Here is a 144179-nt window from a genome sequence, read left to right on the forward strand (position 1 = left end):
AAGCGAAATGCAGCTACCCCCGTCACCGAACAGACGCCTCACCTTGACGACCCCATACCTATGGAACCAAAGATTACGCGATCTAAAAGCAGCCGCCAATCGCAAAAAAAGAAAGCGTCGTCATCCAGGCAACCAGGCATATCTGAATACCTACGTAGCGAGAAAGCAAGTTCACGAGAGTCGGCAGTCACAGAGGAAGAAACAAACAAAGACGCAACAGCTTCGGGAGATGAAGAAGAAGAATCCGACTCGTATCTATCTCCTGAAACACCTAGCCCTAAGAAACAAGGGAAAAAACCCGTCAAGCGTAGGAGAAAACAGAAAAAATGAAGAAAAAAAACAACAATTGAACAGTAATTATTCCTGAAGGTGCAGAGATGGTCCATATCTGTTCTAACTTGAAAACGCAGAATCTACACCTCATTTCTCTTAATGTCAGAGGCATTCGGAATAAAGTAAAACGAGGCGTTATTTTTTCATGGTTATCTTTTCAAAAAGCGAATATAATTTTATTACAAGAAACCTTCTTAACAACTGAGCTAGAGTATGCGTTTAGATCAGAATGTGGTGAACTGTGCTTTTTCAACCATGGAACGAATCATTCTAAAGGCGTTGTGACTATAATAAAGAAACAGGATAACATTGAAATACTCGAAACTTTTGTGAAATTCAACGGAAGGGCAATTGCTGTAAGATTGAGTGTTAAGAAAAAAATATACTTTCTTCTTAATGTTTATGCCCCAACTATTAAATCTGAAAAAGAAATATTTTTCAAGATAATGTATAACTGGATAAGAGATATAAAACAAAAGGGTGATTTACTCGTATTTGGAGGTGATTGGAACTGTGTACAAGATCCCAAGCTTGATACCCAAGGTTGTTCACAGGCTTATAAACAAATTAAAGGGTTACAAAATATCCAGAATAAATTTGGTCTAATGCCTAGGTCACATAGCCCGGCCGATGAGGTTCCGATAAGCCAGCGATGCGATTTTAGCCGGACACCGGCCGGACTCCCGTGGTCACCGGCCGGCGTTTGGGGCTAAAAACCGCATCGGTGGCAGCTCGGCGAAATTTAACTTCGGAGTTAAAAATTCGACGGGCTCTCACCGAGCTCCCTCATCGCAGCCCCATCCTTACCACATCGGAATACGCATCGGCCGGTGTACGACCGAGTATCGGCCGGTGTCCCGTGCCAGTTTATGTTTATTGCCATATTTATTGTGTATGTGGTAACATCCAAGGTATGAAAACTAAAGTTCTGTCGTTGTCTTTATTGTTTTTATCTTTTTAACATCTTAGAGCAATAAACTGAGAACTCAAAAGGTAAAACAAAGTTAATTTAGAAGGAAAGAAAATGTCATTTAGAAGGTTTTATAGAACACACCATAAAAATTGGTTAATTTTAACAAAGTTGCATAGATCAAAAGTTAAACAGTACTCAAGTAAAAATTAATATTTCGTAAGACTTTATCTGATATGTAAACAATGGAGATCCTTCCTCATTATGAAAAAACACATACTTTTTAAAAGGTGAAAACATATTAATGGGCAATCATTTGAAGCCTATTACAAAATTACAAAGCTAATCATATTGGTTGATACAAGTGTTTTTCTTTATGAAAGGTTAGTTTTTAAAGGTGAAAGAAAAGATACAATGACGATTATTCTTTGATTAAAAATAATTCAATCACAATGAATGTGTTGCTGTTGTATTATTTACACACATCTCATCTTATTCATACTGGTGTATTTTAATATTGATTTATTCTTTCAAACAGGTTTGATTTCTTTTGGCATTTATTACTAGTGTTCAAATTAAAAAGAGTAAAGGCAATGTTTTAAGATTACCCAATAACAGATTTATTTGCAAACAACATACTGAATAATGGAAAGTATAACACATCAAAAATGCGTTAAGTCCTGAGAAGAATAATGGAATGTCTGTGGCTGCATCCGGTATACTGTAACAATATTAGACACAAGTTACTGCTGGTTTATTGCCACATCTTGCCATGGCACACTCCCGGCAGGACTGCAAAAGTAATTCTTGAGGTATGCGCGCAGTTCTTTGCCTGGTCGGGTCAATCTTGGCCCGTGCCCTGCTGCTTGCACATCTTCGAGCACGGCTTGGTCTCGCCATGCACCCGCGATGATCTGTCCCTGCTCATCTTCCCGGTCGAGGTCAGCATTCTGAAGGTTGGGGTAACGAGTCCTCATGAGGTTGTGAAGGGTCATGCAGGCCTTGACGATCTTGGTAACTTTCGACGGTCTCAATCCCAGGGTTGTTAGCAGACATCTGAAGCGATTGGCGAATATACCAAACGCGTTTTCAACCACACGGCGTGCCCTGGAACACCGGTAGTTGTAGATCCGCTCGTCCCGTTTCAGGTGCCGATGAGGGTAAGGCTTCATCATGTATGGCCGTAGGGGGAAGGCGTCGTCTCCGACCATGTAGTAGGGTGTGTCCTGGTCGTCATTTGGTAGGGGATCCGGCTGGGGTAGTCCGATCGTTCCCTCACGCAGACCTGGCTCCAGTCGCGACCGGTTAAAGATGCCGGCGTCGGAATACGACCCTGGTGACCCCACATCCGCCCAGATGAACTTGTAGTCAGAGTTTACCACTGCAAGCATGACGATGGAAAAGAAGCCTTTGTAGTTGTAGTAAAGTGAGCCGCTCTTGGGGGGGCTTCTTGATGGCGACATGTTTCCCATCGATCGCGCCACAACAGTGGGGAAAGTTCCATCTGTCTCCGAATCCCTCGGCTACCGGGCGCCACTCATCTTCTGTCTGGGGAGTGGCCCACATCTCGTCCTCGTATTCGTCGTAGATGGCCTGACAGACCTCGGGGACGAACAGAGAGATGGTGTTGTGTGGGACACGAAACGCGAACGCCAGATCATGATAGCTGCTTCCGGTCGCCAAGAACCTCAAGGTGATCGCCAGCTTCAGCCCAGGATCCAAGGGGGTTCGATGCCTGCAACAGAAGAGGGTGAAATATGAATAAAATCAAACTAGAATAAATATGGATGGAAGACATTTCAGCACAATTTGACAGTAGGTTCATAAAGTGTAAACTTACGTTGTGGTCTTGGCAATGCGGGGGCCAACTCGGTCAAGCAACTCATAGAACATCTGTGGCACCATGCGGAGGTAGGATTTGAAGTCGGCAGCGTGCTCGGCCTCGAGTTCCCTCATGAGCGTCTCATACTGGCCGAAACGAGGTCTGCGTAGGATCCACTCGCGCACCCACCAACGTCTTATTCTTCTGCCGGCCCTCTGTCGCTCCCTCTCGGCTTCTTCGAGCAGTGCTGCCAGGACCAAGTTGTACTGGAACCTCGCCTGAGCTAGCTCGTGTTCTAACAACGCCATTCGTAGTCTTCTCGGTGCAGCCATAGTGATGAACTGACCATTCCAGGTAGGGTGGACATATATATACAGGTATGGAATAGCTGACCATCGGCCCCCCAAGTCCGAGGTACACCGGCCGAACATCGGCCGGGCAGTGTTCGAAGCCCGTTAACAACCCGGCCGGTGATCGCACGGTGTCCTTTAACCTGCTCGGGTACCGGCCGTATACCCCCCGATGTCCGGCCGACCATCGGCCGGACATCGGCCGGTAGTTGCTGCCACATCGGCCGAAAAAAATCTCCACTTTTGAGACAGACTCCGGACGGTCATCGGCCGGTGTTTGGTCGGTCGCCTGTAGATTTCCGGACGGAGCCCGGTCACGTCACCGAGCTATGCCACCGATGAGGGGAGCTCGGCGACACCTCAAAAATCCACCGAGCTCCACCGATGCCGGACACCGGCCGGGCTATGTGACCTAGGCTTAAGTGACGTATGGCGAAAATGGTATCCACTCGGAAAACAATTTACCTGGCGTCAATTATCGTTAGGGATATCATCTCGGCTCGATTACTGGTTGATTTCTTCATCATTGTATTGTAATGTTCAAAGTACTGATATCAGACCTGCAATCAAGTGTGATCACTGTGCTATATCACTAAAATTAAGGATAGAAAGTGTTACGAGAGGAAAGGGGACGTGGAAATTTAATAATTCATTATTATATGATTCCGTCTATAAGAAACATATTAAGTGTATTATAAACTCTACATCATTTCAATGCTATATGAATGCAAGAACCAAATGGGATATGTGTAAAATAAGGATTCGAGAGTTTACCATGAAATTCGCTAAGCAAAAGCAAATTGAAAAGATGGAATGGTATAAAAGAACGTACGAAAAGTACATGTTATTGTGCAGGAAAGTTGACAGTGGAAATTATGAAAGAAACGACATAGCAAGAATGAACGATCTGAAAACAGATATTGAAAAATGGTATGCACATAGATGTAGGGGCGCATTTGTAAGATCTCGCGAACGGTGGATGGAATCTGGCGAAAGATCTAACAAGTATTTTCTCAATTTAGAAAAGAAAAATGGAAAACAAAAAGAAATTGACTGTATAAATAAAAATGGAAAAATCATTACTGGTAATGGAAACGTTATTAAAGAAATAGCAAATTATTACAAAGACTTATACTCAAAAAAGTCTTCAAGAGTACATTCCGAAATAAAAAAGTACCTAAAAAATACAAATTTAACTACTCTTTCTGAGGATGATGCACTGGCTTGCGAAGGCTTAATAACAGAAAAGGAATGTTTTGAAGCGTTAAAAACAATGAGAAATAACAAATCCCCTGGCAGCGATGGACTAACTGCAGAATTCTATCGGTGCTTCTGGGATGATTTGAAGTATATGTTGATCGATAGTTTAAACGAAGGCTTTGAAAGTCAAGAGTTGTCTGAAAGCCAGAAACAGGCTGTCATTACATTGTTACATAAAAAAGGTGACAAGAGAGTAATAGACAACTGGAGACCAATTTCATTGTTGAACATTGACTACAAGATCCTTGCAAAAGCACTTTGTAAAAGATTGTATGCTGTGCTAGAAAACATAGTCTCTGCAGATCAGACTGGTTATTTAAAACAACGTTCCTCTGTACAAAACATCCGCCTTGTTTTAGATACTATTGAATATTGTCACTACAAGAACTCCCCAGGGATTTTAATTTTTCTAGACTTCAAAAAAGCATTCGATAACATAAGTCACGAATTCCTTTTTTTGTTACTAGATAGACTGAGTTTTAAAGAAACTTTTAAAGTTTGGGTTAAAACTCTTTATAACAATGCGATAGGGAAGGTAATTAATAATGGTTGGGTCTCCAAAGAATTCAAAATAGAGCAAGGTGTGAGGCAGGGTTGCCCTTTATCAGGTCTCCTCTTTATACTGGTCGCCGAAGTCATGGCAGTGAGAATAAAACAAAATGCTTACATTCATGGAATTCAAATTCCCTCAGAAAATCCAGTCATGCCAGTTAGTATTGTTCAAGAGAATGTCGTTATGTCACAATTGGCAGATGATGCTGTTATATTTGTAAACTCTATAGAGTCGGGAAATTTGGCTCTGAAAGAAGTTGAAACGTTTGGTCTTTTAGCAGGCCCAAAACTAAACTTAATGAAAACAAATGCTATGTCTACCTCTTTCCAAGAAAAGGAACTGGACAATTTAGCATGGACAAACCAGCCCATAAAATACCTCGGTATATACATTTCCGCCAAACAAAAAGAATGTGAAAGTTTAAATTGGGATTTTAAAATTGAGAAGGTGAGATCTCTTTTGAGGGTATGGAAAATGAGAAACCTGACATATTATGGAAAGATAACAATTATAAAAACACTTGTTGTTTCTCAATTTGTATACATTGGGACATGTTTACCAATTCCAAAGAATATTATGACTAAACTTAACAAATTAATATACAGTTTTCTTTGGGGTTCCAAAAAAGAAAAAGTCAAGAGAGCGGTTGTTACTCGCTCTCCAGCAAATTGGGGTTTAGATATGGTGAACTTAAGGACCAAATTTTTATCATTACAATTGTCTTGGTTCACAAAATACCTTAAAGGTGACAAGTCACAATGGAGACTATTTTTTAAATTCTGGATAAACCGCATCGGAGATGTATCGGAGGTTTTGAGAATGAACTGTTCGAGTAAAGATATGCTTTTTTTATGTACGAAGTTCAAATTACCAGAGTTTTATGTCAACCTACTTATGTACTGGAGTGAACTGAGATATATTCATTTTTATAACGTAAAAGACGTGTTCGATCAAGTCTTATGGTACAATAGCAACATTAAACACGGAAATGACCTCTTATATTTTAAAGAGTGGAAAGATAACGGGATTGAAAAAGTCAGTGACCTTTTTGAAAATGGGCACTGGATATCGTGTGTCTCATTGCAAAGACGATTGGGCACAAATTCATTGTTAATAAATTTCAAATTTTCTAAATTGAAAAAGGCATTTCCAAAAGTATGGGTGAGTGAAATAAGAAATTCAGTTTACACCAAAGTTGAAACAGAAAATGAACCAGAAATGTTTGAAATATCATCTGGTGATTACATTAAAGTTTGTTGCATGAAAGCAAAACATTTTTATTTATTACTAAATGAATCAGAACAAGAGAACCCCCCTGTTTCTGGTTGGTGGGAAGAAATTTGTCAACTACCAATTGATTATGAATGGAAGAACGTATTAGATTTTAAATTGAAAAATATCAGAGATAATAAAGTGAGACAATTTAATTTCAAATTATTGCACAATATTTTACCTTTTAAAGAAAATCTTTTTAAATGGAAGATCTCGTCAAACATTATTTGCTCATTTTGTAACGAACCTGAATCATCTATTCACATTTTGTTGAAATGCCACCAAGTAACTGATTTTTGGAAAAAGATTCACTTTTTAATATTAGATTGGTTTAAAAAAGACATTTACTTAGAAGAAAAGATTATTGTAATTGGTTTTAAAATCAGCGAGTCTAAATTTGATTTGATTAACCTATTATTAATTTATGCACAATATGCTGTGTACAAAGTATATATGTTAAATTACTTTAAGAATAAATTGTTCAATAGTCAATCAATTTGGATGGTATTTAAAAGTGATTTCAGGAATTATGTTCAGTGGAAATACAAAAATAAGAAAGATGTTTTAGAAGAACTTGAAAAGTTTCTGTTTTAGATACTCTTACAATTTCTGCATTTGTATTTACTCCTTCTTTTCTATACCTGTTGATTAATTCTGTATACATGTGACTATATCGTTATTTTGATTTTATGAAATAAAGTACCTCAGAAGAGGAAAAGAAAAAAAAAACTTACAGCTTTATGAAACGGCCCCTTAATTGTCTTTAATTCATGGTATGATCCTTGTTATCTCACGATTGTTCGACCTTGGATTTAATGCAACAATATGTCCATCGCGAGTCCATGCTGATTTGACATTTTCACTATCTCTGGTCTTTTGCAAGAGCTTAATTTGCATTTTCACTTATGAGATCTTCTTGGATAGAATTTCTTAATCTTGCAAGTTTTCTTCTATCTTTTAAGACTTCTTCGATGTTTTAAGCAGTTATCTCCTACGATGTGAGTCGAATTTCGCTATGATTGGACGTACTCGTTTCTCCCTTTCCTAGGGCGTCGTTGGCCTTGAAGTTGACACGATGACTTCATTAAAGGTCGTTCTTGGATAGTGTTAGTCCTATTTTCCAGCTGGAGAACCTTCCAGTCGGTATCCTCACCCGTCGATTCTTCGATACTGATGAAGCGTAAGCAGTACAGGTATAAGGGGATATCGCTATTTTAAGACTAAATGAGGTACGACACCAAGTGGTAATCCGTTCTTAATTATTATCATTATCGTAATCAGGATCAGGGAGCTGGTGAATCAATTGGGCGTTTCCTCATTGGTCTCCATGATACTACCAGCGAGGGTAACTTCGAGTGGACCGACCGATCCTCGTTCACTATGAATATGTGGTCCCCCGGACAGCCAGACGACTATGAATCGGGGGAAGACTGCGGGGAAATTCTGAGCGATTTCGGCTATAAGTGGAACGACATGCCATGTGACTATGTTTCTCAATACTTCATGTGCAAGTTACCAGTGTGGTAAACTGAACTGGAGGGGGAGGAGGGACTTAATTCCCACGAGGCCTGGACCTTGGAAACGATTTTTCTTTTATTTGAGTGCTGATGTAAATTTGACAAGCAAACAAAAAAATAACGATTTCTCAATTTTTAGAATTCCCGGGGGGGGGGGGGCGGTGCTGTCAATGTTTCTAGAATTCCAATTCCAGGGGGTGTTGTCAACAAATGTTTCTTATCGCTTTGGCTAAATTAAATCTCCAAGTCATGGCTGATTGAATATGCATTAAACATCTAATTAACAGGAGTAATTTTCGATTTTTTTTCTCAAATACTGATTCATTAAACATTTAGGCCACGTTGATTATGGGTGAACTTCTTTGTTGATTTATAACCAAACCTCATTACTTTTGAAATTTTCCTGATTTCATTCAAAGTGATTATTTCTTGTGGTATACTGCATCTTTAAGTTGATTGCATGAGTAAGTAAAATGTTATTGATTTGATCAATGTTTCATGTGAGCAAATGGGAATTAGAATTATTTACATAAACTTACCTTTTTTGTATTATCACCTGGTAATAATTACGATTATTATGTTTTATGTATTAGTCATGTATACTAAGATTGGGTGCCTTTTACTTCGTACATTTTATTCATGGCACGGCCCCAATGCAAATAAGACTGTGTATCTATTTGAGTTTTTACCATGTGAAAATAAAATTATTTATCTATCTATCTATATATCTGTTCGGGCAGTACTATACAGTGAAAAAACAGAATATAGCCGGTACGTGAACCTGCATAATATATATTCCACATCGCTTTCCCTGTATAGCAATTCACCGGTTGCATTGGCATAATTTGTATTTTATTCATCACATTATGTATCAAAATAAAAAAGAATATGATATCATGTAAATGAGATATAATATTTGATTTGCCTTTGAAGAAAAAAGATACGAGAATCCCGGTTTCCTTTTTTCTGGGACGCACTGTGTATACATCAAACAGTAACTTGGGTTCTACACAAATAATATATGTAATACATTAAAATCAGAAAAATCACTAGTACAAAATTGTTCTGTAATTGGAGTGGACTTGTCCTTTAACAGTACATGTAAACATGATGTTCACATGTTGTTTCTTGCATATTTCTTTGATTTGTTCTTTCCCCTTTTCGCTTGTTTACAAAATTCTAATCTTATATGATATGATTGATAAGGTCGATCTTTATTTTTCCTAGAACATAAACATGCAAACTGTAGTCCATGATTTGTTTCCGTGTTAGTTTTCGAGATATTGACATTTTATATAGAAATAAAATTGAACTGAAACATTCATTTCGTGTAAGCTTTTAGTGATTTTTGGCATGTTCCCTCTCTCATGTCTATTCATCTTTACTGAACTCTTGGACTGGCTAACATTTATACGAAGGTCATGTGAAAGCCCTGTTCATCGAACTTACGCAACATATATGAAAATTTAATATTACATGACATCTTATTGTAAGCATATTAAAAAATGCGCTTTCCGTTCTGGGATATTTCTGTTGCATGGACCTGAGATGGCAATAGAAGCGCTGGTCCGGGCTGAAAATATTTACATCTAAATAAATAGAGTAAAATTCACAGAGCAAAATCCTGAATATTTCATCTGTTATACTTATCTTATCGTCAATGCCCATCACCGACGCACAAACACACATGCATCCACACACACAAATATTCGCCTAAATCATCATAAAAAACAGCACACTAACCCACATACACACAGACAGGAGAGGCGCCAGGATTTATTTTTTGGGGGACGCACTGTGTATACATAAAAGAGTAACTTGGGTTCTATACAATGTATTTTTTTCATTTATTTAAAAAAGTATTCTAGCTCCATCTACGTTCAGTTTACAGCCATTTGAGAAGTAACGAAGGATCACCATCCATGTTACCCCAAACGTCCTCGGTTGGATAGTGTTATGTAATACCATGGACCTATTGGTTATACCTATTCCCATTGCAAATGGCAATTACCGACGCACTAATATACACGCCTCCACACACACACAAATATTCGCCTAAATCCTCATATACAACTCGCTAACCCACACAAACATACTGGAGAGACCCCAGGATATATATATATATATATATATATATATATATATATATATATATATATATATATATATATATATATATATTTGTTTTATTTATTTGTAGGGATGTGGGTAAGACGGCAGTTGATGTCATTTTGTTTTCTCAATTGAACAATTAGGTAATCATCATGATGTAGAGTAACGTGACCAAAACTATTCATTTTATACCCTTCTTACTACTGTCCTATATTCTCCCTCTATCGTTTTTTTTTAATAATATTTTATTTTCTTCCTCTTTCAAATCAATAAGTTTAGATTTATTTATTTCCGTTCAACAATTTTTTTTCAAAATACAATCAAAGTAACAATACATATTCAATATAATAGATATTACAGACAAAACAATGACATTTCGTAACAAATGTTGAATATAAATTAAACATAACTACAATTTGTTGCAGTAATTTTATCAATGAAAAGAAACAAGAAATGAACGGAGGGACTTGCCAAGAAAAGCAAAAGCTTGTAAAGAAGGCAAGCCCCTAAACTTAGTTTCAATGCTAATTATAAACAAACTATATATACAACTATATACAAAAATCGAGACGGACGCAGAAGACAAACTTAAAACAAGTTATCCACAAAATGTCAAAATAAAACGAATAAGCGACAAAAAATAAGAGAAAGTAGTTCAAATAATAATAATTACAGTGGTAACACACACAAAAAAGTACTTACAAAATTATAATAGGGAGGGTAAAGTGGCAAAGGAAAGAAAGAGGGAGATAAGGGAGGTGCAAATAAAAAGTGCAAATGAAAAGAGGAAACATGGCAGGTGCACAGGTCGTAATGTATTGTATCATGTTGTAGTGTTGTTTTTTATAAGTAATGTTTGACAAATTTATTGGTAGTTAAAGGTTAAGTTATTATGTAGTTTTAGGTTATGTGTTAGCTTGACTTGTTGGTGTGGAGTATTGACAAATGAGCATCTTTTTAAGTTTGCGTTTGAAAATATTAAGGTTTGTAGATTCTTTAAAGTCGTTGGGCAGTGAATTCCAATCACAATTCATATAAATAAAGATTCTTTGCATGTATACAAACAATAAACAAACAAATAAATATATCAATATCAATGAGATTACAAATATTTTTGAAATGATTACAAATGAAATTAAACTGCCAAATTTCTCTTCTATAACAATGTGAAAGCAGAGAAAAAACCCCATATCAATCGACAAACTAAAAAAATACTTTATGAAAGATGACTTTTTTCCGGAATAGAATAGACATAATCTCTTTTGCACATATTAATTGTACAAGAAATAAATAAAAAAGGATAAAAGATTATTTCAAAGGTTAATTAGAGGAAGATTATTATCCTAAAACGTCCCTACACACCCAACCTGCCCCCAAACCCTCTCCCCCTCATCTGTCTCCCCAGACACTCCCACAAGCTCACTTCAACTCGCCACCACTTGCAAAAGTGGTTGCCCTCTATCGCCTCTCATGCCATCACTCCCTCATTTGCACATTTCCAAACCATTCATTTATATTTTTGTATTTTAGAACAATATTTCAATTAAATCTCTCCTTTTCCCTTCCCTTCCCTTTCTCCTTTTTTTTAATTTCACATCTCAAAAAATTATTGGGGAATCGCTTTGCCTCCTTCTTGCAATGCTGCCCCTAAAAAATGGCTAACCAATCACTTTAATTGCCAATTCGTCCACTGCCAACTCATCCACTCACAACATGGTCTACCTGCATTTAATCTAGTGGTATTCTGTACATCAACATTTCGTCTAACAACCATTTGTTCCAATAACCATTGATCCAATCATCACTTCTTCACCAGTTCGTCTATGACCATTTCTCCTCATTACCAGTTGGTCTAATATTCGATTTATTTTCATTCATTTGCCCGATTAAAACTCTTTCTAATATAGTATGTAGGTCTATATGGACTAAATGGCTAATGGACCAACTGGTACGTTATGAAACGAAATAGTGAGTTGACGAAATGGCAATTAGACCATGTGGATATTGGACGAACTGATACCGGTAGGCCAAATGATAGCAGACAAGTTGGCAATTGGACGAATTATTAGACCAAATGAAAATAAACCAAAAATAGTGGATGCCTCATTATGAAGCCCATGGATAAAGGAATAAAAAGCAAACATGAAAATGAGCACGATTGACTAGATCCAAGATGGATAATGATAATTTGTAAGCACTTAGATACATTGAGCTCTCACAACCAATTACAATCTCATTATCCTGTGACAGGCCTGACATTATAACAAACGGATATACAGCATAGTCATTACACCAATTAATATTAGGTCAGGTCCCGACGTAACACATGAAAGATGTAAATCTACCATTACTAAGGGGTTTGTTACTTAAAGTTTCTATGGATACCAACAACAAACAAAACATGACAGAATAGAGTCGAATTCATTGTTTGTGACCCCATTTTTTTTTATCAACCCCGGGTGCTTTGCTACAACCGCTAATAGCCACTTTTCGCAACCTTAGGTCCGGCAACCTTAGATCTGCGGCTCGTGTGCAAAATTCTTGCTAATACATTATGTATGTTATATACCATGGACCTAGATCCATGGTGTATACAAAGGCAAGTCGAGATCAACGCATGCAACACCATGCATGCCATTCGCAAGTTGTGAGATGAGAAAATCCCGTGCTTTCACGTACGTACGAATGCTCATCACACCATGCCCGCCTGACCTCGGGAATCCGGCCGCTGGGCTGGAGATGTCATGAGAAGCGCTTGGCCTACATGGTGTTTTATGACACTGATAAGAAAGCGCTTCTTCCCGGGTTCTTCAAACAAATCGAGTAAATATTAAGTGAGAAAAAAAAACTTACTGAATTAAGGCTTAGGTATACAGTTGGCAGCAATAATATTAAACCCCCTCTTATTTTTGATATTCTTTCTTAATAGATACCATTGCAACTGCACATTGTTACTGAAACTTTCAAATAGTTAGCAGACAGTTAATTGCTATAGAATAACAGAAAAATAATTATATTTTACTTCACAGTTTATCCGAAATTGCTATTTGTGCACAAAAAGCATGTTGCAAAATTATTGACCACCCTAGTTACACACAAGAAATGAATACACAAATAATAACAATTTAAAAGCCAGTGCATATATTCTGAGGTGAATGCTGATTTTATTTATCCTTCACCTGAAACTGGAAGCTTTATATGCACAACAAACAAGTTGTAACATCATTCAACCTAGATGGGTGTGTCTGTTAGTACTTTGTGCGGAATCCATTTGTTGCAATGACCTCCTGCAGACGAGATGAATAACCTTTTACAAGCTTCTCACATTGCTCCTTGTGGACTTTGGCCCAATCCTCTTGCGCAATGGTCTCAAGGTCAGCGATGCTGGTAGGTCTACGTGCTGCAACAGCTTTCTTCATATCCCACCACAAGTTCTCGATAGGGTTTAGGTCTGGAGGCTGTGATGGCCAATGAAGGATCTTCCATCCTTTAACTTTTCCAGCCAAGCCTTTGTAGATTTGGAGCTGTGCTTGGGGTCGTTGTCCTGCTGGAATGTCCAATGACGTCCAAGCTTCAACTTCTTTACAGATGGGTTGACATTCTTCGCAAGAATATCCTGGTACCTGACAGAATCCATGATGCCTTCAATACAATGGGGATTCCCAGTGCCAGTAGAGCAAAGCACCCCCACATCATCACAGACCCTCCCCCTTGCTTCAAGGTAGGCAGAGCGTTCTCTTTGTATGCTTCCTTCTTCCTGTGCCACACGTATTCTTGATCCATAGGACCAAAGAGCTCCAGCCTGGTTTCATCAGTCTAGAGAACATTGTCCCAGAACTTCTGTGGCTTTGTCAGGTTGGTTCTAGCAAACTGGAGGCGACCTTTCTTGTGAAGTGGCTTCAGAAGTGGTGTGCGTCTAGGGGTTCTTGCCCTCAGGCCTTCAGCATGAAGTGTGCTGTGCACTGTGTCCACAGAAACCTCAGTGCCCCTTTAGCCAAGTCCTCCTACAGCTTTACTGTATTGAATTCACCTCTAATATAATATGCACGTGTCTTGTCATTTGTCATTATTAATGCATTCATCCCTGTTTACTTATAGGGTGTTGAATAATTTTACTACCTGCTTTTTATGTGAAAACTGCAATTTACAATAGACTAGGAATTAAGTCTGGATTTTTTCTCTGATTTTCAATTGTAATTAACTATCTTGTGATTACTAAAAATAATGATTCAGTAACAATCTGCAGTTGCATCATTATTCAATTCACCAGAATGTCCAAAATGTGAGGGGGTTGAATAATTTTGCTGCCAAATGTATATATCATTACAATCCATCGAATTGATATTGCGTCTAACGTGGATTATTCGTAGATTGCTGGCAATTAAATTCGTTGGTCATATTCACCCCTCCATGCAGCTAAACAATTTCGCATGCAATGATATCTGCACAGCAAGGTGTGTCTGTAAACGATCCTGATTTTTTTTTGGCTCCTCCTACATAAGCGACAATGTGAAGGACATAAGGACATGAAGGCCGTTCCGATCGCATTGATCTGCTACATTAATGGGCCGCAATTTTGGTGAAAAGCGGCCACATAGCTCACCTGGCGGAGGCCGCGCTAGCTGCATGACCGTTCCATAGGGATACATATACACGCTCACACGCTGGCGTTCCGCTCCAAGGACCCCCGTTTTCACAAACATTTGAGTTCCGAAGCCCGTTCCGAGGACCCTCCTGTTTAGAATAAGCCCGCTCCGAGGCCCCCGATTTTTGTCTCGTCTGCGGCACACCCCACCATTTTTTGGGTCGAGTTACATATATCATGCATTTCGGGGGAAAGTAAAACCGGGGGGGGGGGTTGTTTCCCCCCGAAATTGGGGATTAAATTTCAAATTCCGGGGGAGTGGCTGGGGCCGGGGCATTTCCATTTACGAGTGAATACCATTTCATAGTTACTCATTCTTTACTTGTTTCTGAAACTAATGAATCACTGGACAATGGTAAATGATTAATAGTGTATTGCAAAACAAAATTGTATTTATGCATATATATTATGCAAATAAGCTGATCACAAGTTCCCAATTGAATACCAATTGGTTAGTTGTCCCAATTGAAACCAATTATTGATTATTTTCCCAGTTGAATCCACGTGGCTATTGGTCCCAACTAAAACCCATTCGGGGACCAAGTGGCCCAGTTGGTCCAATTAAAACGGTCAGAAACTAATTGAGCATTTGCAGGGTCCCATTCCACTGGGGACCAATTGAAGACCCATTGAACACACATTGGGACCAATTGACCTCATTAGACATCATTGGGTGTTCACTTGGTCCCCTACTGAATTCTAATGAGGCCAGTTGAGACCAATTGACTACAATTGGACCTCAATTGGTATCTAATTTGGACCTATTGGACCGACTGAAACCCAATGACACGAATTGAATCCTAACTGAAACCAAATTAAAATTGAACTGGGAGTTCAATGGGTTTCAATTGGAATATTGTCCTGAGGGATTTTAGGGAGCCCTTTGCTGCAAAGGTCGGGTCATGCGCGACTGCCCGACCGGACGCGATGTGATGAAACAATAAGCCTCAAGTGCGCACAAATGGATCCTAACTGCGTTGCCCTACATTGACGCAAGATATTTTGAAAGCCTATTCGAAAAGCCCGATCCCTGAAACCATATAGTAAGGGGTGAACAATCAAACCGATCATATGCCAAACAAGAAAGAAATGAGTAAACACCATGAATGTTAGAGGTGACACGTACGTTGTAAGCCGCAAAACGAGATACAGAGGAAAGGGAAACGAGAAGATGATGAAGAGTGACACGATAAGTAAAATCGTTTTAAATGCTTTCAACCGGTCATCTTGAGGAGGTGGTTGATTTTGCTGGACACGCATCACCTCTCTCTGAATCGCAATTTTTCTCGCTTGCTTCATCGCGATTCGAAGTAATGAAATATTGGTAACAGGTAACACGACCATCAAGACCACGATTACACATAAAACTATCCATCCGAAGGTTAAAGTCGTTGATCCAGAATAGGGCATTCCGCATATTGTTGTATTGTGATCCGGGATCGTTGTGTTTGTTTGAAGGTCTTTGAATAAGTCAATAAATCGAACGTTGTTAAGCAACGCACTAAGAATCCAGAAAGATCCCAATACGATTGCAATGCGTTTAAGCGTCACTATCTGAACATAGCGTAACGGTTTTGTAACAGCTATGCATCGATCAGCAGTCAACGCTACAATGTGCAAAAACGAAACACCTGCAGTTATTTGCAGGGGTAAATGATACAAAGTATCTCCATCAGCTGTGCATGCTTCTTCTATCTTGAATACAACTCCGTATGTATAAAGCGGAAGTCCAATAAGGGCATCCACGAGATTTGAAAAGGCAAGACTCGCAACGATGGCATTCGTCGGTGTACGGAGGCGGTGATTTCTGTACACTATCAGAATCAACAGTGCGTTGCTGACGATGATGATAGGGAAAAGTGGAGAAATACACGCCATGAGTATTTTGCCAGCAAACTGGTGATTAACGAAAAAAGCTGGGTCCAAAACTTCGCTCATTGTGATGACGGATGCCTGTAATGCCTAGCTGTTACAGTGGTCGTGGTGAAAACTTTAATGGACGTCCTGCATCTGACCTTGCTCCTACCACGCCAAGACGCGAATATTCATTGCAGAATTAGAACATGATTAACTTGTCAGATAGAGAATTCCGGTAATCTCTTTACAGTATTTCTTTAATTGAAAGGTATACCATTTACTGAAGCCAGTGCCAGAATGAGAGCATGTCTTTGCTGCAAAGGTCGGGTTATACGCGACTGCCCGACCGGACGCGATGACACAATAAGCCTCAAGTGCGCACAAATGGATCCTTACTGCGTTGCCCTACATTGACGCAAGATATTTTGAAAGCCTATTCGAAAAGCCCGATCCCTGAAACCATATAGTAAGGGGTGAACAATCAAACCGATCGTATGCCAAACAAGAAAGAAATGAGTACACACCATGAATGTTAGAGGTGACACGTACGTTGTAAGCCGCAAAACGAGATACAGAGGAAAGGGAAACGAGAAGATGATGAAGAGTGACACGATAAGTAAAATCGTTTTAAATGCTTTCAACCGGTCATCTTGAGGAGGTGGTTGATTTTGCTGGACACGCATCACCTCTCTCTGAATCGCAATTTTTCTCGCTTGCTTCATCGCGATTCGAAGTAATGAAATATTGGTAACAGGTAACACGACCATCAAGACCACGATTACACATAAAACTATCCATCCGAAGGTTAAAGTCGTTGATCCAGAATAGGGCATTCCGCATATTGTTGTATTGTGATCCGGGATCGTTGTGTTTGTTTGAAGGTCTTTGAATAAGTCAATAAATCGAACGTTGTTAAGCAACGCACTAAGAATCCAGAAAGATCCCAATACGATTGCAATGCGTTTAAGCGTCACTATCTGAACATAGCGTAACGGTTTTGTAACAGCTATGCATCGATCAGCAGTCAACGCTACAATGTGCAAAAACGAAACACCTGCAGTTATTTGCAGGGGTAAATGATACAAAGTATCTCCATCAGCTGTGCATGCTTCTTCTATCTTGAATACAACTCCGTATGTATAAAGCGGAAGTCCAATAAGGGCATCCACGAGATTTGAAAAGGCAAGACTCGCAACGATGGCATTCGTCGGTGTACGGAGGCGGTGATTTCTGTACACTATCAGAATCAACAGTGCGTTGCTGACGATGATGATAGGGAAAAGTGGAGAAATACACGCCATGAGTATTTTGCCAGCAAACTGGTGATTAACGAAAAAAGCTGGGTCCAAAACTTCGCTCATTGTGATGACGGATGCCTGTAATGCCTAGCTGTTACAGTGGTCGTGGTGAAAACTTTAATGGACGTCCTGCATCTGACCTTGCTCCTACCACGCCAAGACGCGAATATTCATTGCAGAATTAGAACATGATTAACTTGTCAGATAGAGAATTCCGGTAATCTCTTTACAGTATTTCTTTAATTGAAAGGTATACCATTTACTGAAGCCAGTGCCAGAATGAGAGCATGTCTTTGCTGCAAAGGTCGGGTTATACGCGACTGCCCGACCGGACGCGATGACACAATAAGCCTCAAGTGCGCACAAATGGATCCTTACTGCGTTGCCCTACATTGACGCAAGATATTTTGAAAGCCCATTCGAAAAGCCTGATCCCTAAAACCATACAATAAGGGGTGAACAATCAAACCGATCGTATGCCAAACAAGAAAGAAATGAGTAAACACCATGAATGTTAGAGGTGACACGTACGTTGTAAGTCGCAAAACGAGATACAGAGGAAAGGGAAACGAGAAGATGATGAAGAGTGACACGATAAGTAAAATCGTTTTAAATGCTTTCAACCGGTCATCTTGAGGAGGTGGTTGATTTTGCTGGACACGCATCACCTCTCTCTGAATCGCAATTTTTCTCGCTTGCTTCATCGCGATTCGAAGTAATGAAATATTGGTAACAGGTAACACGACCATCAAGACCACGATTACACATAAAACTATCCATCCGAAGGTTAAAGTCGTTGATCCAGAATAGAGCATTCCGCATATTGTTGTATTGTGATCCGGGATCGTTGTGTTTGTTTGAAGGTCTTTGAATAAGTCAATAAATCGAACGTTGTTAAGCAACGCACTAAGAATCCAGAAAGATCCCAATACGATTGCAATGCGTTTAATCGTCACTATCTGAACATAGCGTAACGGTTTTGTAACAGCTATGCATCGATCAGCAGTCAACGCTACAATGTGCAAAAACGAAACACCTGCAGTTATTTGCAGGGGTAAATAATAAAAAGTATCTCCATCAGCTGTGCATGCTTCTTCTATCTTGAATACAACTCCGTATGTATAACGCGGAAGTCCAATAAGGGCATCCACGAGATTTGAAAAGGCAAGACTCGCAACGATGACATTCGTCGGTGTACGGAGGCGGTGATTTCTGTACATTATCAGAATCAACAGTGCGTCGCTGACGATGATGATAGGGAAAAGTGGAAAAATACACTCCATGAGTATTTTGCCAGCAAACTGGTGATTAACGAAAAAAGCTGGGTCCAAAACTTCGCTCATTGTGATGACGGATGCCTGTAATGCCTAGCTGTTACAGTGGTCGTGGTGAAAACTTTAATGGACGTCCTGCATCTGACCTTGCTCCTACTACGCCAAAACATGAATATTCATTGCAGAATTAGAACATGATTAACTTGTCAGATTGAGGATTCCGGTAATCTCTTTGAAGTATTTCTTTAATTGAAGGGTATACCATTTACTGAAGCCAGTGCCAGAATAATAATAATAATAACAATAATAATAATAACAATAATAATAATGATAGCGGCATATTTACCCAGGGTAGCCACTTCAGTTCCGAAAACTGTTCTCCCAGCGGGCCCTGTTATTATGAGAGCATGTCTGACGGAAATCCAACCCTGGTCGTGCAGATGCCGCCTGCGCCGTACATGGCTTGATCTTCAAATCACACTGCGTTACTTGTCATTAGAAATCAAACAGTCCTATTTGCCACTCTCCTCTAAGAAGTTCATTTTGAACACGCAAAAATCGACCAATGACCCTACACAGATCGCCCAAAGTTCAACATATCTGGCATTTGTAGATTGGTAAATTCAACTTTACGGTCAAGAATAAATTTATCAAGCAACCGATGAGAAGAATGTCCAAATCTGGCCGGGGTCATTGCAAAATTGTCACGTTGTACACAGTCTGCTTTATAACGATTTTAATCTCTAGCATTTGATGTTGACAAATTATGTCAGGAAATATCCAAGTCTGCTTGTGTTTGGTTGTTTCAAATAAATTCTAAAGCCATGCAGGCTTTTCCATTTCAAGCTGCTAGATCATAGCAATAGCAATAGGTCTAGATGAAGTAAATATACCACGCTTGATATGAAACTGAGACAAGGCCAAAAAGAACCAAAGAATCGCAGTACCTGATCAGCGGTAAACGGGAGAAGAATGGTATAGATACCAACTAATATAAGTATTAACTCACTCCTACTGGTAATGGCGTGACAAATGCACACAACAGAACCATTCATTATTACCAAGTTCTTGATGAAGAAATTGTCAGTCAGGCGTTGTCTCTGGCGATTATTTACATAATTGTAAGGTAAATTAAGCCAATCAAATAACCAACGATGGACGATTTTTATCGGAATAGGATTCTACTCTGACTAATCACTAAACAAAAAATCAAAAGTCAAATTGGGACAATACTAATAATGGCGTGACCGGTGCTCTTCGCAGCATCAATTATTTATTACCAAGTTCGTGATGAAGAATCGACAGTTTAGACGTTGCCCCTGTCCATTTAGGAAATCATGGCAATAATAAGTCAACCAAACGATCAATTAAAACGATGGCCGATTCTTATTGGAATCGGATTCTAAAGTGACCGCTTAAAGCCCCAGTCACATATAGACACGGATCCTCACGGATCAACATGGAAATGCCGGCATGATCCGGGGAGGTCCGGGATCGTTTTGCCCCCGGATTTAGCGTTGATGACTGTAAACACAGCATCTTCACACGGATCTACCCGGACCAGTTCGGCAGAGCACGTCGTCAACACGGACCTACACGTCAGCAACACGGACCAAAACAACAGCTACAAGGACCAACACGTCAGCAACACGGACCTTCACGTCAGCAACACGGACCAACACGTCAGCTAACACGGACCAACACGTCAGCTAACACGGACCAACACGTCAGCTACACGGACCAACACGTCAGCTACACGGACCAACACGTCATCTCAAGGACCAACGCGGCAGCTATATTGACCAGCACGGCAAATGAAAATCTGCTCATAATAATGAGCTGATATTATTTCATTTATTTATTCATTTATGTATTTTTTCTCATCTTTGTCGCAACATTATATTATGCTGTTTTTTAAAAAAGATATCAAAACTCAAAACTTCCTTAGCCGGTAAAAACGCTGTTTTTTTTTATACAACACAGTTTACTGTTTTAACAGTAGTTGATAAGTACTTTAAATCTTGAACGACAAATTTAATTTCGATTTAATTTGATATCACTTTATTGAAATCACAATAAAGGAAAGAAATTTACAAAGTCAATAGAAAACATAATAAAAATTAAGATATATAGGCCTAAATCATGACGCATAACTGTCAAAGCAGGGCAGTAGTATAATACTTAATATACAATTTCGGTGTAACAGGTACATAACATTAATTTAAAAAAAATGAATGTTACATAATAATAACAGACAAAGTGGGAAAATATTAGAAGAAAAAAGAGACAAAGAATTATTCATACATGCACTTAGTTTACAAATATTTGGTTGGGGCCAATCTCCAAAGCGTAAGAAAATAATTATCCTGAATCATTTAATCATCCATTGAATCATAAATAAGTTAGCATGTTTGTGTCAAATGTTTAGCAACTACTGAAAAGTTCATAAAGTAAATAGCGTTGTAAAGATTTGATGGGAAAAAAGAACACGGACTACCAAGGATACTCCAGGCAGCCACACGGACCTACACGGCAGCCACACGGACCAACGGCAGCTACACGGACCATCCCGGATGGCTTTGCCAACCCGGCAGTTCACGGATGACGCCGGATGTTTTTGACAGTAAAAAAAACTGCCGTGTTGGCCTCCCGGACGTTAAAGGACCAACACGGACCACCCCGGACCTCCAAGGATGCCCAAGGCGCCAACACGGATCTCTCCCCGGATCAGATCCAGGATGGTCCGGGGTCTTTATGTCACCCGGGTTCTCTCTTTTTCCCATTTGCCTGTCTCCTCCCTTTCTCTCTTTCTTTTCACCTCCTCACGATCCAAGCTATCCATGAGGGGAGCAGTCTAAACGCCTAAATTTTTTATCATACATGAATGATCATAAAATTGGCATGAACATTTTTTTTTATCAATTTATAAATAATGATGCAAGGTGAACGCAACCACATAACTAAAAATAAAAAGGAAGAAAGGAGTTGTATAATGCGTACTGTATCGGCTGTAACGCCAGTTTTGAGTCCTTTATATTTTGTAATGTTTTATATATAAGAATTGTCAAAGAAATTACATTCATTTATTTAACTTTTCTAAGGGTAATGCGATGAAAGAGTATTCCAGAAAAGTCTCATGCTGCTTTCACACATCGGGCAATTTTATTATCAGTTTTAGTAATTTACTTTGATGGCATGACGACTAACAGTTCGCAATTTTCTAGTTCAAGCGCGCTCCAGTTTTAACAAACACAAGCTCAAATATCAGCTTTTGTGATTTAGGGTGAGATGACGAGAAAATATTGTGTTTCATCTCGTATTGTATATCTGTCAATTACGCCCTACTTAATCCATTAATCATGTTAATAGGACTTAATCAAAGACTCGCTGGCAGGTTCAACATCATTTATAATCATAGTTACGGTACGAGAAATGTGTGATAGTCGCATCAAAAACGAATACCCTCTTTTGTTCCAAAGGATGGGTCTGACGAAAAATCGTTAATCGGTGATCATCAAATTGGCTTGCTAGTTATTAAGACGCAATGTTCGTCAAATCAAGTTAGTTATTCAAGTAACAGCAATGCAGGGTATTGGCAGGTTTTGCTGCAAACGATCAAAGTATGCTTGTCATCAAAGTCGGTATCTTGCAGGAACACCAGACATGGATACACGAAATGTTTTTTGCAATATATTTATAAAATAAGCTCATACAACGAAATAATTTCGAGTGCCGGCTTGTGCCATCACATCGAGTTATCACTTCTGGTCGAGCAATCGCGTAACCCGACCATTCGAAAATGGGCCACCTAAATTCTCCAAGGGTATGGTCCAGTTTACCCGACCATTTGTATATTTGACTTACAATTATAAAAATAACATCGGGTAAATTAAACCCCAATATTCGCATATGAGACTGATAATTTTCACAAAGTGTCGGTTGAACATCATCCAGCACTCTGGAATTTAGCCGGGGAGCTCTTTTCTGCAATGTGCGGGTCACGAGATTGCCCGACCAGACGCTTAACCCGATGTGATGCATGGTCGAGTGTGTGCGAATGGATTCTTACTACTGTTACCTACATTGACGAAAAATATTTTGAAAGCCTTTCCGAAAATCCCGATCCCTGAAACCATATAATAAGGGGTTTACAATCAAACTGATCGTATGCCACACAAGAAAACAATTACAATATACTGAAAATGTTAGAGGTGACAAGTACGTTGTAAGCCGCAGAACGAGATACAAGGGAAAGGGAAACCAGAAGATGACGAAGAGTGAAACGGCAAGCGATATTGTTTTAAATGCCTTTAACCGGTCATCTTGAGGAGGAGGTTGATCTTGGTGAAAACCTATCACCACTCTCTGAACTGCAATTTTTCGTGCTTGCCTCATTGCAATTCGAAGTAGCAAAGTATTGATGACAGGTAAAGCAACAATTAAGACCACGACCACGCTTAAGAGTAGCCATCCGAAGGTTAAAGACATTGATCCAGAATAGGGCATACCACATATTGTTTCATTGCGATCCAGGATGGTCGAGTTTGTTTGAAGTTCGAAGGCAATATATCGAACGCTGTTCAGCAACGTACTCAGAATCCAGAGAGATCCCAGTACGATTGCAATGCGCCTTAGCGTCACTATCTGAACATAACGTAACGGTTTTGTAACAGCTATGTATCGATCAGCAGTCAACGCTACGATGTGGCAAAACGAAACACCTGCTATTATTTGCAGGGGTAAATAATACCAAGTATCTTCATCTCCTGTACACGCCTCTTCCATCTTAAATACAACTCCATATATATTCAGCGGAAGTCCGACAAGGGCATCGACGAGATTTGAAAAGGCAAGACTCGCAACGATGATATTCGTCGGTGTACGGAGGCTGTGATTTCTGTAAACTATCAGAATCAACAATGCGTTGCTGACAATGATGATAGGGAAAAGTGGAGAAATACACGCCATAAGTATTTTGCCAGCAAACCGGTGATTAACGAAAATAGCTTGGTCCACAATTTCGCCCATGGTAAAGACATCCGTTACGGAATTCAATAGTAAAGAACCCTACGGACTTTCCTGCATCTGATGTCAAACTATGACATCAATATCCATTGCAGAGTGATAACACGATAAACTTAGTTTTAGGATTACTATGGTGTTTCTTTAATGGCAGGGTATTCTTTACCAGATAAACTGATACCAATACCAGAATGAGAATAATTATGTCTAGAGGAGATGCAGTAACAGTTTTAGTTGTGTTGATGCATTGGCGTTCTGTAAAGATCGTCTGTCTGTGCATAACATGGCTTGCTTGCTCTCGAAGGTACGCTGCTTTACATGTCATTAGAAATCTATTGTCCAACATTTACCACTCTCCTATAGGAAGTTCACATTGAATACGAAAATGTCAATAATTGAGACTGTACAAGGAGATCCTTTCAAGTTTAGCACATCTGTCATGTATAGAATGATAGACAACATTACGATTTAGAATACATTTCAAAAGCCCCTTTTACACCTTCACGGATGCAACACGGATCATCACGGATCTCAGTCCGTGATGATCCGGGGTGCCAAATTTGTATGTTCCTAGCATTCCCGGAGTGAGTACGGAGTTAACTGGTTATTAACACGGATATGTACGGAAAAGTACGGAGTCTACAAGGATAGGCAAGGTAGCAATATCGATCCTGTTTGATATGCTCCCGGAGCCAACACGGAATACCCGGATGATCACGGATGTTACTGGGTCTTTACACGGACCTTCACGGTTGCTCACATTCTGTACTGGGATATATCTTACGAGAATGAACTTTCGTCCCTTTTTGCAGCATCTGGAGCATGCTCGTGCTTGGTTATGAATACGGACTATTGTTCATGTACGCAAACAATACAAACATTTGACCCCGGATAAAGCCGGTATCAGCAAGGATCACCCGGTTCTTACAAGGAGCCTCCCGGATGCATTCGGAAGAATGGCATAGAAAACAATGCATGGGTTAGCTCCTACTGGTAATGGCGTGACAAGTGCACTCAGCAGAATCAATCTTTATTACCGAGTTCGTGATGAAGGATGAACAATCTAGACACTGTCCTTGTCGAATTTGTATATGTCAAGATTAAGTCAATCAAACAACCAATTAAAATGATGAACCATTCATATCGGATGAGATTTTAATCTGACTACTTATGTCAGATACGTTTCACCCGCTTTCTCTTCTTTTCTTTCTTGCCAATCTCTCTGTCTCGCTTTTTCTTCGCTACATATGATCCCATCTATTCCCGATGGAAAATTCTGCACCCCTGTATGTTTAGCATGCATGACCCAACGGAAAATTGACATTTTACCAATGTGTGAATAATCATGGATGGAACTCTGAATTATGCTCATGTACATGTATGTACATTATGTGTGGGTGCGTGATATGTGTATGTTGTGTGCTTGTGCGTGTGTGTGTGTGTATATATATATACACACAGTGCGTCCCACAAAAAACGAAACCGTGATTTATTGATGATTTATCATAACTCAATCACAAATGCAATAGACAAATGACCTACCATTGTAAATCTTAGAATCTCCTCTTTCATCAGAATTTACTTAGATTATTTCTTATTCACGCATGAATGAGCAAAATCAATTTGAAGAGGGGATACCAAATAGTCATTCGGCGGGCTGTATCTGGAGTTCAAAATAAAACAACATTTTCATAAAGTTCAATATCTGCTCTTTAATTTGATACCTCAATTACACAAAATAGTTATAACAAAATTCTGGTTATTTGAAATAAGACTTGAGTTTCAATAATTTCATAAAATGAAGAGGTTTTACAGACTTGCGTTCGAATTCACTCGACACCCGTTTTGTTGACGATCAGCCATGCATTAAGTATTTTGTTAACCGTGCGATAGCTTTTCTGGGAAACTGGTGAACACACGTTTATTTAAAGGTCAAGTCCACCTCAGAAAATGTTGATTTGAATCAATATAAAAGAATCAGACAAGCACAATGCTGAAAATTTCATAAAAATCGGATCTAAAATAAGAAAGTTATGACATTTCAAAGTTTCGCTTATTTTTAACAAGATAGTTTTATGAACGAGCCAGTTACATCCAAATGAGAGAGTCGATGATGTCACTATTTCTTTTGTTTTTGTTTAAATTATACAATAATTTAATTTTTACGAATTTGATGATTAGGACCTTCTTGCCTGAAGCACAAAATGTTAAAATAATGGAATTCCACGTGTTCAGGAAGGAATCAAACTTCATTTCACATAACAATGAGAAAATCAAAATATTTCATATTATAATAAAATACAAAAGAAATAGTGAGTGATGTCATCAGTTCCCTCATTTGCATACCGACCGAGATGTGCATATAACTGTTTTGCGAAATGAAGCGAAATTTTAAAATGTCATAACTTTCTTATTTTACATCCGATTTTGATGAAATTTTCAGCGTTATGCTTGTTGAATTTTTCTCTTTTTATTCAAATCAAGTTTTTGTTGGGGTGGACTTGTCCTTTAATGAAATTATGGAAATACAGGTATTGTTTCGAAGGAACATAACACTTTTACTTCTGACCATTTTTTGTGATTAAGGTATCAAATAAAAGGGCAGATATTGAACTTTTAGGCATGAGATTTTCCTTCTGAAATTCAGATACCCTCCCCCCGCCATATGACTTCTTGGTATCCTTTCTTCAAATTGTTCTTGCTCACTCATGCGTGAATGAGAAATAATCTAAGTAATATCAGATGGAAGAGGAGATTTTAAGCTTTACATTGATAGATCATTTGTCTATTGTATTTATGATTAAGTTATGATAAATCATCGCTAAATTTCGGTTTCGTCGTTTTTTGTGGGACGCACTTTATATTTTATATATATATATATATATGTGTGTGTGTGTGTGGGTGTGTGTGTGGGTGTGTATTTTAACGCCCAAATACTTGAATAGTCGATTTCGTATATAAGGATATTGTGTACTTTGATTTGGTGGTACATTTGCTTTAAAACATGCATGGAAATCGCGTATTCGTTTGTTATCTCCATAAGATGTAGACATGGTGCATTGTCAATTATCAGATAAGTAATTACCCAGCTCGAGATCTTCTCAATTTCAGATTCATTAATTGATCCCAATTTTAAACATAGACATTTGTCCTCAGCACTGGCAGGACATACACAGTAATATAATATATTAAGCAAACACTAATAATTTTTAAATCAGACATTGAACATTGAAGGAAATAGAAATAGATATCTAATACGATACAACATGAAAAGGGATTGGCAAATAATTTACCCGTAAGGGCAAAGAATTCAAAACGGGTGAAATGAAATACGGCTGAAAGCTATATGAAGAGAGGGGATGAAAGAGACCATGAAAGAGCGAAAAGAAAGAAGTAAAATATAAGGAGAAAACAGAGATCGAATGTGGGTGAAGTAAAGAAATGAAAAGAGAAGCAACGCAAAAGGAATGATAATATACATCACAACATAATTAATGTTTGAATTATTTCTGGTTCTACACGCTTCAATTTTGCACACACAAGCTCAAAGATCAACTTCCAGCTTTTGTGATTTATACGGTGAGAGTATACGAAGCATATTGTGTTTCATCTTGAATGTATCGTGGCATGGATTGAAATCTGTCAATTAGGCCCTACTTAATGAATCCATTAATAGGCCAATATCAAATATTTCTGACAGGTGAAACATCATTAATCGTCTGAGTACCGGTAGCGAGAAATATGTGAAAGACGCGTCAAAGACGAATACACTATTTTTGTTCCAAAGGATGAGTCTGACGAAAAAAAACGTCCACCAGTGATCATTAAATTGGCTTGCTTTTTGTGAGAGAATTAACATTCGAAAATAATCAAATAACAAAATGCAGAGTACCGACAGATTTTTGCAGCGGCAGGACACTCTCGTTTAAGACCAACAATGCTAGTTTCTGCAGGAACTACTGTAGGTCCTGATTATATCGCGAGTCTGCCGGCGTGTTTAAAAAAAGTGTCAATTTAAAACGAAAATAGGTGGACCTTCCTTTATGCTATCAGAACGATGAAATCCGCAGATGAAGATCGTAACGGTCTTTCGCAAAGTTGATTTGGCTTAATACGAGTACCATTCGCAAAATAACAAGAATTATCTGAGCTTAGATTTAAGTCAGATGGTAAAAACATTGAGTTAGACATGATGAATTTCACCAACAACCAATACTCGCAGGAAAATGGAATTTCCTTTGCGTTGATGTTAACAGTTTCTGCCGTACTCGCACCATTCGTATTAATTGGAAACTTGTTTGTCGTGATGGCCGTTTACAAGAACTACAATCTCCGAACTCCGACAAACTTCATATTGTCAAGTCTGGCAGTGAATGATATGGTCACAAGCGTGGCTGTTGCGCTGGATTCATATCCAATGGCTTTCGGGATGTACGTGTGGTTTCCTTCTACGGCACAATTGCTACGGATGCCACTTGTCATTTCATCTGGAAGTGCAATGCTTCACATTGTTGCGTTGACGGTAGATCGGTATATGGCCGTAACAAAACCGCTTCGATACCCCATGTTAGTGACTAAAAAACGCGTGAGCTACGGAGTAGCATCCATTTGGACAATCAGCTTGAGTGATGCGGCATTCCGCAGTTACTTAGAAGTCTGTGGAATTCCGAAAGCTGTCGGCTGTGCAAGAGCGCAGCGCCTCAACCCTGGGTTCGTAATCCACACGTGGTTCATCGTCACTTTCCTAATCTTAACACTGCTGATGTTGGTCGCTTCAAATCTCCACATTATGCGCATCGCTGTCAAGCAAGCAAGAGCGATAGAAAATGAATTAAGAAGCGGTCAGAACAACCGCGTTGAACGGGAAGAGATCGGGCGCAGGCTCAAAGCGGCCAAGACAACCGGGATCATAGTCGCTGTCCTTGTATTCCTTTGGTATCCGTATATCCTACTTTTTAGTCTACAGGTAACAGCGATAGCAGATGATGATTTCATGGTGTATCTGAATCTCGCTTTCCTGTTCGAAGTGGCTGTCGCTGCTGCACTCAATCCCTTCATATACCACCATAGAGACGGAGAGTTTCGCCAAGCCTTCCTCAAAATATTTCGGGATGCATCTAACAAGTTTGTTCGCTAAGGTGAATTCATTCGTTCGGAGTTCGCGACGCATTCCTCATAATAGTTCGAATGTCAACAGAAATTCAAGTACTTTGATTTTTCCCTTTCTAGCTGAACCGCTCGTCAAAGAACAGTTTCGCAAAACTTCGAGTTTTTCTCAAGAAATAAGGACCATTCATGAAGCCTGTTAGTACGTGCTTTAGTATTTTAATGACTATAGTAGTAATGAAATTATATGTGTGGAGAGAAAATGATAGGAAGACAATGAAGAAAATTTTAAACAAAATCCGAAATGGACTCGCTAAATTCTCCAGTTTGAAAAATGAGATCACGTGCAAGACGGCGTAAATCTCAAATTGCGCCAGGTTCTTATTTGAACTATATCTTCGACTTTACCGCGGTTTACCCAACAGAATAAGAGTACCATGCATTCGTATACAATTCACTGAGCATGTAAGTCAATGATCCTGTATAGAACACGCGTAATATTGTCTTACACGATGCATATAATCGTCTAAATAGTAATACTATTATGTAGGTATTATTGGAAGGGTAATAAACTCTCATTTGAAGTGATGAGAGACACTGGCTCTATAATTTTCTCAAATTGTGATATAAAATTCGGTGGACTCACAATTCACAATACGGTGAGCCATCTATTTTTTGTAGCGGACAGGCCGAAATTCGCTAGAACTGGCACTATTAAACTTTTTTAAATTATCAATGAGAAATGAATTTCATCATGCAAGCTCTCTTGTAATCTACGCCACAATAACTTGACATATTAAAAAAAAGTGGACAGTGAACGAAATGATGAGACGCATACAAATTTGTCGTTTATAGGTCACAAGGTTTTTTTTCTGTGATATGGGTTCATTTAGTACAATTACGAATTGATATTTGACATTCTGATATTAGACAGGTATCATTAATTTGGCATGTAATAACATCAACTCTGGTAAACAATAGTACCCCCTCATCAGTCGATATTGGATGGCGCCACATACATCTTTAACTATATTACCGTGGGTGTAGTTTGCAGAACAATAAATGTCAAAATAGTGTTTGAGCTTCACAAATATATTTGATTGCTAACTGCTATCTGAGAAGAAATACAGAATATGACTTGTCACAATGTATGGTTGGCATATGATTAATTACTAAGCTTCTTCTTTGAGCTTATGAACACAATTACATAAATCATCCAAACTTTTCATTATGACTCAAGAAAGACTTGTGCAATTCTTGCCCAACATTTCGAACTGGTGAAACCAGATAGATGATACTCAACTTTCCTGCTTTTTTTCAAGGGTAACTACAACTGGTGGTTGAACTATGGAAAGCCAAAAGTTTTAAGCTGATTATGACGATCTTTATAGATATATCAGACTCCTGATACCACACGATATCAATAAGTGGTGATAAAAAGTAGCAAACCCAGCTTAACTGGGCCCTTCTGTGAACATAAAAAGCGTGTTTAAGGCCTGAACTATGGTGAAAATTTGAAAAGCATTGCTCTTGTAAACACAAAAAGGTATGTATGTAAAATAATCAAGAAATCTGTTGCGCTTATCATTTAAGGTATTGCTTAACTTTGTGCGCAACCGATTTAAAAAATTCTCAAACCAATATGAAACATGTGTACAAGTGCATGTATTAGAACTAATGAACCCTGAAAACAAACAATATTGAGAATGAAAAGCTAAAACTACAAGGCAAACCCCGATTTTGTAAATAGGCGTCTTATAGACGGCTAAATAGTACACATAAGTGTATAGGATGAAATTAAGATGGTGTTTCCGGTCACTTGATATTTCAATTTTTGAAGCACTAAATAATTATTTTCGAACGTAATTTTTTCTGGGCTTCATTTTTGTTACATATTACAGACACGGGTTACAAGTGTGACCTTCTAGCTCAGATTTTTTAAAAGTCGAACCAATGTTAACCAATCACTTTAACATCATTACATCAGGGGGGTGTTTCACAAAGATTTAAGTATGACTTAGGTCGCACTTAAATGTCGACGCGTACATGATATGCAACGCGCAGTCTTATTGATCAATACGCAGTAGTGCGCGTCCTCTTGGCATGATCTGACCAATGATGTCATGCCTTTTATACTGCGCGCAACTAGGCATTTAAGTGCGACTCTAAGTCATACTTAAATCTTTGTGAAACACCCCCCTGGTACATATAATGACTACCCATAGTTAAACTTAAAAAGTACCAAACGACCTATGTCTAAAAAAATCATAACACATCGGCCCGAATTCACAAAGGTGGTTTTGAAAACCCACGGTTGAGTCCATGGTTTATGCAGATTTCTTGTATAAATTACGCTTAATTTAGCGCTTATCGGGCGCGTATGTAAGAAATGTCCAATGCTGATGCGCGCTTTTGTCACAGTGCGCCAAATTGACGCCTGTAACCATGGTTAGATGCGCTATTTTATTCATGAATCCACTGTTTGAAGAGTGGACTCATGAATAAAAACAGTGGACTCATGAATAAGATAGCGTATTTAACCATGGTAACAGGCGTCAATTTGGCGCACTGTGACAAAAGCGCGCATCAGCATTGGACATTTCTTACATACGCGCCCGATAAGCGCTAAACTAAGCGTAATTTATACAAGAAATCTGCATAAACCATGGACTCAACCGTGGGTTTTCAAAACCACCTTTGTGAATTCGGGCCATCATGTTTAAAATGTAAAAAAATGATAACATATTCAAGCAGGAAAGATATCTAATTTGTTCATAGAATTCTCCAATTCATCTTCGCTTGAAATGTCCAAGATTTGTATTTCGATTAATTTTCTTCTTTGCATGTTTCATCAAATATACTTGTATGGCCAACTAATTACATTCTCACATACGGATTAACAATTTTTTTTCTTCTCATAAATAGCAAAGTCCCTCTGATAGCATATTACTTGTCTCATCAAGAGTGGAGCCAGGTGGGGGAGTGGGAGGAGTAAAGTACCCCCCCCCCCCTCTTGCCCCAAATAGACCAGTTTGTAGGTTCTTTCTCCATACTGCTACGCTGGGCATGCTTACATACTATCTTGCTTAATCAAAATTCGCCTATCACAATGATAGAAAGGAAGGGTCATTTAAGAGAACATGCTAGTGAGGTAACTTTAAAACTGGCCTATTGTTGAAAGACCTTCCCCTTTGTTGAGTGATGACTTTTTCAGACCAGCCAACCTCTGGGAATGAAAAATTGTATTATGTGATTTAAAAAAAGTGTATTTTCCCCCCCAAAGTGTATTTCATAATAAAATGCATGGTGCACTCGCTCATCGCGGCGCTCAAGCTGCAAGCAAGCTAAAATGCGCACTGCTCTTGGAAATGAAAAAAAAACAACATTTAAACATGTGTAAATCTCACCCTGGTTTTAACAAAATGATTGAAAACAAAAACAAGTTACGTGAAATTACATTGATCTAATAACCATACATTTTTTTTACCAAAACATATTTTTTAAAGAAAAAACATACTGCTATATTTGGGTTGCAAAAAACTTACTAAATATGCCAAAAAAGGTACTGGTTGGCAGGTCTTCTTTTTTTTTTTTACTTGTCAGATATATTTTGGAGGAGCAAGTGGTCTTTACTCTTTCTGAGCCCATTTATGTACGAAACCCTGGGTCCACCCCTAGTTATCACATGTTAAGAATAGGAATAAATATTAATATAGCTTTTCAACATTGCACAAATAGCTTCATACTCATCTACAAATGATATCATACAAGCATCACAAAATAAGTTCAGTCAAATTCAAATACATACTTGCATTATGCTAAACTTTACAGACTGCTCTAAAATTCAAATGGAATACTTAATATCTGCTGCTTTGCATTTGGATTATTTAAAAACATAAATTTCCTTTTGAAAAAAAAAGAAAGACTGTAAAACAATTACAAAACAAATTGGCATTGTTATTGCATAATCACAAGCTACATGTACATGTGAATTCATAAACAGTCATAAAGGTAAAACCCAATTCCTAAATAATGAGTGCTTCAGAAAAAAGGAACATATTAAATCTACATGGCAAGAAAGGAAATGTCCTGTATTAAATAAAACCACGTGAAGTTGGCAAATTTGCATAAAAATCGAAGTTAATACACAATAAGCAATACTTCTGGATACACAGATAAATGATAAACTATATACTCTCATACTTTTTTCAGATAAAAGAAATATCATACCTCAATGTATCTTTGAAGTTCATTTAACTACATTTTTTAGAGGATTTTCAAATTTTCTCCCCCCCCGTAACTTGCTTCAACATCTCTTTCTGAGGGGATCACTGTTTATGTACTCTTTTAATAAAACAAAACAAATCTTGATTTGCCCCCCGTTAAAAATGTTTATTCTGAACAAGTACATTTCTGATCCATAAATATTGAAATTCATTGATCATGAGTTATTCACTTGTTCACAAGTTACGCATTGAGCATGAACTGACAATTCAAGAAATATCAATGAGTTATTAATGAAATATTCATGTTCAATAGTACATCAATAAGTGACATAAAGAATGAATCTAATACAGTGAAATGAAAAAATTGTATTTCACTGTTTCTTTCTTACACTTGAAACAATCATCCATTTTTTTCTTTTCAAATACACTGAAATACTGCAACCAGCTCCTTAAAAAAGTCAACAATTGACTGACTCAACGGTGTAATATTCATTTTGCATAATATCATCAATACAGTAGTGTAACTAAAAATATAGTAGCAGCAATAGTTTAAAATAATAATTAACAAATTCATGTTCAGAAAACAAAGAGTATAGACATTTGATCTAATAATAATCATCTCAAACACAGACTAAAGCAAATGCACATTTTTGTAAACCTTTTTGCTTGTTCTTCTGCAGCTAATGCTATGCTGCACGTTGCATGAGATTGAATTGATATTAGCACATTCCATTGACTTAGAATAACTACATCCATTCGGGGGATTCACAAAAACTAAAGATGGGATTTAATTGATGGTAATATTCTTCAAATTGGGGGGATTTTTTCACCATTTGCATCAAATCCTGAGTCAGGCAAGTTGTAACAAAATATATGCCACACTAGAATTGCACATTACATATTTTACTCTAGTTATATATTAAAGTGCTTTAGAAAATCATATTAATGCATTCTTAAATAAGACAAATATATAATCACTTATCTCTTATCAAATTTTCCAGCCCCCCCCTCCCCCAAAAAGAAGAAAACACTTGAAATACTGCATAGTTAAATAAAATCAATAAAGTTTCTGATATATTTAAGTAGCAATAAGGTGCCATGACAATGGCTTTAGATTTGAAATGCCACTGGACAAATTCAAAAAATATATAAATTTCAATTTCATTAATGATGGACACATCTACTTCACCGACATTTAGAAATGGAATGATACAATTTTCAAGTCAAAGTAAAGTTTTGGTTAAGACCGTGAGCTTTACAAAGCTCAAGAAAACGGCAACATTATGTCCATACCAAACTATTTCCCCATTAAAAAACACAATTGAGGAACGGCTGGCCCTATTGTAAGTGTTCACATGTTAAAGACCAGGGCCCAGTTTTAACAGATGCACAATTTCCATAACAAGTATAGCATCAGCCAATTAAAGTAAATGATTTCAGTAGCTTAAAACTGTTAATCAAACAAACAAGAGATATCCTTTCTCCTAGCAGTGAGCTAATTTCCCAAGCATACTGACAGAAAGCAGGGATCAATTTTGCAATAGATTATTACATCTCAGAAATATATTGACCAAAAGTCTCTGCAAGTCAAGGTTGGAATATACTGATCCTGCAACTGAATATACTTTGTATCTTTACATTTAACATGGATAATAATATAAGTCATTTTCAGATTAACATATGCTTTACTTATACTAGAAACACTGCATATCCGAATTAGAAAGGCAAATTTCTAGTAAATAACAACTTTCAAAGAATAGTACCATGGACAATGGTATAATGGTAGTACACTGTACCGAGTTGGAAAAAACCCTTTCCTTTGAAAGTTGCCAATTTAATGGGGAAAAAAATCATTAATACAGAACTATTATGGCCTAAAATAGCATACATGTAGATCATCTCCTCCAAATAATCTGATACCATTTCTATGTGGATAATCAGGAGGCATTCTTTGCTTTGATGTTAAATTTGAATTTTGAAATTTGGCAGCAGTGAATGAATGCATACGTCAATATTTGTCATAATCCTACATGTATGTGAATTGCAGTAAATGTGATTCGAGTAGGACTATAACTTCCATTTTAAATGGATTCATTCGTTGCAGCCATGCCTTGCTTTTGCACATATCAATTGTTTTTATCACATTGAAGAATACCCACTTTTTAATCTGAGCATAAATGTATACTATTTGAGAGATAACACTCTGTCAGGATATACAGTGCAACCTGTGTACAACAGCCACCGGAGGGAAACGGCAAAAGTGGCCACTATAGACAGGTTAGCGGCCATCTTGGATTTATTATGTATTATAGATACTGTGTAATGTACTGGACAGTATGTGTTTTTAATGAGTTATTTATGTATACAGGTGTAATACTGCATAAATGCATCTATTTTAATCCACCAATATTGATTGGATAATTGATTGCATAAGAGCAAGTGCAAGCACTAGCTATTCAACTACTGTCAGAGTCAAAAGTTTCGATGAAGCTGAATTTTAGTGGCCACTGTAGCGGGTGAGACAATGACTGAGGGACACAAAATGAGTGGGCACTAGCCGCATTAGACAGGTGGCCACTATAGATAGGGTCTAAAACACATGAATTTTCTGTGGGTGAATTTGAAGTGGCAACTTAGCAGGTGGCCACTATAGGCAGATGGCCGCTAAGAGTTAACTGTACCTATGTATTAATGAGATATTTTTATTTATTTAACTGGCAATTCGTGAGGGAAGAAAATTTTTTTTTTCTGTCTCACACAGGAGTTCATGATTGCACAACTGGGACCAGAGTCAAAACCATCATGAAATTTGTGCTTAGAAATCACATGACTAGCAACTACATATAGCACACAAACAGACATACATAGAGAATATTATACATGTACACTTGGATAATATATTATATACATTAGTTAAGAGTTGCAGACATGTATTTGCACACAATGCTGTCAAGTCCTTGTCCGTTCTTTTACTATTAAAGTACTGTTTAACTCTGCTCATTACAAATAAGCAAAATGTATAAATGACAAGAATAATCGGGTGTGAGATATTTAGCCAATTTGATGAGTGTTCATCCATAAGGATTCTATTAATAATATCTTCCCATGAATGGATAGGATAACGATGTGCAAGTTTAAATTTCAAAGCAAGACTGAAGAGCAAACAAAACTTTACAGAAATGACCCCCAAAACAAAAATATGTAAGGGCTGGGCAATTCCATAAAATATGTGCGTCCGACCCCATGTATGCAAGACCTTCATGAAATTTTCTGTCTCTAATTTCTGGTTCTTATGACAGTCTGTAATGCTCTCAAATGATCGTGAGTTGGTCAGTTGATGAAGTGATGCCATGCCATCTACAAAATGGTTGATTATTTTATGGAATTACCCATAAAATTGATTCACAAACAACATATGCATTGGAATTTAATAGGATAACTGTGTATCAGTATGCCTACTGTAGTAAGCAGATTGAGCGCATACATCGGTTTAACAACTGATGTGTATTAATTTTTACAAAGTAGCAGACTGAACCCCTTCTAGAAATGAACAGATTTATACAGATTCTAAGCATAATTGAATAATTACAAGTTTACACCATTATCTATTTAACTTAATTTAGAATATGAAATAATACAGGATTACAGGTTTAAAATGTCATAAAATCAAATGGCGATATAAACATTTAAAAAACAATAAAAACAATTGAAATGTCAAGAATTGAATACTGATTATCAAGAATATGCAGATTTAACATTATTCCAACATTTTTATTTCAAAATTTCTCCAGCGCCGGTGGGACATCATTGTTAATGGAAGAACGTCTAAGAACTGACAAATACATACAGATCACCTCGAAGACTGATATACATGTACTTCACTTGATTCTCCTTTTGCAAAAATCCTTCTGAGCCTATATGCAAATTCTCAACAAATTTTTTTCTTGGACAAACTGTGTAGTCCATATTGACTTTTTGTCGATTTACTTAACACATCCTCGATATACATCTTCTTTTAACTGTCGATTAATCTCAAGGGTTAGGTAAATGTAGCACCTTCGTGATCGGAAACCTTGACTTCTTTTTTTTTTGGGGGGGGGTGAAACATTGATGTTTGTTATATACAGAGCCAACAGAACATGCATACAGCGTACCTACTAAAAATCACAGGAATTTGAAAGGCATTCTCACATATTATGTGACAGGAAAAAAATATGAAAGTAATCAAACTATGAGAGATTTCAAAATTTCATTGACAGTTTAAATTTTGAACTAGTGTAGTACTTGAAATTGATAGTCTGGAACATTACATGTTCCATCTGATTGATGAACAGGCACACTGTAAAAAATGAAGTGCTAATTTAGCACTTACAGTGCTTGTGTAGTGACTGCACTGTTAGTGCTAAATTAGCACTTCATTTTTGACAGTGCACAATCCTATAAGCATCATTAGATTAAACAATGTTGAATATAATCTCTGTATTCAAAGATGATAAAAAGTTGGTACATCTAGTTATAGATGTTATGCCGATATTCAGAGCTGCTAACACGAGCAGGAATTTTTCAGCATTTAAAAAGCTGAAAATCTTGTCTTTTTCTTGAGGAAATTAGTTTATTCAAAGAAAATACCACAGGATAAACTGAACCATAGAAATCAATATTTGGCACGAGACCATCAGCATTCTTCTAAATACTGAAAATCGATAGGTAGGTCTGGACACTCTCTTTGCACCAGGAACTGCAAATGCAGGGCTCCACACTAACCCTTTTTTTCTACGGGTCCAACCTGTTTATGTCGAACCAGTAGATACCTTGGTTTTCGATTTTTTACTCGTCCGAACCTAAGATTTACTGCCCCCCCCAAAAAAAAAATAAAGAAAAACATAAAAATGTCTTGAGTTTATTTTGCCATCTTTTATTGCTTATATCCCCCCCCCCCAAAAAAAAAAACAGTTCAAAGAACATTATTCATGAGAGCCATTCCTCAATTTTGGATAGCCATTTTTTAAGATATCACAGCCACTTTCATAATTTACAAAATAAGAGAAAATATCACTTATATCAGTTAAATATATTTTTACTGGAATGTCGGACCAGGAAATCTGGCCATTTCTAAAAAAGTTACTGGCCCGACAGCATTTTTTACTGGTCTGGAACCGTTGGACCAGTGCCAGTGTCACGCGCTGACAAATGAAATTCGACAATCAATGCAATATGTTGTATGATGAAATGCCATCCATCTTCTATCAAGAAATATTGTTCAATTCCATTCAAGGTGATAATGTCTGCCCCCTTACAATGTAGTAACTGTATTCTAGAGGATTTTTTTTTAAGTTTACACGCAAGATTCCACTTTCTTTTAATGCACCCTTTTGGCATCTCAACAAAATTCTAAAATTACTTGTACATGTAGGAATGCAAAAGGACTAAAAAAAAGCTTGCACATTCAAAAACACTACATGTACATGTAATTTCATACTGAAAGACACTTGAAACCAAAAAAATGCAAAAAAGCATCCAACTACAGTTGAATATCACAACAAAATATGAGGCCAATCATTACACAATACAAGATTTCAAAAAAAGAGAGGAGGGGGGATGAGTATCCACCTAAGAAAAATATCAAACTTTGGGAGATAATTTAGGGCGAAGTACTTTCTCTAAGGGTATTCTTTTCATTTCTTGGTAGATATAAACAAAAAATCAATTTTTTTTGTTCAACATTAATTTACCGAGGCTGTTTCTCAGCTTAGGTGGTGGGCTTTTTTTTAGGTGCAATTCACCCCTATCCACAATAAACCCCCTTGCTTTGGCTAAATATACATGTATACATATACTTTGTGACATTAAATAAGTAATTCTGTTCACAAACCAGATAATTATTAAATCTGGTGTATTATCCTAGGAATTGTCGGATTACAATAACATCCTACATTAACAATTATTTTAATGCAATGGCAATTTTAGCTCTTACTTTTCTTTTGATTCATGCCACATCAAATTGGAAATACTGCAACTAGAATGATTTAAAAAGGGTTTACATACAAACTTGACTAATTGCACCCATTATTCTCTCCTAGATTTAATCAACTCTTGTAAATTATACTTTGAATATTAAGGTTTGAATCTGTGTCTTCCTTACTCGCATATTTCATTCAGGCTTGATTTTTCTCCAGTTTCTCCAACTGAGTAAATTTGATTGTTTTCTTTTACCTCTAATCTAAGCTATCTATTTCATCTACTTTACACCTACAATTCATTGACTGCTCGTATCAAATATCATGAAGTTTAAATGAAAAGAATCAATATAATATTAATCAATGCAATATCTGAGACTCGTGAAAGAACGCTGTCAAGCAATACTGACCAATATAATTTAAGCACTCACACGTCTTGTTTGTACGCTCTACATCAATGAAAGTCCAAATATCTCGCAGAATTAAATCTGCATTACGAAATAAATCATTAACCAGTTCTCAGGTTCAAAGACTGGTATACTAGAATGACTGTCATTTGCAATCAATTGGTGTGCAGTTCATCTTTTTTGTTACAAGTACATTTACAGAATCTTGAATGAAAGCATCAATACGCCCTGCTCAGCGTTCATTAACACATGTCCAAACAGTACTTGTATTACTAGCAAAATACATAAAACATAGAGAATTGTCAAAATATGTAATGGAGTGATGTATTGTTCATTTTATGACTCCATAAATATAACTGCATATACCTTCACAAGACCGATGGTGGCAGCATTTAGCACCGGTAAAATTGTGAAATGCGACACATACCTACAATTTCTTACTGTTTTGTTAAAAAAAGTAAAAGCTTTAACCTATATAGTTTAAAACAACATATTTTGTAAGTGCTCTCTCAATGCATTGCACAATTGTTCTTGAAGAACTTCAACAAACAGGGACACATACTAGAATCATCATAAAAACATGAAGTCATGGCTCGCCGGACTCCAAGGTCTCGTCTTCCAAAGTGTTGCGATTGATCCGATCAACCTCAATGCTATGGAAATCCATCAGTGTCATAATATTTTCTACAAGAAATTTGAACAATGTCCTTTGGAAACAAAGAGAAGCACACTGAATTTTCAAGGAAAAAATGAAGTATGGATAGACATTGTAGTTCATGAATATTTCGATCAGACAGACAATAATTTTTTTTCCTTATGTAGGTGTTTAAATGTAGCAGGGCCCTCTGGGAGAACAGCGGGAGGACCCAAGTTCCAAAGTTACATCCAGACTCTTTACAACAATATAAGCAGTTGTGTTAGTAGCAATAAAAAAAAATCTGGATATTTTTATTTGAGCCAGGGAATAAGGCAAGGGGACCCAATCTCCCTTTATCTTTTTATATTGGGTGTGGAAATACTTTCATGTGCTATACGTCAAAATGAAAAAATATAAAGGTATAGATTAATATGTAATCAATTTGTACAATATGCAGATGACACTATGTTGGTTTTAGCAGACTTAGAATCGGCAAAAGAAGCCCTTTGTGTAATTGAAGCCCTTTGTGTAATTGAAGATTTTGCGTCCTTTTTGGGTCTTAAAATTAATAAAAGCACAACAAATGCTATGTGGTTGGGATGAAAAAAAACAGTGTACGTCACTGATGAGGCTACCCTGGATAAACAAGACATAATAATATAATAATAATAATTGTTGTTGCTGGCTTTCAAGAGCTGTGGTTGATTGAAAGAAATCACAACTCCTTGTAAGATGGGGCCCAGTTATCAAATCATTCAATATTTGTGCGGATGAGCAATGAAATCCTATACCACTCTCACATGTACAAGCTCCATATATTTGCATCTCTGATAGGATGTAGATAATAATTTGCTGATACTTGACTTGGTGGAAAACATTTTGATTCTAGCAGTACATGTAATTATATAGCCGCAATGTCAAAGGGATCAAAAAGTGCTGAATCATGGGGAGATTACATCCAACGCAATTTCTAAAAAGCCTTATTTACTTACACGTAATAAGCTGTCTGTCAAGCAAGCCTGTCTGACTAATATGATATACCCCTTACCAACGCAAATAGCGTCATGATTGTCATGATGGGCTCATATGCTTTATGCTTCCAGTATCAACAACCAAGTAAACCAAGTCAGTCAGAAAGCACGAAGCATGACTCAGGACCGTCATTTACTCCTGGTTGCCAAAGTTCTCTAAAATCCTAAGTCTTAGACTCTTAACAGGTCTCATGGTTGTAAAACCCAAACAAACATGTCATGGATGTATGCTGAAAGTGCCAAGGTTGATCCCGGTAGATGGTTAGGCAATCATCTGATCCTCAGCTTTTCTCAGACCAACCTCGAGATATCCCCACCAACCGGTGGCTCAGTTGGTAGAGCGTCCGTCTCACAACCGGGAGGTCAGGAGTTGAAGACCCGGCCGTGTCAGACCCCAAAAGAAATTAAAAGATGGGAGTTGCTGCTACCCTGTTTGGCGTTCAACAATTAAAGGGATAGAGCCTCGTCGATCGGGCGTTGCACAATGGCTGCAGGGCCCAAAATTTCTGAAGTATTTTTACTTCAGATTTCATTTTGAACAATAAAATATGGATTTTCATTTTCACTTGCGTAACACTCCTTAACGCTTCATATTGGAGGCTGAATCACGATTTCTTTTCTATAAGTTCAGCTGTTTGACTGACTTAGCAAAACATGAAATATGAAACTTAGGGCAATAAATCATGATACTTAGCACAGATTATTCTTGTACAGAGCTAATCTGAGCAATGCTTAAAAAGTAATGGACACTCTGACATGAATTTCCAAACTGAATCTGCATTCCGAAAGATCAATAGTAGTTGGAAGGTCTGATATCGGACCATATGAAAAGGACATTGAAAGATGACATTCAAAGAGGGCATTGTATTTGGCATTGCCCATACAGATTATCAGCCTTACTTGATACATATTACAATGTGCAGCATATGTATGCAATAAATAGCTGCATTCGCATAATACATGAACATACAGTATAGGGCAAGGAATACAAGATGTACCTTTACAGGAGAGTTGACTGTGAGTTATGATGAACTGCCAGGCCTTTGGAGAATAGCCTAAAAAGCAAAAGGAAAACATGAAAGGGGAGATATTTATGAAAGAATATATCGTTCATGCCAATCAAGATGTGCATTTATGTTCCTTCCATATTTTGGGGGGCATTAAATTACTTATTGCACATGAACATGAGAGCCAATTACAATTTCGTGTCATTTCCTTTCATCAAATCATTAATTCTAATGATAATATTGATAACAATAGTGGTAATAATCAAAATTTTGAATATGGCGAACAACTACCTTTCAAAAATTTAAATGAAGACTGATATCTTCATTCCACAATTTCTGCTAACATATCAAACCATTGGATTTCATGTAATGGTTCTTTCTGAACTTTTTCTATCAAGCTTCGTACATACCATTGCCAAGTCATGTGACCTATGCGACCCCATGTCAGCCCTAACACGGAAAGAGTTCCTAGGTTTATGGTGAAAATATTGGATATTGAATGTTTACCACTGTCCACTTCCTCCTCATTATCTCTGATCTACCATAGCTGTGCACATTAATCTTATAGAATAAATATAATACCATTTCCATATTTTACCTTATATTTCATTGGCATCCTGTCAGCTATGAGTTCCACTGTGACTTGTGAGAAGATCTTGATGACCTGGATAACGCCCTTTGACCCAGCTTCATCCTCCCATTCCAAGGTCAACTCGTGGTGCTTGCCGATGGGTACGGCAGTTACCTTCTTCAGTGGTATGGCCTGAAAATAAACAATTATCAAAGTATTATACAGGAGTAAAAAATACTCTAGGGATTTATTTATTGACCTGGGTCATGACCTTGGTTCATCTTCCCATTCAAAGGTCAACATATGGTGCTTGCCGATGGGTACGGCAGTTACCTTCTTCAGTGGTATGGCCTGAAAATAAATAATTATCAAAGGATGATACAGGAGTAAAATATACTCTAGTGATTTATTTATTGACCTGGTGGGTGTTTCATGAAGCTGTTCGTAAAGTTACGAACAACTTTACGCACGACTGGAACATGTTCTTAGGTCATAACTCAATGACATATGAATATCACATAGCATATTAAAAGGATCACCAGCCATGCGTAAAGTCATTCGTAACTTTACGAACAGCTTTGTGAAACACCCACCTGGCCTGCAAGAAACAAATATCCCAAAACATGTGAAAATGGACTCTAGTTATTAAACTTTTGACCAGTGGTATGTGTTTGCCAGAGCAAACCACCTGTTACCAGGACAGAAGATGCAATGCCCGACATGCTGCAGCATCACCACAAAAGAAAATGCAATGTACGTGTAAAGGTACAATATGAAAGAATGTGATTCTCTTGTCAACATGTGCTGAGGTGTGGGAAGTTGCATAAGTATATAAAATGTTGGCGATAATGATTAAGATTGACAGATGATGTAACAGAGGGAATGAGATCTGGGCCCCGTCTTACAAAGGTTTGCGATGAAGAGCAAATATGAAAGAACACTTCTGACTGGTTTCTAGTCAGTATTTTGTGCCAAATGTGCGTGTAACATTGATCTTGATTGGTCAGTTCATTTAGTGATTGATCACTTATCTTTGTGTTACGGAGCCCTGGGCCTCGTCTTACAAAGAGTTACGATCGATCCATTCAATCGTAACTCTATGGAAATCCCTCTGTGCCATAATTTTTTCTACAGGAAATTTGCAAAATGTCCTTTGTAAACAAAGGCGAACAAACCTAATTGCCAAGAAAACAATGAACTTTTTGTAATTTACATCATACAGTATCTAGAAAACATTTTGAACATTCATGCATTTTAGATGTTGACATTGCTGGCTGTCCATACTTGTGATTGATCGGATCAATCACAACTCTTTGTAAGACATGGCCCTGAGCTCTCTTTTAGGGGGTGGAGCTTCACAAGTTGCACAATATTCCTTGACAAATTGTAACATATGAGTTGCATGTAATACTATGAATCAATACAAATAGACTTGGATTTCGATGCCACAGAGCCTTTAATTGAATTTCAATCACCCATTTTTCTGATTGATTGGTAAATGATTATTCAATATGGCCTGTCACCAAAAACACTTGCACATTGAATAACAATAATTACATTCAATAGGCCTACTAATACTTAGATACCCTTCAATCTTTGGGGAATAGTCTTCCCATATCGTCACAGATGACTTTAATATGATTCCACAAGTAAATCAAAACAAAGATTTAATACTCACATTGCAGTAAACTCTCTTGACCTGTCCGAGATTGATTATCAGGACATCAAACGAGCGATCTAGTACGGACATTACCATGGCTTTCTCAACCAGAGGTCCACATTGCTGCAAAATAACCAGAGTGCAATTGTCAGAACACGTTTTAAAACAAGTGGAATGCCTCAGACAGTCTCACCTGCAGAACCAAATTTAATATTGGACAAGTGGTTAAGTCTCTGGACTTTGCACCACAAGGTCCGCGGTTCTAATCCCATAACAACACTAGCGTCTTTTGGCAAGGCATTTGTCTAGATTTGCCACTCTCCACCCAGGTGTAGTAAATGGGTGCCTGGTAGGAAGAAATGCTCGAGCATTCGATCAGGATAGCAGTGTCAAAGCTGGGGTAATACATGTTGTATACAGCACATAGAGACATTTGTATGAAGTGCTATATAAATGTTGTATATTATTATTATTTATATAGTTGACTTTGTGATATTGGAATATCAGACATTTTCTTGTTTTATTTCTTTTGAAGTCAGAATATAATCATTCAAAGCCATGATGATGCAATAACAAAGATGTTCTATTCCAAGGAAATTATTGAATATCACCATTTACTTTAATATGAAAACATGACAAAATTTTCAGTTTTCAATTTTCACCCAATATTGTGACCTGAAATGACCTTTATACTTGACACAATTAACTTCAATTTTACTCACTCGTTCCATACAACCCCGATTGAGTATTAAAACAACTATATATTAAGCTTTCAAATTGGAAGAAAAAAACATTAATTTGGTAAATTTGGAAAGCCCAAAGTTGATTCACATCAATTTCTTTTTTTCAATGATTTTTAATAAGTAAAGTCACAACAATATTCTCTGAGCTACTAGAACAGGAGGAACCAAGTTCACATCTGACCAAGGCTAAGAATCATCTTTTTAGAGAATAAAACAATGAATGAACCAACCTTAACGAAGTGACAAAAGAAGAGTTCACTGCTTTTATCTGAAACTTCCTTGGCTGAATCTTTAGCATCGTTACACCTCACTGCTTGCCTCTGTAGCCTTTCTGGGTCTCTCTCCATTACAGGACCACAACCTAGTGTAGGAAAGAAAACCCCATTGCATTAGCAAACATTAGCATCATTTACACCTCATGGCTCAGGGTCTCTCTCTATTGCAAGACCACAACCTAGTGTAGGAAAGAAAACCCCATTGCAGTAGCAAACATTAGCATCATTACACCTCAGGGCCTCTCTATTGCAAGACCACAACCTAGTGTAGGAAAGAAAACCCCATTGCATAAGCAAACATTAGCATCATTACACCTCATGGCTCAGGGTCTCTCTCCATTACAGGACCACAACCTAGTGTAGGAAAGAAAACCCCATTGCAGTAGCAAACATTAGTATAATTACACCTCAGGGCCTCTCTATTGCAAGACCACAACCTAGTGTAGGAAAGAAAACCCCATTGCATAAGCAAACATTAGCATCATTACACCTCATGGCTCAGGGTCTCTCTCTATTACAGGACCACAACCTAGTGTAGGAAAGAAAACCCCACTGCATTAGCAAACATTAGCATCATTTACACCTCATGGCTCAGGGTCTTCCTCTATTGCAAGACCACAAGCAAGTGTAGGAAAGAAAACCCCATTGCATTAGCAAACATTAAAACATTAACATTATTACACCTCGTTGCTTTCATCCGCAGTCTCTCAGCGTCTCTCTCCATTACAGGACCACAACCCAGTGCTTGCATCTGGGGAGCATGTCATGAAAGGATTTGTCTTACGTTTTATCCGACAGTTACTATAGTAACAGTGCCTCTCAGCCAATCAGAATCAAGGAAAGATGTCAGACCTGAGAACTTGTCAGACAAAAATGTTGATGAAACATTCTCCTGCAGTCTCTCAGGGTCTCTCTCTATTACAGGACCACAACCAAGGAAAGAAAATCAATAGCATTAATACACCTCATGGCTTGCCTCTGCAGTCTCTCCGAGTCTCCCCCCACTACAGGACCACAACCAAGTGTAGAAAATAAAACCCAATTGTATTAGCAATGATTTATCCTACAGTTACCACAGGAACTTTGCTTCTCTACCAATCGAAATCACAGAAAGGTGCCAGATCAGACAACTCGTTGGACGGAAATGTTAATAAAACACTCTCCAGGGTTCCATTTCATAAAGAGTTGCTATCATAGCAAGTTGCTATGATAGCAACTCTGGTAGAATAGCAGCTTTTACTTGCTAAGCTGGCAACTTTGCAATTCATAAAAGCACATTCGCTGGACACATCTTCTCTTCTCTATCATTTTCTTCTCTCTTCTACAACTCTTGCCCCATCAGATGCAAAGATTTCAGTAGCTTATAACAGTGGAAAACACGGTTTGTGTACTTACCAAGAGATGAAGCGAGCATTCTGTGTACAAGAATATCTGGGTATCTTCTGATTGGAGATGTGAAGTGGGTGTAGAGGGGGACGTTGAGCGCATAGTGACGGTACATCTCCTCGTCCTCCAGACTGGCACAGCAAAAATATCTCGCTTTCTGTTCAGAAGAAATAGAAAATAAATAACATCAATCCATCGAAAGTGTTTAGCATTCTAATGGCTTGTTAAGTCATTAAAAATAATGATGACAATATTCCGCTTTTAAAATTCAATATTTTTAAAAGATATTTTGCCGAGCATTTTGTACTGACGCTCAAGCTGACAAGAGCTGTGACGTCACAACCCCCCTCACTCAGTCGCAAGCCAGTCAGGTTGTAAGGTGTGCAGTGGCCTTAAGAGCAAAGGCTATGATACAGGCATGAGAAAGAGATTCGGGAGGGATGAGCAAGAGTCCTTCATGTTGGAGACTTGGCATGTCTGCATTCCCGGTGATTTTTCCAGTGTCACCAAAGAATAATCTTCTCCCAAGGAAACTCAAAATAAATTGGATTATGGGTGGCTCGGTCGGTAGAGCTGGAGGTCACATCCGGAAGGTCGTGGGTTCAAGCCTCTGCTGTGTCATACCAAAGGACGTTAAAAGACGGGATGTGGTGCTACCGTACTATGGTGTTCAAAGAGTTCAAGGATAGAGCAAAGTCGATCTAGCACTGGTCAATGAGTACCAGGCCAACGATCAATTGGCCAAAATGAATATTCGAAGGATTTCTGTTTCCGATTTCGATATCAAACAACAAAATATTCTTTCAAACAGAGGGCCATGGGTTCCAATCCTAGCCATGGCGTGTTTTCCCTCAGAAAGAAATTTATCCACACCTTACTGCACTCGACCTAGGTGAGGTGAGGGGGTATCCGGCAGGATTAATTCATTGAATGCTTGAGCTCTCAGGCAGCCCAGCTACAGTCTGGGTAATAATAGAAGAACAGTTTTTGGAACTGAAGTGGCTACCCTGGGTAAAAATACCACTATTTTTATTATTATCATTATTATAAATATGGATTATGATTATCATAAACTTACCTGCATTGGTTTGGAGTATAGGACTGTTAGCACCTTGAGTAAATGCTTGGCCTGCTCATCTGAAGTGCAGTACTTGTTCAACGAGGCCTGTCATAAAAAAAAAAATACGGAATAGCTGGATAAAATCACAGAGAGCTTTCAAATTCTTTCCATGATGATGATAATTATACTTTTGTAAACAATGGTCAATACCTCTATATCAGATGTCTCATAGCACTCTAAAATAAATGCATCATAATTACCCCCTGGCTTTAAATAGCAAGTCTTAAAACTATTATTGATGTTGTTTCATATACATCATTATACTTTAATCAATGGTGCTGTGGCCCCATCTTACAAGGAGTTAGGACTGATCTGATCAACCTTAACAATGGAAAGCCAGAAACGTCAACATCTAAAATACAAGTTTGGTTAGAATATCTTCTAGATATGATGTATATTCATGCATTCCATGAAAATTCAGTGTGCTTATCTTTGCTTACAAAGGACATTGAGCAAATTTCCTGAAGAAAAAATATGACATTGATGGATTTCCATATACTTGACATTGATTGGATCAATCGTAACTCTTTGTAAGACAGGGCCCGGGGCTTTCATTTAACTTCTTCATTGAGCTATTAAGATAAAGATGGCATGAAACATAAACATTGCACAGATAAATACAATTAATCATGCAGAAGGAGTTGCGATCAAACGAAACTCCAAAAATTAACGCATCTTGAATTTCAACCAAACAAGAGCATGCATGATGGAATAGCTCTTGAGTTTTCTAGTTGCCTTGTAAATGCACCACTTTCTGCAAAAGGCCCCTGTTGCATTCAGCCTACCAGGGTCCCTTCTCATAAAGAGCTGTGATTGATCCAATCATCCTCTATTATATGGAAATAAATCCATGTCATAATTTTCCCTACCGCAGATTTGCACAATGAATAATAAAGACAACAATGGATGAATCAGTATACAATTGTACATGTACCTACAAGACATTTTGAACAAACGTGCACTTTAGACGGTGTTGCTGGCCTTCCATAGTTGTGATTGATCCGATCAATCACAACTCTTGTAAGATGGGGCCTTGCAATTAATTGTGAGGATTATTGAATAAAGCGTTTCACTTATGTGTACAAAATCTAACCTGGAGTTTGCCAGCTGTTGTTCCATCGATGTCGATACCAAGCCCATCACAGAGTGTCGTGAGGTCATCCATCATCTTGTCCTTGGGAGGTGGGTGTCGCCTCAGGAAAGCCCTCTGTGGTTCCGCCTTGTAGATTCGGTGAGCTGCTGCCATGTTGGCGAGTAACATGAACTCCTCAACCAATCTGAAATCAAAGATGATGTATTATCATCATTTATGTGATAATAATAATAATAATAGGCATTTATATAGTACCATCTACCTAGAAATATTCTATTCCGAGGCACGTTGTTATTATTATTACCCCGCTTTAGCTTGAGCTGCCTTTCAGGGCTCATGCATTCAAGGAATTAATCCTGCTGGGTACCCATTCACCTCACCTTGATCGAGTGCAGCACAATGCGGATGAATTTCTTGAAGGAAATGATGCCATGACTTGGATTCGAACCCACGACCCTCTGTTTCAAAGTCAGAAGACTTATCCACTGGGCCACAACGCTCCACTGATAAAATCATAGAATCAGCAATCCTCACCATAATCATGATCATCAGCATCTGCTTCATTATCATTGTCATTATCATCATCATCGTCACTTTTCATAATATCCAAATTATTATTGCCATACCATATCATCATACCATATAATTACCAACATCGGAAAGGAAACAAATGTTGGTCCCGTGTATAGGAGAGTCACAACCTATGCACGTTAAAACTAATACATTATTCGTCAAAGAGTAGGGTGTTCACCCGGTGTATTGCACCCGCTAGTCCCGGCAAAATTCAGGTCAAGTCAATCTTGATGTTCATATGCCATAATAATCAATATAATGATTGTGGGCATTAACAGAAAGACAAGACATAATAATGACAATCTTCATAACTATCGTCTCTAATTATCAATTCAACATCATCAACATCAATGATCAACATCATCAACATCATCATCGTCATCCTCCTCCTAATCAGCAACCTAATTACAATCATCTTCATCATCACCATACTTACCAGGAGCAAAAAAAGAAACCTTGCCATATCCAACCTTGTCATAAACCAACAAGTCCCCTTTTGTGAATCTGAGACTTTAAATCTGAGGTATTTTAAGTCTTACATTACCTATTACTGTCTCTTTGTTGGTAGACTGAGTAACCGTTAGGAAGTCCTGTTTCACTGTTCAATGAATACTGTAGTTTGACTTGGTCCAGTCGTAGAGCACCTCCATCAAAACGCTTCTTGCGTAGGTTTAGAGCAATCTGTCAGGCCAAGAATAATTCATCTCGTTATAATAATAATAATAATTATAATAACGGTGTATTTACCCAGGGTAGCCACTTCAGTTCTGAAAACTGTTCTCCCAGCGGGCCCTGCTATCATTATTACCCGGCTAGGCTAGGCTACCTATTCAGGTGCACACAGCTTTTTGAGGAATACAGGCTTCCTGCCAGTACCCATTTACCCCACCTGGGTCGAGTGCAGCACACTGTGGATGAATTCCTTGCTGAAGGAAATTACGCCATGGCTGGGATTTGAACCCATGACCCTCTGTTTCAAACTCCGGATACGAATCCACTGGGCCACGACGCTCCACATTGACGAAAATAACACTCAAATTGAAATAACTTTAACAAAATATTTTGTATGAGCAGGTATATGTGTATATCGTAAATAAATGTACAGGTGTAGAACAACACTACTGGTAAAAAAATAAATATAACTCAATGCCCCAAATGCGCAAAGGTGGTTTTTAAAACCATCAGCTGAACCTATGGTTTATGTAGATTTCATGCATAAATTACACTTATTTACCATGTACATTTAAAAAAAATGTCCACTGCTGAAGCGCGCTTTTATCACAGTGCGCCAAATTGATGCCTGTTGCCATACAATATTTGATTATGAGTCCACTGTTTGAAGAGTGGACTAATTAATTCAAAATAGTGGACTCATGAATAAAATAGCTTGCCTGGATAACCACGGCAAAAGGTGTTGATTTGGCGCACTGTGACAAAAGCAGACATTAGCATTGGACTTTTTTTATGTACACTGTAAATACGTGTAATTTATGCAGGAAATCTACATAACCAATGGGTTCAACCGATGGTTTTAAAAACTACCTTGGTGAAATTGGGCCATAAAAGTCGAGTATAACACAAGGTCTCATTTCTTTTATTAATTTTTCTCCTACTAACTCCTTTATATACCTTCTGCATATTGAGGACAGCTAGGGCTACATCTTTCCTACTGAAGCCATTTGTAATCTCTGGAAGCACAATGTCGTCTTCTTTCTCCGTCCAGTTCTCTATGATGTCCTGGGCGTGCAGATAACTTAGTTTGACGCAGGAACGGATGACTGAACGGCCGCACCATTCCTGAAGGATCTATTGAATCAGATTTGAAAAATACTGCTGAAGAGGTGTAGATTTTACTTGGATTATGACTTATAAATGTTGTTTTAAAATCAAGAAGAAAAACAATCATGTACATGTTTATGTAATAGACCGTATGCATTGATGTCATTGCGCCACATCCTTAGAGGCTGAGTCCATCGCCTTGCATGTGCTGTTGATCTGGTGCTGGCACATCTCTGACAACTCTGTTTATGTGTATTACTATATCCTCTGAGGGAGGGCGCTATGGAATTATGACAGCATATGCAAAGGTCTATACTATCTCGATATGAAAAAAAATGTTAATTTACATTGATTGATTTTAATACCATGACTGATCCACACACAAGCATAATATGTTATATGCACGAAGAACATGTAAAAGTACTTGCTATGACTGAACTGCAAGTAAAGTTCAATGAGCGGCCACACTATTCTTGGATAAACTTATTATGACAAGACGATAAAATTATAAAAGTGATGGTTGGGTGCAGGGCAACATGCAATCAATAATCTTTTTCTAACTTAGCACAAACAGGAAGATCTTTATTAAGCTCCCTATTTTTTTCCTGACATATTAATCAGGAAAATACACTATGGTTGCATATATAATTTCATAATGCAGAGACAACTACATCATTTGCCAAGAAAATATACATTCATGGTTAAAATGTGTTTCAACATTTGCATATCTTGCTTGCTATAGTATACTACTTTTTTGTAAAATTGTTCCTAACTTTATCACAACTTTAGAGATACAGCCCTAAGACAGATAATGGCAGCATAAGTGACAGAAATCCGTAGCTCAGTAAATAGTAAGAACGTTATACACAGGAATATTTGCATTTGAAGATAAATACAAGTTGTGGTAACGATCTCAAACTGAGTTTGAACAGAATCCAATAAAATTATCACCCAAGTGTTTGTATGTATGAATAGAAAATATGTGCCAAGTGGCTCTGGAAGAAAATCCTTAATTGCTGGGAAAATAGCAAAATAAGCACGGAATTCCATCAAGTGTCTGGTATTTTTTCTGAGCAATATCAATACACTGTCCCATATATGTTTTCCTGTGTAAGTGATCATCAGAATTATCGGTTTTCAGCTAAAATTTCACAAAGATAAGATTATTTCAATGTACCAAATCTAGATCTATGATAATAGTGTGGCAATTAACCTTGATTTTTAATAGTGTGGCAATTAACCTTGATTTTAAAGAATTTCTCATGAAATAATTGTTTGTTGCATTTTCTTACTCCTATTGGTAAACAAATTTACAGCATTACTTCTATGTGTTAAGGATCGCATGCTTGATCTGTTATGAAAATCATAACTAAAAAAAAAAACTTATTCTACCTTTAAATCTGCTTTATATTCGTTCTTACCTCTCCTTCCTCTGTCATTCGCCATACAAAGGACATAGTAAGTCTTTCCTCATTGGGATTTAAACTACACAGCTCCTCACATAGTAATCTTGGCAGCATAGGAATCACCTATGATATAAAGGATTAAAATAATGATAATAGTATTGATATGAATAATAAGAGTAATGAGTAATAACAAGTTATACTAATAATAAAGATAAGAGTAATGAGTAATAACAAGTTATACTAATAATAAAGATAATAATAACATGAATAACAATGATAACAACAATAATAATAAATTTTATGATAAAAATATACTACTACCTCTACTACTACTATTACTACTACTACTACTACTACTACTACTACTGCTACTACTGCTACTACTACTACTACTACTACTACTACTACTACTACTACTACTACTACTACTGCTGTACTTCTATTACTAATACTACTACTGCTACTACTGCTACTACTGCTACTACTGCTACTACTGCTACTGCTACTACTACTACTACTACTACTACTACTACTACTACTACTACTACTACTACTACTACTACTACTACTACTACTACTACTATTACTGCTGCTGCTAATACTGCTAATGCTGCTACTGCTGCTCATTGGAAAAAGTTGACATCTTTTGCGTGCCAGTACTACAATGTATGGATGCATGCGATTATTCAGTGCTGGTTGACGCGCCTCGACCGGCTTGCATAGTTATGCCTTTTACTAGGGTCCAGGAGGTGGGCGAGAAATTTCTTTGCGAAATTAAACCACTTTCGGTGAATTGTTCATCCACTTTTGCCATATGGTTTTCATTTTTGAAGCACCACAGTGACTAGCACTTTGCGCTGCCTGTGCATACGCGCGATGTCGACCCTGAAGTTGGAAATTCGGCCTGTTCACTGCAACCGATAGATAGCGCACCATATTGCGAATCCATCCGATCGATTGCAAGTTTCTTGCATCACCTAATAAGTCTTTTACTTGCTATTATGACTTGCCTTCTGGACGAGGTACACACTCGTAGCCCTGAGGCTTGCAGCCTTGTCCAAGTTGGTATCTTCCTTCACGAAGTAGCTGACATCGGCTATATGAACACCCATCTCATAAATACCTGCATTAAACAGTAGATTCAAATTACTTTTCAGTTATATGATAACATGAGCTAGGACAGAGTTCTGTATGTTGACATAATACATTGATTCTGACCAGAGTGGTGGCTCAGTTGCTAGACCGTCTGTCTCACAACTGGGAGGTCGGGAATTAAAACCCTGGCCGCGTCAGACCAAAAGATGGGAGTTGCTGATACCTTGTTTAGCACTCAATGTTTTAAGGAATAGAGCAACCTCGATCTGGCGCTGCACAGTGGCTGCCAGGCCCACGGTCAATCTATTTTAAACAATAGAATGGAATATTTTTCAGTGAAAAATATATATGCCAGATGATGCTGAATGTTAATGATTACTCGCTCAGTTATTGGCATAGAATGCAGGGTATTCTGAACTCGGATTTTTTTAAAGCAATAATAATACACATGCCAAACTGTGCGTCTTGGTGAGAGGTTGCAATAATAGCATTGATATGCATTCAGAGAGGACCAGTCGTTATATCACACTAAAACAAAAAATAAATATCATATTTTATAATAAAATTCAAAAGAAATGGTGACCAGGGCTCTGGAACACGAAGGTTTGCAATCAATCGCTAAATACTCTTGACCAATCAAGATCATCGTTGCATGCATACTCTGTTTAAAATACTGCCCGGGAACCAATCAGTGCGGTTCTTTCATATTTGCAATTCATCGCAAACCTTTGTGTTATGGAGCCCAGGTGATGTCATCAGTTCCTTCATTTGCATACCAATCGGAATGTGCATGTAAACCATTTTGTGGAATTGTGCAAAACTTTAAAAAACTTACTGATTTTACATCTGATTTCGATGGAATTTTTAGAGTTATTTTTGGTTGATTTTTCTCTGTTCACATAACACAACTTTTGTTGTGAATATGAATGCAATCAAGATTATTACTTCTTTTTTAACAGTCAATCTCGGCGTCAGGATCTTACATTATTGGAAACTGTTATCTATTCAATGACTCCCCACCATCTTGCGCTGTTTAATTTATGAACACAAGTATAATAATATACCACTCTTTACATTAAAGTAACCAAAACATATTTTTTTGCTTAAGCAAATAATCTAGTTTATGGTGATTAATAAAGAATTCACTTATGGGTCCATGTTTTTTTGTTTAAAAAAAAATTCCAGATCAGTTTTGAGAGTTTCATTCCAGGCCAGTCATGGGTGTACTGACCGTCTCCTAAAGCTTTGCAGTGTAACGCATCATCTAGATCTCTTGCTGTGGTTGGGTCGATGGTGAAGATGCACTCTGGCCTCAGGTCACGTCGCTGCGACAACTCCTCCGCGGGTATCCTCCAGGGGCGTTCTTTAGGAAGATCTTCAAGAACCTGCCAAACCCAATACAATATCTTACATAAGATCTCATAAGACTACATAAAATCATGTTTGATATTTAATTCAAAATATTTTAAATGTGTGTGCTTAGTTGGGCTGCGGATCCAGGGGGGGGGCAAAGCCAACCCGTGCCCCCCCTTGAGAGGCACAATTAAAATTTGTAATGTAAAAATGCTGTTGAAACAGAAGTGCCTCCCCCCTCCCTTGAAAGTGAAGACCTCTTTTATATCTGTTTTATTTCTCAGATTCAGCTGAAAAGGTGGGTTATGAGCATTGCTTGAAATCGTTTGACAATTATTCATGGAGGACAATGAATCACTATATCACGTTTTTTATAGCGATACCATGGTTTTTGGAGCCAGTGGATACTGAATATCTAATGTGGTGGATTTCTAGTGCTTAAGATGGGATTCATTACCTCAGCTGAAAACTCTGAACTATTAATACCATGCTCAATCAGCATGGCTGTTGTTTCTGCCTCTACTTCACCAGCCTGTCCAATACTGCTCGTCAAATGCCTGCAGGTGGAACAAACAATTAGAAAAAGGTTATTGATACAGACAGAGACTCAAAACATGTAACCTACACGTAGCAAATGACAAAAGAATTATTTTCAGTGATCGATTGCAATGACCAATGTACAATCAGTCATGAAAATGTGGGCATTATTATGAACAAAATTGGGACTGCACTACTGGAACCCATCACAAAACTGACAAACATGGAATGAACTTTGCATTGAAAAGTTTGTGAGGAAGAATATTTTCAGAACATGTTCTATAAATAGACTGAATATTTGAATAAGCCAAAGGCCATCACAATGAGAGGCCTAATTTGTTCACAAATGTCTTGCTTCATAAAAGTTTCTTTTAAAATAGGATGTAGCCCATAGTGAGTGCGTATGCAAGTCACATGATCATGCTTTCATTCTACGCAATCTCCTAGCTGTGCATTTTTTGTGCAGTACTGCTCATTTCACCCTTAGTGTGTAAAAACTGAGAGGCCATCTGAAATAAACGTTCTTTCAAAAGGCGATGACAAGGATATTCTTACTTAGGTGAGCATACTACGCCTGTGGTGTCATAATAGAGCGCAGGTGTTAACTCTTCATCATTGCGCCGCTCAACATTTTTGAGGGATTCAAACAACCTTTCCGTTACAGATATAAAACAAATAATACATATATTTCAATTTGTGGTGCAGGTGTCTCAGATATTCACAATAACACACAAGTAACCTTGGATGTGCTGCCTTGCCACAAACACATTCACAACTTTGCATTATTTGTATACCATCGTGATTGGCTGTTGAACATTGTTACTATGGTATTTTACAACTGGATGCCAAATAGACCATAATAGCAACTTTAAGGCAACAGGGTCCACATTTTACATCAGAAAATCTAATAAAATTCCATTCAAATCTTGAGAACAGAAACTGTCTCTTTGCAAAGTGAAACTGCAACTTGCCCAGAGCGGCCAACCTGAACAAGAACATTTCAGTACTTTAAAAGCTGAAAATCAGTTTTTTGATGAGGAAATCAGTATTTTCAAAAAAAAAAAACACCACAAGACAACACATAAAGCTGAAACTTTAGAAATTAAAATTTTGCATTAAACCATCAATGTTTTTCAAAAAAAATTTGTATGAACTACTGAAAATCAGTACTAGTTGCCGGCTCCGCTTACCCCTTTGCAAACGGCGAGGTGGAGGGCCAATTGATTATCTGTGTGATGAAGAGCGTGTTTGCATAGTCCTGGGGCCGCTGAATGAACGTTGCTGGGCACTCGTTCCTGGGGATGTGTATCCTTGGGACGCGGTGATCGGATGGCGCGAACATCACATCAGGGGCTTTCTGGAAGTCGAAAACAATAACACACAGTGTTGTGCTCAAAAGGTAGTGAACCCCACCACTTTTCATTCTCTAACTAGGACTTGTCCAATTCAGAAAATAAAGTAAATAATTGGATGAGAAAGATCCTCACCTCATCTTGTCACTTTCACGGACAGAGATTAATTGCTTACTACTTTCTCCAATACAATCAGCTTTTGAGCCTAAAATCTTAGTGTACTGGGTTTCACAGTACACCATGTACATGTATCTTTCCTGGGCAAGTGTTGGTCCTGAAAAGGAACACCCAATCGTGACGTTTCGACAAGTGAGTTCTTGTCCTCAGGAGAATGAGCAAAGTTGGGATGAGAAAGATCACTCCAAGTTCTTGGCTGAGAAGTCTGTACTGTTTTATGATTAGAAACTTTAAATATTTCGAATTCAGTGAACAAGACGCTTGCATCTTTTTGACTTTGTACAGCAATTCTGCCATCCCACAAGATCAGGAAGCAAATATAAGTTGCTTTTTTCAAAATTAACTTTTTTTCTTGATTTTGGATATATTCTGTATGCACTACATGTTGCTAAAAGAATTTAAGTCCCATAGCCCTCAACTCCTGAACTATAGCCATTTCAAAATCAAGAACTTACAAATCCTCATTTATTAAGAATCTCATTTCACAGAGTTGCTCCCGTTTGTCATGGGATGGTACAATACAGTTGTCTTCCTTACCGGGTTAGATGGAAGCTTTAGATGACCACTGGCTGCTCTGGAATGTTTGTATTCACAGATGTACACGACCCTCCCTGTCTTGGGTGCCATTCGGGGATCGTCTTCAAGCGTTCCACGGAATTTCTAATAAAAAATGATAAAGATAAGATTTATTTAACTATATCGACCCCGGATTGGGAGTAAGAGAGTCTCAACAAAAATATAATATTTACAATGTTTTTTTTGTATAGTGAACACATTTATAATAATGAATAAAAATGTGTACATTCTGCGAGTATGAAGAAGAATTATTCTTGCTGCTATTAAAGTTGATATATTATGCTTGACTGAAACCTGGTTACATGAAAAAATTAGCAATACTGAAATGAAAATTGGAAGTTATAACATAGTAAGAAAAGATAGAGATAATGGTCAAAGAGGTGGAGGAGTCTTACTGTTTATTCGTGACACCTTAACGTTTTCTGAAAGATGTGATTTAGACAACGAGTTATTGGAAGCGAAATGGATTGATGTATCATTGAAATGTAGAACAATAACTATTGGTTGTGTTTATCGTCCACCCAATGCTGATGTAACATATTTCAATAACATGTTGGACATTTTTGAAAAAGCAAGTATGAGCAATGATGATTTAATTGTACTAGGGGATCTAAACTATGATTATAAGCTCGATGACAATCTGTGTGACAACCCAGTTAATCTGCTAGAAAATCTTTTTTCTTTAAGACAAATGATTTTAAAACCAACAAGAGTTACTAGTACCTCATCGAAATGTTTAGATCACATTCTCAGTTCAATGCCTGACAAACATTTAATCAGTGACGTTGCTCAAATTGCATTAAGTGATCACTATCTAATTTATACATGCATTGGCTTACGTAATGAAAAGAAAATAAAACATAAAATTATTCGTTATCGTGACTTTCAAAATTTTGATGCCAAGTTATTCATACAGGATTTGAAGATATGTGATGCGTTCAATAATTCAAATACCAATAATTTACCATTAAATGAAATGTGGTCTAAATGGAAAACGTCTTTCCTTGAGCTTTGTAACAAACATGCTCCTTTCAAAGAAAGTAGATTGAAAGATCGTCATAATCCATGGATTTCCTCTGATGTAGTGAAACTTATGTATAAAAGAGATTTCTTGAAAAAGAAGTACGATAAGCTTAAACTTCCTGATCTTTTGTATGAATATCGTCTAACAAGGAATAATGTCACAAAATTGATTAAAACTAAAAAACGAGAGTATTTTAATAATATAACTGAAATGTACAAAGGTAATAGTAAGAAATTATGGAAAGAAATTAATAAATTTACAGGACAGAAACAAAAAATAATGATATACCCAATTCCCTGAATGGGGATGATTTTAACGATTTTTTAATGAATGTTGGCAAGACAATTTCAGACTCTTTTAAAAACGATGCTTTTGTTTGGAATCATCCTGACAGCATTTATACTTTTACATTCCAGTGCGTCACTAGTGAAAAGGTAACAAAGATCCTTTCACAGTTGCCGAGTGACTCTAATGTTGACATTTTAAATTTAGATTTTGTGGGGAGAGTGTCACATATCATAATTCCAATCTGAACACTGCCGTTGATGACAAGCTTAAAGGGGAAGTTCACCCTGACAAAAAGTTTATTGTAAAAATAGCAGAAAAAATAATAAAAAATATTGCTGAAGGTTTGAGAAAAATTCATCAAATAACTAAAAAGTTATTAGAATTTCAATTATTTGATTTGTGATGTCATATGCGAGCAGCATTCCTACATAGCGAATGGTAAAATATCAATGAAATGTCATTTTCTCAGAAAATTGAAAATGGTTTTCACTGTAACTTTTGTATATCAATAGACAAATCATTTCATACCCGATCATAAAAAAAAAAATTAAGTCATCAGGAACCATACAAAATTTGAAATTCATACATTTTATATTACATAACACATGGGGCAGCTGCTCGTTTATGACGTCACAAATCCAAAATTTTGAACTCTAATAACTTTTTTACTCTTTAACGGATTTTCCTCAAACCTTCACCAATATTTTTTACTATTTTATCTGCTATTTTCACAACATATTTTTCTTCAGGGTGAACTTCCCCTTTAATGAGATTAGGTGAATTGCTTGAAGAAATGGCCTTACCTGAGGTGTGCCCCCACCGCTGGTTGAGGATCCCTTGTTGTTGCTCGGCGTACGGGGTGTGTCTTCTACCACTTCACTACTTGATGAAACCTCGGACCTAGGAACAAATAATGGTGACCATCAGGTAATTAATAGTCTGCAGGCACAGACCCTGACTGAAATTTTGATCAAAAGAGATGTAGTTGTGGCCTGTCTTGAGGCCACATTTGCCAGCATTAGGCTACGCCTCCGGACGGGTAAGGAGTACAAAGTCCATGGGACACGGTTTAATCCAGCGACCTCGTGACTTGAAAGTACCGAGACTACATCCCTGTTGGGTATGGAGTACAAAGTTGATGGGAGGTGGTTTTCTCCAGCGACCTTGTGACTCGGAAGTACCTGCCTAGACCACATCCCTGTCAATCAACAACTGGCTCTTCGGTTAACAAACATCATGGGCCACTGGATAAATCTCTGCACTTAGAAACACATGGGTCATAGGGTCACATCTCATCTAGGGCATGATTTCTTAAGCAAGAAATTGACCAACAATGTGCTACCCTAGACCCAGTTGAGGTATATGGGTACCTCAACGCTTGAGCGCATACCAGTAGCTCGGCTTATGCCAAGAGAATAATGTTGCATTTATTGTTAAGTGCTTATAGACATCCGAGAAAGAGGTATTAGGTGCTACATAAGCATCTCTTCACACTCACCTGGCATCTGACCACTCCCTGCGTACCAAGTCTCCAACCTTGTCCTGCTCTTCACCTGATGTTGCCGAGACGTCAGCGAAACCAAACGCTGCCTCAGAGTCATTGAGATGCAAGCTACTCATGTTGTCTGTTACATCCAGCTCGTTCAGGCTACTCGTGTCAAAGTCTCCTTTGACAGATAAAAACAAAATTGGACGAAAATTACGATCATTTCCAGTTGCAATACAGTATAAACAGAACAAAAAAATGTCTCTGAGCAATCGCGAAAACCAAGGAAAGTTGTTGCTTTACATGAGCCCATTTTTGGTGCGATTTTGTGGCTACTGTGGGTCAATATGAGGTGATTACTATTATTGATGTACATGTAGAATGCTAGGGCTCGACTGCTTACTGGCACAAAGAAATATGATCATATCCCCGTTTTAGGGAGTTCTACTGGCTATAAATAAAGTACAGGATAAAATTCAAAATCCTTCCCCCAACTTTCAAGGCTGTCCATGGTTTAGCTCCAGGATATGTGACTTCAATAACAGAACAACGCCATTTATGTCCTGGCTTGCCCTCATCTGGCGCTAACATCACTCACGCTTCACGTACCCATCACACACCTAAGAGGATATGGAGACCATGCCTTTCATCTAACTGGATCGTTGTGGCCCAGTGGATTAGTCTTCGGACTTTGAAACAGAGGGTCGTGGATTCAAATCCCAGCCATGGCGTAATTTCCTTAGGCAAGAATTTTTTCACATTGTGCTGCACTCGACCCAGGTGAGGTAAATGGGTACCTGGCAAGAATTTATTCCTTGAAATGCCACCACGCTGTAAAAGCTGCGGGGCTAAGGCCAGGGTTATAATATCGATCCAATGAAGCGCATAGGGATGCATTTGGCACTGATATGCGCTATATTAGCATTTTGGTCTTATTATTATTACTACATGTATCTATTGCCCCCACACCTTTGGATACACCTCCCTCCTTCGCTCAAAGAATTGACAGCATAAAAATCTTCATATCATGCCTCAAAACTATTTTAAAGGTCAATTCCACCCCAGAAAATTGTCAACTTGAATCAATACACAAAAATCAAACAAACAGAACACAGAAAATGTCATCAAAATCAGATTTAAGAAAGTGATGACATTTTCAAGTTTGCTTATTTTTCACAAAACGGTCATATGGACAATTCAGTGATATGCAAATGAGAGAGTCGATGATGTCCCTCATTCACTATTTCTTTTGTTTTTTGGGTCCGAATTATACAATATTTCAATTTCTACAGATTTGACAGTAAGGACCAACTTGAGGTAACCATAAACTGTTAAAATAATGGTAATTCCACATGTTTAGGGAGGAATACAATTTTGATAATGAGCAGAAAATTATATTTTTTTCATATTTCATATAATAAAATACAAAAGAAATAGTGAGTGGGTGACATCATCAGTCTGTTCATTTGCGTACCGACCGGGATGTGCATATAACTGTTTTGTGAAATTAAGCGAAACTTTAAAATGTCATAACTTTCTTATTATACATCCGATTCTGATGAAATTTTCAGTGTTATGCTTATTGGATTTTTCTCATTTTATTCAAACAACATTTTGTTGGGGTAAGCCTCCCTTTTAATTCCAAACGGCTTTAAAAGACACCCTCTATCATATTGTTATTAACATACCTTGACTACCAAAGAAGTACCTTCCTCCCACCTTCTTGGGGGTGGAGGAGCCTGGGGTTGATGAACCCAGTCTGTCTGGGCTCTCTGAGACGGCGATGATTGGCTGGTTGGCAAGGAGTTTCCTCGGCGTGCTCATCCTCTGAGACTTGGGCGTCTGTCACATGACAAGAGAGTACAAATGTGATCACATGACAAGAGAGTACAAACGTGATGACATCACAAACACTTTTTTAGCATTTCAGCGTTTTTGATACCATATTTTGGTAGAGCATGATGAATAAACCCCACTACTGACACTTGGCGGGAATCGGTCCGTGGGGGCCAGAGATATGACCTCATGAATACGTAATTAGCCCCATTGAAGTCAGTGTATTATTGGCCTGGTTCAAAATGTTAGGAACCAGGCCAATATAATACACTGACTTCAAAGGGGCTAATTATGTATTCATGAAGTCATATCTTGGGGCCCCATGGAACGATTTTGAACCAAATTTATGTTGTGGGGGTTTTTCATCATGCTCTACCAAAATATGGTATCAAAAATGCTGATAGTGATATGATAAAAGTGAAAATTGATGACATCACACTACCGTACTACATATATATTGGAAACATGCAGATTAAAGAGTAAGTCGAGGCTGACGGCAGGTCTGTTCTCATAAGAGCAGCATCTCCCGATGTGTCATATGATATTAATCCCATGATTACTCATTTTGAAGTGATTCAGGATATTTATACCGAAGCATGTAAGTAATGTACAAAGAAAAACCCTCTTCAACTATTAAAGAAAATGATGCTTCATAACTTCACTTTCTCCATCACCAGGGTCCCCTCTTACAAAGAAGTGATTGATCAGATTAACCTATATATGGAAATCCATCAATAACATTAAGTTTTTCTACAGGTAATTTGCACAGTGTCATTTTGTAAGAATGAGGAGCATATTGAATTTGTCAAGAGAACAGTGAATGCATGACTACACATCAACTTGCATTTCATTTGCTGGCATGGCTGGCTTTCCATAGTTGTGGTGGATCGGATCAATCCAAACTCTTTGTAAGGCACGGCCAAGGTTTTCAAAAGCAGGTTTCCTTGTATGTTCATATGCCACTGACTTAAGGGCAACTTACATGTATATGCACAAAGAGGTATTGGAAGGATGTCATGAATTTCTACTAAAAGCCATAGTACATAGTATACTAGTAGTGGGCTGGGTATAGTCCCAAACTATGGTGATGGCTGTATTCACCTTGCACTCACAGAAATTACCCTCACCCCTTCCCTCCACTTCAATCTATTCAGTGCATCCTCCTTCCTCAGCCCAACCCTCCTACTCTCCTCTACCACTGCTTCTTCCATGTCTTCTTTGGTCACCCCCATCCTGTTTGACCATCCTCCTTCCTCAACCCAACCCTCCTACTCTCCTCCACCACTTGCTTCTTCCATGTCTTCTTCAGTCACCCCCTTCCCCTTTGACCATTCTCCTTCCTCAACCCAACCCTCCTACTCTCCTCCACCACTTGCTTCTTCCATGTCTTCTTCGGTTACCCCCTTCCCCTTTGACCATCCTCTTTCCTCAGATCAACCCTCCTACTCTCCTCCACCACTTGCTTCTTCATTTGCCCTCCCCCCTTCCCCTTAGACCTTCCTCCCACCCCCCCCTTGCAAAGATTTGCAATAAATCTGATCAACCACAACTATGGAAGGCCAATAACTTCAATATCTTAAGTGCATGCTTGTTCAAAGTATTTTCTAGATTTATATGCTTTATATTCATACTAGATATATGCTTTATATTCAAACATTGTTTTCTTGAAAACTCAGTGTGCTTCTCTTCGCTAACAAAAGACACCGTGCAAATTTCCTGTAGATAAAAATTATGACATTGATAGGACTTCCATACAGTTGAGGTTGATTGGACCAATCGTAACTCTTTGTAAGACGGGGTCCACGTGTAATGGTAAAAGTGCGGAAAAATAAACCAATCCATTCTCACCATGATCACTTCCCCCGTAAGGATCTGCACTGCTACTACATCACCCTGAAGCGCCCTGTTGCGGGCATGAAGACCATCGATGAAGATATCGGCACCGCCATCCTGTTCATTAACAATGAGAGAATACATTTTTACATGAATGGTCAGTAAGGGGCAGCACAAGGGTAATCCTTGGTCTGCAAGTACAGATTCACATTTGACAATTCAACAAATAAAGGCCCGAATTCACAAAGGCAGTTTTTAAAACCCACGGTTGAATCCATGGTTTATGCAGATTTCCTGTGTAAATTATGCTTAATTTAGCGCGCATCGGGTGCGTGTATAAAACATGTTCACTGCTGATGCGCACATTTGTCACAGTGCGCCAAATTAACGCCTGTTACCATGGTGAGATACGCAATTTTATTCATGAGTCTACTGTTTGAAGAGTGGACTCGTGAATAACATAGCGTGGATAACTACGGCAACAGAGGTAAATTTGGCGCACTGTGACAAAAGCGTACATCAGCATTGGAAATTTTTTAGTCACGCGCCCAATACGCACTAAATCAAGCGTAATTTATACAAGAAATCTGCATAAACCATGGACTTAACCGTGGGTTTTAAAAACCACCTTTGTGAATTCGGGCCAATATGTCTGGGTCGGAGACTAGACTCAACACCATATCAAATTTTGTAGAAGCAGCCAAAGTACACGAGTGAATCTAGTCTCACTACTTCATACTCTGAATTATGCACTAGATGTAAAATTAAAGGTCTGTGCCTGCAGGCAGACTAGGTATTTCTACGGAGAGTGGGTGTTAGCGATAACTTAAAGAGCACTTCTCTTTTCTTTTTCTTTATACAGAATGGGTATTGTAGGCAATAGTTTTCTTTTCCAATATCCTTCACTTTCCTTCCTCCATGTTTCTCTTTTTTTCTCTCTTAGTTTTTTGTTTGGTCACTTTGGGGAAAAATGAAACGGAAACCAGGGGCCTATTTCACTAAACAGTACTTAGTGTAACGTGACTTAGTGTCGCTGCGACGTGTCATACACTAAGACGGGTCTTACTGACGTCCTGTTGGTGCGTCAGTTCCACTAAACAGTTCTTAACTATTAAAGTCCTGTGTGCGACGCGTCTTCAACAATAAAACGTCTGGATTTTGAGTCTACGAAGCCTAATTTCGTGACCTTCGACTTTATGTGTGAAGATAAAAAGTAGTAATTTCCCGCAAGTTTTCGTCTGCATCGTCTGCGACTAAAGAGTGAAAGGAGGAGGAATTTTGTCACTTTAACATATTTTTGACTACTGTAGGAGGATAATGGGGAAGGTATACCTTTTTCTTAAGACAACATATAGAAGTAAAATATTGAAAGTGAAATGTATGCAGTGGAAGTTGTATTGATACCTCGACGAAAACAAAGGATTAACCAAACTTTTACCTTTTTGTTTTTTCTCAAGGGAGGAGGGGGTGTTGAGTACAAAAAATAGTGCTCATTATCACCCCCCCCCCCTCTCTCTCTACTATAAACATGTTTGGTAGTGTACAGACAGGCAATGACATGATGTTGGGCATTTCATGAAAATAAATTAATAACAATATGCATTTGCCTCAAAAAAAAATTAGGAAACGCCTAGAAAAAGAAGCAAGGACTTCCAAAGGGTCGAAGTCGAAGCGTTCCTGGGAAACATGACATTACACTAAGATTAGAACAGTTCCTACGTCTCGTCGAGACGTGGGCTACGCTCTGTATGCAACTTAGTTAAATGGGTACTAAGTACGGTACGTGTCTTAGTGGTCTTTGTGAAACTCCCGCTAAGATGCATCTTACACTAAGTCCTGTAACCGGACTTATGGATGCTTAAGACGCATCTTAGCGCTCAGTGATACAGGCCACAGGTCTACTGAAACCTGGAAACACTGTTATAAAACATTTTAGTCTTGATTTTTTATACCCTCGCAAATTTTACCCTAAACACGTAACTTTCCTAGCAAAATAGATACCCTTTTTCATTATTTTAGTGATTTTGACACCCTACGTTACATACGTAACGTTCCCTATCTTGAAAAAGACATCCTTTTTACGTGTTTTTTGGTCGCGCATGGTATCCACTCGCCAATGTAAGTGCCCCCCCGGGTCCGAATCCCGTGCTTATTTGCTTATTTCTCAGCAATTACACAATTTCTTTCAGAATCCTTTGGCACAATTTTTTTATTTATACAAACAGACACTTTGGTGGTCATTTCTGTACGAACTCATTTTGAAATCGTTACCACAACTGGAATTTATCTTTAATATGATATAATTGTTATAACAAGATATTTTTTTAGATGGGGCAGCAGCCAGCTTTGCATAGGCCAAGTGCATGTACATTTAGCAACTAAAAAAAAATACTGCGCTCTAATTGGTCATAGCTAGAGACCACGCACCCACTCAAATTCCAATGTTCCCCCTCACTTTTCCTCAGCAAGGTCACGCTCACCATGTGGTAATCTCTCTTCAAATTACCCGCGCCTGTTGTGAAAACCTTATTCAGCCAATCAGAACTCTAGATTTTATGCTACTCAGAAATTTCAGAAATATCATCTTGCATCTTGATGGAAAAAGCTGGCTGCTGACCCATCTAAAAGGTGTCAAATATTAAGAGTCACATTGTATGAAAGTAGAGAGTTTGAGCTTTCAGATAATATTAATATTTGTGCCTAAAACACAAAATTTTGCACAATTCGCAAGAGAAAACAAAGGAAGAAATCACCATTTGAGGCATCTTTTCAGGCCTGAAGTTCACTTATTGATCATAATAGTTTATTCAAAAGAAATAAGCAATACAAAAGAGTAACGTTTACTTCTTCCCATGGTACAAGAATAATCAATTTTACTCAAAGAGAAAAAGGTATAATTCTTTGAGCAAAAAGTCTCACAATTCACGAGATTTTGAAGGGATATGAATTCAGCCAAGAGAGGACTTGGACTGATAAATTTTGCTCATTAACACATGGGCTTGCAGACTGACTGATAAAAGCGACCGCGTCCGTTTTCGCCGCAAAGGTCACGCTGGCATCTTGAATGGCAAGAGCACTCATCCGCGTATTAGAGAACAAGTGGAATGCCTCTGGCCGTCTCACCTGCATCACGCGGTTCAATATAGCAGCAGTGCTGACTTTGCATACTACTCTAACTCGCACAAGATGTTCAGTGATACATGGTTACTCTTATGTCCTCTTTTTATGAACTAGACCAATAAACTTACAGAGATATGATGGTTATTCAACAAAAAACCCCAACATGGCCAAAGTTCATTGACCTTACATGACCTTTGACCTTGATCATGTGACCTGAAACTGGAACAGGATGTTCAGTGATACTTGATTACTCTTATGTACAAGTTTCATGAATCAGATCCATAAACTTTCAAAGTTATGATGGTAATTCAACAGATAAACCCAATTCGGCTAAAGTTCATTGACCTTTGACCTTGGACATGTGACCTGAAACACGCACAGGATGTTCAGTGATACTTGATTACTCTCATGTCCAAGTTTAACGAACTAGACCAATAAACTTTCAAAGTTATGATGGTAATTCAACAGATACCCCCGATTCGGCCAAAGTTCATTGACCCTAAATGACCTTTGACCTTAATCATGAGACCTGAAACTTGCACAAAATGTTCAGTGATGCTTGATTACTATTATGTCCAAGTTTCATGAATCAGATCCATAAACTTTCAAAGTTATGATGGGAATTCAACAGATATCCCCAATTCGGCCAAAGTTCATTGACCCTAAATGACCTTTGACCTTGATCATGTGACCTGAAACTTGCACAAAATGTTCAGTGATGCTTGATTACTATTATGTCCAAGTTTCATGAATCAGATCCATAAACTTTCAAAGTTATGATGGGAATTCAACAGATATCCCCAATTCGTCCAAAGTTCATTGACCCTAAATGACCTTTGACCTTGGTCATGTGACGTGAAACTCATGCAGGATGTTTATTGATACTTGATTAACCTTATGTCCAAGTTTTATGAACTAGGTCCATATATTTTCTAAGTTATGATGACATTTCAAAAACTTAACCTCAGGTTAAGATTTCGATGTTGATTCCTCCAACATGGTCTAAGTTCATTGACCCTAAATGACCTTTGACCTTGGTCATGTGACATGAAACTCTAATAGGATGTTCAGTAATACTTGATTAACCTTATGGCCAAGTTTTATTAACTAGGTCCATATACTTTCTAAGTTATGATGTCATTTCAAAAACTTAACCTCAGGTTAAGATTTGATGTTGACGCCGCCGCCGTCGGAAAAGCGGCGCCTATAGTCTCACTTTGCTTCGCAGGTGAGACAAAAATGGAAAATGGCAAGCAGAGGGTTCGCCGTAGAATCAAACGGAAAAGAAGCCAGCTTATGAGATTATGAAACTTAATGGACCTTTTATCACCATTATTTTCCCATGGGAAAGTCTGCTAATTGTTCGCTCCGAGACTTTTCAGAAAACCAAATTCTCGTTACTGCTCAATTAAGTCTTTGCGCGGTCTTAACGCGTTCTTATGCAAGTGCACGCAACGCACCTCTGCAAAATAAAGAAAGTATCACTTTTAGAATATCAAAATGCTAATGAGCTTTCAGAATACCGCCAAAGGGTTTTAAGCCTTACGCTTAAAAGGTCTTGTAAAGTATAAGATTTTTAAGCTTAAAGTTTTAGTGAAGTGTAGGATTTTAAGCATACGGTGTTTAAGCACTAGGTTTTGGTTAAGTTAAGTATAAGATATAAAGTATAAGGTTTCAGTCAGGCATAAGATTTTTAAGCATAAAGTTTTGGTTAAATATAAGGTTTTTGAGCCTAAGGATTTGGTCAAGCATAAGGTTATTAGACAAGCATAAGGTTTTGGTTAGATACATGTTTTTTTTAACAAATAAGGTTCTAGTGAAGCATAAGGTTTTTAAGCATTAGGTTTGGGCAAAGTATAAGTTTATTAAGCATAAGGTTTTGGCTAAGCATAAGGTTTTTAAGCACAAGGTTTTGGCTAAGCATAAGGTTTTTAAGCATAAGGTTTTGGGCTAAGCATAAGGTTTTTTAAGCATAAGGTTTTGGGCTAAGCATAAGGTTTTTAAGCATAAGGTTTTGGCTAAGTATAAGGTTTTTAAGCATAAGGTTTTGGCTAAGTATAAGGTTCTTAAGCATAAGGTTTTGGCTAAGTATAAGGTTTTTAAGCATAAGGTTTTGGCTAAGTATAAGGTTTTTAAGCATAAGGTTTTGGCTAAGTATAAGGTTCTTAAGCATAAGGTTTTGGCTAAGTATAAGGTTCTTAAGCATAAGGTTTTGGCTAAGTATAAGGTTTTTAAGCATTAGGTTTTGGTTAGCCATAAGGCTTTTTAGCATAAAGTTTGGGTGAAGCATAAGGTTTTTGAGCGGAAGGTTTTGGCCAAGCATAATGTTATTGCATAATGTCTAGGTCAAGGATAGGGGTTCTTGCATAGGGTTTGGGTCAAGCATAATGCTTTTTTAACATAACGTTTTGGTTAAGCATAAGGTTTTTAAGCATTAACTAAGAACTAATTGAGCTTTCAGAATACCGCCAAAGGGTTTAAGGTCTTGTAAAGTGTAAGATTTTTAAGCTTATGGTTTTAGTGAAGTGTAAGATTTTAAGCATACATAGTTTAAGCATTAGGTTTTGGTTAAGTTAAGGTTTTAGGCATAAAGTTTGAGTAAAGCATGTTATTACACAATGTCTTGGTCAAGGATAGGGTTTTTTGCCTAGGGTTTGGGTCAAGCATAATGTTTTGAATATAAAGTTTTGGTCAAGCATAAGGTTTTTAAGCATTAAGTTTTAGCATAAGGTTATGGTCAAGTATAAGGTTTTTAGACAATGTTTTTAGCATAGGATTTGGTCAAGTTTCAGGTTTTTAGCATAATGCTGGGTCAAGTATAAGGTTTTTAATCCAAGGTTTTCCGTTAACGCATAAAGCTTTGCTTATTACAGGATTCTTTATGATAAGGTTTTTGTTTACGCATATTTGTTTATACATTAAGTTTACTGAAGCAGTATGTTTTATGTAGTCATGAGGCTAATTCAGGTAATTGCAAGGTTTTCAGCAAAGGGCTTTGGTTAAGCATAGCTTTGCATTTATAATAATGGTAGTACATTTCTTAATAGACGCATAAAACTTTAAGTTAATAAAACATAAAGTTAAATATCTAAATGAGAATGACATACTTATTCCAAACCAATTTGGTTTCCGTCCAAACTTTCAACAAGTCTTGCTCTTCTAAATCTGACTGAAAATATTACTAAATCACTTGATATAGGTGAGTAAGTTGCCCTTGTTGCATTAGACTGGGAAAAAGGCATTTGATATGATTAGCCACGAGATATTGCTTAAAAAATTCAAATGTTATGGATTTGATAGAAATTGTTTACGATGGATTCAAAATTATTTTCAGTTTAGAACCCAGAAAATTGTCGTAAATGGAAATTAATCAACTGAACAAATTGTACAATGTGGAATTGCTTAAGGGAGTATTCTTGTGCCTTTGTTTTTCATACTATACATGAACGATCTCCCCAAAGTAATAAAATATTGTAACATATCACTTTATGCAGACGATACCTGTCTGTATGTATCATCTAGAGATCCTACTCGAATGCAAGATATGGTAAACGAAGACCTGGCCTCTATTCAAGATTGGTTAATACACAATGAGCTTTTGTTGATTGTTAAAAAGTGTAAGCTGGTCATTATAGGCTCGAAGCGTGAGACCAATTTATTTGCCAATGTCAATGTCCGGATTAATGACCAAGTTCTGGAAAGAGTATAGAAAACTGCAATTGTTTGGGTATCGTTATTGATACGGAATTAACTTGGCAACCATACATTGACGGTGTCCGATCCAAAGTCCTACGAAGTTTCTTTATGTTGAGGAGAATCCGACAATATATAGACATACCCACTGCTACTCTTTTGTATAAGACATAATTGATTATTGATTAACCCCCCATTTCGACTATTGTAACACCGTGTGGATGAAACCTGATTCAACTTCTCTGAAACGGCTTCAAATCCTCCAAATCAGAGCATTGAGGATAATTCTACAGGTGGATTGTCGCTACAGTAGAACACTTCTTTATCAGACTGTTTCTATTGACTGCTTAAATGTAAAGTTAAAGAAAGACCTCGTCACTTTCCTATTCTAGCTATTAAATAATCTGCTTCCAAATGTGCTAGACTCAAAACTTACAATTAAGGACACGCAACATTCACTTAGAAATATCGAACAGTATATTCATCTTCCAAAACACCACACCAATTATTTGAAAAATAGCTCTTTATATCTTGCCAGCCATTTATTCAAAACCCCGGCCCCCCCCCCCTCAATCTGTAAGAACACAAACAAATCTTCCGGCTTTAACAGATGCATCCAAAATATATTTCCGCAATTGTTACTGACTGAGATTTCTGACCACTGTATTGTTTTCATTTTTTTATCATGTATATTGATTGTACTTTTGTTTTTAATGTGTATATATTTATATATTTTTTGTTTTCTTTTTTTTAGTTCTTATTCTCTTATCTCAAATCTTTATTTTTGTCATGTACAATGTAACTTATGTCTGTTCAAATGTTTGTATTTATTATTTTGTTCATGATTTATAATTATGTTTTTCAACTTTTATGTACGGACTTGCTGAAAACAGCCATAAGGCTGAAAGCAGTTTTCTTTATCCCGTATTCAAATAAAGAAAACATACAAATAAAAACAAAACAAAGGTCTCTGTCCGTGTGGAAAAGCGGAAAATATGCTTGCATCGTATAGACAAAGAACTAAGTAAGGATTAAACATTACATATTCATTAACAATGCAAGTGTCAATGCAATAAAAAATACTTTTCATAGTTTTTATACTCATGTATACTTTATGAAGCTGGCAAAAATATACGATTCCTATAGCCGGGAAGAGTAAAACGGAGAACAAAAAAAGTGTGGGGAAACAAAGGGGAAAGGCAATTTTGATATTAATTCTCCCGCGCAGAGCACAGAAGCAAAATTTTGAAGAGAGAGAAGAACTTCTGGTTTAGTTTCTTATTATTTTGACAAAAAAGAAAGAAAAGAAAAGAAAAAAAACAATAAAGCTCTAACCTTCTTCCCTTTTCTCCGTTCGCTTTTTTCTTTTTTCCTCCCCTTTTTTTCTTTTTGAGGCCGTTTTTTATTTATTATTTTTTTTTGGGGGGGGCGAACGCCGGAAAGACCCGCCTCCCCGGCTATTCGCCTTCGGCCGTTCTAAGTGTTCTATAGTTGGTGTATAAATTCAGAGTCAAATAGCCGGCTCTGGAGTCTGTTTATTCAGTTTTATGTAGACAATCAAAAGAAATTTTAACATAATTCCCCGTTACAAAGGAAGCCAGTGAAGTGAATTAATGAGTGTTGGCACGAATGAAAATCCTGTATCATACAGCTGGACGTACCACGTTTGCGTGCCCATATTCCAATGAGCTATTGATCACAATCCAACCCAGAATGGCATACCAATGCATGTACATGGCCATAATGGGTCCCATCCAATAAGCTTAATCATATCCTACCTAGATTGGCATGCCCATATATTCCATGTAGGTCCACTCTAATTATATTGAACATATCTTACCCAGAATAGCATACCATATTGATCTCACATAAGCATATATGTATATCCCATCTTGTGGAATATAGAACAGAAATTATATCCTACAGAAAAATATGGCACAGGCCTACCCATCCTGTATAGGAGTAAACATGAATTTGGGGCCCCCATGTAAAATATGACTTTTCCCTCCCTCTCTTAATTTTGTCGCCTCTCGTCAAATATCAAATTGGCAGTACCCTAGTTCGAATATCAGTTTGGCGCCCCCTTATTTGAACATCAATTCAGCGCCCCCTAGTTTGAGCATCAATTTTGCCCCCTAATTAAAACAATAATTTGGCACCCCTATAGTTGGACATTGATTCGGTGCCCCCTAGTTCGAACATTTGGCGCCTAGTTCAAACATAAAAATCGGCGCCCCGGTCAAAAAGGTGCTTCGATCCACCTTATGATTTCCCCCCTGCGCTCTTTCTCTTTTCTCCTCTCCTTTTTTCTTTCTCTTTTCCTCTTTCTCCTCATATCCCTTCTCCTCTTCCCTCTTTTTCCTTCTTTTTTCTTCTTTTCTCCTTTCTTTTTTTTTCTGTTCTTTCCCCCTTTTCCTCTCTATTTTTTTCTCTTTCTAATTTCCTCGTCTTTCATTCTTTTTTCTTCTTTTCTTTCCCCCTTTCTCTTTTTTCTTCATTTATTTCTTTCCCCTCTTCTGTCTTTTCTTATTCTCTTGTTTGCCCCTCTCCCTTCCTCTCTTTTTTTCTTCTCCCCTCTTTCTCCCTCTTTTTCTTTCCTCTCTTATTTCTCCTCTCTTTTTTTCTCAGATTTCCTATTTTTTTCTTCTCTTTGATCCTTTGCTCGTCTTCCACTCTTTTTTTTTATAAAAAAATTCCCCTCTCTTTTTTTTCATTTATTCCATTCCCCCCTTCCTCTCTCTTTTCTTATTCTCTTCTTTGCCCTCACCCTCTCTCTATTTTCTCTTTTTCCCCCAGTTCCTCTATCCTTTTCCCTTTCTCTTTCCTCCTCTTAATTCCTCTCTCTTCTCTCTTTTTTCCCCAATTTCCCTTCTCTTTTTTTCTACTCTTCCTTTCTGCTCTCTTCCTCTCTTTTTTCTCTTAATTTTCCCATTCTCTTCCTTTCCCCTCTTCCTTTTTTTTCTTTAGGGGGGGGGGGGGGGGAGGCCCCCATGGATCTGTGCCTGCGTATATTGATCTCAAAACTAGATATTTTAAGCCTCATATGTAAATCACCTAATTAATATGAGCGCAAAGCACGAGCGAAAATTTTATTTTATTTTCAAAGTCTTCCCCTCGTGTTATTTTATCAACTTGTCTTCCTCCTCTTCTTTTTATCTCCTTTTCCCTCCATTTGTGGAGTGTTGTGGCCCAGTGGATTCAGTGGCGTAGCTATACGGGGGGGACAGACCCCCCTCCCCCTGAGATTTGGTGTGCCCCCCAGGTGCCCCCCCCCCAGAAAAAATGGCAGAGAAAAAAAAGCTATAAAGAAGAAAAGAAAAAAATAAGACAGAAGAAAAAAAGAAGAGGAAAATAAGAGGAAGACGAGTGAATGAAATAATGAGAAGGGAAGACTTGAAAAAAAATCTTTCATGTTACTATATAAAACTTTTGCTTGCACTTTGTGCCAGAATTGCCTGTTCGATGAGATTCATGTCTTGCTCAATAGGCTGATATGGATCAAGTTTTGAAGTTATATACAAACATATTTTAGCTCGGACATCGAGCTTTCATTTTTTTTTTCATTTACAAATTTAAGTGCTCTGTAATATGTCCGTTTTATGATCTACATGATCTGGCATGCAATTCTTCTGGCCAGATTTGGAGTGTATATGGGGATGGGGGCCAAAAATGTCATCCGGCCCCTTTCTCTGTTCCCCAGGGTTTCGGCAAATAACAGGCCAGCGCCAGTGGTGTAGCTCGGGGGGGGGGGGCTGGGGGCACGTGCCCCCCAAGATTTGGTGTGCCCCCCAGATAAAAATTGGCAGAGGAAAAAAAAAGGAGAAAGAAGAAAAGATAAAAGGAAAAGAAGAAGAAAGACAGATGAAAAGAAGAGAAAAATAAGAGGAGGAAGACAAGTGAATGAAATAAAAAATGTGAGGGAAAGACTTGCAAAAAAAATCTTTCATGTTACTATATAAAAAAAATTCTTGCGCTTCGCGTGAGAATTGTCTGTTCGATGAGATTCATATCTTGCTCAATAGGCTGATATGGAGCAAGTTTTGAAGTCAATATACCAAACATATTTTAGCTTGGATATCGAGCTTTCATTATTTTTTTCATTTACAATTTTAAGTGCTCTGTAATATGTCCGTTTTATAATCTACATTTCATCATTTTAAGATCATGCTGCATGGTCACATTGTTTGATTTGCCAAGTTCATATTGTCTACGTGCATTGCATAATGTTCCATTAAAATGTATTCGGAATTAATGCCCGGATTCTAGGTCTAAATTTAAAACATGGGCGATAGCCTGCATGTTCTTTATTCAAAATGTACTTAAAGGACAAGTCCACCCCAACAAAAACTTGATTTGAATAAAAAGAATAATATTCAACAAGCATAACACTGAAAATTTAATCAAAATCGGATGTAAAATAAGAAAGTTATGGCATTTTAATGTTTCGCTTATTTTCAACAAAATAGTTATATGAACGAGCCAGTTACATCCAAATGAGAGAGTTGATGACATCACTCACTAATTCTTTTGTAATTTATTATATGAAATATGAAATATTTTTATTTTCTCGTCATTATTATGTGAAATAAAGTTTCATTCCTCCCTGAACACATGGAATTCCATTATTTTAACATTTTGTGCTTCAGGCAAGGAGGTCCTAATCGTCAAATTTGTAAAAATTGAAATATTGTATAATTCAAACAATAAAAAACAAAAGAAATAGTGAGTGAGTGACATCATCAACTATCTCATTTGGATGTAACTGGCTCGTTCATATAACTATTTTGTTGAAAATAAGCGAAACTTTGAAATGTCATAACTTTCTTAAATTATTTCACATCCGATTTTGATGAAATTTTCAGCATTATACTTGTCTGATTTTTCTCTATTGATTCAAATCAACATTTTTCTGGGGTGGACTTGACCTTTAAACTATCCAGTTTCACATCAGATTATCAATAATTGTCTACTCACGCTTCACGATCGCAGTATTAATGATACCCAATTAACTATATCCTATTTATGATTTACAAAATATGAATAGAGTGTCCTTTTAGGTCTAAAATCTCAATTTTCTAATTCCTCTCGCACTTCGCGCTTGCATCAATTGTTTAGTTACATACCTATCCCACTTATTAATACAAAAATGCTTAGAATGACCAATTTTAGGTCGGGATGTCAAAAAATTTGCTCGCGCTTTGCGCTCGCATTATTGAAATACATACAATCTTCGTGGGTAATTGTGAGAAGTACCTAACAGGTCCCTTTTCGATAATGAACAGTTAATACAAATTTCTGTTTGTGCATGGCGTTCGCAGTAACCATCTAGTTACATACGAATCTTGTTGAGGATCACACATAACATTGCCAAGAATATTAAAATTTCAGGACAAAATGATGAAAGTAAAAAAAGAAAAAAAAAAAAATCGCTCGCGCTCCGCGCTCGCACTTTATATCAGGCTTATGAGATTATTTCATGTTTATGTTGTTTTATAAGAATAAAACTAAGAAGTGACGGATCGAGGAAAATATAGGCGAAGATAATTTCGGGCCCCGTCCCCTATTGGCGAAAGTCGGATCCGCCCTTGTGATACGTACACACACACACACCGGAAAAAATGGCCGGTGCCCCCCCCCCCCCTGAAAAAGCAAGGACCACCACGGAAAAAATCCTAGCTACGCCAATGAGTGGATTAGTCTTCGGACTTTGAAACAGAGGGTCGTGAGTTGAATCCCAGCCATGGCGTAATTTCCTTCAGCAAGAAATTTATCCACATTGTGCTGCACTCGACCCAGGTGGGGTGAATGGGTACCCAGTAGGAAGAAATTCCTCGAATGCTCGAGCGCCCGATCAAGGTGTAGCCGTGCTAAAGCCGGGGTAATAATAGCAGGGCCCGCTGGGATAACAGTTTTCGGAACTGAAGTGGCTACCCTGGGTATATGCCACTATATTATTTTACTTTCTATCTTTTTTTTTTCCTCCGCCGATGGGGGGGGGGGCCTTGCCCCCTGGATCTACCTATGCCATGCAGGGCTCGGCCATTTTAAGACCAAATTAAGCTTCGGTATCTGTTATGTAATTGGTTGTTCCGCTGAACTTTGTTGGCTCCACTAGCTCATCAAATACGAGGAGAAATTTAAAAATTTAAATGTTAAAAAACTCCTCGAAATAGACGGCTGCCAGCTGTCCAGACCATTTTGGTTCCATGAGCCTTTCAAGTACAAAAATTGGCAAATATGGGACAATTCTTTTCCAAAAGTGGCAAGCGAGAGTAAATTGTGGCCGTATAATTAAATGAAAACAGGAATGAAAATGTATTTGCTTGACTAATATATAATCGCAAAATATCATAATTTGTTACCGTTCTTCATTTTCATTTTCTCCTTATTCCCCCTGGATGTTCACCTTTTTGTTCTAAGCCTGGGGGACAACATGGTGCACGCCAGGCCATGGTACATGCATACCCCCTACTCAATTATGGTTTCTCATGACAGATCCAGGGAAATTTATTTATTTATTTGCGCAGTACACGGTACCGTACCGTGATCCACCATTGCTAATTTTTCGTTTGCCAGTCAAGAAAAACCGGTGAAAAACCCGAAAATATAAGAAACAATTTTACAACAAATATGGTGTTTTCTCGACTAGCTATTGTGTCCAGAAGGTCCTGGAACTGTGAGTAAACCTAGTATGGCTATGATTTTTATGTTTCATTTTGTTCGAAATTTGTGGGGAACGACAAACCATTCTGTGCATGCAGCCGGCCGCGCGCCAGCCGGCCAATTGTCTTTCCGAAATTCTGTAGGCCTAGGTTTACACAGATACGTTGTCGTTTATCTAGTAGGCCTAGTGTGTGAATGAGTGTGTGTCTCTGCATGTATCATGGCAGTGTATCCTACTGCCTAGCCAGGAGGTCCTCTGATATTTGTTTATTTTTTTTACGAACAAAAGCACACCTAGTTACCAATAATACATATAGCATTTTCATTTATTTGAATGCAGGATAAAAGAGCAAAGGCGCCGTGCTTGGGGATTGCACCCCGGACTTTCCATGTACATGCATTGCCAGGTGCCTTAGACCAATCGGCCATGTGTTTGCATCTAGTCCTCCACCCTTTGCTGTTGCCTGAATGGCAAGATATACACTGTATATAATTTGGTTCAACAGTGATGGTATAGGGAACAGTGATGGTATATCTGGCATCTCCATAATGCCGACTTGCCAACTCTATAACTGATCCTTGTCCAGAGTTAGTCATATCTTTCATACATGAAACAATAAACTGAACATAAATTTCACATACAACTGCTAAACATTAACAGGAATGTAGAACAATCGGCTTGTGCACATCTTCTACAACGTCACACATTATGACACCACCCAGATACTCAAGTACACGCCATGATCAATTGGCCCATCTTTGCTTGTCACTGACAATGCTACAGGCTTCAACACCCAGTTGTGCCCTAGTTCAAATTGGACATGGATGTATAGAAGCTCTCTGTCCCTAAGCTAACATAGAGAGCCTCCCAACTCCCAAGCCCTATCCAAGTGCCAATCTCCGCAACTCCCCACCGCATGATTCAGGAGGCCCTCTATGTTAGCTTTGGGAAAGAGAACTTCCATTCATTGTCAGGATCAAACCTGGGTTTTTGCCCAACGCCCAATCTGAGACCAGTAACGCAAAGCTTACCAATGATCGAAGAACATTTTTCTACGATTGATTGCATTGACAACAATATACTATTAATCATGAAAATCAAGCGTACGTTTTAATTGCTAACCTTCGTGTTACGGAACCCCAGACGGTAAATTGCCAATTCGTCCACTCACCACATGGTCTAGTTTCATTTTTTTCTCATGCCATTCTGTCCATCAACATTTCGTCTAACAACCATTTGGTCCATTAACCAATTGGTCCAATCATCACTATGTCTAATCACCAGCTCATCTAGACCATTTTGTCTCAGAACCAGTTGGTCTAATATCCATTTTATTTTCATTCGTTTTTCACAATTAACGCTTAGTCCAATTAGACCAAATGGTGTATGGACTTATTGCCTATTAGACCAACTGGTTATTAGACAAAATGGTGAGCGGACGAATTGGCAATTAGACCATGTGGATAGTGGATGAACCAATGGTAGACCAAATTATAGAAGATGAGTTGGCATTCGATGAAATGGAAATGAATGCCAAGGACTAGTTGTGCCAAGGACTAGTTGTGCCAAAGACTGGAAGACAAGGGACGGCCATTGGTTAGTGAACCAGATCATGATGCATTTCAATTAAAACAATTTCAAAAGAGCTCATACTCACTGGTGAATCAATATACGCTTCCTCAAAGTTCTTGGGGTTGATCCGTAGCGTCCCCTTCACCACTTTGCCTTGTTTCAAGAATTTGGTCACATCCTCTTGAATCCAGTAGTTGTCGAACGGCTGTCAAAAGAAAAAGTGTGGACATTTCCAATGAGGGAAGATCAACACCAACAAAAATTGTAATATTTGTACAGACATCTGGGGAAATTCACCAATGATACAGAAAACCAAATTTTCTTCATGTAGAAAATCAAACTACTAACTGAATTTTGACCTAAATTCTATCCATTTTATTCATATTTGACATTTGACTGTTTAACCCCCATATCTAGCAGGACTATTGTCACATCAATGTGCATACATGAACAAGAGCAAAGTTGATGCTGACCCCTGACATGGGTCTTTGGTTGTCACAAGAATGAAATATTTCAATAAATAAAGGTGAACAGGCCTAATGACATTTGATGTGCATATAACTGTTTTGTGAAATTAAGTAAAGCTTTAGAATGTCATAACTTTCTTATTTTATTAATTTGATGAAATTTTCAGTGTTTGGCTTGTTGGATTTTTCTCTTTTATTCCAATCAACTTTTGTTGGGGTGGATTTGTCCTTTTAAAGTTGATTAGAAAAATGATTCTTTTACTTGCTCAAGAACGGTTCAAGGAAGGACAGGCAGGTGCCCTAAAAACACAATTAACCTCTAGTCGAAGTCTACAGTGGGTGGAAGGGGAAAAAATGTCATACACTGTACACTTAATTAAATTCAATTCAAAATTCAATTCAAATTCAATTAATTCTTGATAATCATAAAAACGTCATCAAATTGTACATTCGAATTAAGAAATATCATTACAAGAAAAGAAGGGCAACAAAAAGTTTTCACTTTAAAATAAGAAGCCTCCAAAGAATACAATAATCAATATATGTACACATCAGATGAAGAGGGGGGGGGGAAGTGAAATATTCTCATTCACACACAGACACACCCACAGAAAAACATCATCATCACATGCAAAAGCAAACCCATCTATCATCTTGGTTCATTCATTACCAAAATTTATACATGTATAAATGAGGTGAGTTTGAATTCAATTAGGAATACATGTAGGTTCTATTAATGATTTTTTTGAGTTTGCATTTAAACAAAGAAATAGTTTAACATGAAAAAAAGCATACATTGAGATTATTCCAAATTTGTGGTTCAGTAAATTTAAAAGAGTTCAGAATTAAGGTTTGAACTGTACCTTGAATGATTGCTTCTTAGGTGTAGCACCGGATGAGTCAGTGGGTTGGTCGGGAGACAACGGCTGTCCGTCCTTCTTCCCTTGCTTCTTATCCTTTCCTCCATTCTTCCCCTTCTTTTGCTTGTCTTTGCCTCCTGCATCTTTCCTTGCAAAGTGATGCGGTGGAGTCTCGCCCTGACCTGAATCTGTGGACTGCAATGTTAGATTATAGCATAAACAACCTTCATGTTTATTATCGGAAATATCCCCACCATCTTCATCATTGTCATCATGATTATCATTATCATCATCTTCATCACCGTCATCATCATCATCACCATCATCATCATCACTATCAACAACATCATCATTATCAACAACATCATCATTATCAATCAAAATCATCATCATCATCAATATCTTCTTCTTCATCATCATCATCATTGTCATCATCATCATCATCATCATCACCATCATCATCACTATCAACAACATCATCATTATCAACAACATCATTATCAATCAAAATCATCATCATCATCAACATCTTCTTCATCATCATCATCATCATCTTCATCATTATCATCATCACCATCATCATCACTATCAACATCATCATTATCAACAACATCATCATTATCAATCAAAATCATCATCATCAATATCTTTTTCATCATCATCATCAGCAGCAGCAGCACCAACTATCATTATCACTCTCATCATTGTCATCCTCATTCTAATATTCCTCGATTCTTATCGTTATCATCATTTATCATCACCATCACAATCACCACCAATATCATCACCATCATCATCATCATCACCTAATCTTTCCTCCTGCATTTTTCTAGAGAAAACAATGAGGTGGAGTCTGAATCTGTGTACTGCATTATTAGATTTTCAGTTAAGGTTAAGAAACAAACACCTTGGTAAACAAAACAAAATTCCACCACCATCATCACTATTATAGATCAATGCTGTTGTAATCTACATAATACTTCATTGACTACTTTCATTTTCATTGTCATCATCACCATCATTATCATCTTCACCAAGATCATCACCATCATTATCATCATCCACTTCATCGATATAATCATAACCACTTTCAGCATAACCATTATCAACATCCTCACCATCATCTTTATTATCGTCATCATCACCATCATCATCACCAACACCACTGTACAAAAAAATCACCATCATCTATCATCATCATCACCACCATCACCATCACCATCACGATCATAATCATTATCATCTTCGTCCTAACTATCATTACCATCATCATCATTATCATCAACATCACCACAATCATCATCATCACCACCATCACTACTCACCCCATGTCTTCCCAACTTGTCCATTCCACTAGAGTCCTTCCTGCTCATGCCGTCCTGCGCGGGGCTACCATGAAGAGCACTAGCCGAACCCCTCCTGGTCTTGGCCGTCATGGCTCCATCGCCCAAGGTCTTCTGCCCCTCCCTGGGGAAGGTGCTGGACAGTTTAGCAGGGTGTCCGCTCAGGGGACTGGTGCCCCCACCCAGCTTGGTGCGGAAGCGACCACCGGACTCGAGCTTCCGCACCATCAGGCCACTGGAATTTGCAAGCAGGTAAATTACTATTAATAATAGCACTGAGGAGGCTTTTATACTTCCAATATCACAACCATTAGAAAAATATCTAATCTACTACCCACAATATATTCTTGATAAACAATTGATGCAATTATATGAATATTGTGTTGAATGGTTTCAGTGCTGGATTGATAATATGGTGCGCCATCTATGAGTTGTGGCTAATGGACCAAATTTCTAACTTGGGGGTCAACATCGCGTGCTGGTGCAGGCAATGCACAGTGCTAGTGTACTGTAATGTGAAGTCCTGTGATACTTCGAAATGAAAACCATATGGCAAGACTTCAAAAAAAAACAGTATTAATTTTGCCAAGGAATATGCAGGCAAATTTCTTTCCCACCTCCTTGACCCTTGTAAACCGAATAACAGGTCGAGCCGCATCGGCCAGCGCTGAATAATCGCATGCATGCACTTTAGTACTAGTGCGTGCAACAGATGTCGACTTTTTCCCCCATGGCCTGTCTGAGCTGCAACCGATAGACGACGCACCGTATTGAACGAATTGTCAAATCATGTAAAAATCATGATTTTTAGTAATTTTGGGTTGTCGTACAGGTACAAAATCATGTGTAATCTAGCAAACCGCAAACCTCGGTGGTCTCATACTCAAAAAGACTCCAGGAGTCCAGGGCAGAGTTTATCTTTTGTTGCAAATTTACTGTGATAAATGATATCTAGTGGGCTGATTATGCCCCTCCTCCAAGTTTTTATGATTAAAAGGCAAATCTAAAAAAAAATAATTTGAATAAATTACGGACCAGTGAAGATAAAACTTATTTTTTACATTATCAGCCCTAATGAAGGAATAATCTAAATATTTCCTACATCATATACAAAAGCAATATAGTGAAATCGTAAACATATGAGAAAATTTGAAATGTCATAACTTTCTTATTTCATATTTAATTTTGATGAAATGTTCAGCATCATGCTTTGCTTTGTTTTGATTCTTTTTTTTCCACATCAAATATTGGAAGGATGAAATTCCCTTTAAGGTAGATATTTCAACAGATCAACTTCTTTGTAAAACAACATAATAGTCTTATTGGGCGTTGCAAGAAACTTGCGATCAATCGCAAGTCAATTTTTGTTCCAGAAATCAAGCATATGCTGTGCAATTAATTGCAAATTTGCGATTGATTGCTAATCTGCTCCATGAAACAAGGAGTGTAATCTGATTTGCTCAAGTTAAAAGGGATCAATCAATCGTAAATTTGCAACAGAATAGTTGCGATTGATTGCAAATATTTTCTTGCAACACCCCCTTACTCACCGGCCACTCTTGGCAGGCGATGGGTCCCTTCCCTTCAAACCTTTCTGCACAGCTAATCCAGAATCGTTTGAAGGGTCCCCAGACTCGGCCTGAGATCTCACTTCAATTTCCGCACAACTGTCTTCATTCTCCATATAGTCTCCTTTCTTTCTCCTTCTCTTTTTCTGATAAAAATAGAAACATAAATTACAAGTACAATTACTTCTTGCTTAACCCTTATTAAACTGGGGGGAAGTCAATTTTACCCCCCTCGACAAATTTCATCACTATGCCGTCACGCAGAGGTTTTTGATCGCGCTGCTCACTAACGTTTTACTTTCAACTAAAGTCTTGCGCATCTTTTGAAACCAAAATGGCGACGCCCGGACACGAAGTTCTCAAATTACGCAACATTTTGTAAGTGCATGTCAGACCCGAAATTGCTAGAAAACGTGATTCCGTGTACAAAGTCAATGCAAATTGTGTTTTTCAACCAAAATTCATAGATGTATGATTATGTTAACTTTTGTTGATTTAAATGGATTTATTTTTAAATGCTATTAATGATCGAAGAAGGGTCCCCGACAAAGTTCATTGGAAAAAAACAATAAAATACAAAGAAATACATAAGAATTTAAAAAACAATAAAACACATAAAAAAATTAATTATATTTTTGCATTTTTTTGTAGATATTTGTTAGAAATGTATTAATTGATACTCCAACCAAAAATTAGCATTCTACTAGCTCTACAAATTGAGTTAAAGGCAAAACATACATGTACACAAAAAACAAAATTTAGGGCAAATTTCAAATGCTTATTTGCCTAATTAAGTATTAAAAATATAAAACATTAATTTTCAAAACTTGTTACCATACAGTCTTGTAGTTTATATCCGGCTCTACGCACATGCAAATTTTCGCGGCGATCAGTGGCCGAGATCTGGGAGGGGGTCAATTTGACCCCCCCCCAGTATATACTGGTCTGAACTAGCCCAGTTTAGGTACATGTAAGGTTAGTGTACCCTCTTTCCATGCAATTCATCATCAAGATACTAGTTGCTGTTTTCCTCCTACCATTAGTCCAGCCACGTATATTGGACATGACCACAGCCTTTATAAATATATGCTAATCCTGAACGCAACCACCGATGCTTACAAGCTCTCAGTCCCATGTACTATTAACATTTGGAATCACCTACCAGGATCTGTTTCAATTCATAAATTCAATTTAATTCAGAATGAGATCTTTTTTCGTATTTTTGTACTTTGATTTGTGGGAAATAAATGAAATCAAATGAATGAATGAATCATACATGTATGCCCCTAGTGTCTATTTCATGACACTCTAATGGGGTGTTGCAAGAAACTTGTGATCGATTACAAGTCTATCATACAGTCCCTAAATCAATCATAGGTCTTGTACACGTATGTCTTGCAAAATTTGTGATTACCGGGCTCCATCTTAAGAGTTAAAATTGATCCTACCAATTGTAACCTTATGGAAATCCATCAGTGTCGTATTTTTTTTCTACAGGAAATGTGCAAAATGTCCTTTGTAAACATTGGAGAACACACCCAACTGTACAGAAATCAATGAATTTATAGATATCATTTATAGATATCATTGCTAGAAAAACATGCATAATAGATGTTGATGTTGCTGGCCATCCATAGTTGCGATTAATGGGATCAACTGTAACTATTTGTCAGACCGGGCCTAGATCTGCTTTTTGCAAAAAGAGGACATGTAATCTGATTTACTATATGTACATACATGTATACACCTAAAATTGATCCATCAGTTGTAAAATTGCAACGCAGGATTCACAACTAGTATAGTGGAAAATGGTTCGTCCATTGGATAGGACTTAAACTGCATGCCTTGGTTAGAGGAGAGTCCCTACTTTTCGGGAATGAAGAACCAATTGCACTACATGTATTTGCATGAGAGTAAGGGGGGAAATCCTGTTGTACATGTAGTTGTCCAAATGACAATCACACGCTATATCAATTCCCCAATAATTCACTTAACTCTTTGCCTCCCAGGCACAGGTGACGCCAAGCAAATAAAATAATCTGTTGATGCCGAGTAGCTGCAGGTTCACCAAGATGTTGTTTATACCTGTTTATATCAGTTTCTACATGTACCTATTATTTCCAAAATTCCTGTTAACCCCCTTTACGGCTTACCTGTTTTTTTTTCTTCTTCCCTTCACCATCCATCTCTGTGTCGAGCTCTTCCATCCCTACCCGTTCGCTCTCCTCTTCTGATGCCGAGTAGCTGGGGTTCACCGAGATGTTGTCCAACTCCAGCAAGGAGTTTACAGAAGTGGAGAGTTGGTCCTTGTTCATGACTGGATATGGTCACCTGGTGTAACAACTGTGAAATGGTAAGGACAAATTATACAAAGGGGCTGAAGTGTCACAGATCAAAAAGAGAATTTGATTTTAAACATATAGTCACATGATGTAAAAACTGTGAAATGGCAAGGAAAATACAAAGGGGTTTAAAGTGTCACAGATGTGAAAGGAGGGAACAAATAAGTTGTCTGAAAATGCCAATGACAATGTCGATGAGATACAAATTAATAATTCAAACTAAACATTTTTCAATTTTTTTTCTTAAACATCATTAATTAGAGCAGGAACACAGACACAAGGAATTCCCATCACACTTCCCATCTCCCCATCATCTTCCCATCACACTTTTTGCATGTCATGTTAAATAAAATGTTAAAAATGTCATGAATTTGATTTAAAAATTACTAGACCCTTGTGCCGGTGGATTTCTAACCAGTGGATTGCGCACGCTGCGACGCCACTTCTCGTGTTTCTTCTGACTTGATTTTCCTGTCCGCAGCAGCATGTAATGAACCCTTAAGTGGACCCGAGTATTTGTTTTGCGAATGAAAATAGAGAACTGCAAGTTATACACAACTATCACAGAAAAATGGCCGGAATTCGCGGAATCGGCCTTTCAAAACAGAAAGTGGCTCTTCAAACAGAAAATCATGGAAATCGTATTTTGCTCAAAATGCACAGAATAGCTACATAAATTACTCCCATATCCTCAACAAAATACAAATATCAACTGGCCAAAAAACATGATCTCACTTCGCTACAACCATGACAATCCGCACATTGTGACTGGACTTAACTGCATCACTCAATCGTATCGAAATCACATTCACGTCCAAACATCAAGGGCAGAAACACGGCCTTGTGTTGCTGCCCTCCACGTTCAGTCATGACATCATTATCGCGGTACTCCTAAATTAAATCCAAAATGGTGGATAGGAGAAAGTTGTCAACTGCTCAAAAACTAAGGTGTCCAATAAGTCCCAAAATAATTGATAAAATCTCATTCAACCCCAAAATACTGCTAATAATTTAAAAGGTGAGGAGGTATTCATCAATTTCATGTTAATTATGTTTCTTTAGATCTACCCTAAATAGTTTTAGGCCTTCTCCTATCAATAAGATGTTAAAGCGTTAATGTTAGAGTGGCAGATACAAATTTTGACCCACTCATTCAATGAACAAGGTTATGATATAACCTTGTTCTCACTTATATCTCCATGTGTGGCAAAATAAGGGTGGCAAAGTTTGGCTTATTTTCTCTTTTTCTTTGTGGCAAAAGCTTGATTTTTTACACCGACAGTTTCCATTACACCTATTATTCATACAATTTGACTCTTATTTAAATTTGATTCTTTAAATTATTTTTTTCTTAAAAATAGAGATCAAAAAATGAAAATTTTCTTGCCATATTACTTTTCACCAATAGAGAGCGTACAAAAAAATATGCCCAAAATTTAAGTGTTTGAGCACTCTGGTGAATACAAATATTATTCCCAAGTTACTAATGAAAAATAAATTGAAACTGTATGGAAATTAGTAATTTTGGTCACAAAAGTGATATTTGAATAATTTTTTAAAGTGTGTGCTCTGTACAACATTGGCATACCATAGTCCTACCTGTAGATTCCCCGCAGGCGCAGGCAGGATGGTAGCAGTGAACAAGTGGATATAACCTTGTTCTCAGTTACATGATCTCTATGTGTGGCAAAATAAGGGTGGCAATTTGGCTTATTTTCTCTTTTTCTACATGTATGGCCAATGGGACGAATGCTTAATTTTCTTACACTTTCAGTTTTCATTACAGCTATTCATCATATAAATTGGCTCTTATGTAAATTTGTTTCTTTGAATTATTTTTTCTTAATTGAAAATAGAGATTGAAAAATGAAAATTTTCTTGCCATATTACTTTCCACCAATAGAGGGCGTAAAAAATATGCCCAAAATCAAGTTTTTGACTGCTCTGGTGTATACACAAATTATGCCCTTGCTAATGAAAAATAAATTGCAACTGTTTGGAAATTAGTAATTTTGGTCACAAAAATGATATTTTGATTATTTTTAAAGTGTGTGCTATGTACAGCATTGGCATACCTGTAGATTCACCACAGGCAGGGTGGTAGCAGTGAACAAGTGGGTTGAGTTGATGAAGGAACGAGAGTAACATAAGAAAGAACAAGGAATTTCGGAAGAGAATTTAGGAAAAGAAAGGAAGGCAGCTGGCAGCAGGGGATTCGTGACTTCGTCATGTCAGTCAATAATTAATAGGCAGTGTCAGTTTTCAGGACAAAAATTGAAAGGATTGGGGAAAGGGGTGGGGCAGGAAATAGATTCATTATCACATGGCATCTTGTTCAGTTTATTGTAATGACATATACCATAGTTATAGTCTAGGTCTATGAGAAAAATTTACAAATTAAATTTGAAAAATGCTCTTGGGGAAAACAAAAATGTTTTAAAAGTATTCTAACATTTAGTTTTTGAAGAAAACAAAGAAAGGAGTTTGACCGTAGACTTGGGTTTTTTTTAAGGGTGGACCACAGCATGCACCCCTATTTATTCCAATTAGCTTGTCTTTTTTTCCAAAAATGATCACAATTAAAAAAAATAATAATTCACCAGTTGGATTCTGAAATTATTTGAAAATCATGAAACTTAAAGGTTTTCCAGATTTTACACAAGTTTACTATTTTTTATTTTAAATGCATGAAAAATAGAATTAAAAGAAAGGAAGTGTACAGGAAACAGAAGGGCAATTCCATAATATATGTGGTCATGCGTCATGAGCTCGCCCCCCCAAAAAGGTGGTGCTGTTACACATTTTCGCTTTGTGCTATAGTAATTCTTAATTATTTTCAAAACCATAGAGGCTATTCCAACAAATTTAGTATCATTTTAAAGCTGAATTAATAATGCAATAGCCTGGAAAGTTTCATTGCTGTAGACTTTATAGAACTTGAGTTATAGCTCTCAAAAGTCAGGACACCAGAGGTGATGAGGGGTGGTGCCGGAAGCGGCGCTCCCGGAAGCGGCGCCGCCTGTACAAAGTCAATGGGAAAACGCAATTTTTGGTGCAATTTTTGGGAAAGCATCAATATTTTTGTCAAAACTTGGCCTAAACCTACAAACTTGGTATCAAATTGAAGCTAACATACTCTACTTTACTGTCTAATGATTGAAAAGTATGTTTTTCCATGTCATAGACCTGTGTGATTAGGTTGAAACATAAAAATCTGATAAATTTGCAATGTCTTAATTTTGACATTTTTTCCAGATTGATTCATATTTGAATGACAGTTATTGTTAGCACTAAACTTGCATCAATTACAAAAAAAAACACTTCCTACAATTCTGAGGGGATGAAAATACTGCTCAGTATTAAGGCAAATCATCCAAATTATTAACTGACAAAGGTCAATGACCTTCAAACATCCAGAAAATGTGTTATGAATTTTAGAAAGTTTAGCATTATTTTCTTAAAAGCACCAAGTTTGTACATCTTCACTGATGTCTTATTACACATTCATGTATACATATTTCACTAAATACACACACTGACATTAAACAATAAGTGTCTGTGTGAAATGGTCAAATGGACATAACCTACCTCAAATGCTATCATACCAAAGGACTGCATACTATATTTTGGCTTTGAACTCATCAAAACCTGCCATGGCTTTTAACTATCAAACACAGACTATGTGGATATAATGCGTGCAATTGCACTTTAGAAACTTCTTTCATGAAGCTGCAGTAGTCATATAAATTTATGTATGTTTGTACATACAGCATCTGCAAACTTGTTTCAGTCTTAACTCCTGAACCTATAGACATTGTCTCTTGCATGTCATCATCACTTGGCAGATCATTGTAATAAGAGCCTCGGTATTAAGCAAATTGTGTAACTTACATTTCAATTGTTACTTTTCCTTTGAATTGTTTATGTACCTACATGTACCTTCAATTCATTTTAAAATGTTAATAACTTATAAATTCTGATGTACAAGTCAAAGAAAACCCAACAAATGTTGGTATTGCAAGCATTATAACACCTGATATAGTATATGATTCCTGAAACGCATGATTTTTGGGGGCTTAAGTCAGGGTCAATTTTCAGATCATTAATTGAACATGAACCCTACACAATTATATATTGTTAGAAAGGTCTGAATGTGTTCTGTCATAATATAGCATTATTTTTGTCATAGGGGGACTACACAAAATTTTATGACAAAAACCATGAGATTAAAAAAAATATCAGAATTTCCCTATTCAAGTCCATGTAAAACTGTTGCCTTACACCTAATTCTATTTTTGAGTGCAGATTTGGATTCCTTGTGCAATTTCCTTTCAGAAAATGTATACTTTTGCTATTATAGGGTGTATACTTTGTCAGATAAATGTTTTTAAAGTTGAAAGTGCGTCGCGAAAGCAAAAATCACCATGTAACGCAAAAGGGGGCGACCTCATAACGCATGACTATGTACGTCCGACCCCCTTTATGCGGGACCTTCATGAAATTTTCTGTCTCTGATTTCTTGTTATTTTGAAAGTCTGTAATTCTCTCAATGACCATGACTTGGCCAGCTTATAGAGTGAAGTAAAACTTGAGAAAAAATGGGGGTCGGGTGTGCATGTACAAAGAGGTTCGTTATTTTATGCAATTGCCAAGAAACTTCTGAAATGAGACCTGACAGTATTGTTTTAGATATGCCTTGTTTTAGAAAATGGAAAATAATAAGAAGATGCAAACAAGAATGAATCCATTGGGAATAATTCATTGTAAAGTGTGGAGAAATTAATTTTTTAATGTTGAGCTGGGGATTATTTAAAAGTAAATGCTAGTTTTGGTAACGATGTCAAAATGAGTTCGTACAGAATCCAATGAAATGACCACCAAAGTGTCTGTTTGTATATAAATAAAAAGCATGTGCCAAAGGATTCTGAAAGAAATTGTGTAATTGCTGAGAAATCAGCAAATAAGCACAGGATTCGGGTAGAGCGTCGTGTCCGACGCCCTAAGCAATAATTATACATCAGAGCTGGAAAATTTGACAAGCAAAAAACAAACAAAAAAAGAAGGTTTATCACCCCCAAAAGAAGGTCATCTTGACCAAAAGAAATTTGACAAGCAAACAAGCAAAAAAAAGGGGGCATCCCAAAAGTAAGATCGTCTCTTCCAAAATACATGTTTTATTTCGATTTTAAATGAAAAGACCAAAAATAGTAGGGGGACATTTCATAATGTGCCCCCTACTATTTTGGGTAAGGGGGACATGTCCCCCGGCCCTGGGATTTGCGCCAATGTGGGTGGGGGCGTTGCGCCTCCCTATCGGAATCATTATGGAAGAGTGTACATGTATACTCGCTGTGATTTCGATCTTATACCTATAAAAAAATAGAACAGCTATGCCTTGAACACAGGCCAAAATGCCTAACGATTTCTCCGTGGCATTAACAACTCTCATAAGGGGCGCTCAATTTATAAATAAAGTTGCATGTATAGCTGTCTATGGCGACAAGATTTATCGCAGAATTGTAGCCAGAAGCGTGGGAAATTGCCAGAAAATTCAAGAAAAGAACCGGTGAGTACCGATTTAACAGTACTAATGTATTTAGCACTCTAGGCTTATAGATGGCTATACTATTTTTCATTAAATCGCGAGGGAAGACCTAATTATAGAAAAACATTTCGGTAAGATTTTTATTGTTTTGACCCCCCCCAAAAAAAAGAAGGAAAAACAATTATAAACTAAGTTATAATATACACCCCATTTACCGATTTTGCTTTTTCTTCTCTCTTTTTCCTCCTTTTTTTTGGGGGGGGGCTTTTCGGGGGGAAGAACCACCCTAGCTATGCGCCTACCAAATAAAGATGCGAGCGAGCAAAACTTTTGTCACTTAATACAAATATCAATTTTGTGATAGATTTTGACAAACATTCGGGATGATTCTCACATGATTTTTTTTCCTTTGCTTTTTAATGGCTGGTTATTTCCCAGTCTTCCCTTTTTCTCCCCCTCTCTATATTTCTTTCTTTCTTCCTTCCTTCCTTCCTTCCTTCCTTCCTTCCTTCCTTCCTTCCTTCCTTTTCTCTTATCCGGATTTTTTTTCCGGTGAAATCCACTGGGGTTCAAGGGCCAGCCTGCATGGGCCTGCATGCCCCTGCGGCGGTTTACGCCTCTGCCGTGGTATGGTCTTAATTTTCATTATGATTCAAACTAGAGGTGAATCCAAGATTTTCCAAAGTAGGGGGGCCGGGGTGAATTTTCTCAAGTAAAATTTGACAACTCCCAAAAAAGGTTCTCACAAAAAAAAAACGGTCATTTTGTCTCACGTAAAGTTTGGCAAGTAAAAAAAAAATGGTCACTCAAAATGAAAGCCATTTTGTTTGCGTAATATTCAGCAAGCCCCCCCAAAAAAAAAAAAATTAAATAAAATAAGAAAAGGGAAAGCCAGTTTGTGTACGTGATATTTGTTAACCCCCCCCCCCCCAAAAAAAAAGTTTTTAATTATAGAAATGATGGAAGGTAATTTTGTCTCGCGTAAAATTTGACAAATGAAAAAAAAAGATTGTCACTAAAAAAAATGAAGGTAATTTTGTTCCACGTAAAATTTGGCAAACCCCTCCCCCCAAAAAAAGGAAAATGGTTTTTAACAAATAATGATCAAAGGTCATTAGGTCTCGCATAAAATTTGACTAATAAAAAAAAGGTTGTTACAAAAAAATGAATTCCATTAAGTTGTCCCACATAAAATATGGCAAGCCCCCCAAAAAAAAAATTTAAAAAATGTTTTAACTATAATAAGGATCGAAGGTCATTTTGTCTTGCATAAAATGACAAAGAAAAAAAAGGTTGTCACTGAAAAATTATAATATTAACAAACAGAGGTATATTAACCCAGGGTATACCACTCAGTTCCGAAAACTGTTCTCCCAGCGGGCCCTGCAATTATTACCCCAGCTTTAGTAGCTGGGCTGAAAATGAAGGTCGTTTACGTTGAACGTAAAATTTTGCCAGGCCCCCCCAAAAAAAAAAACGAAAAATGGTTTTTAACTAATAATGATCAAAGGTCATTTTGTCTCGCTTAAAATTTGACAATTTGTTTTAAAGTTGTCACTAAAAAAAGAAGGTCATTTTTTTCTGTTATATTTGGCAAGCCCCCAACCCGATAAAAAGGTTTGTCCCTAAAAGTGATGTATAGAAAGTCATATTGTTAATTTGTTCCCAGGAAAATTTGACAAACAAAAAAAGGCAAAAAAGAGACAAGAATATGAACAAAATATCCCCATTACAAATAATGCTGTGATTCTCATAAGGGGGTGGGGCACATAACTAGTATGAACAACATATTTGATGCCAAAATATTTACTATAAATCTCAAAAGGGAGAACGAGCAGAAATACTCACCCCCACCCCTTCCCCCCCCCCCCCCCATCCGCCACTGATTCGAAACAATAATGACTTTTATTTACAATACTGATGCTTTGAAATCAAGATACTGAAGATTGATACGCTTAAAACATAAATTATGAACGTCTGACTAAAAGATAATCTACCGATCACCTGACCAGTATGCGTATCACTTCGGAGTTGATCACTCGTCGCAGCTGTGTGGAACGCTCACCGAAAATCAACAAAAAGGGCCTGAAATGTAAGTTTAATGATAATCCATTTTAATTTCAACTATTTTTATAATGTTTTAAATGTCTTCCCACCAAATGAAAGTCATATCACTTAACTCCAATTTGTATTAAGGCGTATATTTACCAAAGTCTTGGGTTGGAAATCAGAACAGCATTGTCCAACCCATATTTTGGGTAATGTCGCGTCACCTATGAGGTCCATACATGTTAATGTTTGGACCTCATTGGTACTAGGAGTAGGAGTGGTATTTAGTACTACTCATTTATTTATTGAATTATAAGAATATTTATTTTTTAGTGAAACAAAGCTTAGTTCTAAGCTAGGGCGGCCCAAATGCACGTGAGTGGAGTCCCAGTTTCTTAACACGGGCACTCATTCAATGAACAAGGTGAACACAGGTAAGTATTGCGGTGTCGCCTAGGCTCACTCATGGTTTCAAATCGTCTCGTGTGTGAAGGATTCATATGCACCTGGTGCACGCGAATCTTTCACACCCTTTTTACTAAAATAACTATGACTTTACATCGTAGCTAAGCATTATATTTATTCTATGACACTTACCGAACCATATGGATCGTTTGTTGAATTCTGTTTGGTGTTGTTTTTAATAAAATAAGAGCATTTTTCGTGATCTTCACGTAGATGCCTCTTGATCAGCGTTGATATCAACTTTTGCCTAAAGAGGGCGCGCGATATTATTTCAAAGTCGGTAGGCACTTAAGAACCAAGTTTGAAAGGATACTCGTAAAATTATGTCACTCTCGCCGATGAATATTCATTAGATCGTGGTCGTGCGTGTTCAATACACACTGAGTGCATGCATGCAGAGAGTTTTTATTGAACACGCACGACCACGATCTAATGATTATTCATCGCGAGAGTGACGTAATTTTACGAGTGTCCTTTCAAACTTGGTTCTTAAGTGCCTACCGTACCTTTGTTTACGGTGTTGCAAGCTAGCTGCATTCTAGGCGATCAGCATTATTTTCTTGCTCGTTCAATCCACTTTCATCATCATCTTGTCAAAAGATGGCGTACTTTACCAATAAGTATATACATGAGATGCAACCTGTTGATTTTTGGTACAATTTCCTATTATGCGCTGACGACTTGAATTGAGAATGTTCGATACGAAAAATTGCTTTTCGATTGTTGTTTGCGTACTTTCCACCGCAGTATTAAGGACGGATCGAACGGAGTATCCTGGTTGAGACTTGGAGTTGGAGGTAAGCGATAAAAACACTTTTATAAATAATTTCCAATTCATTAAAAAAAAAAGTTAAATCATAAAAACAAATTTCCATTAGTGGAGAAATACTCAAATGTTTGGCGCTTTTCATTCCCTCACATTCGTGTGATGAATGAAAACGTCAAAGTCCACTATGAAACCACATGCGTTGTGCGAGGTTAGTATTACTAACCTCGCATGTTGTGTGAGTGGCCTAGGCTAGACTAGAGTTAAAATCCCCAGAAATGCCAATGCCACGGTTAATCCTGTCTACAACTAGCAACTTAAGGAACTGCTCACTTCTAGTTTAGGGCATGTAGGGCCTTCTATATAATGCACAAAGATGATTTTATTATCAAAATACCCAAAACAAGTACACAAATGTGGTAAGTAGATCTACATTGCGACACTTCGTAACAACTAACACAGCTTGCACAACTATTTCGCAATCTTGAAGTGAACGCAACATAAAAACCATACGAATAACGTAATACGTCGGACTACAGTCAATGATTTTTGCAAAATCAATCATATTCATATTCATTCCCCATTCGTACTTGTAGAAATACAAGTACATGCTAAGTAAAGTTAAAAAAAGAAGACTTACACAGGATAATGCTCGCTGTTTCACGAAAATTTTTGAACAGTCAAGAGGTAAACCAGATTTCAAACCATCGCAAATCAGAGTAATTTACTTAAATTCTAAATCCAGTTTAGACGTAGTTTAGTTAGCTTAGAATTATCGCTCGATAGGCATGCTGCCATCTACGTCCACACTGTGTTTTTTTTTAAATAGACATGCAGACAGAACTGATACTAGGATATAAAGGATAGATAGATAGATAAATAGATAGATAGATAGGTAGATAGATAGATAGATGGATCACTCTAAAAATTCGAATGTTAAATCAACATTTGAAAGGTTGGAGGGGTGGCAACCTTTTCCAAATGTTACATCCAACCTTGTATAAAGCTGAATCCAACATTTTAAGTGTAAATGCAACATTTAGAAAATGTTGTCACTCCTCCAACCATTCAAATGTTAAGTTAACATTTGTTGTTTTTAGAGTGATGGATGGGTGGATGGATGGATGGATGATGGACGGACGGACGGACGGACAGACAGACGGACAGACAGACAGACAGACAGACAGACAGACAGACAGACAGACAGACAGACAGATAGATAGATAGATAGATAATTAGATAAGATAGATAGATAGATAGATAGATATAGGATAGGTGATTGACTGCTTGGCGTTTGTACTACTAGTCATAGCGAGTATAATACAAATAAAGCAGACAAATAACGAGAGACAATGATAATGGGAAATTCAACACCTGTAATTCCGTAATATATTCTTTAAATTAAATAAAGATTAAACAATGACAGTTCCTGTGCATGTGATGAACATGTGTCTTTTTATTCTTGTACACAACGCACCTTATCCCAAAAATCAAATGAGCCAAATAATCCAAATCAAGCTTGTACGTTTTATTTAGTTCAATGAACTTGGCTATTTTTGTTTCTAAGACAGCATAAATATGAAGCTAAGAATACAAAGAGAAGATTATATATATATATATATATACATGAATATATCATTGTTTTTTCCTTTTTTATTATATAGGAAGTGTTGCTTTATTTGATTTTTTTAAATATATATTTAAAGGTTAAGTCCACCCCAACAAAAACTTGATTTGAATAAAATGAGAAAAAATCAACAAGCATAACACTAAAAATTTTATCAAAATCGGATGTAAAATAAAAAGTTATGACATTTTAAAGTTTCACTTCATTTCACGAAGCAGTATGATGCACATCTTGGTCGGTAAACAAATTAGGGAACTGATGGCATCACTCACTCACTATTTCTTTTCTATTTTATTATATGAAATATTTTGATTTTCTCATCACTGTCATGTGAAATGAAGTTTCATTCCTCCCTGAACACGTGGAATTCCATTATTTTAACATTTTGTGCTTCAGGCAAGGAGGTCCTAATCATCAAATTCGTAAAAATTGAAATGTTGTATAATTCAAACAATAAAAAACAAAAGAAACAGTGAGTAAGTGACATCATCAACTCTCTCAATTGGATGTAACTGGCTCGTTCATATAACTATTTTGTTAAAAATAAGCGAAACTTTGAAATGTCATAACTTATTTTACATCCGATTTTGATGAAATATTTAGCATTGTGCTTGTCTGATTTTTCTCTATTGACTCACATCAACATTTTTCAGAGGTGGACTTGACCTTTAGTTGATACTTCAATAATTCGTATTCATCCATTCTGCCCAACTTTGGTGGGTCATCCTGTGCAAGCCTGTTGTTTTAATGCTACTGTATATATGTTATGGTGACTTGCCAAATAAAATCAATCAATCAAGGGAAGCAAGTAACACCAGTCAACACCCTATGTATGTTGCACATTTAGGCAAAATTCGGGAGAGAAATTATGGAAAAATATTAAAGAAAATAAATGTTGAACACACATTGCTCATTGACGACAAATGATACTTTTGTAACTTGCTTCCTTTTGCCAAAGTACGGCAGCATTCTGCTCATAATATGATTATATAATTAGTTTGTTTCGGTTTGTCATATATTCAAGCCTTTTGTTTTTTTTTCCAATGGCGATCCGGCTTCTGCTACTGATTTTATGCTATTTATGAAGAGCTTGATTCGAAAAGGAGCTTAATCCACTTTTGACCAAAATGTATTTTTTGACCCAAATAGGGCCTATATGTATCTTTGCCTTGGGAATCAAATGCAACATATCGCTTTTTATATATTTGTTTTTTCTGAGGGGGGGGGGTCGTAAAAATTGATTACAAATTTGAGTTTTGTTCCAAAAGGAGCTAAATCAACAATACGGTTATTTAAAATTTGTTATTTTTCCTACTTTACATATAGTTATGCATTCATATCTTTGGATACAAGTTTTCACCATCAGTGCAAATTTTACTGAACATAACCGAATTTTACAATTTTTATGAATATTTTTGGATTTAACTCCTTTCGGAATTAAATATCAAAAAGTCGCCGTCCTTAGAAAAGCTTACAAAACATGACAAAATATAGTTTTCTTTTCCTTTTTATAATTTCAATGGATAAACATTAGAAAAGATGTGAAATGTATTCAGCTCGCAATACTTAATATGTTCAATTTCAAATATCGAGCATGTTTACATTTGCAATACTTGACATTTTACTAAGTTTTTGTTCCAAAGGAGCTAATCCAAGAAAAATCTCAAAAAATATTCAACAAGTGGAATGCCTCTGGCCGTCTCACCTGCATCACGCGGTTCAATAGCAGCAGTGCTGACTTTGAAAACCACTCTAACTCGCACAAGATGTTCAGTGATACATGGTTACTCTTATGTCCACTTTTTTATGAACTATAGACCAATAAACTTTCAAAGTTATGATGGTAATCCAACAGATACACCCAATTCGGCCAAAGTTCATTGACCTTTGATCTTTGTCATGTGACCTGAAATGCGCACAGGATGTTCAGTGATAAATGATTACTCTAATGTCCAAGTTTAACGAACTAGACCAATAAACTTTCAAAGTTATGATGGTAAATAAACAGACACCCCCATTCGGCCAAAGTTCATTGACCCTAAATGACCTTTGACCTTAATTATGAGACCTGAAACTTGCACAAATGTTCAGTGATGCTTGATTACTATTATGTCCATGTTTCATGAATCAGATCCATAAACTTTCAAAGTCATGATGGGAATTCAACAGATACCCCCAATTCGGCCAAAGTTCATTGACCCTAAATGACCTTTGACCTTGGTCATGTGATATAAACTCACGCAGGATGTTCAGTGATAATTGATTAACCTTATGTCCAAGTTTCATGAACTAGGTCCATAAATTTTCTAAGTTATGATGACATTTTTAAACATGGTCCTTGGAGGGGGTGGTGTTGCACTGAAAGCAGAAATCAATATTTTAGAATGGTGAAATCAAATTTATGAGATTTAAGTGTCTTATCCTTGATTCCTCCAACATGGTCTAAGTTAATTGACCCTAAATGACCTTTGACCTTGGTCATGTGACATGAAACTCTAATAGGATGTTCAGTAATACTTGATTAACCTTATGGCCAAGTTTCATGAACTAGGTCTATATATTTTCTAAGTTATGATGACATTTCAAAAACTTAACCTCAGGTTAAAATTTCGATGTTGATTCCTCCAACATGGTCTAAGTTCATTGACCTTAAATGACCTTTGACCTTGGTCATCTGACATGAAACTCTAATAGGATGTTCAGTAATACTTAATTAACCTTATCATTGCTTATGGCCAAGTTTCATGAACTAGGTCAATATACTTTCTAAGTTATGATGTCACTTCAAAAACTTAACCTCAGGTTAAGATTTGATGTTGACGCCGCCGTCGGAAAAGCGGCGCCATAGTCTCACTCTGCTATGCAGGTGAGACAAAATTGATAAACGAATGTATTATTTAGATTTTTGAAATCATGGTTTAATGAATCTGAGATGACAGAACTATCATAATCTAACAAAAACAACAGTGGCTAAGGGAAAGTCACTGAGTGGTGAATGAAAAAACGTTGTACACACTGGAAAAAACTTACTGCATGATGAATAAGAACTGCCATGCTAATTCGACCACCTATAGGGCTACATGTATACAGTGCGTATCAAAAAAAGTTTACACTTTGAAAAAGCCCTGGGAATTAAAAAAATATACAACATGTAGGTAATTTTTTTCACATATAATCCTGGATTTGGGTCTCATCTATCTAATGCAAGTAAAGGTTTTGACAGAATGTTACACTTGAGTGCATGAGCACTGTCCATTTTTGTAAAGCTCGCAGAAATCTGTTTGCGCAGAAATGCTCGTTTTCACGCTTTGTAAAGGGGAAAGGGAGAAATCAAACGCACCCTGAGAAAATTTCTCATCCATTTCCCTTGCACTTTTAGTCAACTGAAATTAAACGGATACATTCAAGCATTCTGCAACAATTTTGCCACCAATATTGACGTTTCATCACTTAGTAAGCACAACCTTTACCCTTTTTGTGCCAGCTGGATCTGAGGACATAACTGAATCTGAACGAAAGTAGTATCAGACATCTCCAGCATTTTGTCACTAAGTTTGTATTATTTAAAGTGGGTTTACATTTCATTTTTCATTTAATACTTGTTTTTCCACACTTTTCCCAAGCTTGAAAATGATTAACAAAATGAAAATCAAGCCGAAGCCATTTCATGTAAATAACAGCTCAGTGTAAAGCAAATATCGTCACGATGGCCTAGGTGTGAGGGGGAGTGGGGTGTTGTGCAATTGCACTCATCGAAGTGTTTTTGGCAAGGAAACAAGCTGAAAAAGATGAATATATCATCAAATCAATTTTACCAGCTAACTTCCTCGTGTTCTTCATGATTAAGGTTTACCTTTATTCGCATAACTATTTCAGATGTCTGTGCGAATAATTTTTCACTATCTTTTCAAAAGTAAGTGGTGCTCACTTAAGCAGAAATATTTTTCGACGGTTATATCGTCATTTGCTTAAGTGGATCTGAACCAATGTTAAAATGTGGAAAAATCTTCAGGATATTACAAATATATAATTTTACAGGATTTTTTCCTATTTAAAACTTTTTGATACGCACTGTATACGCCTAGCACATGCACATTTGTGATGTGTGCATTGAATTGTACAGTGTGTCACAAGATTTTTCTTTACATTGAACCAACAATAAGCTTTTGTCAGCTTAATTAGCGCAGTCCATGCAAAACCATAAGGTTATACTTTGAAATTAATGCGGCGCAGGAGTTGTTCGATCTGTCCGTGGCAAAGACATGAAAGAGTTAATAGATCTGCTTAAGGAAGTTCGTTTGAATAAATCTGTTTTTCAGAGAGGAATCGTAAACGTATTATTTGCTCTCAATTCTATTTTTTGTTTCATGTATTGTTTAAGTGACATGGCTCAAAGCTTCTGCAAAAACCTGCGAGAGAGCGAAGTGACCGAAGGAAATCTCTGTCTTTTTAAATACAAAAATCTAATTTTGTGATAGATTTTGACATTATACTAGTATTAAGAAAATCAAATTATATTTCATCCATCATGTCCATTTTCCGTTCTTTCTTTCTTTCTTTCTTCTCATTTTCTTCTTGATTTTGAAAAAGATTTTGGCAATTCATGGCCAACAATGCCCCTATCTGTACGCCAGTAAGTAGTTCTATAACTTAAATTTAGAATGTATTTTTCCACCTGAATTAATGAAAATGTGTTTTTTAACCATATTCTTTCAAGCACCGCATTAATGAAATAAATGAAAAGTTAAGTACAGGCTATGTGTTGAGATGCAGATTGATAATAGTTTTACTGTAAAAAAAACAACTAAAACAGAAGAAAGAAGTCGAATAAAAATATTTTTTTAAATTGACAACGAAATCAATTTACCGAATATGATTTCCCATTGGAACTTCTTTTTCAAAGAAGGAAACTAACAATTCTGCTTCGAATAATAATGATATTACAATATTGATGATATGCCTATACATGTCTCTTTCTTCTCCTTCCTTTCTCCTCTCTTCCTCCTCCTCTCTTCCTCCTGCTCTTCTTCTACTGATTAAGTAGGCCTATATAATTCACACAGCAAAATGCTGAAAATTTGATCAAATTCGGATAGCAAATAACAAAGTTATTGAATTTTAAATATTTGCATTGTTCAGGTGAAACATTTCTAGGCATATGTCTTCACTTGTTCTTTGTACTTTATTATGTGAAAGCAGGGTAATTCAAAAATGTTCTACCAAGTACTAAAACAATTGGATTGACAACTGATTCAGTGCATTGGTTATCTATTACGGCAACTTTATTTCATCATAATGGAGACACATATACACATGTATGAAAAAAATTAAAAATTATAAATTCATCTTATAACATAAGATAAAGGAAAGTGGGGATAGGACATCATTAACCCACTTAATGAACATTCACGATAATGTGTATATAACTGTTTCTCAAAATACTGATTACCTTTAAAATTCAATAACGTCTTTGTCGTTATCCGATTTTCATTAAATTTTCAGCATTTTCCTCTGGGAATTTAACTCTTATTTATTTAGATATAAATATTTTAAGCCCGGACCATCCATTTAATAAGCCAGTTCGTACTTCCTTTCTGCGCATGATCAAAAGATTCTACGCATGATCAGAAGAAGGTCATTTGTACTAAAGTGACATGGTGCTTTAAAATCTAATGAGATTAGCACCAAATTTGATGTCTTGATTATTCATATATTCTTTTGAATTGTCGTTTTCATTTACATGCACAAAAAACAACAATGCTTCCACGATCGACTGGTATTTCACAGTTTGTTAAGTACATTGTGCAACATGCTAAGATATGCATTCAAAGTAGGAATGCAACAAATACCTTCATTAAATGTTCATTGGTGTGCTATTCTAGTCACCTGGTCTATTCAATTTCTTCATCCTGCTATGTAAGGCAAGCTTACGTAATATCTTACTTTGAAATCTGCCTATCATGATGAAAGAAATGAAAGGTCATTTGACCAAAATTGCCCATGAAGTAACTACGAACTGGTCTATTGCCGTCTCAGATCCATGCAACAGAAATAACCAAGACCAGAAATGCTTATTATAAGATGTCATGTAAAATGATTTTTTCATACATTTTGCGTAAATTAGTTTAACAATGCTTCCACATGACCTATAAATGTTAGCCAGAGCAAGATTTCAGTAAAGATGAATAGAGAGGAAACAAACCAGAAATCATTACAAAGCTTACACGAAATGAATGTTTAAGTTCAAATTTATTTCTCTAAAAATACCAATATAACACGGAAGCAAAGCATGAACTACAGTTTGCATCTTTATGTTCATAGGAAATAATAAAGATTGACCTTGTTAATCATATCATATAAGATTAGAATTTTTTAAACAAGCGAGAAAGTGAAAGAACATATCAAAGAAATATGCAAGAAACATGTGAACATTATACTTACTGTTAACATTGTTATACTTTAATGCAGTATCGTTGTTCAATAACTTTCAATATCATATGTTTATCTTTCAAATTTAAAATTTCCTTCATAAATTTTGCTGAATTATTTAATGTGTCAAGGAGACCATACACTTTTATTTATTTTTAGATTCCAATAAAATACAAATCATGGCAATGCAACCAGTGAATTGTTATACAGGGAAAGCGAGATTTATATGCAGGTTCATGTACCGGCGACTTGTACTGTATACTCCCCGAACGGTATATACTAATTCCCATTTATTCAATTGATAACATTAAAATACCTCATACAATCAACGTAGAAATGAAGTATACCACCAATCACATTGTATGACATCAACGTCATCTCAATAGCAATGAGGTTTGATTATAACTTAACAAAGAAGTTCACCCATAATCAAAATGGCATAAATTTGAAATGAATCTGCATTTGAGAACAATTTTTTTTCGAAACTTACTCCTGTTAGTTACATGTTAAATGCATACTCAATATCGGTCACGACTTGGGAGATCGTTTTTACTTTTCTAACAGGTAAGTCAAAGTGATAAGCATCCTCCCCCATTGAATTCTATTTAAAAAATTATTGAGAGCACCCCCCCCCCTGGAATTCTAAAAAGTGGGAAATCATTAAATTCTTTTTTTTTTGCATTTTAAATTTACATCAGCATACTCCAATAAAAAAAATCGTTCCCAAGATCCTGGCCTAGTGGGAAATCCCCGTTCAGTTTACCAAACTGGTAACTTGCACATGAAGTACTTGTTAACATTGTCACACGGTCTGTCGTTCCACTTAAAGCCTATGACATTTCTAATCTCCCCGCAGTCTTCACCCGAACCAGAGTTGTCTGGCTGTCCGGGGTACCACATGTTCATGGTGAACGAGGATCGGTCAGTCCACTCGAAGTTTCCCTCGCTGGTAGTATCATGGATACCAATCCACATGTCACCAACACGCCCAATTGATTCATCAGCTCCGAGATCCTGATTACGATAATGATAATAATGAAGAACTGATGACCACTTTGTGTCGTATCTCATTTAGACTTAAATTAGCCCTATACCCTTCTGGACTTCTGGACAGCTTTTTAGTAATACATTAATCAATTGGCCTATTAGCTTCCAGAAAAAAACAATAAAATGCTTTGAGAGCAAAGGTACTTTTTTGCGACTTTGTAACACTTATTGTGGTACATGTTGAGTAGTGAATTTGTATTATCCTAATGGGTCCATATCCGTCCCTAAATGGAAGCCCCGTGTAGAGGAGAGTCACCACCCACTGCACTATTCGTATAAGAGTAGGGGGAAACCCCGGTGTAGTGGTCAACCTGCACCTCCCCCTATCGGTTATATCGGGAGGAGAGACCTGCGGGTCATAGTGACTCAGTTCGCATTTCACCTCTTGGGCACAGGTGACGCCAAACAAATAATAATATCACAATATTACATCGCGGAGAATGATGCATTATCGGTACTTAGGAACCTGGTCAGATTTGAGTAGTTGGGTAATTTTACTTGATTGCACCTTGTAAGTATGCACACTGCACCTGAGCCCAACTACTCACACACATTGCAACAATCATTATCTGCAAGAATCTGAAATATTGATGTAGTCAGGTCAACCCAGGAGAATAAGAAGAGGTGGGAAAGAAAAGAAAGAAACCGCTGCGTCTCTAATCTCTGCTGTAATAAAGGATATTCTTAATGACGAGCGACTCATGGACTAAGTTACAAACCATGTTGATACTTAACTGAGCAAATTTCAACCCGTACTTTTAATACAGGAGGCAAAGATATTGGAGTTGGAGGTGCTTTATAAAAAGGAATCGGAAAACTAAATCAATCAAAGTCAAAACTTGATCAACAAAACAGCCAAAATAAAGAAACTGCAAAATGAAACCAAAATGCAGGAGCATCAGTGCAGTCCGACTATAACTGCTTACGCTTCTTCAGTATCGAAGAATCGACGGGTGAGGATACTGACTGGAAGGTTCTCCAGCTGGAAAAAAGGACTAACTATCCACCTTTAATGCAGTCTTCGTGTCAACTTCAAGGCCAACGACGCCCGAGTAAAGGGAGAAACGAGTACGAGTATCATAGCAAAATTCGTCTCATATCGTAGAAGTCTTAAAAGATTGAAGAAAACCTGCAAGATTAAGGAAGTCTATCCAAGACGATCACACAAGTGAAAATGTAAAACTCTTGCAAAAAACCGGAGATAGTGAAAATGTCAAATCATCATGGATTTGCGATGGACAAATTGTTGAATTAAATCCAAGGTCGAACAAATGTGAGATAACAAAGATCATAGCTGCATGCATTACAGACCTTGGCCCCGTAACACAAAGATTAGCGATTAATCGCTAATTTGAAAGAACAATTCTGATTCAAAAATTAAGATGTAGGGTCTCACAAGGTTCTATTTTGGGACCTCTCCTATTATGTGTTAATGATATCATAAAATGCTCAAACATATTTCGTTTTCCTCTTTTTGCTGACGATACTGTTGTTACATTATCCCACAAAAACACTTGCTTATAACATCAGCTAATCTTAAATTACTTAAACTGATATCTTGATTCAGAGTAATACATTCATTCAAAGAACAGGAGAGTCCATGAAAATCTTGACAGTATATAAGTTCAGAATAATACCTTTCAATTCGTTCCATCGATAATTAACATAATTTCTTGGCATTATACTGTGGACGAGTTCCTGAACTGGAAGACGCATTGATTATATCTCCTTAAAAATATCAAGTATTGAAATATCACATAAACTTAGGCATTTTTTGATCCATGTGAGGGGTTAATGCTGCTATATCACTCAATTATATTACCACAATTATCTTATTGTAATATCATTAGGAGTAATTCATATTCATCTACTATTAGCAATTCAAAAACTCTTCAAAATAAAGCCTTCGAATCATAACTCATTCAAAATACAAGGCTCTTACTAATCCTTTATTTATAAAATTGGGTTAAATATTTTTCCAGTTCAGGAACTTGTAACACTAAATATACTTATATTTTTTTCAAATTGTCATATTGGTAATATTCCTTAAAAAAATGTTTTTAGAGATACGTTTGCAAACAATTCTCTCATTAATACGTAAAACACAAGGCAAAGATTTTTATTTCATAAACCCCGTGTACGCACTACCAAGACAATAAATTAATTTTTATATGTTGGTATAAGCATATGGAATGATTTAGACTATAAGATCAGGTAAAGTTCCCCTTTATCAAGGTTTAGGGAATTTTGTGAAAGGGATCGTTTTAGAAACTTAAAACCATAGTCATTGTGAATGTTTATGTTGTGTATAATGTTTTTTTCACTCACTCTCTCTCTCTCTCTCTTTCTATCTTTTTCTAGATCGCTTTCTTACTCTTTCTCTGTTCGTTCCCCAATATGTTTTTTTTTCATTATCTCCTATATCTTTGTTTCTCTTGATGATTTGCGGTTGATGATGAAGGTGTGCAAAACAGGTTGTATGTTTGATGGGTGCGTGTGAGGGTGTGTATGGATGTGTTTGTGTGTACCTGCACGTCAAATGATGACCAGCCAAATGTATTTTTCACCCTTTATTTGGTATTTTTGCAATGTAAATTATCTCTAATGTGTTTTATGTTGGGCCCCTATTCGCAAGCATTGCTTCTCAAGGGCCGACCCTTTTATTCTTTTGGATTCCATTTGTGTAAAGTTTTTGTAGCATTTGTTTTTGTTTTATATTTGGTTGAATAAACTAGAAATTGAAACTTGACCTTGCAAAATATCAAATCTGGTCCCCATTCACACACATCAAAAAGTGAGACAAGGGACCAGTTCTGTCGAGTGAGATTATCTTTTGGGAGTGACAGAGAAAAAGAAGCACACTTCCTCCCTATAGTATCACTCCGAAAGGACTGCGATTAGAGATTAAGTTCTTTTGCATTAAGAGACTTCTACTACTGTAGTAGTATTCAGGCGCGGATCCAGGAGGGGGCCGAGTCGGCCCCGGCCCCCCTATTTTTTGACAACCTGCAGAAAAAAGTGTACTCTTTACCTTGATAGAAACTACGAAAAACAGAAAGAAAAGTAAGAAAGAGGTATTTTACCCATGATGTGTAATTTACAGCCTCGTAACGACCGGCCCGACCCCGAAAGGATACAAAAAAGAGGTGAGGGGAAGAATTGGAAAATAGACTTTACATAATTTTTTTCGCTCGCGCTTCGCGCTCGCATTGCCTGTGTAATGAATCCCATTCAAGAGGGTTAAATGACACTAATATATAACCAATATATATACAATATATCCAGTTCTGATATCAATTTGCACACATTTTTTAGCTCGCACATCAAGCTTTCATTATTTTGTTTGATTTACACAAATTGTTAATGTGTATCAAAATGTTCAGCTCGCGCTGCGCGCTCGCATTGTTTGATTTGTGAGAAACCTATGCTCTTTGGAAATTCTTACCAAAATTTGTCAAAATGCTCCTTTATCATGTCAGTATATCAAAAAATTAAGCTCATGTTTCGTGCTCGCATTTAATTGTTTGAGACACACAGTTTATTTAAATAAAAACGAGCTTAGACTGTTCATTTTTTTCAGGTCGGAATATCAGAAATTTTGAACTTGCGCTTCGCACTCTCATTATTTAATTGGTGATACTTGTATCCTCTTCATTAATCACTAAAAACAGTCCTAATTGAGTCACTTTTCACGTTACTATATGATAAAATTTCGGCTCGCGCTTCGCGCTCGCATTCTTTAGTTTGATACTTATCTTTGTTTATGATCCCTCTTGGCTTGAGGTCTTTCTTTGGCCTTACTCACACTAACTTCCCTTTGTGTCTGCCTACTCCTTTTCTTTCATCCCCTTCATTAACCTGATTGGTCATCTCTTCTCACTAATGCCCCTTTTGTCTCCTTGTTCCAGTGTTGCTGTTGAATGTCTGTGGTCTATATTATGGTTGTTCCACCTTATATGTTTGTCATTTTGCCTCCGAAGAAGATTCTGCTAAGATCGAAAGCTTAGACCCCTTTGTTCATGATTATAAAAACTGCTCTGAATCTTCAGTTCTAAGGACATAAAATATAAAAGATTTATAGCTCGCGCTTCGCGCTCGCAATATATTTTAAGACCACATGAGATACCTTTTATTGTTCATAGCAATAAAAACTATCATATACTAAACACTTCAGTCTTTAGTTAGGACTATACCCCCTGAAAAAAAAAACAACAAAAAGCCAGATTGTAGCGGCCAATCGAGAAAAATGTTGATCAAAATATTTTTCGGCCCCCCCCCCCTCTCGGCGAAAGCTGGATCTGCCCCTGGTATTACTACTACTACTTCTACTACTACTTCTACTACTACTACTACTACTACTACTACTACTACTACTACTACTACTACTACTACTACTACTACTACTACTTCCTACTCCTACTACTACTACTACTACTACTGCTACTACTACTACTACTACTACTACTACTACTACTAATACTACTACTACTACTACTACTGCTACAGCTATTACTACTACTACTAATACTACTACTACTACCATATCACAATCACCGCCATTACTACTGACTACTACTTCTTCTTCTGCTACTACTACTACTACTATTACCATATCCCAAATCACCGCCATTACTACTTACTACTACTTCTACTGCTATTATTTAACCTAATACTAATATTTTTGTAATAATAATTAAAACAATTATTATTCTATTAATAGTTACACACGCTGCATTAAGTTCATTGTTCATACACAATAGTGTTGTCGATTCGTACTGTGTACAAACATAACTTTTCTTTACATTAAAGCAATAAAAAGCTATTGTGAGCTCAATAGCACAGTCCATGCAAAACCGGTACATAAAGGTACCGGTATACTTTGAAATTAATGTGGCGCAGGAGTTGTTCGATCTGTCCAAGGCAGACAAAGAGTTAAGGAAGTACCTTTGTTTGAATAAATCTGTTTTTCAGAGGGGAATCGCAAACGTATTTGTATTTTGCTCCAAACGGGCCGTATTAGAGTTGAATTATAAAACATTTTCGCTGAAAACCTGGCAATACCTGCCAAGTGATAAAGATTCATTGTTTGTCTCGCTATAAACTGCAATATAATATTAATGGCATCTCTTCTGAGCAGAGAGGCGGAACCGTGGGGCTGGTGGCATTTGCCCCCCCCCCCCCCTCCCCCGCCCCAAATCCTTATTCAAAATATAATACACTTTTTAAACATAATACAATTTAGGTCAAAAATAACATCTTTTTTTATCAAGTAAGGTATTCAATTTATTTATTGTTTTATGTTTTCGCTTATTTTTCACAAAATAGTGACATGTACAACTCAGTGACATGCAAATGAGATGAGTCTATGATGTCATGTACTCAATTTTTTCTTTTTTCCTTATTGTTTGAATTAAACAATATTTCAATTTTTTTTACAGATTTGTCAATACGGACCAACTTGACTGAACCATCATTAAACAATCTTACATGTAGCTCCACATTTTCAGGGAGGAATTAATCATTGTTTCACTTGACAATAAGGAAAAAATTTCATATAATAAAATACAAAAGAAATAGTGAGTGGATGATGTCATCAGTCTCCTCATTTGCATACCCCAAAAGGATGTGCATATAACTATTTGTAAAATTAAGCGAAAATTTAAAATGTCGTATCTTTCTTATTTTAGGTTCGATTTTGATGAAATTTTCAGTGTTATGCTTGTTGGGTCTCTCTCTTTTTATTCAAATCAACGTTTTTTCAAGGGTGGACTTGTCTTTTAAAATAATGATCGCAGCAAAAACTATAAGATATTCACCAGAGTACATTTAAGGAACACATCAGTCACCAGTGAAAAATATTATTTCTGAGTTTGTAATTTGTCTAGATTTTGGAGCAAATTTTTGACACTCATGAGTAACTTAATTTCAATGAGGGGTCTAATTTTACGTTCAGGGTTCACTTATAGAACTTGCAGTAGGCCTAAACCTCCTCCCCCTATAGCCCAATATTTTACCTTGATTCCTGTAGATCTGAAGTAAGAAACAACGAAATCATGCTCATCTGGGGAATGAATGGATACAAGATGAGCCACGCTATTCCTGTCCCCACCACCAAGAGACGGTCTGGAGAATTGGTTGCAATGTGCCTCGGCTTCATGCCAATTCATACTGTAACTGAACAATCTGTGGAGTTTAATTTTAAAATAAAAGGTTGGGAAAATGAGAAGGAAAAACAAAAAGAAGAGAATGCTCTTAAAAAAATACTCATCGTTTTTTTTTCGAGACAGACTTTTTCAAAGTTGGATTGTGGTGGAAGGACCTAGTAGGTTATATGCAACACCAAAAACATACAAAAAATTGATATTCATAATCATGGCATATTTTTGTCTTTTATATATGGGGGTCAGCAATATTATAGACGATATGATCCACCCATGAGATATGTAATTCAGTCACAGGTGGCCCTGTATGGCCCTGTAAAGTTTAAGAGCCTATCAAATTTCACAATGTACAGGCCTGGTGGGAGGGTGGAAATTTGGGCCGAATGTACACATAAAAAAAATGGTGGAAGGGGTGTACATCACCCTCTAAAACTAAAAGGGCCGATGAGTAACATCTTATTCAATAAGAGTGGAAAACGCTGTCACTCGATCCTCGGACATTTCAGCCCTGTTCACCCTTGGTTTTTCATCTTTTATGTTCAACACCCATGGTTTTTATTACAGCACATTTTGGTTGTCTCTTTTACACTAATTGGTGCCATGTTCTCTCGAGGGTCATAATCCATTCAGGGTGTGGCCTTCTGAGGACAGCCACTGGTGTCAGTTTATATCAGGGATGTAGAGGAGGCAGCTTGAAAAACAACTTTCTCAAATATAACCTATAAACGTGTCTAGGGCCGAGGCCCAAACCGGCGAAATTTGGTCTCGAGGCCGGCCTCGACAACATCCCTGGTTCTTACTCCCCAGAACCCGACATCTTGTAAACTTACCTGTAACAGCTACCGTTGTATGCAGTCCAGAAGGTTGGACAGCAGCAGGGAGCGTCACCTCGACAATCACCAGGACACATGGACAAGATGGTGACCAATGCCAGGGTCAATAGCAACGTTTTCTGACGACAAAACATGTCTACTCTCTATTTTAATTTGTTGAAGAATCAGCGGAGAATCTAGACAAATTAATAGGCCTAATTGGTAATTATCTCCTAATGCCGATTTATTTTCAAAACGCTATTCTCCTTTGAGGAAGTGGATGCAAGCAAAACAATTTCGAATCGTGCAGCTTCAGGCAAAATCACTTTTCGGCTATGTTTACATACAGCAAACTGCCAAATTCGAGTCAAGTCACATGCTATTTATTATACACATTAAGTTCACTGCTCATACACACATACACATTAGTGATGTGTGCACTTAATTGTACTGTGTGTCACAAAACTTTTCTTAGCACAGTCCACGTAAAACCGTAAGGTTATACAGTCAAATCTGTGTTAGTGGCCACCTGTCTATTGTGATCACCTGCCTATAGTGACCACTTAAAGCCCTTCCCATGGAGGCAGATTGTGTGTATAAGAACCTGTCTATAGCAGCCACCAGTCTATAAAGGCCACATTTTGTGTTTCCCATGGGTGGTCACTATTGACAGGTTTCACTGTACTTTGAAATTAATGCGGCGCATGAGTTGTTCGATCTGTCCGTGACAAAGACATGAAAGAGTAAATAGATCTGATTAAGGAAGTACCTTTGTTTAAATAAATCTGTTTTCAGAGGGGAATCCTAAACGTATTTGCTCTCAATGGGCCGTATTCTAGTTCCTTTTTCATGTATTGTTATTTTATATATGTATATTAAAAATGTGACATGGCTCAAAGCTTCTAAAAAAAAACCTGCGAGAGAGCGAAGTGACAGAACAAAATCTCTGTCTTTTTAAATACAAAAATCTAATTTTGTGATAGATTTTGACATAATACTAGTATTAAGAAAATCAAATTATATTTCATCCATTTTCCGTTCTTTCTTTCTTCTCATTTTCGTCTTGATTTCGAAAAAGATTTGGCATGCAGTTCATGACCAACAATGCACCCATCTGTACGCCAGTAAGTAGTTCTATAACTTTGATATAGAATGTATTTTTCCACCAAATTTAATGAAATGTGTTTTTTAACCATATTCTTTCAAGCACCACATTAGTGAAATAAATAAAAAAGTTCAGTATAGGCTATGTGGTGAGATGCAGATTGATAATAGTTTTACTGTAAAAAAAACCAAAAACAGAAGGAAGAAGTAAATAAAAAATATTTTTAAAAGTTGACAACGAAATCACCTTACCGAATATGATCCCCTACTGGAGCTGCTTTTTTAAAGAAGGAAACTAACAATTTGCTTCGAATGATAATGATATTACAATATTGATGATAGGCGTATATATCTCTTTCTTCTCCTTACTCCTCTCTTTCTCCTCCTCTCTTCCTCCTGCTCTTCTCTTACTGATTGACCGCGGTATTATAGAATGAACAACCATTTCTGGTTGATCAAGTTCCTCTTGAAATAGGGACAAATCCCTTTTGGCATGTTTGGAGTGAACTGTTCGTCCTTATCATGCTTATATACAGTGCGTATCAAAAAAAAGTTTACACTTTGAAAAAAAAACCTGTAAAATTTTACATTTGTAATATCCAAAACATTTTTTCACATTCCAACATTGGTACAGATTCATTTAAGCAAATGGCGATATAACTGTCGAAAAATATTTCCACTTGAGTGAGCACCACTTACTTTTGAAAAGTTAGTGAAAATGATTTGGAGCTTTTTTTCTGCGTATCCACTGGATCTCGCAGTTCTCCAGGACTGGAGGAAATCAACAGAAGAAGAAGATTTGCGCAGAACTTTGAAATAGCTATGCGAATAAAAGTAGACCTTAATCCTGAAAATGCGTTAGATTTAGCTTGTAAAATTGATTTGAAGACATCTTTTACCTTTTTTAACTTGTTATACCTTGCCCGAAACACTTCGAAGAGTGCATTGCGCCACACCCCACTCCCCCACACACCCAGGCCATCCTGACGATATTTGCTTTACACTGAGTTGTGATTTACATGAAATTCTTAGACTTCACTTTCATTTTAATAATCATTGTAAAGCTTGGGAAAAGTGTGGAGAAGCAAGCATTTAATTTAAAATGAAATGTAAACTCACTTTAAAAGATAAAACCTTAGTGAACAAAATAATGCTGGAGATGTCTGATATAAACTTTTGTTCAGATTCAGTTATGTCCTCAGATCCAGCTGGCACAAAAAGGGTAAAGGTTGAGCTTACTAAGTGTTGAAATTTCAATTTGGGTGGCAAAATTGTAACAAAATGCTTGAATGTATCCGTTTTATTTCAACTGGCTAAAAGTACAAGGGAAATGTATGAGAAATGTTTCGCAAGGTACATTTAGTTTCGCCATTTCCCCTTGACACAGGGTGAAAACGAGCATTTCTGCGCAAACAGATTCTACGAACTTCACAAAAATGCTCACTGAATTCTAACATTCTGTCAAAATTGTTACTTTCATTGAATGGATGAAACCCAAACTCAAGATTATATGTGCAAAATTACCCTCTTGTTGTATATTGTTGAATTCCCAGGGCGTTTTCAAAGTGTAAACTTTTTTTGATACGCACTGTATAGAGTGCATGGTACATGTGGCATAGCACATTCTGGAGTTAGATTGTGCATCTTTTTAGATACTTTCACTCCTAGAACATGTAGAAAGAGGTAATATCGATTGTAATTATGTACAGTTCTCACTGCCCAAACTGACTGATCCCTCGTCGTGGTCTTACTCGGGGGGGGGGGGCATTGCAGACCAGAATTAAATTCTTTTTCATTTAGATTTATCAGTCTCTTCTTTTTTTTGTCAAGATCTTGCACTTTGGCCCCATACTTGGAATTCGGAAAGCAACCTGTACACTTTCACTGAAAAGAACATTCAAAACTCAACCTTCCCCCACTATCCCCCAAATTATATTTTCACTATATTGATCATCACTCACCACTAGACACTATTGAATAAGTTCGATATATTTCGAGATTGATCTTCGTGTTATGCATGGGAACGGGTGCAGGTGGCGTCGTCTCCCATGTCTACACTCCCATCTTGTTGTGATAATACAGTGCGTATCAAAAAAAACGGGACAGATTTGAAAAGTCTATAAAATTTTTGTTTCAAATAATGATGTCTGTATTTTGGTTTTAATAGATGCGCTAAGGTCTTATCTTTGAAATGCAATTTAAAAAAATAAATTTTATTCATGCTTGAGCAAACACGGGACATTTTTGTTGGGGGTTCAAAAAGAGGCTTGCGCCAGAATTGCAGAATGGTGTAATACAATGATCAGACTTCTTGCTATCAGGAGAAATCCTCTTGACCTTTTCATTATCTGTTCCACAATTTTCGAATTATGCTCTCAAATTTCATTTACAAAGTTATTTATTTAATTGAATTATTTCGTTTTTTTTCATTTAATCTTCTCTTACCATTTAATTTTCCTTCATAAGTAACTGAGAAAAGAAGATTTTTTTTTGTCAACCCAAGCAATAAGATTTGAATGATTAATTGGGAAAACTTGTGATTATTAAAATCGTTTTATTATGTGAAACAAACAATGTTATGTACCTTTAAAAGACATGAATCTTTTTTCAATGGGTCATTAATTCCTTGACCAAGTTTAATTGCTTGACAGGAAACACAGGAAGGGATTCATGTCTTTCAATGACAATGGTGTATTGAGTCAATTTTGAAGGAGCTAGATATGGCAGATCGGGTAAAATGTATTAAAAAGTTGTGAGCAAGCGAAGTGAGCACGCAAATATTCCCACTTTTTAATTACAATATCAAATTTTGTGATAGATTTTGACATAATATTCAGAAAATAATATCATATTTTACTTTCTATCTGTCCTTTTATTTCCTGTCCACTTTTATTTGGTCATGATTTTTTTAATTGGGGGGGAGCAACCCGAGCGCCCACCCATCTGTGTGGCTTTGTTCAAAAGGCACCATAATCTTTGTAGCACATAATGAAAGGATTTGAATAAAAAAATCCATGCTCTCCCATAATTCGGTTAAAAAAATAATTTTAGCTTGAAGAAGGAATATTCAAAGCTAACAGAGAGCATATTGAAAAGAAATAACAGAATAATTCAAGCAAATAAATAGATATGAAAATTATGGCAAAGATAATGAAAAGGTTAAGAGGAAGTCTGCTAATAAGCAAGAAGTCCGATCATCATATTACTCATATTCTGCAATTCTGGCGCAAGCCTCTTTTTGAACCCCCAACAAAAAAGTCCCGTGTTCGCTCAAGCATGAACGAAACTAATTTTTTTTAATAGCGTTTGAAAGACCAGACCTTAGAGCACCTATTAACACCAAAATATAGAAATAATAATTTGAAATTAAAATTTTATAGACTTTTCAAATCTGTCCCGTTTTTTTTGATACGCACTGTACAGTTTTGTAGGTGATTTTAAATTGCTAGTCAATCCATATGATTATCACATGGCAACAATCAACTTTTGTATTCTGAAGTCAATTTGAAAAGTATATGAAGTTATCTTCACGACATGTCTGTCACATGCTAATAAGTCAGTTCCCTGGATTCTTGAGTCTGAAATTCGGCATCCCTCGTCACGTGGTCGCCCCTCCAAATTGAATAACTTCTAAGTATTCTAAAGAAGGATTTTAAAAGGGGGTATTTGCAAGCTTTTCACGTGTCAGACATTGACGGTACCCATGGACCCATGTCATCCACATGGCAATGCCCAGGACCCGGGGATGTGTCTGGATTTTCAGTCTATAAATATGTGAGCTGCAGACCACCGAGACATCATCGGATCCATCGTTCCAAGAAGTTCAGAAGGCTTCTTCTCTCCCAGCAAGTGTTCACCGGAAAACACCTACTACCAGAAAGGCCTATCCTCTGACAATACGCTTCCTCGAACCCCTCCTACCATCAGCCTAACGTAAAGATGCATCTTTCCACTCAGATACTCGTAGCCCTTTGTGGCTTCCTGATATGCTTTTCTCAAGTACAGGCTGCAGAAGTTCTTGAATCCCTGGCCAAGCTGTACATCCCCTACGACTACGATAGCTCCGGAAATGGACTGTATGGCATCAACAAGGCTGCAGTAGAACAGAGTGCTTATGATGAGGATGCGAGAATTCTTTATGCTGCAGGTAAGATTTGTCATAGCTTTTTTTTTCTTGAAGGTATAATCTTAAAGAGAATTTCACCCTGATGTCAAACTGATTTTGAAAAAAAGTATTGAGGAAAGTAAGAAATTAACATACATGATATTTAAAATAAAACACTATTTTTTTGAGGGGGGGTGGTAACGCATTGTATTTAGTCATGATAACTTTTTTTACTTTACAGAACGTAGAAATAAATAAGCCTGCCACTCAGAGATAAATATTCTACTTACATTTTTATTTTTGGAATCATTTTGTTACAGGGGATAAATACATCCACATCATTCAGCTTTCAACGTATCTAAGTATCCTCAAAAGGTTTCCCCTGCCGGCTGGTCGGGCGGCGAATGATATTGAGATATGTGGTGACTACATTGCATACGTCATAGAGGGACAAACATCGCAGGCCAATGGGACTCTAATCGTACGCGGAAAGTATAACATTAATACCAAGGAATGGCCAGTGACGAGTGAAATCCAAGGTAGGCATTATTTTGTGAATAGGGGGTTTTTGTACCGCGACGAAGAACGGATTCAAGAACCTAGCAAATGTATTGCCAAATGCACCTCGTGACAAAGAGCAACCAGGAAGTCTTTGTCGGGAACTTTGTGAATCAAAAACCAGCAGTTTCGTCATGGAGGCTGGACACTCAAACGAAAAGTTTTTGTAATTGTTCGTCAGCTCCGAAAGTTAGGATGAACTGCTGTTCCGGTAACGCGTTCACCATTTTTTGACAAATCACTGCCAGCTGTTCATTGTCATTTGGCGGGCTTTTTCAATATATTGACTATATTCTTGAATCCGATAGTCTTTGCGGTGCGGAAACAACTTGATTACTCCATGAACATTATATTAATCTTCAGTGATTTTGAAGCTGGCCTATGATGTACATTTTGATAATAATTGAATCAATAATACCCAATTTTTATAAAGCGCTTTTCCCAGAATGGCTCAAAGCGCGTTACAGCATATTATTACCCCGGTCATTGGATAAATAAACGAATCAATAATGAATGGAATGCCACATAGGTGGATATTTAGAAATGATTAAAACAAATAAGGCTTTAGTGATTCAAAAAAAGAAATTATTACTTAATTTAAATTTTCACGTATTAATTTTTTTTAATTTCATTTCTTTAAATTCAATCATTTAGTTTATTTTATTCAATTACATTTATTTTCTTTATTTTATTTCATTGGATTTTGTTTGTATTTCATATCATTTTATTCTTTCATTTTGTTTTATTATTTCAATGTATTGCATTATACTTTATTTTATTTCATTGATATCGTTTAGTTATTATCTCTAGGCTATTAAGGGACGGGGTAACACGCCTTTCTGTTACACAATGACATAAGCCACCTAAACCCAGTAACTATTCTCTTTGATTTTGTAGTGGGTAGCAAACCTGACATGCTCAAGTTCAATCATCTGTGCACTGTAATCATGACGGCCAACGAAGGGGAGGCGGGCGGACCCGACCAGAACACCTTCATCAACCCCGAAGGATCAATCTCCATAGTAGAGAACTTTGCAAGCAGTACACCGTCGGTGACCACCTTGGATTTCCGCAAGTTTAACAATGTGTAAGTAATAGAGATTTTTCGCATTTACTACGGGGAAACACTCTACAACGCATCGAGTCCTTTGAAAATGCAATCAAAATCACATTGGAGAGCCGAGAGGCTTTTGCCAAAAGTTGATGGACAGGGACATTAGATTATCCGAAGAGTTACACCGGACGAACAAGTGCAAAATGTGTCGTTGCCCGGAGTCAAGAGATTCCGATCGATGCTCTCCTTGCACCAACTTTCGACAGAAGCCTCTTGGCTATCCCTTGTGATCCCTTGTGGAGCGTTGTGGCCCAGTGGATTAGTCTTCGGAATTTGAAACAGAGGGTCGTGGGTTCGAATCCCAGCCATGGCGTAATTTCCTTCAGCAAGAAATTTATCCACATTGTGCTGCACTCGACCCAGGTGAGGTGAATGGGTACCCGGTAGGATTTTTCCTTGAACGCTTTAGCGCCTATTAATATGGCGGCTCAGCTACAGCCGGGGTAATAATATGATACCAATTATCAAAGCGCAGTAGAGTACATGCACCTGGTAGCTGCGCTATATAAATGGACCTATTATTATTATTATTATTATTTTCTAACTTTAGTAATACGAGGAAAGAGGGCGCCATTATATGTTTCCTCACTATAATGACATATTATTTATCCGGCTTTCTCATTCGTTTTGTTTAAGCCCCAATACCCATAAGGGCATATTCATATTTCAAATCCAAAAGAAGGAGCATGAATATTCTGAGAAAAAAAATCGTTATCGATTTATCAAGACGGGGGAGGGGGAAAGGACAAGAAAATGAATCGATACAATACAGCCATCGGTTTTCAAAGTCTGGGAGGGGGCCGACTATCCCCCCCCCCCCCCAAAAAAAAAGGAATGCAACCAGATAGTATTTTATAATGCTTTTTACACGGTTTTGGAAAAAAAAAGTGTGTGTGTGGGGGGGGGGTGAATCTCCACCATCCATTGCTGCCTGGGAGGGGGGCGGGGTCTTCTGTGTGTGTGAGGGCGTGGTTTTTTTTTTGGGGGGGGGTGGTATATTGTGTGGTAGGGAGTGTGGGGTGCGTGGGTGAGTGAAACATATATATGTAATCTTCCTCTTGAAGGCTTGTAGAGTTTCTTATTTGATTTGACATAATTTTGATAATAACATGATATTGAGGTAATTTTTTTTTCTCTTACAAAAAAAGTTTCATATTGTTATAGAAGAGAAATTTGGCGGTTTGATTTCATTTGTAATCATTTTTAAAATATTTGTAATCTAATTGATATTGATATATTTATTTGTTTGATTGTTAATTGATTATATACATGCAAAGAATCTTTATTTATATGAATTGTGATTGTCAACTTATTGTTTTGAAAGAGGAAGAAAATAAAATATTATTAAAAAAAAAAAAAAAATCCACCCCCGAAGTCCGCGGCCCCTATAGGATGTGACGTTCAGCAGTATACTTATACCTTCTTACAATCCTGTGGTCCCTTCCATAAAACTTGACTAACTCTATGTCTTTAAGGGCGGATAAATTGGAGAGGTGGGGCGTCAGGGCACCGTACAAGGGCTACCTATCTGGCGATTCCTACAACACCTTCTCTCAGAACATGGAACCAGAATATATCGGCATCTCAAAAGATGATCGCACCGCTTATGTGTGTTTACAGGTAGGTTCTCGCCAATACCATTAGTACTGTTATTGTTGCTGTTATTATTATCATCACTATTTTTGTTATCGTTATTATCATCATCATTCTTTTCATTACTAAATGTATTATTATTATTGTTATTGTTGTTATGATTGTTGTTATTATCATTATCATTAATATTAAATTTTATTATCATTATTATTATAATTGGTGTTGTTGTTAACATTATTATTACCACTGCTACTAAAGAGAATTGGACACAGGATAAGAAAAAAAAATCTCAATACCTTTTAAATCTTCTATATTCTATTAAAAAAATCAGGGAAAAAGAGGGTTTCAGTTAGTTTTTTCGTTTAATCGTTAATCGTCAGTGTTGCTTTTTTCCTGTGGATTCATTAGTATGACTATATTTTGATATCCTATGATCATTTCTATGGAAATTTATGTATCATAAACATTCGTAACCATTACTGTCATTGTTCAGGAAAACAATGCTATTGCTGTCGTCGATATTGAGCAGAGGACTATCACAGACCTTATACCACTCGGAACTAAATCGTGGGGGCAGATTTACATCGATGGAAGTGATAAAGACGACAGTATGTCCATTTTTAATATGCTCGTGCAGTCTTGTATGTAGTGTGTGTGGGTGTGTGCGAGGGTGTGTGTGTTTGAGTGAAGGTGAGGGTGTGTGTGGGAGCGGATCTAAGTGTACTTACTCCGAGTGAAAAACGAGGACACACTGCACGCGAATGATAGGTAAGGTGTGTATATAGGTGTGTGAGGCGAGAGTGCGTGTGCTTGTGTGTGGGGTATGTACATGTATACTTACAAGTGGGGACAAGTTGATGTTTTATCACTCCATATCCTTCAAAGTAGGGACGTACAAGTCCAGATAACGGTTCTTTGTCATCACATTTCAAACAACTTTTTTAAGAGCAAAATAATACGATATAGTTTGTCAAAAGATCCCGTTAGACAAATAAAACTTCAGTTGTGAAACATCCAACTGATCACGGTGTGGTTTTTCTGTTTCCGTCCGGACATGGACTTTCTCAGTGATTGAATTCTTAATTCCGAGTGTATCACATCACACACACATCCCCACTTCGGCGGTAAAGATAAATTGAAACCATCGACACGTCACTGGCATGAATGTGTGGGGGCGTTTGCGGGCATTTTGCAGGAGTTTCTGCATTTATTGTAAAGTCAAAATAAATTTACAAGACATAAAACATAATCGTAGTATGACATTAAAGTACATTGTAATGTGACAAATTTATAGTAGTGTCATAACAAAGTTAAGACAAGAATGAAATTAAAGGAAAGACAAAAGTTATGAAAGGAGGAAAAGCGCTACTTGGAAACCTATTATTCTATAGGTCTAGGTCTTCCAGACCTAGACCTCCAGTAAGTATCTCAATAATATTTTTGAATTGGTAGGATTTCGTAATCGCTACCATTTACTTTTCAAATCTAACAAATTCTCTTCTGTAGAAATCTTCCCAGAAGACAAAAAGTACGACATTTTCAGCTTCTACCAGCCAGACGCAATCAAGGTCTTCAGTTTCAATAATACAGACTATATATTCACTGCCAATGAGGGCGACAGATTCGAATATGAGCTTGGTAGTGACGATTGGGACGAAGGCATTCGAGGAAAGGATCTATACAACGGAGATGAAGGTATACAGTATACAGTCCGTATCAAAAAAAGTTTACACTTAGAAAAAAATCCTGTAATATTATACAGTTGCAATATCCTGAAGATTTTTCCACATTTTAACATTGGTTACAGGTCCATATAAGCAAATGACGATATAATAACTGTCGAAAAATATTTCCGCTTGAGTGAGCACCAATGATTTGCGCAGAACTTTGATATAGTTATGCGAATAAGAATAGACCTTAATCATGAAGAACACATGGGATTTACAGATTGTAAAATTGATTCGAAGATATCTTTTACCTTTTTAAACTTGTTTCCTTGCCCAGAACACTTCCAAGAGTGCATTGCGCCCCACCCCACTCCCCCATACACCGAGGCCATCGTGGTGATATTTGCTTTACACTGAGCTGTGATTTACATGAAATGGCTTAGGCTTGATTTTCATTTTGTTAATCGTTGTCAAGCTTGGGAAAATTGTGGAGAAACAAGAATTAAATGAAAAATGAAATGTAAACCCTCTTTAAATGATAAAAACTTAGTGAAAAATTGCTGGAAATGTCGAACATAAACTTTTGTTCAAATTCAGTTATGTCCACGGATGTAGCTGGCACAAAAAGGGTAAAGGTTGTGCTTACTACGTGGCAAAATTGTTACAAAATGCTTGAATGTATCCGTTTATTTCAATTGACTAATGTGCTGGGGAAATGTATGAGAATAGTTTCGCAGGGTAGGTTTGATTTCGCCCTTTGATTTCGCCCACAGCGTAAAAACAAGCATTTCTGCGCCAACAGATTTCTGCGAGTTCAAAAATGTAACATTCTGTCAAAACTTTTATTTTCATTGGATAGATGAGACCCAAACCCAGGATTATATGTGAAAAAAATACATGTATATTTTTTAATTCCCAGGGCTTTGTCAATGGGTAAACTTTTTGATACGCACTGTATATGGAGGTATCTGCCCCTGGCACTCCAGGATAATGGGAGTAGGGGTACAGTATGTTCGGCCTTTAAGGCCCCCTTGTTACCGTATAAGGGAATGATTTCACCCTTTTTTCATTGGCCAACTCCATCTCACCTAATCTCCTAATTTCGGAGACTGCCATTTCCTGTTGAATTCCAGTTTCCAAGCACCTAAATTCTCAAAAGGCCATCTAGTTCTTAAGTCTCTCATTTATTGTCAACTTCAGTTCTTAAGCATATTGAGGATATGGTTTCAGCTTTTGTGGCCGCACATCCCTACTCTTGCCGTTTTCCAAATCCGAGATCCCCTTGGGGTGAGTGCGCCTGGTATCACTGTTCTCATTTATTGTCAATATAATTAATTTGGAACATCACTTTTTCCGGAGGTGTGGAGCTCTCTGACTCTATGTCATCAAATCTTAAAGATCAACTGAAGGACAATGATGAACTTGGTAAGTTTTCTAGATTTAGAGATGCATGTCGGAAATACATAATGGAGGCCATTATAATTTAATCATGTCAGATCCTTCCTTGAATAATGACTTAAAATAACAATCATGTAGCATTATAATTATCACCAATCTACTTTGATTATAGGGAACGGCAATGTCACTGCTATCGCATTATTTTTTGCGAAGAAAAGGCGCAATCAAGAATACTTGGTCACTTCTTGAAAATGGCGACATTAATTTGAAATACTGAGTCAAGTTGTATTGTATTCAAGTGAGGACATGATGAAAGTTGAACGCAGGGTGTTTGGTTTTGTCCCAGGAAATAAAGAATATAACAATAAAAAAGGATAATAATAATAATGATTTATGACATGTCTGCCAGTCTGCATGTACTAACAGCTCCGCATTATTGCTGAGATCAGACATTGTCTTACACAATATGCGATACAAATGCTGTTCATCATTATCATCATCATAAAAGTTACCTTAATAGCGCTTAAAACATGATGTTTCTAAGCACTGATTTGCATTATTACCCCTGTCATCGGGTCCTCTTCACTCCTTGGGGAGCATTCCAACAATAGTTCCAATACTCTACTGCGGCATAAGACCATGCATGGTGGCGTTTCATGGCGTTTCATGAAAGGACTTGGACGTTTTATCCGACAGTTACCAGAGAAAGAGTGCCTCTCGGCCAATCAGAATAAAAGAAAGATGCTAGATTTGACTACTTCTCGGTTGAAAATGTTGATGAAACGCTCCCCTGGGTGTAGAGTGTGGAACTGCGGGTTGACGCTTTTCCAAAGGAATAGTTGTTTGTAACTATACTCGTTATTTTCTCAAGGTCGTCTGAAGTTCAGCAGGACTGACGGTCTAGATGATGACGGTAAGGTTCTACGCCCCCACTTCTTTGGGGCCCGCGGTGTGTCTATCTTCAGGCCTTACGGGGTACCTAGCCTTAAGAACATAGAACGTGTCTGGGACAGCGCGGACGACGTCGAGAGGAGAATGAAGGAGTCGTACCCGGATGTATTCAATGGTGACACCAAACCTGACGAGGCGGACAACGAAACCCCAGGAGACCTACAGGATTCACGCTCCGATAACTTGGTAAGTTTAACATGGGTCTTATAATTATGAATGAATCTAAACTTTCTAATGCGACCCCTAGCTAACCTATATAACATTAAAGTAGATGTAATGACTGATATTCTGCTTCCATTTGGCATCAATTTGACGTCCAACTTTAACTACACCATTTGGTCGGCTTGTAAGTGGACAATTATTGATGATTTGTGTAAGGTTCGTTTAACAAAAGACATAATCAGCATCACATTATGATTCACATTTGATGGATGTGTTCTCCCCAGTACACAGCAAAAACTGTGGTGTTAACCGGTGTACATATAGGACCACACCAGTTATTTTACACCGGTGTTAAATTGGTGGTGTTAGTTTTACACCTATAGGTGTTATTACAACACCTTTTGCTGTTACATTTACACTCTTTGGTGTTATGTTTAATCTCTAGGGTGTAATTTTAACACCTCAGGGTGTGGTCCTCTATTAACACCATTTGGTGTCATTTTTATCACCGCAGTTTTTACAGTGTATGAGTATGGCAGTACGTAGATTGATATATCTCGTGTGATTTTGAATGTCTGATTATTATGAAACAGGGCCCCGAGTGCGAGAGTATCGAATTCGGCGAGATAAACGGCAAGACCTACGCATTTTTCGGCATCGATCGCAGCGCCGCCATTCTCATCTATGAGATCGTTTTGCCAACTTCCACCAGTGACATGGAGCTAAGGTTTGTGGATGTCAAACGGGACGGTGGAACTAGTCAAACCTATCAAGAACTTCTTGAAGAACGCAATCTCGGCGACCTGGATCCGGAAGACCTGCGGTGAGTATTGGTGATTCCCTTGATACACTTCATTATTTCATGAAATGAATCGAAATCCCCGTAAAATTTGGGTTATTACACTATAGTAAGATAATTTGGTGATCAACGTTGATAGGCCTATCTTTCATTACTGTCAGTAAATGCTAGAGTGACACATGAATCTCTGAAAAATGTAGGCCCGACAACGCGGGCTTCGATTAATAAATGATTGAGGATAAGGATTGTTTCAGTATAGGCTTGGTATACCGCGAAAGATCCTGTGTGTAATTTTCTTAAATTGAAGCATAGTAATTTATTCCCAGCTAAGTGAGAAACTTCTAATCTTTTATGTCTTCGAACATTTTTGTCGACTTTCAGACGTATGCTGGTCTGTGTAAGCTACTTAAGATGACAAAATTAATAGCCTGGAACTGTTGCCTTGTATATATGACCCTAAAGAAGATCTTCATGAAATAGTAATTATGATCGAACAGTCGAACCAATGGAATCAAAGATAACATCAAGGGGTAAACTTCCCCAAATAAGAAAATTAAAAAAAAAATCCATTATTTGGCACTATTGAGTTTTGTATTGCGGTTCGTGATTGACTTTCCTCTGAGGGGAATTATAAACTTCATAGAAATGACCATACCCAGGAGTTTGTTTCATAAAGACGTAAGGTAATGGTAACTAATATGGAAAGCTTGATTGTGATTGGCTGCTGAGTCCAGTTACCATGGTGATTACCATCGTGCACTGTAAAAACTGTGGTGTTAAAACTGACACCAGTTGGTGTTAATAGAAGACCACACCCCGTGGTGTGAAGCCAACACCCAATAGATTGAACATAACACCAAAGAGTGTAAATGTAACAACCAAAGGTGTTGAAATAACACCTATAGGTGTTAAACTGTCAATTTGACACCGGTGTAAAATAACTGGTGTGGTCCTCTACGTACACCCGTTAACACCACACTTTTTGCTGTGTGACAAAGTTACAATAATGCATCTCTTTATGGAACATAGTTTAAAGGTATTTTTTAACTCTGTGAACAGCCGATTTAAAAAATTCTCAAACCAAGATGAAACATGTGTACAAGTGCATGTATTAGAACTAATAAACCCTGAAGACAACCATTATTGAGAATGAAAAGCTAAAACTACAAGGCAAACCCCGATTTTGTAAATAGGCGTCTTATAGACGCCTGAATAGTACACATAAGTGTAGGGATGAAATTAAGATGGTGTTTCCGGTCACTTTATATTTCAATTTTTGAAGCACTAGATAATCATTTTTTAACGCAATTTTTTTTTGGGCTTCATTATTGTAACATATCACAGACACAGGTGACAAGTGTGACCTTCTAGCTCAAATTTTTTTTAAGTCAAACCAATGTTAACCAATCACTTTAAGTGATGTCATATTAAATATCACTTTCTGATAAATAAATCTCAATCATCATCGGCTGGTCCTAGTCCTAGATCAGGGCTCTGGGAACGATTAACAGGGAGTCAGAGGGTGCTGGTTGAAATTTGAAAAGCAAAAAACAACAGCAGCATAAAAGAAGGTTCCGTTACGAAATACAGAAGAGTTCGGTCTAGTAAAATTGGACAAGCAAAAAAGTACGTCAGTTTAGGAATTCTTGAACGGTTCCAAAATAATACGGAACAAGTAACGAATCATCTAAAATCTATTTTTGTAAGAGTGAAATACTTTTTGGTATTTCCAAAAATTACAATCGAATTGGTCTTAAAGGGATGGTCCAGGCTGGAGATATTTATATATTAATAAACAAATAAACAGAGTAAAATTCAAAGAGCAAAATGCTGAAAATATCATCAAAATCGAATAAAGTTATGGAATTTTAAAGATTTGAATCATTCCGGTGAAACAGTTTTAGGCATATCTTTGTGAATATTCATTAGGTGGGCTGATGATGTCACCCCACTTGTTCGTTTGTATTTTATTATATGAAATTGGGTTTATTTAAAAAAAAATTCTACCAAGAATTAAAACAATCGGATTGACATTTGATAAAGTGCATAAGTTATTTATTGACGCAACATATTTCATCATGACGGAGACACATCCTATACACATGTATGGAAAAAATGAAACATTTGTACACATTTATAATCTCATGTTATAATATAAGAAAAGGGAAAATGGGGATGTAACATGTATCATCAGCTTACTTAATGAATATTCATGACGACGTTCATATAAGTGTTTTACACAAAATATTGCTAGACTTTAAAATTCAATAACTTCGCTATTTGTTATCCGATTTTGATGGAATTTCAATATTTTGTTGTGTGAATTCTACTCTATTTACGTAGATATTAATATTTTCAGCCCAGACCATCCCTTTAATAACCTCATTCCATTACATTTTTAACCCACAGCTTCGTGCCAGCCTCCAAATCTCCATTCTACAGGCCGATGCTAATCGTCACCAGCACTGTAAGCGGTACCATCCAAATCTACGAAGTCAACCTCTAAACTAAAGATTGAGCTATTCTCAGCTAGTCATGATGGGTCTATGATCTAACATAATATGGAAAGCCCACCCCATCCCCTCCACCATGTCAACCCATTTTGAGAAAGAGTTCGTTCATTCTATTTACCAAAGTCTCGCAATCCCCCACCCCCCTTTATTATGGTAACCAAGAACATGGACTCTCTCTTCCTTCATTTTCGTGCCATGTTTTTTCTCCAGATAAGAGGCCTTACGCCTTTAAGGCGATATGATTAGTGTTCATTTAATTATTATTTATTTACTTTTTAATTCATTACTTATACGAACTCATTCAATCGACTTACCAACTTGCAACTTGTTTTCATGACTTGCTAACTCGTTTAATCAACTACCTAAGGGGCGTTATAAGTTGTGGGGAAAACATGAGTAAATAAGTCGCGGTAGCGAATTAGTAAGTCATGGAGCTGTTTCGGAATTTATATTGAAAATATCCTGTCACCTCCGGGGCACCATGCTTCCAATCTGAATCAAATCCCACCAATAAAATTACAGTAAGATGAGAATTTGCTTTGGATCCCGCCGAAAACTTTAGTCCAAGTCCCGTTTGCATTTTAGTTATCATCATGGTAACTTTCTCATGCAATGGTATCTTGGCACCATATGATAATATGAATCAACTGGAAAGAAGCATTAATTTTGAGAAAATAATAAGTTACAATTTATAGCTTGACAAGTGCAATAATCGTATATCTCTAATTGCTGAAAGAAAAATATGTATTTTATTCTGAAATAAACTTTACATTCCATCAAGTTTGAGATGTCTTGCAATCTATCTTGATGTTGATATATATGTTTCTAGTCATGATTTTAAAGCATACGAAGTGTTATTATTAGTAATATTTAACTTAAGATTGAACAAGAATTTGAGAAATCGAACAGGGACAGAAGTGGATATGAATGTATTTGAGAAACTGATGACTTGGAATAGATGGCCGGGTGGGTGTTTCATAAAGCTGTTCGTAAAGTTACGAACGACTTTACGCACGACTGGAACATGTTCTTAGGTCATAACTCAATTACATATGAATATCACATAGCACAAGAAAGGATCACCAGTCGTGCGTAAAGTCATTCGTATCTTACGAACAGCTTTATGAAACAACCACCGGGAATGGCATATTTGAATGAGGATTGAGGGATAGAAGGACATGAAGTTAGTAGGTGTGTGTGGGTGGGTGTGTGTGTGAAAATACATTCAATAAAAACAAAAACGAAGAGAGAGGGGAAAACCTTAATATACATATGACGACAAGGAGGCGCGATTCCACCGGGAATGGCATATTTGAATGAGGATTGAGGGATAGAAGGACATGAAGTTAGTAGGTGTGTGTGGGTGGGTGTGTGTGTGAAAATACATTCAATAAAAACAAAAACGAAGAGAGAGGGGAAAACCTTAATATACATATGACGACAAGGAGGCGCGATAGCTCAGTCATATTACGGTGACCCGGGTTCGATTCCCATGTGGTAGCGCTCGCGCCCTTAGGTAAGGCTTTAAACCTCAGTACCAGGTCCTTCAGAGAGGACCTTAAGCCGTCGGTCCTCTGGTTGCTTGCTTACAAACGTTCATGCTTTCTTCGCAATCAGGTAAAAAAAAATCATCACCAATCACAACCAAAGCCAACGGTGTAAGTTTAGAAAGCACTTCATCATTGTTCACCCAGGCAACATTACATTTTGTAAGGCAACTTTAGTAATGCTTATTGCAGGGTGCAAATTTTCTCTTGCCCCGGGCGCTGTTTACTTAGATACGACACCACCACCACATTATCATCATCATCATCGCCACCACCAACATCAACATCACCATCATTAGCACTACCACCAACATCATCATTACTCTCATCACCATCATGATTTCAAGTATAAACATCGGTCACTGCCATCAACATTTTCCTTTACACATGTTAAATGTCCATACTTTTCACATCTTCATCTTGAACTGTTGATGACCCCCCCCCCCCCCGTATTTTCTTTAAGAGCTTTGACATCAGTTGGTGTTCATAGAGGACCATGTCATGAGGAGTTGAATTCACACCCTGGAGTTTAAACTTAACACCAAAGAGTGTAAAGTAGATAATGTAATAAAATGGTAAATTTGCCATTTCGTCTACTGTCAACTCGTCCATTCACCACATGGTCTACTTTCACTTAGTCTAATGCCATTCCTTCCATCAACGCTCAGTCTAACAACCATTTGATCCAATGGTCTCATAACCATTTGGTCTTATGTCCATTCCATTTTCATTAATTTTGCACAATAATATAACACTTCGTCCATTTAGACCAAACGGTATATGGACTAAATGGCTATTGGAACAGCTGGTTATTAGACGAAATGGAGAGTGGACCAATTGGCAATTTGACCATGTGGATAATGGACGAACTGATGGTAGACCAAATGATAGTAGACGTGTTGGCAATTGGACGAATGGGAAATAAAACCGTTGAAATAACACTGTAAATCTTTACAGTGAAATGACCGGTGTGGTCATCTATACGAAACAACAAAAAATTAACAAGTAACATCTTGTAATTATAAGTAGAATATATCTTTTATTACAGTCGCCAAAATGTACAAATAATAGTCTTAAGCTGAAATCACTCGATCAGTGAATATTTCTTTGGTTTATAGCTAGCAACTTGAATGCACACAATGTTAACTCATTGCCTACTTGAACGGGGAGCTCCCTGTACATGCTATACAAAGCCTATAAGAATTACAGAAATCAGTAGTTAACAGGTTAATGAACTCATTCATAATAATTTTTCGTTATTTCATTCAACTACTTAAGGTGTTGGTATTCTCTCCCTTTTCTTCCTTCCTCCTTTACAAAGGTTTGACAAGTTTATTCTTTTTAATTTCCCCCTTATCTCTCTTTATTGTCCTCGTCGTTTCAATCACCTTCATTTACCCTTAACCCTAAAAGGGCTGGGGGCATGATGCCCCCGGACGCTTTAGGCCATATTTCTTTATAAAAAAGGGGGAAAATGCAAAATTATATAACTTTTTTTTAGATCAATTCGCGACATTCGGGTATAGTATCACGACACCACATGAATTTTGACGAGACAATATCATGCCGAAAATTGCTCATTTTTATACTTTGTGTATAAAGTCTATATGGGAGATGAAATTCTTAAAAGGGTGATTATTTTTCGTTCTAATTAGTGTGCTTATCTAATATAGTGTTTAATTTGGTTATTTAATGGTTTGTAATAATTTTCTATTGAAAAAAAATGAAAAAACAACCGAAAAGGGAGAAATACAAAAGAAATTCTAAAAACAAAGAAATACATAAGAGAATGGCTTTCACAATTTTTCTTTGCGGAAAATTTTGAATATTAAAAAGATGACATCTGGAAAAAAGAGGAAAATTTGAAGCGAAATTGGTAATATGCAAATAATGTTTTTCATGAATGAATTTGCATATTTTATTCATAATTGATAAAAAATATATTGTTTTCAGATTTTTTTTATACTGGCTTGCAGCTTATGCGGCAAGGAATGTGCGCGCCAAATTTCGGCACAATCTCGAGAACAGCAGCCTAGATCAGAAAGGGGCCATCATCATCCCCAGTCCTCAATACACCTCAACTAGCCAGTCCTTTTAAGGTTAAACTGTACTTTTTCATCGATGTTTAAGCTCATAATTATAATTAATAAATTCACATTTTTCACCTTGCAATATTTTGACCATGATGGGTGACGTCATATAGTTTAAAACATATTTTGAATCGTTTACTTCGATCAGGGGAGCGTTTCATGAAAGGACTTGTCGGACGTTTTATCCGACAGTTACTATAGTAACAGTGCCTCACAGCCAATCAGAGTCAGAGAAAGATGTCAGATCTGACAACTTGTCGGACAAAAATGTTGATGAAACACTCCCCAGAAGGTGATTGTCCATTCTCGAACCAATATATAATAACGTGATTTAAATCCACATTGCACAGACCTTGAAAAACAATTCGCTCATGATTCTGTTTTATCACTCCATGAAATTGACAGAGCCCTACATATACAGCGTTAAATTGCCTTCTAAATAAACTATTTGTTCTTTCCAAAGTAAATCTATTAAAATACTTTTGAATATAAATTGACATATAATATAATTGACATGTATATAATTTTGAAAATAAATTGACAATTCCTTCTCCATAATCTATGTTTACAAATGTATTCATACTAATATGTTGGTCATTAAAAGGAGAAATAGTTAGTAAAATATGAAAACGAATATCGGGAAAAGGGGGCAAAATTATAGAGTCATATGGTATTGGTAAATACATTCAATGTAGTAAAACGCAGACATTCAGACAGCGAAAACAGAAGCTTGACTTGAGGACTCTTGTATATAAAACACTGAACTGATTAATAGAATGTAAATATATTGCAAATCCGATTAAAAATTATGCAGGAAAATAATGAAACATTATTATGGTGTAAAGTGGTCCCTGTTTTTTTTTCAACAGTTATCTAATGTTAGTATTCAATTAAAAAAGAATACCTGCGAAGTATTATACATGTAGGCCTAGATAATGATTTAAGGATCTAAACAAAGGAGAGGGGAGCACAGAAAACAGGTATCAATTTTTTTTTTCAGAAGTTTCCTCAGAAGCTCTCCGCCTCTGATAAAAATCCACACAAATATTCTGAAATGGGAAAAGGGGTACTCACTTAAAAAATAAAGCTCACTGTTTTCATATTCATTTCTTATGTCAACCACTGCAGACGGTACGTACTGCAGTATCGGTATTCTTTGTTTCTTTCAAGTACTGCATCGAAAATTGTCACGACAGCTGTTGCATCTTCATTTAATTATCATTCATGTTATTAAGCTTGATTGTCTCTTATTTTACACAAAAGAACAAGGTGTCGCAAAAAAATAGTTGGCGTTCTGATTTTGTAATCGTTGCAATGAGTGAAAATCAGACCGGAAAACATTATAGTCTTTAAAATAAATATCATACAGTGAATTTGGACAGAGCAGAGAAAATGGGAAATCGATCATGAATTGGTATTGATCATCATGCAAGACCTTCGTCATCAAGATCTGCTCTCGATCCTCCTTTCGCCTGCATTTTCCGCTTCCTATCTTCTCTCTCCTTCTGTTTGGTCTCCAAGATTTCCTGCTTCCATTTGTCGGCACCCTTGTCGGGGTTGCAAATCTTTCCCGCCAATTTGACCACGATGAGGATGAGAATAAGAGCACCGACTACGCCAATGGCGCACAGAGCGCGGAAATTGAGCGGGTCGTAGTCGGTTACGAACAAAATCGTGTCACTGCCGATAGCATCGTCTGTTGCGTCGTGCGTGTAAATTGTCACGTTGTAGTACGTGGAGAAGGTCAGTTGGGTGAGGGAGTATGTTGCTGAGTTGACGTCATCGATGGTTTCGTTGAGGACGACGTTGAGGCCCTCATCGAGGACGTAAAGAACGTAATAACTGGCTTGGGAGAGGTCACTGGGGACAATCCATGTTAGGTCTGCGTTGCTCTTGCCCACCGAGCTGCTGCTAATGTTGGTGGCGTGCGTTGCCGCGCTCGTCACCGAGACGAGGTCGACGATGATAACGGTGACGATAAGAAGAACCGCGGAGGAATATTCCCTCATTTTCTCGCTACTTGGTGACTGGAAATCTCAACGGGATCAGATGGTAGTTGTGAACACTCTTTCAATTGATATTGGGGACCCCGAATCTGTGTAAATAATCATGTAAACATCAAAATATCAGTGAACAGATAAATTACATCGAACTAGGAAGAAGAGAGGACCAGCACGAAGTGGGGGTGTATTGTATGTGCAAAAATAGTACCTAATATGTGAGCTTGAAGATACTTTCATTATTATATAGGCCTTGTGAACTTCTTGATTAATTTTATGATCGGATGAAAAATAAAACAAAGAACTGTGTGCTTGGTACAATTATGATTGCTGTTTCTGCTTAATAACTTCTTCATTGCCATGAACAAATTGTTTAACGGGTGGGGGTACAGTGATAAATAAATTGTATAGCCTTTGGGAAATAAATTTGAAATACGTCTCGAGCTATAGGCACAAATCGAAGTTGACCTTTTAAAGTGAAACTCTACTTTTATTATAGATTTTGCAAAATAAACAAAGAATAATACCATAAAGTACACTCTTCCCCCCCCCCCCCTTTCTCTCCCATTTTCCCTTATTTTGGTCTTGGTTGTACAACTTTTCTTCTATTTTTTTTTTGGGGGGGGGTCATATGCCCGTAGGTTCTTCGTCCCCTTTACTGGGGATAGATGCCTTCAATAATTATACATGTATTTCCCCAGCTATAGCAGTCTGCCAAGATGAAATCGAAGCTAGGAGAGTGGATTTTATTACTGTCTTTCATCGAATACCTATTTGCTGCATACCATTTGGGTTATATAGTGCCTCTGTAATACATACATGTACATGTATGTGCAATGGACACATGCATGATTGTACATGTATGTGGAGGTGACGCCACGAAGGGAAATGGGCAGGCAACCCTTATGAATTTCCAAAAAAATAAAAAATAAAAAAAAAACAGAAGAGGGAGCTAGAGAAATGAAGAAGGGGGTGGATAAGATTCAAAAGAGAGGCCAGGCCGGGACTGGTTTAAAAAACTTTCAATATTGAATATGCAATAACAGTTTATTATATAGCTACCGAAATCATTCATTTTTAATTGGCTGCATAGTTAGTAAACATGGTAAACTGATAAACAAATGCTATCCGGCTTTTTTATGAAGTAAAATGGGGCTTACGTTGTATATATTATACCTCTATAATTGAATTTAGACAAAGTGGCGTCACATGAGGCCTCTTAATTGCCCCACCCCCATGAAAAATAGGATTATCATATGGCGTCGCCCCTGGTCCGTATGTATGTACTTATTGAGATGAAGAATGAATGGATCGTCGTTATCAATCTTATTTATTTATGATTTATTATGAAATATCAACAACAACAACAACAACAACATGAAATATGGCAAAGACATATACCGTAACCATGAATTCATATTCTTTGCATTTCTGAAGTCTTGCAACAATGATATTTCTTTTTTTTATATCGGACAATTTTATTCTGTCTATAGATATAATAATAAAGATTTTTTTCAGCACACATACACTGCAGTTCAACAGATTTTTAGTCAATATGCTATATCTTCATATCAGTCTTTGAATACTACATTATTATTGTAGATGATTAAACGGATAAACAAATTTAAAATAAGATCGAAAAATCAATTTTCAATACTAAAGTTCTAATGGGATTTTTTTTTATTTTACACAGGAAGTATCTGTCCCTCTCGTTTTATTGTTCATATTGAGATCTGAAACTTTTGTCTTGCAAGCATTAATCACAAATCATGTCTTATTTAATGTCATCAAACAACCTTAAGGGATTGAGATTCTTGTAAAAAGGCTTTTAAAATGTATTTATGATTATATTTTGCTAGATATGCCTTTCAAACTGAAGCCATATTTTTTTCATTTAAAATGGACAGAGTCCTGTACTTCTCAATTCTCATCGATGGCAATTTTAACCGATAATTAGGGCCTAACTACAATTGATTGTTTTGATCCTGAACATGTTGATATATTTGTGAAGGTGTTGCGGCCTTTCTGGTGTAAGACTATATACCTACAAAATGGACAGATGCGTTATTATTAGACAAACGGAGAAAGTAAAATGCACAAAAGTTCTTCATCGTAAAAAAATGTCGTCCATTATGGTAATTTTATGAATTTTACCACAAAAAAAAAGACTTACCAAAACTGCATTGTTTCCAAAAATATAATATCCCAGGTCTCCTCGGTTAATAAATTGTCATTTTCAGGTTTTATCTGAAGTCTTCGTAAGAAACATTTTCCATTTTATCTCAGGTATGTACAATGGAGTATAACAACAGTGTATGGATATGTCTTGTGTGTTGGGCAGCATTTGCGTTGCGTGCGCAGCACACTACTCAAGTAGATACGTCACAAACGACATCAAAATGTATTGTTACGTAATGATACACAATAGCTATGCGCCGGGGCCGGGGAACACAAAAGACGCCAAAATTCGATAGGCCGTATTGTGGATGTATCCATGTAAATAGGAAAGTGCTGAAGAATGGGCCTATTCAAGCTTAACCTTTTGCTCAGCTCCAGGGTTTTAGGCGAAAATTGTGAGGAGGCCAGACATACCTGATAGACTAGAGCCATTCTGGAAAAAGTGGCCTGTATAAACTTTAAGAAGCATTTTGGGGTAAAAGTTGGGAACCGGACTATTTCACACAATTCAAATATGCTGAATCTGATAGGATCGGTTCCCAAGCTAATTTCTCATGTTTTGACCACCTAATTTGCCTAAACGAAATGGCTGCCAAATTGATAATTCAGAATATTATTTTGACAATGTTCTTTACTCATATTTGCTTTCACAGACATGAATACTGCAAAATCATGCATACATACGTATATCTTTCGGGAAAAATTGTTATTTTTGTTTCCGGCTAATTAATTATGCAGATCTATGCATATTTTGGATCATTATGCTTTAATTTGATAATTTCAGCTCAAATATTTATATTTTTGGTACAAATAGTATTTGCATCATTATAAATGATTGTATGCCCCTTAGAATATAATACCACAGTGAATATTAATGTATTTTATTGTTTATGAATTTCTTATGTATTTCTTTGCATTTTGTGCCATTTGTTTCGTGCATGTTTTGTCATGGGATCTGTCAAAGTATTGATTATCAATGGCAGAAAATAATAAGTTTCAATGATTTTTACAAATTGTTTGTATTCGTATGTATCCATGGGCATTAACAGATGCACTGACTCTCACACTGACATCTGCATACAAAGGTAAATTCCTGCAGGGAGGGCCTTCGCATTTTAAAAGCACACTGGTGGTGATCCAACGAATTTCATGAACCTATCTGTATTCAAGGGAATGTCACTATTAATTGCTTAAATTTTAAATATAAAATGAATTGAATGATATCATTCAATTCATTCGTATTTACAGTTTTAGATGATGGATTATTAAATCTGAATCATGACAGTACTGTAAATCTCAACTCTTAATAGTCAATCAGTCGCATTTAATATCCTTTGGAGTAGTTATGTTCCCCGACCAACAGAATCTCATTACACATACATGTATATATAATATAAATTCAGTGTGCTTTTCTTTAGCAAAAAGAAGTGAAAACAGTCTGCTGAAAATGAAATGTCTTGTGTGTTCTCCATTATGCTTGTCAAATTGTTCCAATTTTGAAAAAAAATTCTCAGAATTGAACCCACATATTTATAAACCATCTAATGTCTCATTTTGTCTATCGATTAGACCGTTTTAAATGATTTAAAAGCCAGACTATGGTGTTCTAAAGTTCCACAACGAATAAGTCACTGCATGTCCTTTTAATAACAATTTTTTTTTTTAATTATATTTTTATTGGAGAATCATCGAGGATCACAATATATACAATTTTAATAACAAATTTTGATAATTGGACTTCATTAACTGATTACATGTGCATCTCCATAATAAATCTTTTCCAATGCAGTACTGCACCTTTCCTATCAAGGATTGCCGCTTCATCCCACTTAATAGGCATCCGGCTTCCCCCAGCTTGATACACCTTCGGGGTGTTGAATGATCACTGTCAGTTATCATCGAGCTGGTGTTCCATTGGATGGCTTGATTGATAGGACAGCCTCATTATAAAATTGTTGAAATCAAATCAATTTAGCACAAGTGTTCTGCGGAGGCAGTTGGTATCGAAGTCATCGTGTTTGTGTTCTTGAGATATGTCCGATTCTTATGTCACAGATCCATAGAGAAAACCTAAACTTTTGTCTTGAGAGAGAATCTGCTGTCTGACCAGATCTTGTTTCAGGTGTTAAAATGCTCGGAGTGTATCTTTCAATACCGCAGTGAATTATGTAATGTCCCCTTGGCCATTTATCGAACTTCTAATATTCACACATATTCATATCTTCATAAGATAGATTACTTCTAATTGATAACGAAGATATCTTTCAGAGGATGGTGGGTTCCTGACATGTTCGGTGTTCATGTAGGTTATTATTAATCCACTTCCTTTGATCGGTATTAAACCCAACAGCATCCAATAGCTGACCCGGCTCTGATAGGCTGCATGCGAGTCTGAGATATAACCATCAAAGTCTAGGTCAAGAATTTCTTTGTAGAGCCAGGAGATCTCTTTCTATGAAGAAAGCAGTTGCCTAGGTTATGTTTGACTTGTCAACCGGTTTTGGTACCACTGAACATGTCATTCTTCTTGGGAGACTGACAGTGATTGATGATTCTGCACTCCAATGGCTTTCCCTTTACCTTGCCAACAGGAGGACAAGCTGTATTCATCACTGACATGCAGTCTTTTGTTACTATCCTTTGCTATGGAGTTCCTTGGGGGTCTGTCCTTGGTCCCTTGTTCTTCAAACTGTACATCACTCCTCTTGGCTCTATAATGTGGCAACTTGGTCTTGGTGTACACTTTTATGCTGATGACATCCAGCTGTATACCTCACTTTTGATCCAAATGTTAAAGATACAGAGGTTCGTGCAGCTGCTGTTGTTGGTGCTGCCACTGAGGATTCGATGTTGGATGAAGGTCAACTTCTTGAAGCTTAACGATTAAAAGCGAAGTAAACTTGTTCTGTCATCTCCATATGCGTAATTATTATGACTACAACTCCAGTCTTAATAGGTGAGGAAGCTATATATCTCCAGTAAAGATATTTTGGCGTAGTCTTTGATAGAACAATGAGCATGAAGAAACTCACATCACATGTCTGCCAATCTGCATATTACCAGCTTCACAGAATTGCTGAGATCAGACACTGTCTTACATGAGGTGGTGCGGAAAATATCATCTATGACCATATAACCTCTAGACTGGACTTCTGCAAACTGTCTCCATGCTGGTTTACCTTCATCAGGCATCCCTAGCACTTTTCAACCATAGAACGCAGTGTGAAAATTTGTTCTGCATTAGCCGTGACTGGGCAGCTGGAAACCTTCTTGTTTTGCCCATGTTTTTACCATGGAGCTAATCTGTGTTTAGCCCCCTATTTTTTTTTATTTCCTCTTCTGTATTCAGTATCGTTTGGCAAAGAATCTTCAATGGCAAGGATTGGATAGAAGCTGTGGTGTTCAGTTATTACTTTGATGGGTGACTCAGAGGAAATAAATATATCGGTAATGATTAAAAAAAACCGAGTAATTGATCCGGTAATACAGACCATTTGCCTTTATCACAAATTCTTCTTTTGTTAACTGTAATGATTGCCGTTCTGATGGATACGAATCAAATATATAATTTTGCTACAAGGATGTTAACAATGTACTGATACTTAAATCCGATTGATAAACTACACTGAAAAAAAAATCATTAAAAATCATTGATTATTGGGTCTGTTATCTAATTATAAAGGATATATAAGATATTTTAATATAAATATTTCAATAAATCTAATTCCAGCATGATTACAGGTTTTCTAACTTCTAAACCCTTTTTTCTGACGGGTTCATTGAATTTGGTAATTGTCATGATTATAGGATCAGCATCAATGTGTTTTATATTGGGCATGTATAATATACCTTGCAAGTATATTACTTTCTATATACAGGTGTGGGTGTGGGAGCATGTGTGTGTATTTGTTCCTGAGTACAATTAACAGTTGTGGCAAAAGAAGTTTATCAAATGATTCAATGATTGAAGCTTAATATTTGTCTGCCATTGATACTAGTTTTTCAAGATCTCATATCAAACATATACAAAGAAATGGCAAAAATACAAGAACATAAAAAAAATCAAAGAATAATAAAATACATATAAGAATTGACTTAAATGTTATATTTAGGGGCCAAACAGTTATCATAATGACACAAATTATATTTGTACCCAGAATAATAATTTTTTGAGGTGTAATTATCAAATTATAGCACATTTTTGCAAAATATGCATAAATTTGCATAATTAATTAGCAGCAAACAGAAATAACAATTTTTTCTGAAAGGTACATTGTTATGTATGCAGGATTTTGCAGTATCAATATCGGTGAAAGCGAATATTATAAAAGAATATTGTAAAAATAAGATTATAAATAGTCAATTTGGCAGCCATTTTGTTTATGCAAATTAGGTGGTCAAAACATGAAATATTGGCTTGGGAACCGGTCTTATCAGATTCAGCACATTCAAATCTCCCCATATTGGTCTTGTCTATTATGGTGCACAAAAAATCTAAAAAGTTGTGAGCTAGCGGACCGAGCGTGATTTTTTTTTTCATATAAAAAATCCAATAGTGATACATTTTCAAAATCATAGTAAGAGAGTAATATCTCCCACCCTTTCCCTTTCCTTTAATTATTTTACTTCTGTTTTATCGTGGTCGAGGAAATTTGTGGGGCCCGGGGGTCCATGCCCCCCCCCATCTTTACGCCAAATTATACTCCGTAATATGTGAATTAAAACATGTGATAGGCGAAAACTGTGAGGAGGCCAGACATGCCGTATGGTGCACAAAAAATCTAAAAAGTTGAGAGTAAGCGGAGCGAGCGTGATTTTTTTTTCATACAAAAATCCAATAGTGATACATTTTCAAAATCATAGTAAGAGAGTAATATCTCCCACCCTTTCCCTTTCCTTTAATTATTTTACTTCTATTTTATCGTGGTCGAGGAAATTTGTGGGGGCCATGCCTCCCTAAGCCCCACCCCACCCCCCGTCCCCATCTTTACGCCAGTAGTCAGTTCCCCGTAAGTTCCATCTATTGACTATTAAAATAAAAAGAAAGTAAGAAAAACAGTAACATGGAAAGAGAGTTGTTCTTCGAAGGGGGCAGGTAATAATCAATTCTTAATGACAACCTTTAAAATAATTGTTTTCATTTGGATCTCAAGACTGTATCAAAGAGTAGATGAAATTACTTTGCGCAGTTAATTTTGTACTCGTGAAAATAGCCGACAAAGGCATAATGCGAAATAAGGCCCTCTTATTGCTATTAAAAAGATATAATAATACCAGTTCCCCGCTCCCACTTATGTATGAGCAATATAGACGATTTGAAACCTAAATATTTTATTCATTACAATAAGATTGCAAGTAATGATGGTACAAGCACATACCAGTTTGTTTAAAATGCACTTTAAATTCGCGAAATTGCTATCGTTTGTGACAGTGGCATATTCTTACGCTATAACCATGCGCTCATGAAAATGTTGTTGCTGCTGGCACAAAACCATATACTTTAAAGATAATTATAAGGCTCAATTTTCTTGTTTTTAAATGAAGTTTTGAATGGGGTGGTGATATCTTTCATTTGATTTGTAGGAGAAAGATGGTAACACAGATTATCTTTCTTAATATTTTGTTTACGCTACTATCATCATGATCATGTTGGGTCCAAGTTATTTCATGTCAATTATTGGCAGAATAACGGAAGTGTCAAATGAATCAAACGTCACTGGTACCTTAAAGACTAATACAAAACGTACACTGTAAAAACTGTGGTGTTAGAACTGACACCAATCGGTGTTAATAGAGGACCACACAATCTCTAGGGTGTTAAAATTACACCCTACAAATTGAACATAACACCAAAGAGTGTAAATGACACAACCAAAGGTGTTGCAATAGCACCTATAGGTGTAAAACTAACAATTTAACACCGGTGTAAAATAACTGGTGTGGTCCTCTATGTACACCGGTTAACACAACAATTTTGGCTGTGTATACTACTTTAAAAAAGACTCTAATAAAAAAACAGTCTAGCCTTAACAATCACGAACAGACTCCTACTCAATTTACTTACGAATATAAAAAGGAATATGATTTAAAATTCTATTTAAAAATTTAGACCATGAAGTAGTTATAATTGTAAAATTCACTAATCAGATATAAATAATAGAGAAGGCTTGATCAATTACCCAGCATTTTTGCAATAAATACGATAAAAAATAAACACAACCAAAATTGAATTGAATAAAATTTACGTCATCAACTGACGATCTACTCGAGATCTGCATCAAACTCGTTGAAGTGTTTATTGCAAATAGAACTATATGAATTTTAGAACATCAAGCGGCTTGGAATTCAATTGTTTTCAGAAAACGGAAAACTGGGAACTTTAAAAACATGTCATTTCTCAATGTGCTATAGATTAGTGCGTTAGGCTTATTAATTTACTCTCATAATATAGAAAACGAAATTAATTTCAAGAAAATATTTTGAAAAAAAAATTACTTACCATGATAACATACAGGCTTTGATGATATGGCTATACACGCACGTGCATATAGGCTTAATCAACATCTGATGATCTACATTTGACTCACAGCAGTCCGCCAATGATATCCACTGCGAGCGTGACGATGAATGAAATGATTCAAATAGTTGAACAACAATCGCAATGGAGGTCATATACATCTGGCTCTCCAGCCGGTGATGTCATCATCATATCACTTTTGTCAAATGATATCATACTCGATTATATCTCAGTGGATCGAATTGTTCGGGGGGGGGCTTAGAGGGAGGGAGGGGGAGCTCTAGGGGAGGGAGATGATGGGTATCTATCACGTCTATGGTCGGAATATTGTGTCATACGGAGGTACTACAACAGAGGATCAAGACCAGTGCTAGGCTGTTGCCACTGAAAGTGCTCTGTTGGCGACGATGGTAGTGGTGGTGGTGATGATGGTTATGATGATGATGGTGATGATGATAATGGTGGTGATGAGGATGATGATGTCGATGGTAAAGATGATGGGGATGATGCTGATAGTGGAGATGATGATGGTGGTGATGATGACAGTGACGATGTTGACGACAATGATGAGGATGAAGACGATGATTATTATGATTGAAATGGTGGTGGTGATGATGTTGATTGATGATAACGGTCATCATCATATCACTTTTATCAAATGATATCATGCTCGATTATATCTCGGTGGATCGAATGGTTCGGGGTGGGGGCTTAGACTAGAGGGAGGGGAGCTCTGGGGGAGGGAGCTGATGGGGATCTATCACGTCTATGGTCGGAATATTGTGTCATACGGAGGTTCTATAACAGAAGATCAAGAGTAATACTAGCTGTTGCCACTGAAAGTGCTCTGTTGGTGACGATGGTAGTGGTGGTGGTGGTGATGATAATGGTTATGATGATGATGGTGATGATAATGGTGGTGATGATGATGGTGATGTCGATGGTAAAGATGATGGGGATGATGCTGATAGTGGAGATGATGATGATGTGATGAGGATGTTCATGATGATGATGATAATGATGATGGTGGTGATGATGATAGTGAAGGTGATAATGATGGTGAAGGTGATGTCTGGAAATGGTAGAGGTGATGATGATGATAACGGTTATCATCATATCACTTTTATCAAATGATATCATACTTGATTATATCTTGGTCGATCGAATGGTTCGGGGTGGGGTCTTGGAGGGAGAGAAGCTCTAGGGTGGGGAGACGATGGAGGATCAACGGGTCGCGAGATGTCATAGTATATGTAGATGATCTAGAGCGATGTAAGTTGTTGGCACGTGCAGAAAATGCTCCGTTGGTGGCGATGGTGATGGGCAAAATATGTCGATGATGATAATGGGGAAGATGATAATGATGGTATGGGCGGTGATGATGAGGGAGGAAAGAAAGAAAGAGAGAGAGAGAGAGAGAAAAAGAGAAAGAGAGAAAGAAAAAAAGAAAAGAAAGAAAGAAAGAAAGAAGAAAAGAGCGACAGGGACTTGACAGGGTCAAATTTATCACTTGAGAGAGGAAAATGGTCCTAATTCTTCTGCCAGTAAAAAAAATAGCTCCGAAGTGGTGATATCTTTCAAAGTTGTAAAGTGAAGTTCAGTAGGTACCCTCCCTCCAAATTTATCTCTCTTTCACAACTGCACACTAAATTACACCCACAAACGCGCCCTATGTAAATTGCATGCACACCCTCAACACACATCATACCACACACTCTCATTCTCAATTTCCCAATCCCCTTCCACACCAATTTCTTCATAATGAAAAATAACCATTACAGATGAACAAAATTTGCAAACCAAAATTACAAGGCATAAATAATTTTCTTTACGACATGGTATGCGCATGTATTATTTACAATATTATATTCAACTTGGCAGTATTAAACAAAAACAGTAATAGTAATAAAAAAAAAATAAGGTTACACAACTATAGGAACTACATACTATCATTATAATAAAATCATCACTCCAACATGATCATGATAATAACACAAATGTTACAGGGTGGGGGGGGGTCTTAAAATTCCCAACATTGGCATCTGTTGTACATCATATGAAAGAGAAAAGAAAAAATACATGAATGAATAATGGCAAATATTCAGTCGCTGTAGTTAGGACAAGTCGAGTTGAAATATAGTGTCACAAATTTTCTAATCCACTAAAAGATTTTGAATAACAAACATATGCAAAAAGACATGCATGCAAATATGATTAGCTCATTTTCAGAGTGATGGGAGCTTTTCAAAGTTATCATCATTATGTCGCACTTTAGAATTGACTTATTATATACATAGCAGTACTTCCCAGAAGTTATTTCAGAGGATTTGGACGAAAAAGTATTGTTTTAAAACAATTCTTCCTCCTTTCTTCTGTAAAACATAGAACAGATTGTGCTTCGCAAAACACAGATTTTTCCAGCAGTTACTGCATAATAAAATAAAATATCATAACTTATGATGTTAACATCTCACTTGCTCATTAAAAAAGAAAACACATTTGTTAACCATTCATCATCCTTTCTTCTGTAAAACATACCAAGATGTGGTTTACATTTATAACACGGATTTTTTAGTGCGTAATAAATCAAAATA

General features: G+C 37.1%; 9 protein-coding genes across 9 annotated transcripts; 2 read left to right on the top strand and 7 right to left on the bottom strand.

Annotated features, from left to right (window-relative positions):
* Window positions 1-960: 960 nt before the first annotated feature.
* On the bottom strand, window positions 961-3833 carry LOC121427939. The gene is made up of 2 exons (XM_041624516.1): window positions 3084-3833; window positions 961-2978 (listed from the first exon to the last, which is right to left on the bottom strand). Exons 1-2 carry the CDS (start codon window positions 3494-3496, stop codon window positions 2612-2614), a joined length of 780 nt encoding a protein of 259 aa, XP_041480450.1. The 5' UTR covers window positions 3497-3833; the 3' UTR covers window positions 961-2611.
* A 9544-nt stretch (window positions 3834-13377) lies between these two features.
* Window positions 13378-16790, bottom strand: LOC121427268 (neuromedin-U receptor 2-like). Its single transcript, XM_041623604.1, has 2 exons — window positions 15748-16790; window positions 13378-13771 (listed from the first exon to the last, which is right to left on the bottom strand). Exons 1-2 carry the CDS (start codon window positions 16710-16712, stop codon window positions 13378-13380), a joined length of 1359 nt encoding a protein of 452 aa, XP_041479538.1. The 5' UTR covers window positions 16713-16790.
* Window positions 16791-16954: 164 nt separating this feature from the next.
* LOC121427496 (neuromedin-U receptor 1-like) lies at window positions 16955-18070 on the bottom strand. Its single transcript, XM_041623918.1, has one exon. The coding sequence runs from the start codon at window positions 17990-17992 to the stop codon at window positions 17024-17026; it is 969 nt and encodes a 322-aa protein (XP_041479852.1). The 5' UTR covers window positions 17993-18070; the 3' UTR covers window positions 16955-17023.
* Window positions 18071-21837: 3767 nt separating this feature from the next.
* On the bottom strand, window positions 21838-24325 carry LOC121428090 (melanocortin receptor 5-like). The gene has a single exon (XM_041624674.1). The coding sequence runs from the start codon at window positions 24229-24231 to the stop codon at window positions 23278-23280; it is 954 nt and encodes a 317-aa protein (XP_041480608.1). The 5' UTR covers window positions 24232-24325; the 3' UTR covers window positions 21838-23277.
* A 4086-nt stretch (window positions 24326-28411) lies between these two features.
* On the top strand, window positions 28412-29500 carry LOC121427193 (adenosine receptor A2a-like). The gene has a single exon (XM_041623463.1). The coding sequence runs from the start codon at window positions 28415-28417 to the stop codon at window positions 29360-29362; it is 948 nt and encodes a 315-aa protein (XP_041479397.1). The 5' UTR covers window positions 28412-28414; the 3' UTR covers window positions 29363-29500.
* A 13111-nt stretch (window positions 29501-42611) lies between these two features.
* On the bottom strand, window positions 42612-96006 carry LOC121427269 (DIS3-like exonuclease 2). The gene is made up of 25 exons (XM_041623605.1): window positions 95854-96006; window positions 86200-86389; window positions 84029-84192; window positions 82461-82713; window positions 81139-81330; window positions 79894-80013; window positions 64775-64876; window positions 62779-62932; window positions 61103-61271; window positions 60408-60504; window positions 58254-58376; window positions 57378-57544; window positions 56108-56207; window positions 55529-55682; window positions 54213-54325; window positions 53218-53325; window positions 51647-51823; window positions 50562-50698; window positions 49445-49628; window positions 48310-48396; window positions 47241-47388; window positions 45801-45931; window positions 44846-44950; window positions 43195-43359; window positions 42612-42644 (listed from the first exon to the last, which is right to left on the bottom strand). The coding sequence occupies exons 2-25, from the start codon at window positions 86359-86361 to the stop codon at window positions 42612-42614; spliced, it is 3345 nt and encodes a 1114-aa protein (XP_041479539.1). The 5' UTR covers window positions 86362-86389; window positions 95854-96006.
* Window positions 96007-103499: 7493 nt separating this feature from the next.
* LOC121427988 (echinoidin-like) lies at window positions 103500-111903 on the bottom strand. The gene is made up of 3 exons (XM_041624567.1): window positions 111308-111903; window positions 110331-110499; window positions 103500-104283 (listed from the first exon to the last, which is right to left on the bottom strand). The coding sequence occupies exons 1-3, from the start codon at window positions 111442-111444 to the stop codon at window positions 104029-104031; spliced, it is 561 nt and encodes a 186-aa protein (XP_041480501.1). The 5' UTR covers window positions 111445-111903; the 3' UTR covers window positions 103500-104028.
* A 4186-nt stretch (window positions 111904-116089) lies between these two features.
* Window positions 116090-128021, top strand: LOC121427689 (mesenchyme-specific cell surface glycoprotein-like). Its single transcript, XM_041624210.1, has 10 exons — window positions 116090-116540; window positions 116819-117037; window positions 117954-118143; window positions 119646-119790; window positions 120257-120371; window positions 121270-121458; window positions 122790-122855; window positions 123700-123965; window positions 124535-124764; window positions 127150-128021. Exons 1-10 carry the CDS (start codon window positions 116333-116335, stop codon window positions 127244-127246), a joined length of 1725 nt encoding a protein of 574 aa, XP_041480144.1. The 5' UTR covers window positions 116090-116332; the 3' UTR covers window positions 127247-128021.
* A 3567-nt stretch (window positions 128022-131588) lies between these two features.
* LOC121427617 lies at window positions 131589-135233 on the bottom strand. Its single transcript, XM_041624112.1, has 2 exons — window positions 135064-135233; window positions 131589-132985 (listed from the first exon to the last, which is right to left on the bottom strand). Exon 2 carries the CDS (start codon window positions 132897-132899, stop codon window positions 132315-132317), a length of 585 nt encoding a protein of 194 aa, XP_041480046.1. The 5' UTR covers window positions 132900-132985; window positions 135064-135233; the 3' UTR covers window positions 131589-132314.
* Window positions 135234-144179: the final 8946 nt, after the last annotated feature.

Source organism: Lytechinus variegatus, chromosome 14, assembly GCF_018143015.1.
Source record: "Lytechinus variegatus isolate NC3 chromosome 14, Lvar_3.0, whole genome shotgun sequence".
NCBI lineage: Eukaryota > Metazoa > Echinodermata > Echinoidea > Temnopleuroida > Toxopneustidae > Lytechinus > Lytechinus variegatus.

What these genes read in the sequence shown, in the direction of transcription:
- LOC121427939 (XM_041624516.1), bottom strand. Translation starts at nt 3,496, where the DNA reads ATGTTCGGCCGGTGTACCTCGGACTTGGGGGGCCGATGGTCAGCTATT. An exon ending in CGCATTGCCAAGACCACAAC is followed by an intron (nt 2,979 to 3,083) that starts GTAAGTTTACAC and finishes CTTCTGTTGCAG; the next exon opens with GCATCGAACCCCCTTGGATC.
- LOC121427268 (XM_041623604.1), bottom strand. Translation starts at nt 16,712, where the DNA reads ATGAGCGAAGTTTTGGACCCAGCTTTTTTCGTTAATCACCAGTTTGCT. An exon ending in CGTCAATGTAGGGCAACGCA is followed by an intron (nt 13,772 to 15,747) that starts GTTAGGATCCAT and finishes ATTGTATTGAAG; the next exon opens with GCATCATGGATTCTGTCAGG.
- LOC121427496 (XM_041623918.1), bottom strand. Translation starts at nt 17,992, where the DNA reads ATGAGCGAAGTTTTGGACCCAGCTTTTTTCGTTAATCACCAGTTTGCT.
- LOC121428090 (XM_041624674.1), bottom strand. Translation starts at nt 24,231, where the DNA reads ATGGGCGAAATTGTGGACCAAGCTATTTTCGTTAATCACCGGTTTGCT.
- LOC121427193 (XM_041623463.1), top strand. Translation starts at nt 28,415, where the DNA reads ATGATGAATTTCACCAACAACCAATACTCGCAGGAAAATGGAATTTCC.
- LOC121427269 (XM_041623605.1), bottom strand. Translation starts at nt 86,361, where the DNA reads ATGAACAAGGACCAACTCTCCACTTCTGTAAACTCCTTGCTGGAGTTG. An exon ending in TCGCCTGCCAAGAGTGGCCG is followed by an intron (nt 82,714 to 84,028) that starts GTGAGTAAGGGG and finishes TGCAAATTCCAG; the next exon opens with TGGCCTGATGGTGCGGAAGC. An exon ending in CTGCAAAGCTTTAGGAGACG is followed by an intron (nt 54,326 to 55,528) that starts GTCAGTACACCC and finishes TGTTTAATGCAG; the next exon opens with GTATTTATGAGATGGGTGTT.
- LOC121427988 (XM_041624567.1), bottom strand. Translation starts at nt 111,444, where the DNA reads ATGTTTTGTCGTCAGAAAACGTTGCTATTGACCCTGGCATTGGTCACC. An exon ending in TACAACGGTAGCTGTTACAG is followed by an intron (nt 110,500 to 111,307) that starts GTAAGTTTACAA and finishes TAAACTCCACAG; the next exon opens with ATTGTTCAGTTACAGTATGA. An exon ending in TCAGATCTACAGGAATCAAG is followed by an intron (nt 104,284 to 110,330) that starts GTAAAATATTGG and finishes TATCGTAATCAG; the next exon opens with GATCTCGGAGCTGATGAATC.
- LOC121427689 (XM_041624210.1), top strand. Translation starts at nt 116,333, where the DNA reads ATGCATCTTTCCACTCAGATACTCGTAGCCCTTTGTGGCTTCCTGATA. An exon ending in CCGCTTATGTGTGTTTACAG is followed by an intron (nt 119,791 to 120,256) that starts GTAGGTTCTCGC and finishes GTCATTGTTCAG; the next exon opens with GAAAACAATGCTATTGCTGT. An exon ending in CTGGATCCGGAAGACCTGCG is followed by an intron (nt 124,765 to 127,149) that starts GTGAGTATTGGT and finishes TTTAACCCACAG; the next exon opens with CTTCGTGCCAGCCTCCAAAT.
- LOC121427617 (XM_041624112.1), bottom strand. Translation starts at nt 132,899, where the DNA reads ATGAGGGAATATTCCTCCGCGGTTCTTCTTATCGTCACCGTTATCATC.